This window comes from Amblyomma maculatum, chromosome 4 (assembly GCF_055883805.1).
Source record: "Amblyomma maculatum isolate TAMU_Amacu chromosome 4, ASM5588380v1, whole genome shotgun sequence".
NCBI classification, from domain to species: Eukaryota; Metazoa; Arthropoda; class Arachnida; order Ixodida; family Ixodidae; genus Amblyomma; species Amblyomma maculatum.
The window spans coordinates 73,367,011-73,480,043 of record NC_139347.1 but is presented as its reverse complement, the minus strand read 5'-3'; the positions used below and the strand labels follow the sequence as shown (position 1 = coordinate 73,480,043).

At 46.7% G+C, this 113,033-nt stretch overlaps 5 protein-coding genes and 1 pseudogene across 6 annotated transcripts in view; 3 read left to right on the top strand and 3 right to left on the bottom strand.

Moving 5' to 3' along the window:
* LOC146191404 (putative glutamate receptor) overlaps positions 1 to 3,413 on the bottom strand; it is a 24,467-nt gene extending 21,054 nt beyond the window's left edge. The window contains exons 1-2 of the mRNA XM_084600319.1: positions 3,345 to 3,413; positions 1,585 to 1,685 (exon numbers count right to left, since the gene is read on the bottom strand). Of these exons, the coding sequence (XP_084456445.1) occupies positions 1,585 to 1,685; positions 3,345 to 3,413 (170 nt within the window). The remainder of the gene's footprint in view (positions 1 to 1,584; positions 1,686 to 3,344) is intronic.
* Positions 3,414 to 35,347: 31,934 nt separating this feature from the next.
* Positions 35,348 to 35,879, top strand: mRpS33 (mitochondrial ribosomal protein S33). Its single transcript, XM_084599932.1, has one exon. The coding sequence runs from the start codon at positions 35,509 to 35,511 to the stop codon at positions 35,830 to 35,832; it is 324 nt and encodes a 107-aa protein (XP_084456058.1). The 5' UTR covers positions 35,348 to 35,508; the 3' UTR covers positions 35,833 to 35,879.
* Positions 35,880 to 36,748: 869 nt separating this feature from the next.
* Positions 36,749 to 63,199, top strand: LOC146191401 (uncharacterized). Of its 2 annotated transcripts, none has more exons than XM_084601954.1 (7): positions 36,749 to 37,020; positions 37,766 to 37,971; positions 40,849 to 41,023; positions 43,768 to 44,040; positions 48,615 to 48,718; positions 50,409 to 50,582; positions 57,888 to 63,199. In XM_084601954.1, the coding sequence occupies exons 1-7, from the start codon at positions 36,966 to 36,968 to the stop codon at positions 58,206 to 58,208; spliced, it is 1,308 nt and encodes a 435-aa protein (XP_084458080.1). In that variant the 5' UTR covers positions 36,749 to 36,965; the 3' UTR covers positions 58,209 to 63,199. The 2 variants fall into 2 exon arrangements, with proteins under 2 accessions (XP_084458080.1, XP_084458079.1); XM_084601953.1 differs by having other exon boundaries at positions 36,750 to 37,053.
* On the bottom strand, positions 45,345 to 46,907 carry LOC146191402 (uncharacterized; annotated as a pseudogene).
* Positions 63,200 to 64,613: 1,414 nt separating the features above from the next.
* Positions 64,614 to 91,728, bottom strand: LOC146191400 (uncharacterized). The gene is made up of 13 exons (XM_084600318.1): positions 91,379 to 91,728; positions 89,940 to 90,172; positions 88,895 to 89,082; positions 86,014 to 86,136; positions 84,360 to 84,455; positions 83,720 to 83,861; positions 79,235 to 79,428; positions 74,725 to 75,062; positions 70,739 to 70,971; positions 70,274 to 70,461; positions 67,235 to 67,357; positions 66,390 to 66,485; positions 64,614 to 64,842 (listed from the first exon to the last, which is right to left on the bottom strand). The coding sequence occupies exons 1-13, from the start codon at positions 91,701 to 91,703 to the stop codon at positions 64,692 to 64,694; spliced, it is 2,430 nt and encodes an 809-aa protein (XP_084456444.1). The 5' UTR covers positions 91,704 to 91,728; the 3' UTR covers positions 64,614 to 64,691.
* An 18,191-nt stretch (positions 91,729 to 109,919) lies between these two features.
* LOC146191399 (solute carrier organic anion transporter family member 4C1-like) overlaps positions 109,920 to 113,033 on the top strand; it is a 23,577-nt gene continuing 20,463 nt past the window's right edge. Inside the window, exon 1 of the mRNA XM_084600317.1 lies at positions 109,920 to 111,013. Coding sequence (XP_084456443.1) covers positions 109,920 to 111,013 — 1,094 coding nt within the window. The remainder of the gene's footprint in view (positions 111,014 to 113,033) is intronic.

Sequence of the window (113,033 nt, the reverse complement as noted above, 5' to 3'; positions counted from 1 at the left end):
CGCGCAAGGAATTCTAGTCGACGATATACGTGCCTTAAACTCACTAACTTTTACAGCGAAAGCTTACTAGCTTCGTCCAGTCAAGGTCACGTCTACACCGGCAATTTGACCTCAGGTGCAGCGCGAGGAGCTGGCGCCGAGCTCTTCGCACGAGCGGCGTACGTAGCAGGCGGCGCTCGCTTATTATTCTCCTTTGCAAATCTGCTACTGCTGCTTCACCCACCGGCAAACTTTATTCGTACCGGTACCTATCTCCCCAAATATACATTGCCTGCCACAATGGCACACAGCATCCAGTCCCCTGCCGAACCTTTCCCTCCCTCGCCACCGTTCCCCATCTGGCTCGCCTCCCTGAGACATCCGACTTTTAAATGCTCTCACACCTTCGTGCCGTCTAGACCCGGCTGTGGTGCCCTTGAGATCCATGGAGGAGTCCTGCGCAGAAACCTGCTTCGTCTGTGCTTCCTTGTCGTTAGCAAGCAGCCATGGAAGATTTAAACCACAGTAAAACCATGTCTGAGCATGCTTAATAGAGCTTCCACTCTGTAAACTAGTATGCCTATACGAGTTTAACCTGACTCAGCAAAACAGCATAACAAAGCTTTCGCTTGCATAACCGGGCTTAGCCAAGCTAAGCCGCAGCTGTTTTATTTTTGCTGGCTGAAACCATTGATACGGTTTGAAGTCAATAGCTTCTAAGGCATTTATCTCTCGATAGGCCCCTAAAGAAAACTGTACGCAGCCTGGCATATAGTTCTAGACTGCTATACTGCTCTATAGCTAGCTGACATCATCTTTATAGCTCGAGGTCTGTAGTTTTAAAAGCATTCGTTCTTTGTAGACCAGTGTAGAACACTTTGTACTAGATAGTCTATAGTTTTAGAGCCACATACTTTACTGCACTTAGCTTAATCCTTCGTAACGTCCTAAATCTATAGCTTTAGAGCTATTCACTTAACTATAGGATACTAGTGAAACCTGCATGACTGCTGGTATATAGCTTATGGAACATCAAATTTTTTTATAGTCAGCTAAAGAAATTTTGTATGGTTCAAAGCCTAGGCACTATCGAACCAGGCACTATACGTGCCTGGTTCGATGCCTGGTGCTGCCGGGCATCCACCAGTTTTCAATGAGTACAAGCCTTCCCCGGCCTGATGCTCGGCTCTTCTGGGGTGAAATGCTTGAGAAAGGGGTCATGGCCCAAAATAGTTGCGCCGAAGAGACAGTGATCCGTTCCGCCATCGGACAACCATAAGTCCGCCTCGTGCGACAGAAGCAGCAGGCATTGAAGATATTATATTATTATTAGAGAATATATAATCTAAAATTTTCCATTGTCACACATAGACCAGCTTTGTATGGGCTAGCATGTGGGCCATGCCTTGGGGAGTATTTTTTTCATGAGCAGTGTAAGTACATTTATGATATTCACAACAATAGCTTTGTCAGTTGTATGATTTCAAAGGACACCTTTACGCATGGCATTACTGAAGGCTAGACACGCTCGGCGTGTGGTTCTCGTGCCCATTAGAAACGTTCAGAAACATCTCACAGACGTCAATAAAGAGAAGGGATACTAACGTGAAGTTCATGTCCTTGGCGATGGCGTCCAGCAAATTTCCGCCTGGGCCTTCCAGTCTCAGCTCGCCATTCCGACGCACACCCATCTGATAGGGGGGCCACTGAAAAAAAATCGCCGCACTCCACATTTGTCATCTAAATGCTGCGGTGCGGATGTAACGATGGGGCATCGTCTTAGGCCACTCTGCTGCCATCTGAACACACAGCTAAGTCAGTGTCATTTCTCAACGACAAAATACGGATTGCGTCAGCGGTGTGCCTGGGATTTTGTTGAAATCGCACTAGATTTATTTTTTTTTTCGTCCAGCTTAGACGCTTGAGTGAAAGTAGATTTCATATTTTTCTGCTTTTTTACGGCAACTAGTGGGCGCGTAACTGCTTACCACGGAAGCATATATGTGTTTTGGGGGCGGAGGATGAAATTATAGATCTAAATAAAAGCCCTCAATCGCCTTCCTAGTTGCAACTCTTCTGTACCTCCTTTGCCTCTAATTCCACCCTCCCCTTCACGCTTCCCCACTTTTCGGAGATAAGAATGAAATACAGGACTGGCCATGAAAGTGCTGCCCTACCCAGTCGAAAACAACTACAGAACTGTGTCAAAAATACGACAAAATATCCAGTAGTTCCGTCGTAACCATCAGACTTTTCTGTAGTTCTGTAGTACTTTTCTGTAGTTCTGTAGGCTTTCTGTAGTATATTTTTGTTGTCTGTGGTTCTGTAGCACATTTCTGTTGTAACTACAAAAATTTCTGATGTTACGACAGAATGTTTGGTTGTCACAATAGGTTTCCCGTCAAAAACCGCACAGAAATTGTCATAACATCAGAAAATTTTCTGTAGCTTTTTTTTCCGACTGGGTAATGATAACGTCGGCTGTTTAATGTAAAGTTTACATTGTTCTCGCCCAACAAATGATGCTATCCTTAATAATACTCAGTCATCCTGCTCTCCTTCGTTCTTCGTTCTGCTTGCCTGTGTTCCGTGCTTTTAAAAAAAAGCGTTGAAAGCTCTAAAAGAATTGGCTGTAGTTTAGACTCGGTTAAACCTGGTGTGAAGCGATAGCTACGGCCGAGGCGCATGGCAAATCTCTATATATATTCGAGATTGACGTCAGCGATCATACGTCTAGCCACGCAGCTGCTAACTCTTAAGCTACTTCCCACGTCAGTTGACCTTTGACCTTGACATTATATTTACCTTGAAATCGACCTTCGGTAAAAAATAAACAAAGTGGTTGTGGCTTAAGTTCCAACGTAACCTCAAAGCTGTTTGAAGGTCATCGGAAGCACACTCTGACTAAGGCTTTACCTCGCGTAGGGAAGCTATCGCTTCAGTATATTTTAGATAAGAGAGTGCTCAGGTGACTCAATGCGCATTGCATTTTGCAACGCTCGCACTGGGTGGGTTTTCTTCTGCCCCCGCTTGGCGATCGTGGCACTGCCGAACTACTCTCCTCCGCGGGCAGCTGCTTCCACGAGGAGCACTTTGGCGCTTTTCTTGTGGATCGCATTTCAATGCGATACCGTTAAATACCACGTTCTCCACAAAATCCTAAGTCAGCGTTGCGGGCGTTGTGAGCGAAAAAATTGGTTGTGGCTTAGCTTGGTTAAGCCTGGATATCAGAAGCGAAAAGGTTCGGCGATGCCATGGCTTAGCTTGTGGTTCCTTGGCGTAGCTGGCCCACTACACACACTTTCAAATGGATTGTCTGCGAAGGGAGACTGAAACTCACGAGTAGCATAGCCAAGCTCACTCACCCGAATGTCAAGGTCCACTTTTTGTAAACAGTTAACCTCATCATCACATCCAGTGTTCTTCTCAGCCATGGAGGAAGGAAAGAACTTAATGAGGCCCTGACGTCATTTTTATTTTTTATTTTTTTGAAGCCGGCGCGGCCGCGCCGCGACCGGACGCTGCAACGTCTCTCCTCTTCATTTACCCTCCGCATTCTCTTTCTCCGCGACGCTCACGTACCTAGGGCCCTTGATCTCATAGCACCAGCCTCGCCGTTGCTAATGGCCCGACTTGGCTAACCCTAATTTTTGACGTCACTTCCGCCACACTTTCTCCAATGCATTGGGAATGGCAAGGGCCTCTCCTAAGTTGTTTCCTTTCTCCATGTTCTCAGCAGTAAAACGCGCCCGTCTTGCTGCGTCACTTATACGTCTCTTTTCAAACCGCTCGGCACGCTGTTCTTCACTTCCCTCGGCCCGCCGCCTCCTCTTGTTTTCATTCCGCCGTGCAGCCGTGGCTTCGGCCTGAGCAGCAGCACCTGACATCTCGTCTCCTGTCATTCTTCTTCTTTCCCGGAATACGATGTCACGGTGCCACGCCGACGACTTGAAAACCTACGCAGTACATCATCCTTTTTCTTCTTCTCCTGTGACGTCACGTGGTTTGCGCATGCGCAGCTGTGGCTTTTTCTAACGAGGGAGCACACGCGAGACTCTGGAGTTGACTAGCCTAGTGAAGCTTTTCGTTTCAAAATCACGTGCGTACTTCTGGCAGGAGAAAGTTGAACCGTACTGACCGATGGTCGGGTTGTATAATGCCACGAGACCATATGTAATGGCCGATTTCGACAGCCGCTGCCAGCTCGGGCTTCGCATTTGTGAAAGGAGGGTGAGATCGGAATTCAGCATTACAGGACCCTTAAACCCTGAGTCAGACAAGCTTCCTCTAGACCAGGCCACACGGATGTGCTCATACAGCTTGGTTAAAGCGGGCCTTTATATTTACGTCAGGTAATGTTTCATATAGCATATTGGCTTACGACTTGCGACTGTGTGATAACCAGTATGTGTGCGACAACATGGGCAAAAAGTTATATTATTGACCGGACAGCAAAGACATACGTGAGCGAAAATCCTCAAAAGGGCTGCAAAGGAAATCCACAGCCACTGTCGCGTCGTACCCTCGAAAGCGGAGCTTTAAGTGGCCCCCCTCTCCGTGTTTTAAGGTGTAAAACAGACTGGCTTGAAAACATTCAGACTGGTCAAGCCTGTTTCCAATTGCGTGCTCATTTCTAGAGCTGTTTTGATCACATGTCTGAGTAAGGTATATGTAATGATCGCTGTATGTTGCCACGAAGCTATTGGCACGCCTCCAGACAGAACCCACTATGGGTGAACGACAAGACTGTACGCGACAGACACGGGGAGCTATTCGGAATAGGGGGACATGCGCGGCATCAGAGAAAATGTGTTCAGAAATATGTTGACATGTTTCCAGTGGACGAAGGAGAAAAAGGCATTCCGCTCGCTCGGCCTCTAATTGAAACAGGCTACCAGAATTCGATACATCCCAACCAATGGTATATACAAACAAAATGTCACACAACGCGCTCACTCCGCTTCCTGTAACGAACGGATCTGCAAGTCCAAGGGCGCTCGCGTATAATAAGTTCTGCGCTTCTGCAGCCCTGTCGTAATATTAAATCGAATACTTTACCAGCCCCATTACGCGAAAATCCAGTCGCCGGCTTGTGGACTCGATGGTACGTACCCTAAAAGACTTCAAGCATCCACAGAAACAAGTGTGACAAATGCTGCGCCTTTCCCTTCCTATGACGATCATTAAAGCGAAAGCCTTCCTAGGCTCGCGGTAAAAATCGCGTCGGCGAGATTTGTCCGCGACATCTGCCAACGAGATTCTGCAAGGGACAGATAGTGCGGTTTTCTTTTCCTGTTAACTGATTACCATGCTGTAAACCATGCTGTGACATTTTTAACGTGTAATGATTCCGTGTTCTTTCTATCTCATGTTACCGTTTTTGTAACCAACTGCACGCGGTGGCATTTGTACACTTTTTTCCTTTTCAACCCCCACGGTAATGCCAGACAATGGCGCTGTGGCTATAATGAGAAAGAAAGAAAGAAGGAAAGAAGGAAAGAAAGAAAGGGGGCGGCAGAAAGTTAGGTGGGCGAATGAGAAAGGAAGAAAGCCGGTGAACTTTGATGCGTTCAGCGGAACGCTGGTTGTGTTCGACAAGGGGAGCGCGATGTACCGTGCGCAGCAGCAACACACTCCACTGCAGATTCTGCAGTGCTCTCGGAAGGAAGGAAAAAACTTTATTTTGCCCTATATTATTTTGGTGGTTTTGGGGGCGTCTTCAGGGGTGTCTCCTTGTTGCATCCCCAGGGGTCTTTTCCGTCGACCTCCTCCACTTTTGTCCAATGGTCGGTTGCCCTCAGTCCAGGGCTCCGCTGACCACTGCCGCCCGCTGAGCTCGCTGTGCCAGACCTTGCTAGTCTTTGCAGCGGTCGCTGGAAAGCTGAGTCTCCCATTGCTCCGCGCTCGGGTTTCGAATTGTGGGGACCACGTCTATGTTTTGGCAGGCCCATATGATGTGGTATAGTGGGGGCTTTTCGTCGCACCACGGACATCTATCTATCCACGTATATGGTACGGTGCATTTTGTTTAGTGTGTGTAGATTTGGGTGTGAACCTCTCTAATTGTCTCCCAATGACAGCTTCCTCTCTGTTGGAAGAACTGTGCGGTGGGGGATGTCGAATTCTTCTTCCTCTATAGTTTTCTAGTATGGCCGAGTATACTGTCGTGACGCTGGGGCTAAGTCGACCCGGCCATCACTTGGTAGCGTGCAGAGACTCCGGGTTCATGAAGGATTGAATCTTCGAAGTTGGTAAAATATATACAAGCAGGTTTAATGGCACTTTGAAAAATCTTATTTACATGAATATTTACAAGAAAAAGAAGGGTACATCAGCAAAATGGCAAGCGTTAAGAGTTCATAGCGAGAAGCGACTGGATGAGCCGTTTACCCAGGGCTCAGAGCCCTTTTTTCGGCTCTGCACTGTCCTTAAAACCCCCTATGTCCAGCCCCCCTCTGAAGATGCTGACCAATCAGTTCCAGGGCACGCCCCTCAGATATCGGCATCCAATCGAACACATCACTGCACTGATGGTCTGAGGCACTGACTGGTCCGGCATTAATTCGTTGGGCGTGATCACTTGTTGGCGGGAAAAGCTTGGGAACCGCGAGGAGAGGAGGTACATTTCTATTCTTCAGCAAAGAAACCACAGGCTGGTTCTGACATGTGGGTTTCCTTCTCAGAAACCCAAGCGCACGTGCGCGCCACATAATGATCCCAGCATTGTCCCTTTCCGACAATTGCAAATCTTTCCTGCATTCCTGGGAAATCACTTAATGGCCCTATGCGTCATGCTCCTTTCTTGTCCTGCAATTCAGCGGACATGTCACTCTGTCGTCTTCTTTGGACAGTAGGCATTCCTCACTGGACGATAGGGCTTCTCGATGGGAAGGGTGAACAAAAGAAAGAAAGCACTTCCGGCTTTTTCCCGCAGGACGACATTCCTTTGTATTTTTCTAGACGTTCTCTTGACAGGGTCAATTTGGCATTTGCAGGGTTTTCACAAGGCAAAACAGGCTTACACAAAGGATTTATGGAAACAGGCTCACTTAGAGCCTTTGTACCAACAGCACATATCCACAGCACTTATCCATGCCCACAGGCGAACAATAGAGCGCGCAAATGCGGATGCACGGTCGTAACAGCCTCCTCCCCCGCCAGAAGAGTCTCGGAGGGCAGCAGTCGCAGCTGCTGCATGAAGAGACGACTTAATGGCCTGCACGTGAACGCTTGAAGCTCGCTGTTGCTTGTCGCGTTGTCTCGATTGTCGTAGGCCAAATTGCTTGAGCTATCTGAAACTCAACCACATGTCCAAGCAAGCACTCGGCACCCGTCTGAAGAGACCAGGTTAAAAGAAAACTGCCATTGTTGTTCGAGAAAAGCCCACTCTCAAGACGTTCAGGACCCACGTATTCCTAGAAAACCAAATGTGCTGCTTTACATAGTCACACATGTACAAGTGCACGAAAAAAAAAAACAACCTGATTATCAATTTGGATACATGGTGAGGAACACCTCGGACCGCTTAGAAACAGCGGCTAAGCGCGTCCGCATTCCCATTTAACTTCCCCTTTTTGTATCTTATTTCAAAATTGTACTGCTGTAAAATCAAGCTCCACCTAAGAAGGCGACTGTTCTTCGATGTCGCAGTTTGCAGCCAAGCCAGGGGACAATGGTCCGTCTCTACGGTGAATTTGGCCCCTCCAATATAGCACTGCAATTTTTGAATGGCCCATACAATGCAAGCGCACTCTTTCTCTGACGTGCAATAAGCCCTCTCTCTAGAACTCAGTTTTCTGCTCAGGTAGAGCACCGGGTGCTCATTACCGTCGTCATCTCTCTGGCAGAGAACAGCACCTAGCCCTCGATCACTGGCATCACACTGGACCGTGAATTCTCGGTCATAGTCTGGAGCTCGCAATACCGGACGGCTAATCAGCACAGCCTTCAGGTTTACGAAGGAGGCTTCCTTTTGTTCGTCCCAGATTACATTTGACGGTTCTGTCTTGCGGAGAGCGTCGGTCAGAGGGCTAGCCAAAGATGAATAGTGAGGGATGTAGTGGTTGTAGTATCCCGTCAGCCCTAAGAATGCCCGAATTTCCGTCTTCGTGCTCGGCCGCGGGTAGTCTGCTACCGCAGAAATCTTAATCTCGCTGGGTTTCCTGAAACCTTGACCTACATTGTGACCCAAGTAGTCCACGGTCGCCCTTGCCAGGCAACATTTCTCGGCCTTTACGGTTAGTCCAGCTTGACGCAAAAGGCTCAGTACAGCTCTTAGATGTACCATATGGTCCGCCCATGAGTCGGAAAAAACCGCAATGTCGTCTAAATAAGGCACCGCGAATGTTTCACACCCCTTTAAAACCCTATCCATGAGTCGGGAAAAACAAAATGGAGCATTTTTGAGCCCGAAACTCATCATTGTTGGCTGGTAGCTGCCCGTCGGAGTGACGAAAGCCGCGTATCTGCTGGCGCGTTCAGTGAGCGGTACTTGCCAGTATCCTCGAGTAAGGTCCAGCGTAGTCACATATGCCGCTCTACTGACCTGTTCTACTCTCTCCTCAATATTCGGAATAGGATACACTTGATCCCTGGTGAGAGAATTTAGCTTTCGGTAGTCTACCACAGGCCTAGGGTCTTTACCTGGAGCTTCTACTAAGATCATAGGCGAAGCATAATCGCTTTCCGAGGGTTTTATTACTCCCAATTCCAGCATGCGAGTTACTTCCCTATCCAGAATTTCTCTTTGCCTTGGAGAAACTCGGTAGCACCTTGATCGCACTGGCACGTCTGAAGTCAGCTCAATATCGTGCTCAGTCAAATCAGTCCTGCCTGGCCTGTCCACGAAGCAGGCCTCAAACTCTGTTAGTATTTCGCCCAGATCGGACAGCTGGGATTTCTTTAGTTCTCCTCTCTGCTCCGTCTTTTTGAGAAGCTCCTGAGCGTTGCTTCCTTTTCCGCTGAGGCAAATCAAGTTGTCCCCCATCTCCTCGGGAAGGTTTAACGTTAGATTTACCACGGCTTGCTCCATAGCTAAGTCCTCTCGGGTTTCACTTAAAAGTCTCGTGAGATTACAAGACACTGGCGGCAAGAGGTTATTCTCAAGAACGTCCTCATTCCGCGTCTCATCAAGCTCACTTTCAAGTTGACTTATTTGAGATGCCTCGCTCTCAAAGTTTTCTGACCCGCTATCTTCTACATCGACCACTGTTTTAACTGCCGTTTCCTCCGCTGTGGAATTTTCTGGACTGAGCAGTGTAGCTAGTTCTCGCGCCTTTGAACGTGTTAAGGCTTGCACAACTCTGTCTCCGAAAAGGATGCCCCTCTTTCGCAGTAGCATGTCCGATTTGTTGGAAAACAAATACGGATAGCACTTAGGAAGCTTTCCTGAAACGGCAGCCTCGGTTGTCAACTTGCCGAAAGGGCCCTCGATGACCACGTTCGCGATTGGCAAGCACACACTCTGTTCCTCCACTACCTGGCGGATCCACGCACACTGTCCTGTATAGTCGGAATGCGACACATACGCCGGATGGACAACATCCATCGTTGCGGCCGAATCGCGCAGTACCTTGCAAGGTTTCCCGTTGACTACTAGGTCATGCAGGTAGGGTTCTAAAAGCTGCATATTTTCATCGCAGTCACTGACATACGAGAAAGCAATCTTTTCTTTCCGGCAGTTGACGGCAATGTGACCCTGCTCATTACACCTAAAGCATGTGAGCGGCTTCCTAGCCTCAAGCTTATTCTTTGTGTTCTGCGCGTTGGTCACTTCCCCACTTTTCTCACTGCCATCCTTTCTAGGGCGTTTGCCTGAAGAAGCCTTCCTTTCTTCGTTTGCAAATCTAGCAAAGTGCCTTTTCTGACGGTTATTCACACTTAACTTGGGATTGCGGGGCCTATCCACTGCTGGGTTGCTGAATTGCCGGCGCGAAGCATACTCCTCAATGAGTTCGGCAGCTTCAGTTGCCGACTTAATTTCGCCTCGGTCCTGTAACCAATTTATTTCCTTTTCTGGGAGGCAGTTATAAAACTGCTCCAAAAGAATTCGCTCGACTACAGCGTCCCTATCACTGTAGGAATCAGTGCTCTTTAGCGACTCGCCCAAATTGACTCTTAAATTATACAGGAATTCAGGGTAACTCTCGTCCCTGGACTTAGTAGCGTTCCGAAAACGTTGTCTGAACGCCTCGGCGCTAAGCCTATACTTTCTCAGAAGGCAAGCTTTGACCTTTTCGTAGTTGTCCGCGTCCTCCTTGCTTAGCCGCGCGACAACCTCCGCTGCCTCGCAGGGCAGAACCGTCAATAATCTCTGAGACCACGTGTCTCGCTGGAAGGACAGTTTTTCGCAGGTTCGCTCAAAGTTAGCCAGATACAGACCGATATCCCCTGATATCACATATGGCTGCATGTACTTTGACATCTTGAAATCTGCCTCCTTGTTGAGAAGAGGTACCGCTAGCTGGGGACAATTGCCCGACCTCTTGCTCAACTCTAGTTCTAATTTCCGGAGCTCAATTTCTAGCTCCAGCCTTTTTGCTTCTCTTTCAATTTCACGCTCTTTCTGCTGTCTGAGCTGTTCCTTTTTTTGACCGATGAGGTTCCATGCTTCACTGAGCTCCTCATCATCGGTTCCCAGATCAGTGATTGCCTTTATAATCAAGGGTTTTCGTGCCAAACCACTTGTATCAATTCCCAATTCCTCACACAATAGCAACAGGTCCGGTTTCTGCAGCTTTTGTAGGTCCATGATCGCTCCGAGTGTCGGCTACTTCCAAAACAACTGTGCAAACTACCAAACCTAAAGGCGTTTCCACACTCTTTACCAGTTCTAAAATCTAACCCTGTTCTAGAACCTGGTCCACATCAGAAGAAGAGCCAAGCACTCACCCATACATGCGATCGATGTTCCGAGCTGCTTTCTTGTTGGCCGATTGTTGCTCCTGCTTGTTGCTTGAGATGCCACCTCCGATCACCAGATGTTGTGGCTTGTGGCTTCAGATCCACCTCCAATCACCAGATGTTGTGGCTTGTAGATCCAGATCCCACCGCTGGTCACCAGTTGTCGTGACGCTGGGGCTAAGTCGACCCGGCCTTCACTTGGTAGCGTGCAGAGACTCCGGGTTCATGAAGGATTGAATCTTCGAAGTTGGTAAAATATATACAAGCAGGTTTAATGTCACTTTGAAAAACCTTATTTACATGAATATTTACAAGAAAAAGAAGGGTACATCAGCAAAATGACAAGCGTTAAGAGTTCATAGCGAGAAGCGACTGGATGAGCCGTTTACCCAGGGCTCAGAGCCCTTTTTTCGGCTCTGCACTGTCCTTAAAACCCCCTATGTCCAGCCCCCCTCTGAAGATGCTGACCAATCAGTTCCAGGGCACGCCCCTCAGATATCGGCATCCAATCGAACACATCACTGCACTGATGGTCTGAGGCACTGACTGGTCCGGCATTAATTCGTTGGGCGTGATCACTTGTTGGCGGGAAAAGCTTGGGAACCGCGAGGAGAGGAGGTACATTTCTATTCTTCAGCAAAGAAACCATAGGCTGGTTCTGACATGTGGGTTTCCTTCTCAGAAACCCAAGCGCACGTGCGCGCCACATAATGATCCCAGCATTGTCCCTTTCCGACAATTGCAAATCTTTCCTGCATTCCTGGGAAATCACTTAATGGCCCTATGCGTCATGCTCCTTTCTTGTCCTGCAATTCAGCGGACATGTCACTCTGTCGTCTTCTTTGGACAGTAGGCATTCCTCACTGGACGATAGGGCTTCTCGATGGGAAGGGTGAACAAAAGAAAGAAAGCACTTCCGGCTTTTTCCCGCAGGACGACATTCCTTTGTATTTTTCTAGACGTTCTCTTGACAGGGTCAATTTGGCATTTGCAGGGTTTTCACAAGGCAAAACAGGCTTACACAAAGGATTTATGGAAACAGGTTCACTTAGAGCCTTTGTACCAACAGCACATATCCACAGCACTTATCCATGCCCACAGGCGAACAATAGAGCGCGCAAATGCGGATGCACGGTCGTAACAATACCTTGAGTGCTGGCAAAAGTTCCGTGGACTCGTCGGATGCTCGGAAAGTAGTGTATGCTCGAGCTATCCTGTCGGCCTTTTGGTTCCCTGCCACCTCCATGTGCCCCGGTACCCACATAATTTTGTGGGTGGTCTTGTTTTCTTCGTGGTTTTTAATTTTGTCGCTCACTGCGAGGAGTCTTCGAACTTTTTTCTGACCAATAAGCTGCAGAAAAGCCTTAGAGTGCACTTTTTACGAATCATGGTGCACTTTCGTATCGTGCCGGAAACAATTGCGGGGTTGATAGAACACCACTGGTCTGGTAACACCGCTTGTTCAATCCGCTGTATTTTCTTAATTTTTTTATAAACTGGTTGACAGCAGAGGGAAGGCACAGTATCTATCACATTTATAAACCGGTTTAAAGCAGTGGGAAGGCGATGTATCTGTCACACTTTTTCTGTGGACAAAAAAAAACTGATTGATTTATAGGAAGGGAAAGGCGCGGTAATTGTCTCACTTTTTTTCTGTGGACACCTCAACTGCGCCTAAGGCAAGGGAGAAAGGTGGGAGCGAAAGCAGTAAGAGAAAAAGAGGAGCCGTAGTGGAGGGCTTCAGAGTAATTTCGACCACCTGGGGATTTTTAACGTGCGCCGACATCGCACAGCACACGGACGCCTCTTCGTTTCGATTCCATTGAAACGCAGCCGCCGAGGTCGGGTTCGAACCCTCTGTGGACAAGAACGGCACCTTAAGGGAAGGAAGGTGGAAGGAGAGAAAGACGAGCCGTAGTGGGAGGCTTAGGAGTACTTTCATCCACCTGGGGATCTTTAACATGCACGGATATCGCACAGCACACGGACGCATCTCCGTTTTTGCCTCCATCAAAACACAGCCGCGAGTGGTAGGGCTCGAGTTCGGGTACTCCGGTACAGTTGTCGGCCATCTTGAGTACTGCCCCACCACGGCGAGGCTAATAATTTTTCTTTCCCCTCTCTCCACAGCTCCAATTTTGAAGAATCAAAGGTCACCCAAAGGTAAAAGATCAAGGTCATGACCTTGCGGTGTGACCCTAAGGTGGGCCGCAAGGTTACACTTGAAGCGGTTAGATGTTTGGGGAAATGAAGGCACAGTATATTAATAGCTACACTTAGTCCTGGTGCTACTTGAAGGCCAATGCTATAAATAATAAATAAATAGCCCACGCTGATATTTTGTGTCGGTTTATAGGAAACGAAAGGCACAGTGTATGTCGCATTTTGTGCACACCTGAACCGCATGACAACAATTTGTCCTCCTGCTCCTTGATTGTCAAATTGAAGCGCACATGAAGACCGGATCTACCTATAATGAAGCTTTCGCTTCAAAAATAGGTGCGAAACAAGCAGCGACGTGCAACCAAGCGAGGCTTCAGTAAAACCTGACAGTGCGCTGCTGATTTGCAGCTTTTTGAAGAAAACCACATATGATTACCTTTTCAAATATTGTTTTAATACAGTCCGGGCACTTTAAGAAATGTCAAGAACCTACGACATAAACTACTAAAGTGTGATCGTAGTATGGAGCACTTTATGTAAAGATGCTTAATGATCAATACAGTAACTGGATATGTCGCAGATTTAGTAACTGAATATACTTGCAAGGTAAATATGTTTCTAAACTCGTCGGCTGTAGTAAATGCAACAAATTATAGAAAAGGAACAAAAGATACTCGGGAAGAATTGCACTTCTCAGTATTGTTCCGTAAGTAGATACGAAAGCACGAAAAGGGAAGGCTATCAAGAAATTCTGACAAAGCCTTCAAATCATTGCTCCTTTGTCATCGTGGCACTCACGTGGTGGAAAACGACTCGAAGAGTAGTGAAGCCGTTGCGAGACATTCTGAAAACAAGAAACAACAGTAACTGCTATTAACAGGTGCTTCACAAAAGCGTGCTATTATTAATGCAAAACATTTAACTTGCTACTAGAAAAAGTTCTTAAAGTTCTGCAGTAAATTACTGTGGAAAGCGTCGATTCAGAGTCCTTTAAAAAAACAACGTATGTGTGTAACTCAACATGAACCCGAACACATTGTCAGCATTCAGTGAGCTATTGCCACATTCCAATGTGAGTTAAATGTAAAACATTTTAAGCGTAAGCTGTACTGCTGCACTTCTTAAATAAAAAGCAACTTCCAGATTCCAAGATGGGCTGGATGGGAATCGAACCAGGGTCTCCGGAGTGTGAGACGGAGACGCTACCACTCAGCCACGAGTTTTTTTTTCTTTGTTTCCTGGCTTTGGTTCATACCATTTCACAAGAACACAACACGAATAACACAAAACAAAGTACGTGGCTGATGATGACTCAGCCACGAGTTCGATGCTTGAACCGGTACAAAAGCGCTTCTAGTGAATGCGGTGTTGCCTTAGAAACGTGCCGTAGAACGTTATACTGCGGTGTATATCGGTAATTATGAGCATGTTATTTACAGAAGTCGCAGTTACACGAGTAGCGAAGTACGTTTCCGCTACATTTCTTCTGCTCTGCGCACATGCAGAGCCATCTTGCGGCAAACACAGAAGAACCCGCCTCGCAATGTGCGGCGCTGCCCCGACACGTGGCGCGCCACTCGCCCCTGACGTTTCGCCGTGCACCCTCACGGGTTGTAGAATCAAGCGTCTTTCCTTTCTTTAGATCACTATCTTCGCTCACCCGCTCCTCCCCTTCGGGCTGCGCGGGTACCGGGGCGAGGATGCCCCAATACCCTTGCGTTTACTAAGTTTTCTCGACGAGGTGCAATAACGCTATCGCGTTCCACTCTTGAAGGCGAAGCTTAGGCGTCCTCCAAATTTTTCCTCTATTTGACACGGAGCAATATCTCGCATAGCAACAACACCTATCACGCGCAGACACCTGACCCGGGCCGTAATGGAAGGGAGGTCGATGGGAATGAAAGTGAAAGTGAAAACATAGAAGTGCTGCAGTGGAGGGCTGCAGTGTAGTTTTGACCACCTGCGGATCTCTAACATGTACTGACATCGAGCGATAGATCGCATAGCAACAGGGCGTGCCACGTGACCTACGTAAATTGTACATTGGTTTGTATGAAAGGATAGGCGCAGTATCTGCCACACTTCTCCGGGGACACTTGACCCGCGCCATAAATGGAACGGAGGAAGGTGGGCGTGAAAATGGAAAGATAGAAAGAGGTCCCGTAGTGGAGGGCTTTGTTGTAATTTTGATCACCTGGGAATCTTCGACGTGCACTGACATCATGCAACATACGGAAGTGTCTCCGTTTCGCCACCTTGAAACTTAGGCGCCGGCGTTCATTTTCGAACCCGGGTATTCCGGTTGACTTGTTGGGCGTATTAAGCACTGCTCCACCTCATCGGGGTTCATAATCTTGTAGCGAAAGCTACATTGGCCACGAACGAGAAGTTTCGCGAGGCGGGAGGCACAGAGCCGTTATCACCGTGGCCATTATCTAGCAACCGCCGCAGATGGCGGACGCCACGCGCTCGCCGCGCCATCTGGCAATCAAGAAGCAACCAGAAGATGTCTCGTCTTTAATGCAAGAACATAGATAGACATAGTGATTAGCACACCTTAGTTTTCCTTCTCTAGCGTAAGGATGATAGGCTAGTCAGCGGCGCATTTCAGGCGAGCTTGTACTCAGCATCGGACAGGATTGGATTGGACTAGATTAGATTGCAGTGGATTGAACTCGATTGGACTGGTTTGGAATGAATTGAACAGGATTGGTTAGATTGTGTTTCACTGGAATGAACTGTACTTTATTGGACTGGATTTGATTAGACTGCATTGGTTTGGATTGGATTAGATTAGACTGTCTTGGATCGGATTACACTGGATTGGATGGGATTTGATTGGTATGAAGAGCTGCGCCACGCCGCTTCTTTTTTTTCTTTAGTGCCTAATTTATTATCAGATTTTACACATATAGAACATCACACATATACACACACACATAGAGTGAATATTACGCGACAAATACACTACATGGGTTCAAACCACGCGATTTGGGTTGCGTGATCCATTACAAATCATTCATTTGCAGCAACACTTCCATTCTCGGAAGCCACTCAGGCACTTCGTCTTGTGTCTTGAGAACTTCAATAACGCTCGCAACGGCTTCGAGAAAATACTGCCGTATTTTCCTCGCATCAACGTCTGCATGTCTGAAAGCCATTCTGGATCGCCAGATACTGTACAGGCCCAATAACATGATCATGTCCAGCGGTAGCCCATCATCATCTTCAATAGGTAAAAATCGAATTGCGAAAGCATCCACGGGTAGGTCTTTTTTTATTGTTCGTTGTAGACGAAAAAGACTTCCCAACAGCCTAAGAAAACGTGTTCGATAGTTTCCGTTGCGGCATATGAAGCAGTGATTTCCCCAAGGTACAAAAAAACTTTTCATTTCTAAATAAGTCTTAACTTCTAGTGTATTGCTATGAAGTTTGAACAAGAAAGTTTTTGTTCCCCCTGGTACGGCCATATTTTTTACTCCTTTAAGGACTGACTTCCATGGACCTGCACAGTACAACAATCTGTACAATGGGACCGGGAGAAAGACATCGCACAAGTCCTTGTAAAGTTTCTTTCGCGTCACAGTTGATAAATATTCAAACGAAAAACGGGCTTGCAATACACGACATGACATGTACACTTCTTTAAGGATTCCGAAAATCCTCTCTTGCATGCTCGCCGAACTTACAACAAAAATTGGTAGCACTCTGTTCAATCTAACCTGACACACAATTCGTAAAAATGGGTCCTTTGTATCACGAAAGAACGTAAAACTGTTAACCCCTTGGCGCAAATACAAATGCGCCAAACCAACTCCTCCCGAGCGGGCAGCGGGTCGTGAAACGCTCTTCATAATTCCGCTTGTCTACCGTGAGGATGATAGCGGGATTCCGCGAGTGACAGATGCTGCGATTGGCACGCAATTTGAAAGTACCAAAGACTAAAATAGTCAAGTCACTCAATTAGGATTACGTCAAGGATATGACGTCACCCATCTGCCGTCAGCTATGAGGATCAAGAGGGAACGAGTGCACTCCAACGCCGCCGGCCGGCGCTTCGTGCCTTCCGCGAGTGACAGATGCTGCGCCTTTCCTTTCCTGTAAACGAATTATAGAACGCCAGTGAACTTAGACGCGCTCGATATGGAAGCCAATGAGAGTTTTGCTGCTGGGGAATAGCGCAGAAGACTAGAGAAATCAACTTCTTCTGATCACAAGGTACTCACTGCTTTTCGCTACGTGTATCTAGGCATATCAGAGCTAAGCCATCTTTCTTTTTTTTTTTTGCGACAGGATGGCAGTGCCTTGATGAGCGCATGAATAATTGAGTATCATTAGAAGAGCTCATTGTTCGTATTGTTGCGTTGCAATGGTTGATCATACAAGACCATTGCTGTCATATCCCTGGCACCTCACTCTTACGCCGTTAGGTACAACTGCGAATTATCAGAGTTCTTCTTACCTTAATTAGCCAAGGATTTCGATGAGTTCCGCTTTAGTGACCGACCACAGCGCAGGTTAAGCCAGAATGGTCAGGCTTCCTAACGAACGGATATCGCTTTATTACATAGATGTAAGTGCAGTTGGCATAGAAACGCAGGACGCTAACAAATCGTATACGTGCTGGTGCATCGGTTATAGCTAACCGCATCAAGGTCGAACCTGTAGACCGCTGAGCCATTATCCTTTTAGATACAAATACTGTACACTAGTGCACAATCACGTTATGGTTCTGATATTAGCATGACCCAAGGACAGACGCGCAGGTAGACGTAGGACCGTGTACACGTGCAGGGACGTGCAGACGGACCAAATAATGTTATTTTGAAATCATTGAGCCCGAATTAGCTAGAGCGCCTCTCACGGGCCAACAGTCCCTTCGTCGTCATTACGACTCAGCGTAGAGGTTGGTTGGTTGGTTCATAGGAAGGGAAAGGCGCAGTATCTGTCACACTTGCTCTGTGGACACCTGAACCGCGCCGTAAGGGAAGGGATGAAGGTGGGAGTGAAAGTGGATAGAGAGAAGGGGGGGGCGTAGTGGAGGACTACGGAGTAATTTCGGCCACCTGGGGATCTTTAACGTGCGCTGACATCGCACAGCACACGGACGCCACTTCGTTTCGCCTCCATCGAAACGCAGCCGCCGAGGCCGGGATTCGATCCCGGGAACTCCGGCACAGTAGTCGGGCGTCTCATTTCGGTACTATAGGCACGTGGCAATATTAATGTGTCGGCCTTTCGTGGGCCATTTCAGGTGAGATGCAATACTTATCCGAAGCATTAAACTCCAAACATAGTCACACTGGGAAAAAGACTAAGGTACCCTCGATACATTATTCACGTTATTTTCACCGCGATTAAACGGGCACACTTAGTGAGCCTCTTCGCCCAAATATTTCAGCATTACAGAAAGGAATATCTCTTGAAAAGTAAACGTTTACTTTTTGTTGCAGATGAAACGAGTATTAGTGAACCTCTTGAGGCCCTGTGATCCGCACTGTGTCTGCACTTCTGTAAATTGTTTCAAGCTGCCAGAGAACGTTAAGTTAAATTGGTTCACAGGAAGGGAAAGGCGCAGTAACTGTCACACTTGCTCTGTGGACACCCGAACCGCGCCGTAAGGGAAGGGAGGAAGGTGGAGTGAAAGTGGAAAGAGAGAAAGGGGAGCCGTAGTGGAGGGCTACGGAGTAATTTCGACCACCTGGGGATCTTTAACGTGCGCTGACATCGCACAGCACACGGACGCCACTTCGTTTCGCCTCCATCGAAACGCAGCCGCCGCGGTCGGGTTCGAACCCGGGAACTCCGGCACAGTAGTCGGGCGTCTTACCACTGCACCACCCCGGTCCTTCACGGAAAGTTATATCAACCCTTAAATGTCTGGTTTGTTTTTATATTACATATGGCACTGCCCCGGACTACCCCGAACTTGCCTCGAAGTACATGCACCTTTGCTGAAACTCCTTCAACAAAGGCGTCACGATTATATATATATATATATATATATATATATATATATATATATATATATATATATATATATATATATATATATATATATATATATATATATATATATATATTTTCTTCTACTTTGTGTTTAATTATCTTTCCCCTAAACAGATTACATTACTAATTTCCGTGCTTATCCAAGTAAACAATAAAAAAAAAAAGACAAAGTACCATCCCCAACGCTTTCCTTGGCCTCGCCGACTGTTGGCTTCTTTCCTTCATATATATATATATATATATATATATATATATATATATATATATATATATATATATATATATATATATATATATATATACCATTTATTCCATGCATGTATCAGATATCTGTTGAATTTAGAGCAGGGGTTTTTGGGGAGTGCTCTCAAAGGTTCCGCGAGACCCTACTGGACTTCATTACCCTCCCTCTCCCCCGTTGCTCCTGTTAAAATTCTTGCCAAGCGAGCGGGCCAGGCACAGTACATGGCTCGTTGAAACCTAGTAGTTCAGAGCGTTCTATTCTCTTTCTCAGCTCATCATCATCATCATCATCAAAACGTTTTATTTCCACCAAATAAAACGTTTTGATGATGATGATGATGATGAGCTGAGAAAGAGAATAGAACGACCCATGTACTGTGCCTGGCCCGCTCGCTTGGCAAGAATTGTAACATGAGCAAGGAGTTTGTCGCCGTGAGCATATGCACCCGACCACAGCACAGGCCTTCGCATCTTGGCAAGATGCTTCACGCCGAAGCTCACTGCCGAAGTCAAGAATGCAAAACAAAAGTGTGCAAAATAACTAAGAGAAAGAAATGTCGGAAGCGCCCATGCACACGCAATAACAATAATACTAATTGGTACACCGCGGAACGGGAAGGCGCAGCATCTTTCACACGTACTGTGGACACCTGAACTGCACCGTAAAGGAAGAGAGAAAAATGGCAGTGAAAGTGGAAAGAGAGAAATAGGTGCTGTAGTGAAGGGCTATGGAGTAATTTCTACCACCTGGGGATCTTTAACGTACACTGACATCGCACAGCACACGGACGCCTCTCCGTTTCGCTCCCATCGAAACGCAGCCGCCGGCGCTCGGGATCGAACCCGGGAACTCTGGCACTGTAGTCGGGGTGGGGCACCGCGGCGGGGCCATGTAGGAGCAACTGATTTATTTATAGGAAGGGAAAGGCGGGGTAACTGTCTCACTTGTTTTCTGTGGACACCGCAACCGCGCCGTAAGGCAACACCACCTAGTCTAGGTGGTGTTGCGTAAGGGAAGGGAGGAAGATGGGAGTGAAAGTGGAAAGAGAGAAAGAGAAAGAGATCGTCACGATCGGGACGATCGCTTGATGGGCCCGGGTCATGTTACGGACGACAAGGAAGAAGAAGCGGGCAGTGGCGCGGGCAGGAGCGCTCGCGCTAGGCCCGCGAACATTCATTAAACGTCATCTACCATCGTCATCGGTCATGTTCTGTCTCCTGTCTTCATCGGCTTGCCGCTTCGTAACAATATTAACAATAATATTAATTGGTTCACCGGGAGGAAAAGGATGAGCATCCGTCAAACTTCTCTGTGTGGGCGCCTGAACCGCATTGTAAGTGAAGGGAAGAAGGTAGAAGTGAAAGGGGAAAGAGAAGCTTTTACGCAGTTAGTTTTATTTCCCCCTGTCTGGTCTTCCAGGGTCCGCTTCGCTCTCCCCTTACTAAGGCGAAAGCCTTCAATGCTTCATACTGTCGTTAGCAAATGTGTCCGCGTTTCGGGTGCATGCCTTATATGGGCATATGCCAATCACCATTGAAACGATACTTTGGTTTGGTTTTGGGAGTTAACGACCCAAAGCGACTCAGGCTATGAGAGACGCCGTAGTGGAGGACTCCGGAAATTTCTACCACCTGGGGTTCCTTAACGTGCGCCGACATCACACAGCACACGGGCGCCTAGTTAATCAATAGAAATCGGATGATATCGGAACAGGATTTAAGGTATTTCCAATTTCATGATAATTTGCGACTAATAATAAAGTGGTTAAGCAGATGGCCCTAGGAACCCATGCATTTGTAGGTACTCGCCATCACTTACTAGTTATAGGGTGTTTACCTACACTATTATAATCAGACATTAACTAGTACTCAGAAAGTGTAAGTCATGGTTAACTATCACTAACCAATAGTAATGATTAAACTTTTCGAGACATCCATAGCCGGTTCAAACCTCAGGCTTTCGCATTTCACCACTTTAGTCGCCAAAGTGTCTCGTAATTTTTTTATACCTGTTTCTCCGGTGTTGTTGAGGCTGTAGGAAGAAGGAAAAGAAAATGCACGGGCCTGCTACTGGCTCTGTAGCTGAGCCACCTCCGCTGCCTCGTGCAGACAGAAGAGAAAATAGAGAAGAAAGAAAAGGAAAAGGGAGAGAAAGATGCGTCCCGCAACAACAGCCGTCGTCCGCCACCGAAGCGGTGGCGGGTGCAATGACGGCCTATCCTCCGTTTCTCCGGTGAAAGCGCACATTTGGTTCGTTTATAGGGAAGGAAACGAACGCGCACTATCTGACCACACTTCTCGGGGGACACCTGAATCGCGCCGTAAGGAAGTAAAGACAAGTGGGATTGAAAGCAAAAAGATGTGCTGTAGTCACGGTGTAAGCTGTAGTGTAGGAGCTCCGAATAATTTCAACCACATGAGGATGTATAACGTCCGCTGTCGCACATCATAAGGACACCTTTCCGTGTCTCCTTGAAGGAGACACGCAAAGGAAGGAGACAACATGTTTGACGTCGGTATTCGGACACCTCAAGGTATTGCCGTTGCGTTGTTGCATTCATATGTAGCATCATGCACTTCCGATGCAGTCAGAGTAGTAGTCTTTGCAAAATTTTAATTGCAATGAAGAATACATTAATTATTCGTATTGACTACTAGTTGCTTTTCTGTGCCGGTATCGGCAAACAGAAACAAACTCATTTGGATTGCTAGCACTTTAAAGCGAATGCGAAAATGTTGTACTCCTTAGGTGCTGGGACGCGGGTTTCTGCGCTGCGTCAATGAGCTTCAAACATCGCAAACATGTGCTAGCGTTCGATTGCTTATTTTCGGCTGTGAGTTTGCGCATCTTGCGCATTTATGCCCCGGTGGACTCCAGCCTTAGCAGTAACTTCTTTAAAGGGTTGGATGTTTACTTTTTAGACGGCCGCCATGTAATATGTTCAAGGCTCTGGTCGAGGGCGACCGACTTGGAACGCACTTGAACTGCAGCGCCTGGTTCAGCATTTTGCGCTTGTTGATACCCACGAACTCATGCATGGGTCGCGTTTCTGCTGGCCATGGCGTCGTAGTTCATCTGCGAGCTGGCTGGACCGCGCATATGTGCCGCAGTCTTTTCTACGTATGTGTCGGCTATGAATGTTGTGAACTTGCCTCAGACGCCCATTCATATTTCTGACCACCGGCCAGTCATTCTCAGCCTTTCCTTTCCTAGTGCTGGCTCATTTCGTCCGTGGCGTTTTGGTGTGCGCGTACTACACGATTCGCGTTCGCGTGAGAGCTTGTCGCGAGCTTTACCCGTCTCGCTTTCTGGCAATGCTGAAAATGAATAGGACATGCTCAAATCAATTTGGTGCATGCACAGTTCGGCAGAGGGTCGTGCACTACATCGTCGCGTGTCTCAGGAGCTGGTAGACACGGCTGCGAAGATCCGCATCGCACACAGAGCGGGTTGACGTATACCCCTCTGATGCGCGCATGGTGCGACGAGTTACATAGCCGGTATCAGTGTCTTATTGGAGCCTCGTCCCTTTCGGCGGCGGCCTGGTGTGAAAGACGTAGTCCATCTGCACATCCTGAGGTGCATCGATTTGCACGAACTTACATCCATAGCTCAGCGTTGAGCGGAGCGCCCCACTCTGCGTCCCATCCAACTAGGGATTGTATGCGTTTCTTGACGCACTTCAAAGGCATGTCGTGTTCAGGTGCTACGATTGATGTAGGAGCTGTAGAGAAGCATCCAACGTTAGCTCGGTTGCCGCTGGTCAGCCCGGTGATGCATGATGTGCTTTGTGCACTTCCTTCTTTAGAAGAGGTAAAGACAGCTTTAGAGTCAATGAAACGCGGGTCAGCGCCTGGGCCTGATGGGCTCCCTGTGGAATTTTATTTGGGTTTCTGGGACGTTGTCTGTCCAGCACTGACCAATGTCCTTCCACAGTGCTTTGAGCATTTAGATTTTCCGACCAGTTTTTGAAGAGGGCGAATAATTTTGATCCCAAAACGTGATCCTGGATCATCTCGTCCAGAAGAGTGGAGGCCGATCACCCTTCTAAACGTAGACTACAAGGCTCTCGCAGCCTCGTGGTTCGGCGCTTGAAGGGTGTGATGGCCTCCCTTATTGGTTGTCATCGGGCGTGCTCTGTTCCTGGCAGGGAAATACATAGTTTGTCGTATGCCACTCAAGACATTATCGATTACTCACAGAGACGCTTAGCTAGTGGCATCCTTGTTTCTTTAGATCAAGAAAAAGTTTTTGACCGGATAGAACATGGCTACATATTCGGCGTTCTGGATGCTTTTCAGTTTCCGCAAATTTAATATGTTTAATCAAAAGCATGTATGATATGGCATTCAAATCACACTGGCGATGGATAGGTGGGAAAGTGCCCCTTTCACTGTGAGCCGAGGTGTCCGGCAAGGTTGTCCCCTCTCGCCTCTTTTGTTTGCACTCAGCTTAGAGCCTTATTTGTGGACAATAATTATAGACCAAAGTATCCGTGGCCTCCCTCTCCCAGGGAGTCGGACGCTGCGTGTGACATGCTTACGCGGATGATATTACGTTGTATCTGCGTGATGAAGCGAGCCTGCTGCGATGCCTTCATCTTTTTGAAAGATACGGCAAAGTGTCTGGGGCTGCTCTCAATTTTGAAAAAAGTAAATATCTATTAATTGGCAGGCCAGAAACGCGCCTTAATGGTACTCTATCAATTATGCACAGTGACACCATCCGCATACATGGCATTGATTATGAGGCACGTGGGATAGTAGCTTCGGCGGGGACTTCCGTCTTAAACGAGGTGCGCAGCAAGGTGACTACAGCCAGTGCCTTTGAACTACCCATGCTGTAGAAACGCTACCTTGTTCATATTGTTTTCTGCGGGCGAATATGGTACCTCGCACATGTAGCGCAGCCACCTCTCAGAATTTTGCGTTCCCTTCAGTCTCTTGTAAATTCATTTGGGGGGGGGGGGGGGGGGGGGGGGCAGGTCGCACGGAACTAGTATGCCGTGCGGCACTCGGCTAGCCACGTTCGAAGGGTGGGTTTGCCTTCCCTTATTTGTCAGTCTGTTGTCGGCTGCTGGCTCTACGCTTCCTTCTTCGTTTGCTGCAGGGTGATGAGTGCCCAGCACGAGTGCATGCCTTCTATTTTTTAGGCACAAATGTGAGGGAGTTTGTCCCTGACATGCCACTCAATAGGGGACCTCAGGCTTTCCGGATGCCTGTTTTTTATTCGTGTATGGTGACATTTCGTCGCCACGTCCGCCATGTGAGCCCTGACTTAGACGTCTCGGCGAACAGAGTAGTGGATTCAATGGGAACGTTACTACTTCCGCTAGCGCCTGCGGAACGTAGGCGAAGGGCAGATTCCACTTGTTGGTTACCACTCACAGCGCCGTTTCTGCCAGGGCATTTACGTGACTTTACGTGACTTTACGTGGTTTTTGGAGTTTGGGGCTTTGCGATTGGGCATTTTGCGGACCGCTCAGTGCGCCAACTGCCCACTTCAGGAATCCAATCGTCACATGGCCCAGCAATGCGTCGTTTCTCGTGTTTTTTGGAGGGCAGTACATGCCGGTTTCAGAAGTCTAGGTATTAACCGATTTCAGATAAATGGCAGATGTCCTCGCGGTCGCATTACACGATTGCTGATTGTAGCTGTCGCTTTCGCGTTATGGCGCAATCGTTGTGAGGCTGTCGTATCGAGCCGGCGCCGACGAGCGCTTTTCCCTGTCCTGGCACGTCAACGAAAGGAGATCGTAAGCTTTCTGGCTGAGGAACTTTTCTACCTTGGTGAACGAGAGTTCCTTCGCCAATGGTCTTGCCCTTTTGTTTCCGTGTCAGATGGACGTGTCCGGGTGGTTTTTAACTCACCTTGGTACCTGTAATATAATGTAAATATTTATGTCAACTCAATCCTGTACACATTGCAACACACATGTCGAATAGACGCGTACTGAGTGGTTTTTAACACACCTTGGTACCTGTAATATAATGCAAATATATATGTCCACTCACAGCTGTTCACCCACCTGTTCAATACATACTGTGCATGCGATTGCTGTATATGCTTATATTTATTTTATTTAGCAAATTTTTGACACTGTCTGTACCTTCATGTACATTGCCATTCAAAATTGTATATATCATCATCACGAACCGCCAAATTTTATTCTGTACGTAAATACTGATCTGTAATGTATTTGTTCATTAGGATGTATTTTATGTGCACTTTTATTTGTTGTTAATCATGTGCAATTCCTGCTTTGGTCATTTGTTGCCGCTCATGTGAATGTCTAATGAGAACGTATAATGTCTAATAAAACTTTTTCTAAACACACAATCCTTTTCTCTATGATTACACCGCCACTGCTTAGGTGGTGGACGACGGCTGTTGAGGCGCGCGTCTTTCTCTCCCTCTTCCTTTTCTTTCTTCTCTATTTTCTTTTCTGTCTGCACGAGACAGCGGAGGTGGCAGAGCCAGTCTTCAGCTACAGAGCCAGTAGCAGGCCCGTGGATTTTCTTTTCCTTCTTCCTACAGCCACAACAACAACAACAACATCCGAATTGGGAGGAGGAGGTGAAGGGTGGCAGTTCCTAGCCTTACGGGGCTGGGACGGTAGGTCAACGCCGCTTGCGGCGGGGGCTAGCCAGCCACCGAATTTTATCTGTTGTAGACCGTCATTGCACCCGCCACTGCTTCGGTGGTGATGATGATGATGATGACCTAAGGCAAAATGGCACATACGGGGGATTGGCCCACGGCGGGGGATTGGCCAGGGTTCATTGTAGATTGTAAATATATATGTTCAAGGACTGGAGTATTCAGAAAAATATGGATGTTTAACTAGAATTTGGAAAAAATAAAAAGCAAAAGAAAAAGTAATGAATTCATACCTAGGATAGGAATCTAACGGTTGAAATTATATAATCATGAATAAAATCGCACACTGGTTTTAAGGCATATCCCTTGACGCTTGCTCCGAAGGAGAGGAGAACTTGAATGTTTAGTGGAAGGCCTAATCTCGAAAGGGGAGTCGCTAAGTAAATTTTGCGGAGAGATGCGAACCTCCGGCAGAAGAGAAAAAAAAATGATCTATGGATTCAATTTCTTTGCAAGACACACAGAGGTTAGTAGCGGATCGCCCCAAACGGCATAAATACAGGTTTAGTTTCGGTAGTCTGCAGCGCAAGAGAGTCATAGACACTTCACATAGCCTTGAAACACACGTGCGGCCACGCCAAGGCCATCTGAGGTATTAGTAATCTGGTGCAGAAAGAAGAGGCTCGTTACTGAGGTGATGGAGACGTTGAAAATTTTGAAATCGTGCTAAAGTTAAGTAAACGGTATTAGGTGTGCATGGAAAAAGAGGTCCTCTATGAGCGGATTTTGCTAAAAAATCTGCCCTTTCATTATATGCAATACCACAGTGGCCAGGGACCCATTGAAAACGCAACTCTGAAATGTGAGGAGGAAGAAAAAAATAAAGGGAACGGCAAAGCAGAGTGTCCCTCGAATTTTCGAGATATGACAGCACGGATAGACTGTCAGAAAAAACAGAAACCTTAGAAATATTGCTAGGGATTTTAGTCGACGGCGGCTGTTGCGGCGCGCGTCTTTCTCTCCCTCTTCTTTTTCCTTTCGTCTCTATATTCTCTTCTGTCCGCACGAGGCAGCGGAGGTGGCTCAGCTACACAGCCAGTAGTAGGCCCGCGCATTTTCGTTTCCTTCTTCCTACTGCCACAACAACAACAACAACAACAACAACGACAAATCCGAGTGTTCCGGTGCAGTAGCCGAGTGTAATAAGGTACCTAGGAATTGTGGGAATATGAGAGTTGTCCTCACTACCAGGAATTTGCAACCCGCCCCCTAGAACGCAGATCCTGCGTACTGAAGGCTTTTGAGGGTTTGGGTTGGGTTTCTGGGGTTTAACGTCCTAAAGCAGCTCAGGCTATGAGAGACTAGCCGTTTACCCGCTGCACCAATGAGCGTTAGCTACATAATGTGCAAAAGGGCAATACAATTACCGTAGTATGAATTTGCCTTATATGTTTTTTTTTTTTTTTTTTTTTTCAGATATCCTAATCTGGGTGGTTCACTTCGAGGGAAAACCACGTCTCGGTGGTCAAGAAGGCGTCTGTTTTCGCCCTCCGCGTTATAACATCACATGTGCTGGTGGCCGACGAGAGAGCTTACTTTGTATGCTTTGCACTTTTCCACGTTTATTCCATAAGTCACACTAGTGCGTACCGCTTCATACTCGGGTTGTCATAAAAGCAATTGACCCACCACGTCGCTGTGAGAATGAACATCCCTTTTTTGGAACTGTAATACAACACCCGCAGTGAAGAACTGAGAAACGCGCCCCCCTTAACACCTGACAGAAATGAAGCTGATGTCCCGGCTTCCTGCCGTTTCCGGAATGCTTGTTCCGTATTTCCTGGACGTGGCTAAACCTTAGGAGGAGGAGGAGGAGGAGGAGGAGGAGGAGGAGGAGGAGGAGGAGGAGGAGGAGGAGGAGGAGGAGGAGGAGGAGGAGGAGGAGGAGGAGGAGGAGGAGGAGGAACGTTTATTGAAAGCTGACGCGATCAGCATCGCTGAAACTGCACTCGTGGCATGGAATGCGTCTGAATCTGGACCTTTTGAAGGTATCGATACCTCAGTCACAGACATGAAGAGGAAGGGCGGCTTGAAGATGTCTCCAAGTGATCGTTTCAATTTAAGTTCTGGCCTACTCCAGAGCGCCGTGATCTTCGGAAGAAAAAAAATGCGTCCCAGTCTAACTCCAAAGGCCCGCAGCGTCAGGCAGAGTGACACTAACGGCCATGTTAAAGTGAGCAAGGGATTCATAAACCTGGTCCATAATTCACAATCTAAGGATGAACAACGTTACATCTTGTGAAGAGGAGAACCACTAAAAAAATAAAACAAAGAACAAGGACAAAGAGGCGAGACGTACACCACCCCGACTGGACTAGAAACTGTGTTCACTGAAAACAGCAAACACCCAGCAAGGCTGACATGGCATGCACAACACAAACGGCGCCGCAGTCCGGAAATGAAAAAAACCCTCGAATCTATCGCCGACTATCTAAGAAAGCCAGTTCTTTTTCCAACAAGTGCACCGATGTCTTACTGATACACTTATCACCATTTACACTGATGAAGTAGGCCTCTAGAATTTCGCACTCTTCTTTACCCTATAAGTGTGTAAGAAATTCGATTTCTTAGATCGCCGGAGATAGATTCGAGTGTTTTTCCCCATGTGATTTCCGGATTGTGGCGCTGTTTGTGTTGCGCGTGCCCTGTCAGCCTTGCTGGGCGTTTGCTGTTTTCAATAAGCACTGTTTCTAGCCCAGTTCACCCTAGTTCTTTTGTTGTTGTTGTTTTTTTGTTTTTTTTTTTTTTGTTTTTTTTTTTTACGGATTCTCCTTTTCACAATATACCAACTGGCCCAGATTTCCACTCTTCTGCAACGTTACACCTGCAGAACTTACAAGGAACACAAAGTAATTACGAAGTTTGAAATAAAATTTAAGCAAAATACAAAGTTATAAGCATAAACCGAAGGCAACATTTGTGTAATTTCTATGCAATGACTAGCACTTATAATATCGCGTTAGGCACTCCTACTGTAAGGTTGACAAAACCTCAGCGCTCCTAAATGGAACCAAGGTCGCAAATGGTTCGCAACCCATACTACACTACGATCAGTGCAAGTGACTGCATCACATAAAGAAAGAAATAACCACATCCATGAAAGTAGACAACATGGCACTTGCCTGTTATTCCAGTTGCGGATAGAACTCGCTCATGTGCGTGCACTCTACTACCGGGGAATCTCTAAACTTATTAGCATGCAGTGGTCAGCTATCTCATTATGCGAAGCACCGTTCGACATAGATACATACACCTTTAACCAAAACATATGATTGTGCCTGCGTGGTCTATGAGTATATCATGTCTGACTCGGACGGCAAGGGTCCCATGTTCAATTTTTGTCCCACCTTCCCTTCTCAAAGGATGTACCAGAGTTGACAGCTCCCGTCAACTCGACCATGCCATGTCACGAGGCGCCACGTAACCCACCGACCACTCAGTACCATGGTCATGGCACCTGCTAGCTACCACCTGCTAAAAGCATGCTCGTGACTCATCCGTCTGATTTCGTATGGTTTATGGGGTTTTAACATCCCATAACGACTCGGGCAATGAGGGACTCCTTAGTGGAAGACGGCGAATGATTTCGACCCCTAAGCGTTCTTTATAGTGTACAGACGTTAAACAGTGCGTTCTTTAACGCGCACCGACATCACGGGCACCTTGCACGTACTGTGCGATTCCTCTCGTTTCCTTCGTTTCTCGCTCACCAAATTAACGTCAACCGCGGATTTTCTGCAGTACACGGCTTTTAACGATAAGGTTCTCTGACACTCTGTGAAAATTTACTTCTTTCCAAATTTTGCTCCGAAAGTTCTCCGTATCAAGGTATGTTCACAGATGGCTCACGCGTATCTTCACAGGCTAGGCGAGACCAGCCCTACACTCAACTACTGTTTGGAAAATAAGGCCACCCCACTACTAAGAAGAAATTTCTGCACAAATTCCCGGTAACCCATCCCGTCAATCGTACTTCGCGTCGCGGCCGCAAGAGGGTTACGCTACTGGAAAAAGGTCCGTTAAGCAAATAGCAAAGGTCACGTATACGAAAAAGCATCCGTAAGGCATACGTAAGGCGAGTCGTAGAAGGTGGGCATTAATTCTGTCGCATATACGCCTTTAAAGGCGGAGCTTACTTTACCCCCAATTCTTATGCTACCTGGTGCAGGTCCTCATTATAAAAGTAACTTAAACCAATGCGAGCACAGGACACATACAACGCTGCTGTCCGTGCCTTCTTGCTTCTGGTAGCTTTATTTATGCTCCTGATATAACCTGGATTGGCTGCAACTAGGTAGCCGCTCTGCCCATGTCTTCTTGTCTGAACGTGTTGGTTTGGGTTCATATTATGTGAATCCGCATTCTTGCTTTTGCCCGGAACTCGACGAGCTGAGAGACAAAGATCGATGACCAGAGTGCAGGTTGAGCCATAATGGTCAGGTATCCAAACAAAACTAATCGCTTAATAATGCAGCGATTGCTGTTGGCGAGGAAAGTTGTCCACAAACTGTATACGTGCTTGGGCATCTGCTATAGCTCATCATATCAAGCGTGAGCCCCTCAGATAGCAATTTAGGAAAAAAATGCAACTGTATCTCCCTCTTGTGCTAGCTGCAACCGATACATTACGGCTGTAATACTAATAAGCAGCAATACTGGGTCGCCCAAATGCAAAACTCACTTTCTGGGGGTTCTCGGGGGAGACGCGGCATAGAGCTGAACAACGCGATTTAGAAATAAACGTATTGAAAAACAAGCATTCATGCACCGTTTCTCGAGAAAGAAAAAGAGAGAGAGAGAGCAAAGGTTTGTTTAGTCAATCAGATTCGAAGAGGTAACCTCAAAGGCTATGAGTCGGTCAGAATTCCTAGGTACCTGGCGGCTGCCTGGGCTTGATTGATAACTTTTTGATTATCTGCATGGGTCCGAGCTGAGCATCAAAGCCTCCCACGTGTCTTCATTTCTAATAATGTTCCCTGAATTTTTTGCGGCGTTCTGTAGCACCGCAGTCCGTCTCATAAAACTCTTAAATACTAGTTCTGTTCGAATTCCCTGCACCTTGAAACGAAAACAGAGTGGGAGGAATATATATCGCCGGTAACTATATCTCATTTCTCGGAAGACACCTGAGTCGCACCATGAAGAGTGGGAAGAAGGATGAAGTGAGAGGAGAGAGAAGTACCTAATGAAGAATTCCAGTATAATTTCTACAGTCTGGCGATGTTTGAAGCTCATTGACACCGCACAGCACGGAGGTGCCCTTAGCGTTTCTCTTTTATCGAAATCACAGGATTGGGCCCACGTCCTCGACCTCAGCAAGTGCTCAATATATAACCAATTATGGCTAAATATTCCATTCCCCGCACTTAAGGAGTACAACATTTTCGCATTCATTTTAAAGTGCTAGCAATCCAAATGAGTTTGTTTCTGTTTGTCGATACCGGCACAGAAAAGCAACTTGTAGCCAATACGAATAATTAATGTATCCTTCATTGCAAATAAAAAAGTTGCAAAGACTACTACTCTGGCTGCGTCGGAATTGCAAAAATATGCATGATGATACAATTTGCACTTTGCAACGGTACTACCTCAAGGTGTCTCACTACCGACGTCAAACATGCTGACGGCACTATGTGTGATTGATTGATTGATTGATTGATTGATTGATTGATTGATTGATTGATTGATTGATTGATTGATTGATTGATTGATTGATTGAAAAATAATTGTCGCTAAAGAATTCTCCCACTGAAGGCGCCTTCTACGTTCTTTACAATTGTAGGCGACGGCACCAGCGCTGTTTTAACAAGCGACGGCAAATTACTTCACGTTGGGTCAGTTGTATCTTGCACTTAGCTTTTTTTTATGCTTCTTTATTTCTGCATTAAATATATGTCAAAGCCTGTGACAGAAATGAAGTGCTCTATGGAGGTGGGGAGACGTACCGCTGTTCTCTTCTTCACCGAGGCTGGGTGGTCCCGAGGTCGGCTCTACAAAAAAGCGTCCAGGTCTGTTAAGTGATAGAGCCATATTTTGCCATGTCCAATGGCCAATGACAAAGAATTAAATACTTTGAACCGGCATAACGGTTAATAAATATACATGTCCCCCTCAGAATAAAAATGTGGACTTGCAGATGAAAGAAATTGCAGATGGTGAACGCCTTGCCCTTGAAGGCAGATGACGTTCGTCTTAAATTCACACAGACTGAATGGCCACTGCTTCTTCTCAATTCCACATAGAACGTGTACCGACCGGGAACGAGGCGTTTCAGTAGTTTTAGTTCGAAAAGAGTCAGGTGGTGATGCCGAATTGTGAAGCTGGCATGTGCTTTCGAAACAGATGATGAAATGTTTTGATCGAATGGACCGAACCACACAGCTCCACTGGCCGCATGCAGCCCGCGGGCCACGTGTTCGACGCCACTGCCGTAAGTAGAATAATGGCCGCCAACTTTGACTCACTCTCAGCTCGCCTGTAAGGACTTTTACTGTGCTCATCGACTGTCAACAATCCACGCTCACAGGCAACAGTGTCAGCACCAACACTTGGTCGAATCTAACAATCGTTAAAAACGCTGCTCAAAGCACATGGCACAATACGAAAAAAAATGCTTGGGCAGTGACTGTTACATTTTCAGTCCTCAGCTCGCAAACAACGCCACGCGGGCAAGGTGGAGGGGAATCTGCATTATCGAGTGGAATCGCCTGCACATCAGACAACGTACCGCGTCAACTACTACCCACGATTCGGAGTGTTCAATATACCTGCAGCGTTCAACTCAACTACAAGCAGGTGTTCGCAATCAAACTCAAGAAATCCACAAATAGGCGGGAATCGCTGAGATCGACAGCCATCTCCTACGCATGTGACGAACACATTGCCGTCTCCACAGACGACGGCTACGCAGAAATTACCATCGTACACTCAAGATCCCAATCAGGCAGCTGGACCAGGAAATAGCCACCTGTGTCACTGAGTTAACGAAGCAGCAGTAGAATCAAGAGTGAGACATCATGACCGGCCGCATGAGAATGACAAAAGCATGGCACCTGACGCGACATCTTGCCGATCCGGACAAGAATTAAGAAAACCGAATAGCGGCATAACATGGCGCGCTTGGTTCACCAATACGGAAGAGCCCAGTCGCTCTGCTGGATGCCCTCTAACTACAAGCCCTCTAACTCGGCCACCAAACCAAACAAACACCCACGCCAGCATCGCCATACAGGGGGAACTAAACTAGACGCTCCATGCTCTGATCATGAAGGCAGAGGTGAGAGCCGCACTCCAAAGACTAAAAACCATATTGTTACGATGTGTATAGCCGAGATGTCGCAAGACGACAAGGACGTTCGAGTGCTGTGTCGAACGACGACGACGCTGGAAGCTGGTGTGTGCACTGCTTCCAGTGGTGTTCCTGTCTTTGGAGAGTAGCTCCGCTCGGGAACGCGCCGTAACAATATCAGCATCAAGTACGATCGACGTAGTTACAAACAGAATTCCCTCCGCTACTTTGATGGATATTCTATCCGAGCCCTCGCCCAGTTTATAAACCAGTGCTGGGAGGCCGGCAGTATCCCTGAGCAGTGGAAATGTGTTACTGTAGTGTTCATTCACCAAACCACCGCAAATCGAACACCTACATCTCGGTAAAACAAGGCATCATTTACCGTTCGCATGACTATGCATGTGCAGGACGAGAGCCTCTTACTGCACACCATGATTGTTTTGCGGCCTAGGTCGCTTGGACAATCTACTCAAGGCTCTCTGCGTCAGTTCAGTACCCGGTTGGTCTGCCCTCAGACGCAGAACAAGTTTATCTTAGGCCTCGATCTTACCAAAGCGTTCGACATTTCCTGTTTGGCTATTCTCGAAAATTTTCGAGGTATCAATTTTGGCCGCAGAAGGTATACGATTATTTATAATTACATCCAAGACTTTCTCGTAAACCTAACGGCAATTCCTCGCTCCACCAATCCCCATGGGTGATAAAGGCACCCCCAAACAAAGGAGCTGTACTCTGCCTATTCTCCTGATCCTGATCTGCGATCCCCCTCCCACGCCTTGGACACCTTGGAGGTCTCAAACATAACCTCTACGCACTTTGTGCTGAAGCGGGCTGCTATGGGACACATAAGGTTATCCTCCACCTCACGCGTACATATAACGGGATTCCGTTAAAAACGTCCCCGGAAAAGAAGTCCCCGGAGTAAATGGCCCCGGAAGAAACGTTCCCGGAAGTCCGCATTTGCGAAGTAAGAAAAAATTTCCCTAAGCGGGGACTGCGTTGCCCGTGGCGAGCTGCAATGACGTGTACTACAGCGCTTCCGCATGTCGGCTTGGAACTGACCGAACATCCAACTGATTCGGGGCGTTCATAAAAACAATAACGAAATGATGGCAGTGGTAACACAGTGACAGCGCCTCGTCTTCACCTTATTTGCGGGGAAAATGCGAGCTGACCACCGACTGTATTGGACCGAAGCTTGGAGCGATGCGTTATGTTGACGATGGTCAACGACCAGTTAAGCCTCAGCCTGCCTTCCCCAATACAGCATCTCCATCACCACCAAAAGTACCGCAAGGATTGTACACCATCAACAGAAGAAGGGTCTCGTACCGTAATCAGAAGGTATTCGAGGTAGTTCTAGAGAAGCCTTCTGTTCTGGGCGGTTCCCCAATCTACCACGTTCCGAGACGCGTGTACCTTTCTCAGCGGGTAAATTGCCGAGCTTATTAGACCTCCTGTCTTAATGCTTGCTGAACCAGCTGCAGAGCTCGGATTCATGCAGCGTATAAAGATTCAGATGACTTTTTCACCGTGCTTTTTCACAGTTCATGTAAACACGTCAGGCGCCCAGAGAACCAAGTTCACAAATAATTTTGATTACATTGATGTCAAAGCCAAGAAAGAATTGAATAAAATGTGCATTTGTTGCGATGTGAATTCCGGAAGAATTCATTTTAGGTTGAATTTTTGCCTTGGTGACCTTTTTTTCTTTTTCAGCGGCCTTTTCTTCCGAGGACGTTTTTTCTGATGTCGTAAATTCCGGGGACCTTTTTTCCGAGAACGTTTGTCACCCACAATAACGCAGGCTGTTCTTCTGCGCCCACCGTATCAGAGCAAACAGTTCGCAGATCTTCGCAAAACGTTTGCCAGAAATGAACTGAATTGAAACTGAAACCAAAACTGGAGCAAAAGTCTACAAAATTAACAAAATCATTTTCACCAAAACTTTTATCTATAATAAAAATATACTTATTATTTGTAATGTTTAAATGGTGCAAGTTGTATTAAAAGGCAGTAGCTATATTTTGTTGGTTCTACGGTTCTATCAACGCCTGTTATAGTCCAAACTATCCAACGCCATCTGAGCCAAATCCAACTCGAGCTGGTGTCGTTTGGTCCGGAACCCGTGCATGTGCGTTGGTCGTGGTCGTCGTGGTGTGCGCTGTGTTGACACTTGTGAACTTTAAGTTGCTCGCTTCAAATTTGCACTTTCAAGTCTCCACACACTCATTGGAGCAGTCTCACGTGTCCTGCGGCCATGTCTCTCATATCGAACTATGCCAAAAGAATGGCGCTGTTGAGTGCGCGCATCTTCGGAGAAGTGTCTCGCCCAACGAACAAGAAGTCGATGCGGGTTGTGCAGCTTTTCAGCGACCTTCCGCATGACCTGAACCCTGAAGTAGTGGATTGGTATCCGCCGCATCACCAACTGACAACTCTCATGTTTCGCCTTCGGATGCATGGCTTGTACAGAGACGAGCATCAGGACTTCAAGGAAGAGATGAGACGTCTTCGCAGGCTGCGAGGCAAAGGCCGACCGAAGAAGGGAGAAGGAAAACGAGCCATGTTGGCGAAGAAGTGATGCAACTTACCAGACATTAGCATTTGTTACAAATATAGCCTTATTCTACCCTGGTTGTTGTCTTATGTACTCACGTGATTCACATTACGTTTACGTTCCTGCTCGCCAAAACAGTCAATACTAAGTTCGATATGGGTCACGCGAAACTGATGTTTGTGTCAAGAGAGAGAGAGGGAAACAACTTTATTTGCTCGAGCTAAATACGACGTCTGCTTAGACGCCGTCGATGGGAGTGGTTCCCTCTTCACGGGACCCATATGCATCCCTGGCCGCCTGGCCCCTGGAGAGCTGGTCTTCTACGGCGGGGCTGGTTAGCAAGGTCTCCCATCGTTCGGTAAGGGAGGATGAGGGATGGGGTGGTGGAGTAGCGGGGCAGGTAAGAGGTGGGGGGATTTCCTTGATGAAGTTGCATACTCCAATGACATGTTGGAGCGCTTTATTAACGTAATTGCGTGCAGAACTAAATTAAAACTTGCTCGTATAGTTGGAAAAAATTGACTGCCATAAGGCACTAAACAAAACGTACTAAGTGTGTAAACACGCTTGAAAGATACTCATTTTAGCCTTCTTCGATTTTTTTATGCTGATACGGGAAGGCCGGGGTAGCCGGGGGCTCCGCAGAAACGTAGCTGCGTAGCACGTTGCCTTTAATCCATACCCTGCATATGCCGCCGGCCGCAGAATTATAGAAGGGTAGCAAGGCGTAAAAACAAAAATGTGGGTATGAAAGCAATTTGTGAGTCCCACAAGCCCGACGGATGCTGTCCAGACGGTGATGGACGACGATACAGTAAACTCAACAACTGTAACAACGCTTTCTAAATTCTAGGTATTCGATATTCCTGCCCGATAGGAATGGTTGGCTACACCACAAAGCACAAAAACGTCATCTGTCACGTGACAAGAGGATTTTGCGACTCGCGAGCCGCCGACCCGCTGGTCGCTGGACAAGTGTGTTAGGTGGTTCATAATTTGCTCTTATGTAGCTTATCATAATCATGCTTATAATGTTGTTGTAACTTATGGATTAAGCACTGAAGGGACAGTCAGTCTACTGCAATACAAGAATTCAGTTTCGTTCATTTGGGACACACTAACTTGTAGCGAAACTTGCAACGGTCTGAGGCCTCAACATGGCAACTCTAGGAGCGGATGTGATACTCGGGAAAAACAAGGCTTTTGCTGAAGGTAAAACTCCACTACGACGACCACCCAAGCTCTGTGAGTCAAAGCAAAACTTTTGTGGTTATGTAATATGAGCGTTAACATTAAAACTGGTTCGAAGTCGTTAAAAAGTTTCGCCATCGCATGCTCTTTGGTGTTATTGGCAGCTGGGCCACTTGCTGCGTGTTGTGTGTGTCTGCGTGCTTGATATTGCGCGTTCGCATGACGCGTACAGGGCAGCCGTGTATCAAGAAATGGCAGATAATCGATTTGTTAGCATCGATCACTGAGCTTGCTTGTCTTGTCGTCGCAGTACATACTGTCGAGACTCTCTGGTCTGGGTCGGCTAGCCATTCTGGTATGGGCCTCCTTTTGCTACCCGTGCATGTGTGGGTCACCCACAATAAGTACAGTATAAAGTGTTATTACTACTGCTAGCAGAGGCACTGGGTAATTCGCGCAATATGGCGCCGTTAAGCGGCTTTCTACTTTCGGCACCGTCTTCTCCCAACGGCACTTTTGGCTGCGTTAAAAATGGTTAGCGTAATATACAGTCGTGGCATATACAAGAAACTTTTCGTTTAGACTGCATATCACACTCTGTCGGATTGTTACCAACTGCTAAGTGAAACTTCAGAAGCAAACCATATTCCTGTCGGGCGCGGTTTTGCTTTTCTTTTTTTAACAGGAAATTCATTAACTGTGAGTATTGGCAGTTTCGGTGCACGTCATGTGATTACATAATCTCATTATAATTTTAATCATTCAGGTGACCCGGAAACGGAGACCTTTCGAGAATGGCAGTTCGGGAACAATCAGCTGCTGCACTTCTACGAAGCCAACAGGCACCAGCTGTATGAAATCGATTATGGGAAAGTATCTGCGTCTCTGAGCACCATTGTGGCATCGTGCTTCCCTGGCACCTCATGGAAGGCGTTTGCTTGTTCCCTCGGCGTCCCCGATGCTGAGCTTGAGGTGAATGCTCTCTTTAACCACCCCGAAATGTTTTATTTTGATATCTCTTTTAGCTGGCGTGATAGTGTTTTCACTGTTCTCATTGTTACTGTGCTGCTGTTAGACAAAAAAAAAAATCACATTACATCACTTTATTACTTTAACGACCCCCACTTCGGGGGTATTACACAAGGGCTAGGTACACACATAAACATGTTATGTAAGAATAAGGAAATGAAAATTATAATGGCATCAAAGAGGCTCATGTTTGGAAAAACACAATACCTCAGTTCTGTTGCCTTCAGTTATGTTCATCAAAACTACAGATGTGTTGTATCATAGACAAGACAGCAATGCAGCAATCAACAGCTGTTGTTGTTGTTGACCAAATAACTTATGGTTGCATGCAAACATGCAACCACACTTCGTCTTTATCACATTTCTGCCGCACTTAAAAAAAAAATGATAATGCTGCAAATGTTTATTAAAGATCTTCTAATTCATCACATTGTCTTTAAACTTTGCAAGAAGTTTCTTGTCATGTGTGCTTCTGCGGGGCGCAGGAAGAGGAGTAGAAGTTGCTGCTCTTGCATCACACATGGGTTGAAGAGAGTCTGTCGGTTCTGTGTTGGGCAAAGCCAGACACGAGGGAAAGTCCAGGCTAACATCAGCGGTATTGGGGTTATGCGAGGTTGGGTTCTGACTCACGTTTCCGCTACATGAACTGGCCGACACTCGGGTGCAGTCAGGGGATGTCAAAATGCCAGTGGAGAGAGCTGCCGAAAAAGAGAACGGAGGTTGGTGCTGAACGACTGCTTGGCTAACAGCCGAAAATTTGGACGATTTCCACTTATGTCCATCATCCAGTAGGTATGAGGCTGGTCCACGTCGCTCCACAATTCTTCGATGCTCCAAAAACCGAGCAGCCAGCTTTCCCTCATACAGTCGACTTGCAACCTCGCACGTGGTCGCCAATCTGAAAGCATCACGGTGCTTGGCTCCACTCCGCCAGTCTGCATAAAGCTTATGCTTGGCTTGCTTTTGCTCTAGCCACTGACGTAAAAGCCTCTTGTAGGAGCTGTCGAGAAGTACTGATCCGGCAGGCCCAGGACGTTAAATCTTTTGCGAGGCATCCGGCCGTGAAGCAGGATGGCCGGGGCGATTCCTGTTGTGGCATGTGGCGTACAGTAGTAAATACCGAAGTAGTCAATAATAGCTGTACGTAGGCCACATCGCTCGCACAGAGCCAGTGGAACATATGCCCTGAGAACCCCATTAAATGGTTCTACAAGTCCATTGGCTTGAAGGTGATAAACCAAGGAGTAGCAGTGGCATATTCCCCATTCGTGAAGAAAAGTTTCTAGATTCGAGGATAAGAATTGTGGTCCATGATCCGACACAATCTCTTGAAGCCGACCCTTGCAAGTTAAGATACCTGAAAGAAACTCATGAACTGTTGCCGTTGTGATGGTACTTGTGAAAAAAAGCTCCGGCCACTTACTGTAGTTGTCAGTGAGTGTTATGGCAAAGTGACAGCCACTGGGAGCTTGGTTGAAAGGTCCCACGATGTCAACTGCAAGTTTATCCTAAGGCCTGTCTGGGAAGGCAACAGACTGCAGAGGAGCTGCAACCATACGAGCCGACTTTTTACATGACTTACAGACGGCGCATTTTCGTACTAACTGCTCAGCTTGCTTGTCCATTTGCAGCTACCAGTAAAGCTCTCGCAACCGGCTTTTCTTACGACTGATTCCGGGGTGCGACTCATGAGCCATGTCCATGAGGCGTTGTCGCAAACTCTCACGCACGATGACTCTGTCATCTCGGTACGGGATATGCTGTAGGATGGACAACTCTGGATGTAGAAGATAGTATGACTTGAGATTTTTTTGGCAGGGATTTTTTGTCAGACCATGTTGAAGAAGTATATTGCATGGCTTGTGCAGTAGTCAAGTTGCTGATAGTTGCCTCTTGTAGTTCTTGTACAGTGATGGTTAAGGATAGCAGGCAGACGAAATTATCATCAGCAAGCAACGTCGAGCTCTCATGACACACTGCATGATTGTATCGGTAAAGGTAGGCGAGATAGTGTGTCGGCAACGACATTTTCATTGCTTTTGCGATATTCAACAGTGTAGTTATAACACAACAGGCGAGCCGACCGCAGCACAGAACGGCTGAAGACCCGAAAAGCTCATGATGGGTGGTCAGGAGTCCACATCGCGGTCCTGGTTTAAGCGAATGTCTTCATTGCCAAAATGTGTATACTAGACAAGACAGCAACGTAGCAATCGATAGCTCTTCAACCATTCTGTATCTTTTCACTTCCTCGTTCTCTCCTTCACGTGCGCACGTGCAACCACACTTCGTCTCTATCACAAGATGGCTTGCTTGGGATGTCACGAGTACAATGATTGTGCACCACGCATTTTTTCTGCCGTGCAGGGCATAGCATGCGGCAATAAGGGGATTGGAAACCATGCTGCTAGTTTCAAACATGTTAGCCACCATGTTTTTGTTAGCCACTTCATTGGCATCTGCAGTCTAGTTCATTGAACTCATGCAACTCTTCTCAACATGTAAAATTCTTTTACTGATGGCCTTGCAGCTAGTTCACGAAGGGTATCTCAGCAAAACATAGTATCTCAGTGGCTGCATAAAAGGCTTTGTAACGTGCATTGACATCACGTAACACACAGGCATCTATTGCATTTCATTTCTGCCAAAATATGGCTGCCAGTGGAGGTTAAATATAACAGATGCTTGTGGGCTCTGCAATGTTAAAAGTACTCCATTCTTGTAGACCTCTGGAAAACTACACCATATGTATTATTATCTCCTGACTTTCTATTGCTCATGGTATGATAGCTGTGACTCATATATTGTTTCTTCCACCAGGGTATAGAACAGCGTGCTGAGTGGGACAAGCTGATGCCCCTTCAGGTTGCATTGCAGCATTTTTACCCATCCCTGAAGGCCTGCTCAAAGCCCTGCAGCCTTGGCCATCTGGCTGACATCCTTAAAGAGTTGGGGCGCTTGGATGTACTCAACAGAATCTTGCCACAAGTTAAAGGTAAAGAATATGACTGATATGCTTCACATAATCCTGTTGTGCGCACAGGTGTCCAAAGCAAAAACGTCAACTGGCGCCAGGGCATGAGTTGCTTAGGCAACAACCTTTCCAGTGGGATGAAGCCTGTCGCTGCTACTAGCACACCCACTAGTGTCGGAATACAACTTGCGTTGGCAATAGGGGTGTGTGTCTGTTCAGTGAAAAAAAAGAAAAGAAAATTGAAAAATAACAAACATTGTTGTTCTTGTTTATTCCAAACTTTGCATTTATTTTCAAATAAAATTGAACTAGTATTGCGCAGAGGTGTACACTGTACTGAAGAATCCCATATAAGAATCCTGTAAACTAGTCTTTTTGTACAGGAAGGACCTGCATGAAACTGGGTGGAGCTGTCGTATCACTGCTGAATACAGTAAACTTTCGTTAATTCAGCCTTCAAGGGACGAGAAAAAACGTAAATCGAATAGGCCTGAAAAACTGCTGAAAATCATTTGCATCACAGTAATTTTATGGGATGAACACCCGCATTTGAGATGAAACCGAGGTTTGAATGACATTTTTTCCCAGTTCTGTCAAGTGCTTCCCTTTGCGCACACTGTTGGGAAGACCCTCTTCGCAAAACAGCCCGGTCGCATTTTGGAGAGGGACCTTCCCTTTTGTGAAGAGGGCCTTCCTGGCACTGCAAGTCGACATGGTTAAGCACAGCATTCAAGCTTGCAGTGCGGTGAAACTACAGGAAATTCGAACATTTTTGTTGTATTCCATTATTTTCGAATATCGGTGTTCTAATACAGATATGAATCTAACAAAAATTGTGGGTGTTTAAGCATGGCTTGAACCTAGTGATAGAGCGAAAGCTGTGAGTGTTGCAGCGAATTTTTCTGCGGACACCTGGATTTAATGTGCCACCTTCACAACATTCGAGCGAACCGTCTGTCCTAGCAACTCGCTGTTGTCGTTCGCCTCTACCAACTACCGAGTTATCTGTCTTCTACTTCTTCTTTTCCTTCTTTTTTTTTCCTTTTCTTCTTCTTCATCTTCCACGGTGCCATGCCAACGACTTGAAAACCTAGCGCAGTGTAGCTTTCGCTACAATAACAAACATATCCGATTGGTGCTTAAAATTTGAATATTCGCGCACCCCAGTTGGCAACACTTTTCAGTGGATGAAGCTTGACGCTGCAAAAGGACAGTGCCAGTGTCCAAAATTGTTGAATTGGGCTCGCCACAATGGCACAATACTAGACTGGAAGTCAGGACATGTTCTGCAAATTCTGCATATGCTGCCTTGCAGTCTGCGGGCCAGAAAAAATGCAGTCCATTGATGAGAAGCCTTGGCAGAAGTGACGTTGTGGATGAACCAGCGGAAGTAGAGTTTTAATCCTACAAACTTGGAAGCTCTTTAGCATGGGATGGACATGAAAACTGCAGAGCTGCAGCAATTTGATAGGGGTCAGGCCGAATCTACTCTTTACTTACAAGCAATAAACGTGGAGGCAAAGTGACATTTTTTATTGTGAGCTGAAGTCTAGTGGCAGAAAGTACGGTTGCAAGAAGACATAAAAAAAAATGTCAATGTCTGACCCCACAGAACTGTCTGTGGCGTGCTGAAATGTAGTGAGAGCACTCTGGGTAGATAGAAGTTAATGAGTCACGACCACTTCCAAAGCAGCAAAGATGTAAGGTGCTACCGAAGGGTCAGATGGTGCAGGACAGTTTAAAACTAGTCAAGAGCATGCATTGGCACCCACTAATTCTCATTGTGGTGCCTGGTTACACTCGTTACCACGCAGCGACAGGGAATAGGCAGAAATTTCCCTAGTGTGAGCATTACCGAGGCCAATGTTTGGGACTAACAAGGAAATAAGTAACCTGCCTTGATGTTTCGAAGGCTTCAAGCAGTATAGGCAGCTCCGGGCAGCAAGACACTGGGTTTGCCACTCGTTTGCGTCTTCAGCGCAATTGAAAAGAGGAGTGTTGCTGTTGGCTAATATTTGCAATGGTGCACATGCAGTAGAAACTACGAGGAAGGAGATGGTTGACCAGGAGGGAAGTTTGGCAGTGAAGTGAAAGAATCTGGAGAGAAGCTATTGTCTTTCTTACTCTGTTTACTTTTGCTTTACTGTGTATGAAAACAAAAATGTAATTAAGTAATTTCATTGCTTTTTGAAAGTAACTCTATTGTTATGTCATTAGTTTTTGGGAGCAATAACTTGTAACATCGTTTAATTATAATTGCACGATTTTCATGAAAACTGTTAGGAATGTAATTCAATTCCCGTTTACAAGTAATTTTGCCATGTATGATTTCAATTAATTCTGATGGAAACAGGGCTCTTGGATGTCTAAATTTACCAAGTCGGAAAGCATGAAGTTTTTGCAGGTATTTTTGTGTGTGTGTGTGTGTGTGTGTGTGTGTGTGTGTGTGTGTGTGTGTGTGTGTGTGTGTGTGTGTGTGTGTGTGTGTGTGTGTGTGTGCGCGTGCGTGCGTGCATGTGTGTGTGTTTTATTTATGGGCCATACGTATAAACTGCGCTAATTTAGTGCTTCAAAAATTTAGGGTGTATTCAGCATAGTATAATTGTGGTGTCCTAGTTTCACCAATGGGAGCGTTTACCCGCACTTCAGTTAAAGGGGTTTGGCTATCGAGGCTTCCTTTAATCTGAACGAGATCACAAGACTATGTGCCACGGTCTGGCTGCCAAAGTGTACTAGACTCACTTTGCCTCTTCCTCCCTTTCTAGCGTTTCTCAAAGAACCTCCTTATGGCACATGCTGTTTCGAAAGAAGGCTTCACCAGAAGATTGAAGATGCAGCCACTACTCTTTCATCCATTGATTCGGGAGTATGCACCCTGGATTCAGGAGTCTGCCTCAGTGATGCCAGCTTGAAAGGCGACATTCTTGTCAAGTCTGCTCCTCGCCAGGCTGCGCTGCCTCGTCCACCAGAAGCAAGAAAGCAAGGCTGTATTCCCGAAGCATTCTCTCCTGGATCCAAGGGTTCTATTGCGCCTCCAAGTGAGTTCCGCTGCATTACAAGCTGGGGTAGAGCCTCATTAAACACTGCTTGAAGTCATAGTATGGTAGAAGTGCTGCTGCTTGTCAGATTCAGATGGATTTTATTAGTAATTTGAATGTATCAGCATATGAACCACTTGAGCTGCACAGCTGATGTATTAATGGGGCTGGCAGTGCAGCAACCGTTGCAACGAGCCGTGCGACTGCCTTGAAATGGCAGCGCACTTTTTTGCCGTCACCATTTGCCATTGCCTTCCACCACTCTTCACTGGTCATGTTCTTACTGAACTCATGCGTAGTGCGTGTTGCATGTTTCACAGGCACTTCTTGCAAAAGAGAATTTGTTTAGTTTGCTTTGTTCGGCAACAGTGGAGAAGCATCAGCTGACTGGCACTAGTGATTGGTACCAGCACAGTGCCTGTGCACATTAGAGGCCACTACAGAAAAGTGGCGCTGAGCAACTGCATCGATGTGCAAATTGAGATTATCAACCTTCAGCAGAAGTAGCAAGTTCAGAGGTGAATGTAGAGCTACTTGTTTGAATTCAGGGTGGCATGTTTTGTAGTCGGATACCAGCTAGGCAACTATAAGTAAATCATCGAAGCTGCATACTACGAAGAACAGTAAAACATTTTTTTTAAAAAGGTTGTAGGGGTGTGCAACTACCTTTAATCAAATATGCATATGGGGAAAAAAATGTTTTCAAATATTGAATCGAATATCCGATCAGTAAAAGAGAGAATGGAAAGCTATAAAATATAGTAACATTGGTCATCTTGTTTATCTCAGAATCCACAAGGTATTTGCACATAAAATTAAATTAGAATTGCACAGAAGTATATATAAAAACTCCAGTATATATTACAGGGTTCCATATACCAGGTTTTGTACAGAAAGGACCTGCATGAAACTGGACGGAACTGTCATAGAATAGAGTAAACTAGTTCAAGGGTTCTAAGTTGTTGTTTTTTTCCTCTCTCAAGGAAACCCTACAGCTATCAATTTGGACCAAGGACTCCCCTCCTTTTTTCTCGTTGCCATAATAAGACCATGTTACTTCGGCATGAGCCCCACCTCCTGCTGACGATGCCTACGCAGATGGTATGAAACTGAGGAATGAGCTGGAATAAGAAAAGGCAATGCTCTAGTACAGTTGAAGCTCGATATATCGAACAGCGTGGCAATCGCAAAATAGTTCGATATAGCCAGAATTCTATATATAAAATCATGTCGAAAACGCGTCAAAAACTAGTTGAAATTAATCAGTGAACCAATCATGGTGCAATAGATACTCACTTGAAGGTTCAAAGTAGTTGTTGATTTAGCTGAAAGTACTGTAGCAGTGAAGCTTCTTCATATTGGCAAATGCATCTTTCACCATGGCGTCCTCAACATAGTCTAAATGATTCATAAGCTATAGTCCGGTGTTTTCTAGAGTGCCGCAGTAGCGGCATACAAGGGCCAAAGCAGCTACGGCCTCAGTTGCAGTCAGGAACGGGGCAACATCAGCGCTTGCGGGTTCAACCTCAGCTGCGTCTTCGTTTGGCCACTCAGCCGTAACTTCCGCTGCAATCTCCGTGTCTGTCAACTCTGCCACTGTTGCGGTGCTGTCGTCATCGCCAACGAAATTGTTAATGCACATGCTCTGTCGCTGAGCCCCGACAAAGTGCTCCAATTGGCTCCAGGTTTCTTCTAGCTGGCATTCTTCCTCTGTGCCGTCCAACGCTGATTCTTCGGTTGCTTGCTTGGAATCTTCTTCTATTCAGCTCACGAAACCCACATGCCGAAAGCAGTGAACTATTGTCGACTGCTTCACGCTATCCCAAAAGGTTTTCAGCATTTGAATGGCACCCAAAAGGTCTATCTTTAGCTCTTGGCCCATCCGCAGATTAAGAAGCAAAATGTCGATCAGCTGACGCTTATAAATGGCCTTGAAAGCACGTATAATGCCTTGGTCCAATGGCTGCAGCTTCGATGTGGTGTTCGGCGGCAAAAACTTAATTTTGATATTACTCAGCTGGACATCGGTGTGGTGTGCCGTGCAATTGTCAATGATGAGGCAAACCTTCCGGCCTTTACACACCAGCTCAGAACCCCATGCCTTCAACCATTTTTGCAATATATCCAGAGTCATCTATGATTTCTTGTTCCAGGCATATGTCACCAGAACAATGGGGCAGTTGCGCATGCACCTCGGAGTTTGGAATTTGTCTATGACAAGTGGCCACAGCTTCGTGCTTCCGTCCATATTGGCAGCCAACAGAACTGTGATACGAGCCTTGCCTCGCTTGCTGCCATGGCACTTGTCTCCGCGGGTGTTGCGGAAGCATTTGCTAGAACAGGCCTGTTTCGTCAGCATTAAATATCTGATTCGGCTTACACTTAGCGAGAACCTGAGGGTACTCCTGTTCAAGCCACTTCTTGACCTCGCCTTCATTGGTATCCTCACTTTCCCCCCGAGACTGCCTTTCCGACAATGTTAAAGCGGGCCTTAAAACGCTGTAGCTGACCACTGCTAGCATTGAAGTTTTCAGTGCCGAGAATGAACAAAAAGTCCTTGGCTTTCTGTTGGGGCATCGGTCCTGATAAAGGAATATTCTGGGCCCTTGCGTCGATGAACCATTTGTGCACACCTTCTCAACGTCTTCAAAGACAGCTTTGCGCACCCGCCGCGCGCCTGAGGGTTGGTTTTGTTCTGCCTTGGCCTTTATGTCACTCTAATTGTTCAGTAGAGTGCTTAAAATGCTCCTTGGTATGTCGAAAGCTTCGGCTAGGCTTGACTTCTTTTCACCATTCTCAAAGCGCTAGATAACTTCCAGTTTCGCAGCAAATGTCAGGGACGTCTGCTTCTTTGTGTTTGCAGCCATCACAACAAAACACCAACCACGGCACAACAGGCCTAAGCGATCACACCAACCACGCATGAACACACGATAACAGACTGGCGTAGCGCAAGCGGCGGCGCCATGGAGTCTGTGTGGCAAATGCAACGTGTCGAAGACGCCGCGTGCGTACGCTGCTATGTTGAAATGGTGCCCTTGGCGCGATTGATGTGTGCAGCTATCGTGCGCAGCCGCGCCGCCGCTATCTTCGAAGGTGTTGCAGGAAAGCTCGCCTCCTGTCAACAGAGTGCACGTGGTCTGGGGTGGCGGAGTTCCATATATCCATTTTACATCCGGCCCTGCTCGAAATAAAAAAAAATTTTAAATGCATGCGATTTTTCACGTGATACAGGAAGGGTTCGATATACGCAATAATTCGATATATCCGTGTTCGGTACATCGAGGTTTGACTGTATAGGTTTCAACTATTTTATATCAACTAGGCACTGGGCCTGCCCAGCACGTATAGCAAGAAATGGGATAGAAGAATGGGGGTGAGGGGATGGGGCCAGCTCGCGGAACTCACAGAAGCAACTCGTAGAACCCCTGAGTTCCGCAGTACCCAGTTCGAGAATACCTGCTCTAGTTCATTCAGCCATCAAGGAACCAGAAAAAAAATGTCCGAATTAACCAACAACTAGAATGGGCCTGAAGAAACTGTCGAAAACCATTTGCATTACAGTAATTTTATCTGATAAGCACCTGCGCAATAGTTATCTATATTTGATATAAAATCAAACTGTGGGCGGCGGTTTTTTTTTTGTTGTTGTTGTTGTTGTTGTTTATTGTTTTTTTTGTTTTTTTTTTCTGGTTTTGTCGAGTGTTTCGCTTCACGTGCACTGTCGGAAAGGGCCCTCATCACTAAACGAGCCCGTCACATTTTGAGGATGCTTCACTGCATAGACCACATGTTCAAGCATTGCAGTGAGGCACACAGTGTGGTGAAACCATGGTAAAACCGTGGTGAATTCGAAAATTTTTGGTATGTTCGGTAATTTTCGAGTATGACGAATGAAATAACATATTCAATTCATATTCGAAATTTCAAATATTTGCCCGCTCCAACAAGTCTGTTATTGGTAACATATTGTAACTATCTAACTGCTAGCACAACTGCGATGGTAAAGGAGGGCAGCGAGGATTCCTGATTGCCTATCTATGTTAGCTTGCACGGGAGTAAGTAAAATGCACTAATGAGCAAAATGCATTCCCAGTTGCTTGTCAAATGAAAATGTCAAAGCTCAAGAAGGGATATTTATAGATGTTCTTGCGATCTTATACCGCAGTCATGAAGCACACAATAGTGTACCTTCGTGACTGCGGGAAAAGTTTAACATTTTGCATTTGGCACAGCAGGTGTATTTGACGTCTGTGTGTCTGACGGCTGCAAATGTGATTTGAAGCTGAAACTAGAACTAAATTCCGCTCATCAGTGTGCGACACGGCCCTCCAACATCTGCTGCTGGTGAAAGACCATCAGTCAGTCTGAAACGTGCTTTGAGCAAAGCTACGGCAATGGATTTTTAAAGCCAGCAATGTCCGCTGCTGCAAGGTCCGTGCAAGAGAACTCATTGCACACTGTTTTTAAATTTAGTTGACCCCCTCCATGGACATTGAAACATTCAACATGTCCTCCCTGTCTAACTGGTCACTAACTTGTCACTCTTTTTTTTTTTTTTTTTTTTCGGACAGGTTTTTCACACCAGGAGGATGCTGACTTGTCTCCCAGCAGCAGCAGACGGGGCTCGATCGAAAATGCTGACTGTGTGTCACTGCTCGACAGGATACTGCCAAAGGTGAACTTGAATGCATTGTTTTTGGGGCTTCTGAGGGTTAAAGGAGCACTATTCATTCAAGATGTGGATGAAGTTGGATCTTGTGTTGTACTGGCTTTGAGGCTGCGAAATCTTTATGCAAATCTTCTTAGTCCCCAATGTCATATTATAAAGGTCATCATCAGCAACAGCTCAGCACCAGGCTAGTTACTTTTGAGGCTTGCATCTCGGTAACCACGTATGCAGTCTGAGCCAACATGATGCTCATTTTCTCCTGCTTTTATTTGAGCACTTGGTCTGTCTTTCTCCGTATCTGTCCTCGTCCCTGTGGTGCCACAACAAGATTTTATTTGGAACCCTTGAAATGAGAAAACGTCTTTGTGTCTTTGCGATAACACAAGACACTGTTCTGTCAGGTCAGTTTACTGTGCGGGCTGACCAGGGCACCTCAAAAACTGTTGGTGGGATTCTGTCGAACCTTTACGACACCCCCTACAAGTTTCTAGACACACTACTGCTGCTGTTGTGTCTAGAGCGCAGTGGGCCTGGAATTGCTCTCCCTTTAGATGTAATTCAATTTTTCCCTGAAATAGTAATTTCAGAAGCACAGAGCAGTAGCATACTTTGTCACCTTAGTCTTTAGCTATATGCTTTGAAACGAGCTTAATCAAAAAGCTTTTCAATTAAGGACACCCTAATGATGTCTCAGTTAGAACTGCGAGCAATGCGCCTGCCTTAAGTGATCTATTTTGTTGCACCATTTTTACTAAGTAAAAGATGTGGCTTTCCCACACCTGTGTGGCTGGAGTAAGGAAGAGTCATGTCCTGGCATGTCTTGGGATGTGCATGCACTGTGAGGAGCTTCAACAGAATGAGAAATGCTATATAAAGTGGGTGTATAAGAGAAGGGCTGTACTGTCCCAAGTCGGTAAAGGGCACCTTTGCGCTAATTACCCGCTGCAGTGATTCAGTGGTTTTGAGGTTTAGCTGCTAATCCTGAGGTTGCAGGTTTAATACCGCCGGCCGCGGCAGTCATATTTCGAAGGCAGCGAAATGCAGTAACGCCCATGTTCTGTGCGGTGTGAGTGCACATTACCAGAATCTCATATGTTCTTAATTTTATGCACCGTCTACTGCTTCAGTATTCCTCTTGGTTTGTGTTTTGCTTAATTTATGCAATTTTACAATTTATATGGGGATTAACTGCTGCAGAACAAATGAGACTTCAAAAAAATTCTTGTCTTGTGAGATAAATCATTGCCCTTGAGGGTGTTATTGATGGCTTTGCCATCCTCTTCGCTATAGCTGAGAATTTATTGTAAGTAGGCTGGTTTGTACCATACGCTTGTTTTCTTTTAATTCAAGTTCACATTATTGGCCTGATGCTACAACTGTATGATGCCCTGGAGTTTCTGTGGAGCCTGTAAGCAATTACTTTCAATTAGAAAACCTAAGGGGGTATTTATCAAACCTACTTCTAAGTTCTAGAAGCAACATTGCATCCGAGCATTGCAGACCAGATTCTTTTTCTGGTAGCAGGGGCACGTGGCTTTGGATGAACGATTTTTCATGTGACAATGCTTTATTGATGCGTGTTGTCCACCTTTTTCCCTTGTACCTCTGCTTTCGAGTTTCTAGCTTCTTTGTTGCCTGTTTATTTTTACTTCTACATCAAGTCAAGGGTGTGACAGTTTCCCAAACTTCATTCCAGGCAAAACTCGACAAGTTGACTGTTCTGGTGAGCCATGTTGAAGAGGACATTGATTTGGCTAACGAACTGGCTGGGATCCTGGAAACTGAGCACGAATGCCACGTTCTGATCCAAGCAGAAATATTGCCTGCCATTCACACGGACCCCACCCTTATTGAAGACTTGATTCAAAAGGTTGGTTAGCGCAGTACTTCCGCTCTTGACAACCTGCCATATTGGCAGCCTTTGTAATTTATCCGCACAACTATACCAGTTTTCCACTTCTGGAGCATCTCAAATGAATAATCAAGCCAAAGTGCAAAGCGAAATGGCTAAAGAGCACCGTAAAAACTTGCATATAATACGGACCGGCGTATAATACGAGGTGTAATTTCAGGTTAGTGAAAATGGAAAAGCAAAAATTTCATCCACATATAATGTTAGTGAAAAAAGATCAACAAAGTATTTATTTCTACTAGATTTTGCGGCTGCTTCTCAGGGCATACGCGCTCTCGCGTTTAGCGCCACCCCGTGCTAGGAGTCTTATACAGTCAAACCCGGATATATCGCGAAATAGTTCGATATATTGATAATTCGATATACAGTAATCGGCTTGATACACCATTTGCGATTGCGAAAAATGATAGCGTATTTGTCACGTAATCAACCCACTCACACAATGAACCCACCCTCCACTTTTGTCCTCGCAAATATGAAAAAAAGAAAAAGGCCGGTTCACATGCAAGCGATTGAGCGAACTCAGCGACGAGCGGCAGTGGCAGAGCGAAAAATTTCCAACTTGTTGGAACTGCGTCGCTGGAGCCGCCGCAACAGCTCAAAACAGGTTTTTGTGTCGCCGCGGCAGAAATCGGGAGCGTTTATCTGCAACTTCTTATCTACAGGGTGTAGATATCTTCAGAGAGGAATCACTTGGCTTGAGTTGCACAAGTGGTCATGCTTTCTGCTACTTGATCCCAAGAAATATATTGACTTCAACATAGCTTTGCCGGCTGGCACAGATTCATTAGGGCTCACTTTTTTTCTTTTCTTGAAGTGTCTAAAAAAGTGTCTTATTCGTAATAAGGGAGTAATTACTCACTGACATCCACCTAAGTGCAGCCATACTGCTACTACAAAAAAATATATATATATGTCTAGCCCGGTTTTAGCGAAGCCACTTATAGCGAAATAGCGGTTATAACGAAGGAAGTTCAATTTCCCATTCCCATTTTTGCATTTTAATACAATTTGGGTCTAGTTTTAACAAAGTAAACAAGCGCACTTCAGTGGACATAGCGAAGTGATTTTGTGCCAAATGAAAAATAATGCATCAATCGGGAGATTTTTACGCCTTCAGGCAAATTTTTGTGCAAAAATAAGGACAAAATTTGGCTGACGGCCGCATTCGCAGCGTCGTCTGCTCTCCCGCGAAACGAAAGATTGCTTCACTGCATCGCTTGACTTGTCTGATGCAGCGTCCCATCTTGCCTTTAAGCCGGTTGCACGGGAAGTAAAAAAGGAAGAAAATAAAAGGCATTTCTTAGTGATGTCACTTGGCGAATCGCGGTTCTTCTCTCCTCTCGGTTCTGGTCCCGGGAGAGAGAGAGTCAAGGAGAAAGCTTTGTAGGAGTGAGAAAGGAAGAAAGAAGCGAGAGCGTTTCCTCCACTTTCGTGGATCTTTGTATGCGCTTCTTTTGCTGACGTCATTACGTCTTGCTACCTTGTTCTTACTTTTGATATCTCGTAACCCCCGACTTCGCCTGGGCAATTTTTAGACAACGGACCTACTCAGTTATCCCTTTTCTCGGATTCGACCTTTCAATTTCTCGGCAATGTCGAGTCTCGCAAGCCCCAGCACCTCAACGGGAAAGAGAAAAGTGTTGTCATTGAAGAAGAAGCGTGTCATTCTGGACTAAATGTGCCGAAATGTGAAGAAGAGTGATATCGCATGGAAGTATGAAATCGCACAGTCCATACACTCTACGATAATCAAGAACAGCAAAAAGATCGATGCCATTCTCTACGACAACGTTGGCAGTGGGAACCAAAACAGGATCCGGTGCGCCAGATACGCCGATGTAGAAGCCACACTTTACAGGTGGTTCTTGGATGCCCAGTCAAAGAACATCCCGCTCAGTGGACCCATCATGCTAGTGAAAGCTAAGGATTCGGGCTTCGCTCTCGGTCACGATGACTTCCAGCCGGGAAATGGGTGGCTCCAGAGATTCAAGGAGAGACACAACATTATGTGTAAGAACACTGTTGGGGAAGCCGCATCTGTTAACGAGGGATCGCTCCAGCAGTGGATGGCCAAGCATCGCGATCGGATTCTTGCGTATTCCGGCAAGGACATTTACAACGCAGACGAAACGAGTTTGTTCTTCCAGCTGCTACCATCAAAGACTCTCGCGGCCAAGACGGACAAATACGTGGGAGGAAGAGCCAGCAAAAACTGGATCACTGTTCTGATCTGCTCCAATATGGATGGTTCGGACAATCGAGACTTGTTGGTCATGGCAGAGCTAAGAAACCGCGCGGCTTCGCCAAGGTGCTCTCTGTGCCAGTGACTTCCATAAGCAACAAGAAAGCATGGATGACGAGAGACACTTTTGGCAAGTGGCCGACTTCGACAAAGAGATGGTCCGGAGGAAGCGCAAAGTGCTAATGTTGCTTGACAACTGCTCTGCACATCACGTCAATGCACACTTGAGTGCTGTCAAGATTTTGTTCCTGCCCCCAACAACTTCTGCCAAGCTGCAACCTATGCACCAGGGGGTATCTCTAACTTCAAGGTGCACTACCGACGCCGAGGGATCGAGCGCCTTCTGATCAATGCTCGCTCTGCCGACAATGTAGCCGAGATGAAGGTCCCTTTAGCGAAGGCCATCTAATTTTGCAAACGGAGCCTGGAGGGACGTGAAGCACCTGACTATCGCTCACTGCTTTAAGATAGCTGGCTTCTCCCGAAGTAGCAGCGCTGACACGGCGCCTGCCGAGGATGAAGCTGCCGCGATTGACATCGCTGCAACAGCTGATGGTGCCGCCATGACAGTCTGCTTAGAGCAGCTATGGGAGTCTGCTAAAGAGTAGGGCCTTGTGCCTCCAGGTCTGTCTCACATGGACTTCATTTCGGCCGACGACAAATTTGTTGCCATGGAGGACTTCACAATTGACGAAGTTGCCGGGAACGTCATGGATAGCGCCTCTGAGAGTGACTATGACGATGCTGGTTGCGCCCCTAAGCGGATGACCTCCGCAGAGGCCATCGCAGCAGTTGACATACTACGGATGTACCTCGGGAGTTCATAGTAAAACTTCGGTTCACAGTTGGACGTTGTAGAGGCGGCGATCCTGAAGACCGCACTTTCAAAACCTGTTCAAGGAACGCTGGATCACTTTGTCCAGTGACGATAAAACAATTTACTCAAATTTGGCTCATTTTTTCATAGTCCAGATGCAACGAAATAGCGCATATAGCGAAGCGATTTCCAATTCCCGGGTAATTCGGACTCCAATAATTCGGACTTGTAGGATATTTCGGACTTCAGTGAGGCACCGTCAGTCACCCCATAGAAGCGCATACATATTCGCGACGGATATTTCGGACTTTAAAAGTCCGAAAGTTTGATTTTTCGGACTAATTTCAGTCCCCTGCAGGCCAAAATCTGCCATCTTATCGGCTTTTCGCCGGCGCAACAAGCGCCATCTTGGATTGAGGTGGATTGGCTCTGCAGTTGGATTGGCTTGACATGGTTTCTGTGTCCCATTTTTGCCAGGAGAGGCCCCTGCAATCTCTGCCACTTCGAGGTGGCAGTCGGATTGTCATCGCCGTCAACCTGCTTTTGTCGCCAACGCTGACGCGGGCAGCTATCTCTTTGTGCTTTGTCTCATACGTCCGCCGTGTTGTCACACGAGTTTCTCCGACCGCGTCAACCGAGTGGCGCGCCGTCAATCCTTTGGCCGTTTTGTGATTGCGTCCGGCGGTTCCACCGCCCTGAACGAAAAGTGCCTCATTTTTGCGTGTGGTGCGCACTCGGGCTGTGGACATGGCCCCGCCGGTGCTGCCGGGTCCGTCAAAGAAGCGTGGGAGCTATTCTACCATGACCCTTGAGAAAAAGGCAGCGATCATAAAGCTAGTGCTGAGTGGGCGAACGCAAGCTGACGTGGCCAAGGAGTTCGCACTGTCGAAGCAAACTATTTCGGATTACGTGAAAAATAAGGAGAAGATTTTTTCCGCCTTTGAGGCGTCCCACAGCAGCAGCCAGAAGAACGACAGGAAAGGCGACCACCCCGAATTGGAGAAGGCCTTGCTACTCTGGACTCCGACGACGACTCGGGCGGCCTACCACAGCCATCGCTTGCACAAATTACGAACGCTGTGAACTTGCTGTCTAGCGTGTACAGCGAAACGACAACTTTGGCGCAAATACAAGCGCAAATCGTCGCCAGCAAAAGAAATATGCCGCAAGGTAAAATCGGCGACTTTTTTAAGCCGATTTCCTCTGAATAAAGTGATTTTTTGTGCTTCACGGATTTTTCGGACTGTTCGATTATTCGGACCATTTTTCGGGTCCCTTCAAGTCCGAAAAAACGGTCGGCGACTGTATAACCGAGCTAGACTGTCTATCCGAAAAAAAAAAAAATACCCAACAAAAAAGTGTTTATTTACAGAAATAATTTACAAGCCTCTTTTGAAAAACTGTACGTTTTAAATTTGTGTTGCCTGTGCAGAAAAAAGCACTGTTTTTATGCATCATTCTCTTTGTGGTTAAAAATGCATTATGTAATTTTTGTTTTTCACGTCCTCTTGAATAACCATGGTGATTGAGACTAATACCACCAGAAAAAGAATTTCCACTTCTAAAACTCGATACTATAGATTTATGTACCAAGCAAATGCCGCTAAATGGTGTTACATGTAAACAAATATTAACTACGCCACACAATAACTGTCAGCTTTCTCTTGAGCAGGAAAGTGTTGATTGTGCTTACCAGCATTCAGCGACTGGTTGAGCTAGTAATTCATAACATACAGTAGAATCTCGATAAACGGAAATCGGTTAAACGGAGCTACCGCTTAAACGGAACAAACGCCTCGCGATTGGTTGGTTTTGTATTAAGCCAATGTAAAAAAAATCTCGTTAATCGGAACTCAAATTTTGCGACCACCGCGTTAACGGAACCGAAAAACTCGAAACCACAACTAGTTGGACAAGCGCAGTGCCATTGCGGTACGCATCAATGCTCCCCTCCTTCTCCTCCCCGCGTCACCACTCCGGTTTCTGTCTCCGGCGGTTTCCGGTTTGCTCGTACACTGCCCTCCGCATCGCTCGCTCGCGTTCACGGCGGTTGTGTTCAGTTAGGCCTAAGCCCTAGAGCCCTTGAGCTTTTGTTCGGTCCGATGGCAGCGCAAAAACGACTGCACAATGCACTTGCGTTGGAAAGGAAGATGGAGATCATCAACGACTTCGAGAGTGGTGGCTTCACGAAAACGGCGCTAGCGACGAAGTACGCCGTCCCCAAAAGCAGCCTAACAAGAATTCTTCAGGAATTCTTCAGGAATCCTTTTTCACTAGCCAATAAGTGGTAATTCCCACTCTTTTGACTTTTTTTTAAATTTCAGTACTAGTACTACTGGAACAAAAATTCACTGCTTATTTTTCTCTAATAAAGTTTGTTCTCATAGTGTACCGTTCTCCTTATTACCTAGATTTCGCAAATTGAGATCCGCTGAGACTGCCAACTGCGCGTGCGCGCGCCAGCCGCGTAGGGTTCACGCGGAAGCGGATTGCGCAATGCTGAACCTATTCTCTCTTTAAACGAAACTCCTGATAAACGGAACATATTTTCCCGGTCCCTAGAGGTTCCGTTTATCGAGATTCTACTGTAGTGGACTTTTTAAATGGAATTCCATCGAGATAACACAAGACCAACCTCATCTTGTGCTCATCCCTTGTGTTCTGTCGTCTGGTTAGCTTTAGGATGAATCATTGCCAACTTGCCCAGTCTTAATAATTAGCACAGTAGCTCAACAGTTAGGGTGTTGGACTGCTAATTACAAGTATTTCGGTTCAATCTCGACCACTGACGAAGTGGAAAGCAGGGTGCCTGTGTGCTGTGCGATGTTAGTGTTTGTTAAAGAACCCCAGGCGGTCAAAATTTCCGCAGCCCGGTGTCCCTTTGGGATGCCAAAAAGCGAGTAAACCAAACCATCTCGTCAAGCAAAACCTCGAAGGGCCTGGTAAACATATTCGCCTCTACTCTTCAGCCTTTGCCCTGCCGATTCTGCCTTCACAGGAAATGGAAAACGCTAAACAACTGTGTGCATCATAGTGGCACCGAGTTTGCCCAACTAGTTTCTGGTTCTTTTTCTAGTTATGTTTGCTTTTTTCTTTTTTTTTTTTTTTTCGGGAATAGTATGTGGTTCGAATGAAGTTTCTTTTTAAACTTTGTTAATACAAAAACAACTAGCCCTGAGACTGCTATTTCATTTAAATGGCGATTCCATCTACCTGATATGTTTATAGCAATTTTACTGTGTCTGGTACTCTTGCAAGATTATCCAGGGAGGAAAATTAGCAAGACAGAATGTGAAGAACGCACACTGTGCACATACTGTCACATATGCTCTCATATTTTGCACTCTTTTTTTCTTAGGTAAGGTCATAAACCGACTAATTTACCAAAGTTCCTTAAAAGTGCACTAAAGGGAGTTCTGAATAACTGCATTTCCATATTTATTTTGTTTCTGAGTTTCCGTGTATATGTATATAGTCTTACTCGCAGACAACATGGCTGCAAATTAAGCTCATAGAAATAAACTTATGCATGCGCTGCCTGCTTTCACTAGATTGAGCCTCATGGCTCTATGTGACCACTGAAAATCCTTCAATATGCAAAGACACCCAAAGTAATCTTTATTATTAATGTCTTTGGACACAATGCAAATGATATTTTGATTGAACCGCTACAGATTAACGGTTCAGAGAACATATTACCAAAACAACAAGCCTGATGCAAGCAGGCTGCGTTCACAAGATCACTCAGTGTATTTCTCTGTGCCAACATCAGAGCGGCAAGCGGCCAAGCAATTGCCTAAAACGTGCTATGCGCGTTTCAGGCAATGCACGTTCCAGGAGAGCAGGAAATGTGCCATGTGTGTTTCTTACTTTCCTCTCCTCCTCCTACCCTCGTCTTACTCTCGGTTCTTGATGCAGAAAAAGACGGGAGCCGGGAAATTTTATTTGATTTCAAAAGAAACTTCACGTAGGTAGAGTTATTGCAATTAAAAGATGTCCTCAAAATTTTCTTTAGTGCACCTTAAATGCCTGCGTGATCATTAGCCACTCAGCTGTAATTGCCGAGCTAAGCTTTTGTGAATGAATGGCATTCGCAAGGCCTCTGAGTGTTAGCTTGAGCAGCAGGGGTCAGACCATCTGCTGTATACCTTATTAAGCTTACCTGCATCACTTGGTGACACTGGCGCTCATACTTTTGCAGGTTAAAGCCATCGTGCCCCTGGTCTCAAAGGCTTACCTCGACCACTACGAGCACACGCGGCGCACGTATGACCTGGACTCTGCAGACAGTGTGCTTACACGTGAGGTGTACTCGCTCGCTCTCCATCGGCTTGTTTCAAACTCGTGTTTGTACTACATGCTGTTTCCCGTCCGCACTCCTGATGTGGAGTACAGGCAAGTCCGCCACCACCACATCTTTTCCAAATCCAAGGTACTATGCAAGAAGGACCTGGCCTTGCTGGTGAAAACGATGCGTGCTTGCGATAAGCTGAGGCTCTCTGGTGAGAGAAGAGGGTCATGAACTGTTTGGTTGGTTGGGGGCCACAAACTGGATGTGTGAGACGGATGCGGTGTGTTTATGCAGCATTAGGGTGGTGAGCGACACACAGACTTTCTAACTGTCCAAGTTAAGAAAGTTTTAGAGGTCTCAACTTATTGTAATGCAAGTAGGACCCTAGTTTATAAATGAAGTGATGATGAACAATGCTGAATTTGTGAACCTGTTGGCCGCAATTTTGGTGGGAACAGTGAAACCGACCTGTACAAATTCAAGGAGTATGAATAGCAACACAAAACTTACTTTTCCTTCCACTTTAAAGAGGCAATGACAGGGTCGTTAGATATATTGCTGTTTTATACTTCTGTGAATAATATACAAGTCTGTGATTCTACACACAAAGTTTAAGTGCCTAGCGCACGGTGCATGTTTGAAAAAACACAATAGAAATGGGAATCGGGGAAACTCCTCCCACCGAGAGCGACCGCCATTTTGAAACACTCATGTGACGTCACAAGAGAATAGGCCGTGAAACGTCGTCTGCAATGCAGGCTGCAATATCAAAGTACATGTCTCTCTTTCTTTTGTGGGCGATCGACACAGTGGTTGTCCCTCATGCAAAGTGCGTGATGAAGATGTAATATCACAAAAGCAGTATAGAGTAAGGTATGATTTCTTCAGCATAAGGCATGGTCACAGTCAGTGGGCTGTGTGGTTAGTTCCTTAGCTTATCGACCCACTAATCTGTTGCATTACACCGGCGACGAAGCCAGCACAACCAGTGGCCGCCTATTGCCGTAGTGTGAGGTTTTCGGCCCTGCGACGCTGACTAAACTGATCAGTGGACGGTTATCCGATCTGTTTTGGTCAGACCGTAGGCCGAGCAAGAACTTGATACCTGATGAGTTAACGGCCTGAACAGCTGTAGCTTAACCATGTTAGAAAAAGGAAAACAAGCAGCTACACTTTATATGTTCCCCCTTCACATCAGCAATGACCTTGGCCAGAAATATCCGTCGGCGCCTACCAACCTATTCTGCCACGAGTAGGCCTAGCGCGAGTACGCAGGATTCGGGTGTACAGTTTTAGCGATTACGGAGCACGCATTCACAAGCTTTAGTATTTGCATGTGGCCATTGAGTGTAGCTCTGGTAGTAGAGACACCAAATCGACGACTGCTTACATCGAAGCGCGTGCATATTGAGAGGGAAGCGTCGATGTGACCCGTGTGGCAAGTGCAGCCGGCAGCCGTCGGCGCCACTTGGTACCCAGTGCAGGCAGGGGACGTATACTACAGCATCCATGGCACTTCTTGTAGTGCTGTTGTAGTTTGTAAACAAGTAAAGGTTCAACTGGTGTGAAAATTGGATATTTTTAAAAGTGGATATTATAGTGAGGACACTGGAAACCGTGTAGCTGCAAGCCAATTCAGATTGGTAAAACTTATTCACTTGCAAAATAAGGGAAATGTGCTCTAAATTGACCAGAGGAAATTGCATTAAGACAGTGGATGTTCTGCTGGCCTTTACTTTGCATGTTTAAGGTTGTTTTAAGTGCTAACAGAGCATGACAAGGTACCTGCTCTTTTTACTCCATCCCGTAACTAACGTGTAGCACTAAATAAGCTACGAGACTGCACATAGTCCGCTTGCAGCATATGCAGATATGGTTGCGAAAAAGAGTAAAGAGACGCTGTTAAATGCCAAACCTTAAAGAGAACATTAAAAAGTTTTAGAACAGCCGTTTGCTTGGCATTATGCTGTTTGTCACATCGGCACTTTCTGTTCAGTGTGTGCAAACCAGGCTAGAGCGAAATATTTTGCCTCCCAGCGCTATCTGGTTGGTTGGACTGAAGAAGTTTTGTTTACGAACAGACTTTCTTTTTGTAGGCCCAAGATAGGCAGAATCGGCACCCGAAATAAAAAATGAAAGGCATTTTGCTCTCACCTATGTTGCTGTAGGTGAGATGAAGCCAAACGAATGCCCAATGCGCCAGATACAACCACTTCAAAAAGCTGCACCAGTAACACCGACGAGTTCACTTCAAAGCGAGTTGTCCTGCTTCGCCTCACTGTGGTGACTCAGTGGTTAGTGCGCTCGAGTGCTGATCCCAAGGTCGCCGGGTTGAATCCCAGCCATGGCGGCCACTTTTCGATGGAGGCAAAAAGTAAGGCAGCCGTGCACTGCTGTGCGATCTCAGTGCACCTGAAAGAACCCCAGGTGGTCGAAATTTCCGGAGCTCTCCACTATGACATCTCTTATAGCCTGACCTGCTTCAGGACGTTAAACCCCATTAGCCAAACCAAATGTCCTGCTTCAAAGCGTGCCACAATGTCAGCAACACAATTTTATTTTATGCAAGAGTTGCAAACACTTAACTCTGGAAATAGTTCACGTGTAATCCGAGCGTACGTTACGGCTCAATTCGAAATAGTGTTCTGTGAATGCATACTTTAAGGCATGTTGTTCTATATGCTCGTATGGCCATTTTATACGGGCGCTACATCCTGTGGCGCCAGAACGTCGCTTCTGCACTCATCACAGCTTTGGTAATGCTTATGGGAACTACTGAGATGGAGTATACATGTCACACTATAGCATCTTGAGACTGTCTGCATTTGTGTGAAGTATGAAAATGGTCTTTACTTAAATCGTTTTATATGCTTCGTCTTTTATTGCGCATGATGTTGTTATTCACTGGAAATTAAGGTATTAAATGTTCATAAACAGGCAGGCATAGAGAATGGTAATAACTGGCATGAGTATAGCATCTTATTAAGATATTTTGACATCTTTTGAGAAACTGCTAAATTGTGTGGATACTATTTCCTTCCTCAAAAGCATTTCAAGCTTTTTTTCCTTTTAGTTGCATTCTCTTCTGCCACGACTAAAAATTTGTTATTTAATAAGCACATGCAGGCAGTTAGGCCACTTGTTTCAAACAGCTGTGCTGCATTTCTTGTTCCTTTAATGGTTGCTTGCACTGTACTTGCATGGTGCAGAATTCACAGCTGTTTAAGGTGTTGTGTGCAACTGGAGGGAGACCCTGTCATTTGGTTATGTAGCCATAGGAGCAAAAGGTTTTGTGAATTTCATCATGGAAATGCAGACATGACATTTTCAGATTTCAGGTAAATTTGCCATTGATAGACTTATTTCTTTCTACGTATGAGTAAATAGTTGAAGAGGTTATGGGGATGGGAAATGTGTGGTAACTCTTTCACTCTGTTGATACCGCATCTCCATTTAATAAGGGAAGAGCCGCAGAGAAGAGGAAAAGAACCGACTTAGTGGAGAGTTCCCGATTAACTTGGCCTGTTGATGTTCTTTGACGTGCATTGACAGTGTAGAGAGTATGAAAAAGTTTTGCTACAAATTGCCGTTTTCAGAAGAAACTGTCAAGTCTGACAAGAGATGTTTATTGCGCACTGAAAGTTTATATCTGCGAGCTTTACGGACCAAATCATATCCATGTGGGCTGCTCTACATTTTGGCGGTTAATTTCTTGGTGCTTGCATCACCATTGTCATCCTAATCACTGCTGTCACTTTCGTCAGTGCTGTAAGAATGTGCTGAAAAGTCTTTCTTTGCTGTGTTCAACATCACCTTCTGTCAAGGAGAGTATCTGTTATTTCGTTAAAGGGACCACATTCAACTCTGTGCAAAATTCATTACGCTCTACGCCAGAAAGCAGTCAACCAAAATATCTGCATACTATATAAAAAATAAATATGCTTGGAAAAATTGAAATCTATTTCTGCCATAAATTAGACTAGTATTCAAAATTACTCAATTTCTTAATTGCTGCCATCGAAGGACAGCAATGAAAGCTTAAAATACCTCCAGCCAGTCACATAGCCAGAAATATTAAGGGGAGGGGGGGGTGTTATACGCCTTTGTCAAAAAAAAAATGGACAAGGTGGGTGCAACACTTGCCCCCCCCCCCCCCCCCCCCCCCCACACACACACACACACACACACATAATTAAACCGTAATGGCTTAGTCTGGCATAATACAAAATTAGCTACCGTACATGAGCTGCTGAGTCCGATGCTGAATTGGCTACCCTACACGTGGAAAGGGAGTGGTGTTAGTGGTTCACATGCACCTAAATCTCAGTGTACTGGCATGCATTGCATTTCATTGTAATCAAGATGTGGCCAGCATGGCTGGAAGTGAGTACAAACTCTTGTGCGCTGGCACAAATGCATAGTCGTCGAACCAGAGTGAACGAGTCTGCATGCAGTTTTGCAGATTTCAGTTGGTGCCATTTATCCTTCCATAGATAGATCTATAATATCTGAGCTCTCTGTTTGTTTGGTTAAGACATGAAATTCCCCAGCTGCAGCTCTCCTAGATTTTAATAGGATACACTTCCTTATACCAGTGAACTCTGAAGGGAGTCCTAATGCACATATTTAAGAAGGCTGCATATTGAAGAGCACCTTTTTTGCTGTCTGTTGTCTTATTTGCTTTAAAAAAAGCTTTGTTAAGTGTAATATGTCTATGAGCACATTTTTTGTTGGTTGTCTTGTTAGCTTTAAAAAAGCCTTGTTAAGTGTAATATGTCTATTTTACCATGTTGATGATTACTGTTAGGTGGTTAAGTGTGGTGGACACACATTGTCACACACATTTGTAGCCACTATGATTTAACTACGACTTTGATATCCAGTATTTTTGTTCAAACTGTAGTTTGTCGTAGTTACAAGTGCAAGTTTTCAATGCCAAGCTAGGGGTGGGGGCAAGGGCAGAGGAATGAATGGCAAAAAATAACGCCTTTTGCGAAGTTGTAGCATTGGTAAGGGCAGAGATTTAATCCTTACCTTTCAATAAATAGTGCCTTATTATTGTGGAACATGGTTGTTCCATTAATTGCTCCTGTCTGCATTGTCTCTGGTGGTATAAACTGTCATGGACAAGGGAAATGTGGGTACAGTGAACAAGAAGCGGGTGCTGCCTTGTAATTGTACCACTATACAATGCCTGCAAATAAATTTGCTGCCCCAAAGCACACTGGTCTTTTTTCATATGTCCAGGACGGTAGGGTATCACTGGATGTAGCTGACATGCCTCTCTTCTTTGCAGTTTGGAGCTCAGTGCTGTTTATTTACCCCGTCGCTTGTGTTTGCTGGCTCGGGTACAGTTAGGTGTAATCATTCCATACACAGATAGTGGGCACTGACCGATCATGTTAAAGGGCCTCATAAGCATGTTCATTTCATCATTGTCATCATGTCATTTCATCTGCCAGCAGCATAGAGTGACAGGTGAAGCTGATAACTGTTTCCCTGTGGCTTTTGATTTGGGACTGGTAAGCCATCGCCGCTTGCGGTGGGGCTAGCCTGCCACCGAATTTCTATTTGTTGTAGGCCGTCTTTGCACCCGCTACCCTTTCGGTGGTGGATGACGGCTGTTGTGATGTGCGTCTTTCTCTCCCTCTTCTTTTTCTTCTCTATTTTGGTCTGCATGAGGCTGCAGAGGTGGTTCAGCTACAGAGCCAGTATTATCAAAATGAAAGAGGGCAAATACAGCATCTGTATCCCACTGACAGGTACTGCATTGATATGTATCACCCTGCGTAAGTTTTGTAGGCTAAGTTTAAAATATGGCCACAGCTGTTTTGGGACACAACAGATTTACTTTCCAAAGACCTACTAACTTAGGCATATACCGGTTTAGCGGATGCCTCCTTTGCATGCTATTTAACTGGTGGAGGCAATCGCGGCAACTGAGCCTACATAAGAGGGGGTCCAGTGAACCAGTATTTGTCTACGTTATACATCTTCAACAACCTAAATCACTTTAATATATGCGAGAATTCTAAAAGCATGTGTGCTTAATGTATTGGCTAAGAGGTTGAATATATTTGGTTCTAATTAGTTATGAGGTTGACAGCAACTATCCTATGACTGAGTCTGTCTGGTCACATATTTTGCATGATAAAATGACTTGTACTGTTTTTTTTTTTTTTTTTAGTTCTAACTTTACCTGTGCTAAAAAGTGAGGTATTTGAATGGCATTAATGTAAAAGAAAATGCTGGGCTGCTTGTATTTTGCCTGTTTTTATATTTAAGCACTTCAAAATTAGGTTATAAGGCATACTGTATTTAGCGTTCGTGTGTACTTTAATCAGACTCGAAGCGGGCATATTGACTTGTTAGTGAACTGCTCTTTACAGTATCTAACCTTTTTTTTAATTATAGGCTTCTTTGCCAGAGTAACAAAATGAATGCATTGCAGGACTGACTTTTCTACTTGAAAAGTTGTAAGCAAAGCAGAGAATAGTGTTTGCAATGGTTTACCGTACACAGAAGCAATCCGTCAAGTAGAATATAGAGCACGTGCTATGGGTGACACAGTCCATGGTAGTATATTTAGGGCTTTAATAACGGCTAAAAGCGATAAAAAAAAGAAAGTGCAGGAAATCCATGAATACTATTAATATATGCAGAAAAATTATGTCTGCACAAGGCACATCTCCACAAATCCATGCACAAACTATGTTATTCAGCTGGCTTCGTTAGTGTATGCTGAAACAGCTCCACCTTGACGTGTGTGAACAGCTTCTTGAAAATAATATCAAGCACCCTATACTTGAGCGTGTTCAGGCCATCCTTGTATATACGAAAAAAGGATCTTCTGATTAGTCTCATCCTGCAAAAGTGATAAAAACATCCAACATAAGGGCATAGAAAGATTTAATTTCCACCCTCCATCATTGCAGTCCTTTTATCGCTAGACTGTTGGGCGTCCCAAAATTCAGCATTCATGCCTATTACACTGTGCCTAGTATGTGAGTAATATAACAACATATATTTTCATGCTGATAGTTATTGTGTACTGCAACTATGAGCATGCCTAACATGGCTTGACGAATCATCCCTGTTTCACACTGCGACACAATAAAAGTCAATTGCTGGAATTGTCTTCCTATTACACAGCTGTCGGCTGCTAGATGGAACTAAGGAGCGCATGTTTGGAGTTGCATTACAGCTGCATAGGGCATCACAGAACAGTGATGTTCACATTACTGCACAAATCCACAAGGCACAGCAAACATGGCAGCCTCTTTTACTGTGGTGCCTAGATTTGTTAGCTTGCCAGTGTGTTGGAAGTATTTTGGATACTGACATCCACAGTTTAGCATATATTCAGATGCAGCCAAACACACAACTATTGAAGTACCAAGGTGATGTCATTGTTATAACCGATAATTGTTACAACAGAGCTTATACTGAAAAAAGAAAAGAAAGATGAGAAACTTCATAATATTTAATGACATCAAAGTGACTTGCACTGATTTTTCTCCAGAAAGAAATTCATACTCGTTTAGCTTTGCCTCCAGAGCAATTTTTGTTCACAAAACAAAAAAAAACAACAAAAAAATCCAACAGTGAACGATGGCTCGATCCAACAGGAATGCGTGAGCATGACCACACTTGCCTCTTCACTCGTCGAAAGAACTGCTTCTTTCACATTGAGAAACGACAAAACCTGCTAAGTCAGGCAGTACAAGGTTCGCTTAGCGAACGAATGAAGAGGAGCGCGCGACATGATCCTTTTTTGTGTGGATGCACTTTCAGCCTCATCTGCGGCGCACACGCACTGTACGGGCTCTTGACGCATTTGCTATGTCGGCTCAATCTGTCCGTTGACTCTGCTTCCAATTTTGCATTGCAGGCGTGGGGTCCGTATTCAGAGTTTGCATCATTTTTGAAAGTGTGGTCCTCGGGCGAGTCATCTGATTGGTAGAGATGCCGGAACCAAATGTCGCTACCACTACCCCATTCTGGCGTTTCCACCAATCAGATCCCTCGAGGTCAGGGAGACAACCCTGGTGGGGTTGCAGCATTTAAGTGGGTTTTTCTTATCCCTTTTTTTTTTTGTTATACCGATAATGCACTGTGACAGCATTGTTATAACCAGTTTATTTTACCACAGAACACATAGTAAACCTGGCGGTGCCACGGTTGTGCATTGTTATAGTACTATATCAAATATATTCTTCTAACTAGTATTGCTATAAGTAGGTTTGACTGTATCTGAAGCGTAGCTGCTGTAAACCTCCTCCCTATGCACATATGTGACATGCCATAGGTGTATTCCTTCAGTAAGACAAGTTTATCACAAATCTGTTAGACAAGTTCTGGGCTGTTAACATTCTAAGCGGTCAGGTCTGGTTGTGATCACTCAAAACTTACCGCATAGGGTTCGGACGTTGTGTACCATGCTTAAGTGCTGTGTAGCGGCCAGTGGTGCAGTTGTTACGCTCTATCACATAGCCACTGAACCGCAGCCTGCAAGAATGTAAATTTATGATTTACCACAGTCCTTATTTCGTTATAACTATTCTGGAGGCACGTGAGGAGAAGAATAGCAGTGTTATAGGGAATTAAATGCATTGGCATTTTACACCATAGTTTGGAGGGTTTCCATCAAGGGGCATTTTCCACTTTATTTGTACATGACTAGCATTTCCACTGGGACTGAGGCGATGGCATTTGTAGCAGTTGGTCTTTGTGTGCTCGTTGTGCACAGCTTACCTGTGCAAGTCGATGTGACATTATGCCACAAATTTTAATAATCTTCAAAGCCATTTTGTCACAAAATAATTAAACAATCAGCATACAGAAGAAAATGGACACAGTTTAGGCTGAAGTGATTTAACAATTTCCTCAAGGTTCTCGGTACCGCTGCGACATGTTTCAGACCTCTAACATTAATCGTATATAAATGCAAAAAATGACACTGGTAAAGCTAGTGGAGTATTGCTAGGACGCAGCAGTAATAAAATCAAGGCTTTTGTAAATCATTCAAAGTTTCAGTGATCATATGATTTCTATTGTTGTTTAGTGCTTCTGCGTCTAAACAGTGCAATGGTTTTGTCGTACCAGACCTGATCATAGCACATGACCGCCTCGGCCTACACAGCCTCCATAGCCACACCGCTGTCGGCATTAGCGCCACGTTAGCCTTTGAACATACCATTTTACACCCATCCATTAAAATGTTGGCGCCATTGGCACAGATTTGAATATCAGCGCACCTGATGGACATGTCATCGTCCTCGCCGCCCCATCCCCAGAAGACATTGGAGAAGCCATTGACTTTCTCCATGTGTTCGCTCTGCAAGGCAGACACGCCTCCGAAGATGGTATCGTAGAACTTCCTGCGCATAGATCAAAATTCACATTTTTAGAAGCACAGCTCTAGTTGCGCAAGTTGGATTCAGTTTGTCTTGATGAGAGTGGCTTGAATAAAAAAAATGATTATTTTTAATGCAATATCATTAGAAGTGCCGTTATTACGACAACTGTCATCAGCGTCTGTGAAGCCTCCACCTGCACCCTGCCGTGGTGGTGCAGTAGTTAAGGCACTCGGCCGCTTTTCGATCGAGGCGAAAAGCAAGGCACTCGTGTGCTGTGCGATGTCAGCGCACGTTTAAAAACCCCAGGTGGTCAAAATATCCGGAGCCCTCCACTACGGCGTCTCTCATAGCGCAAGTCAGTTTTGGGATGTTAAACCTCACAAACGAAACCTTCCCACCTGAGGGTATGAAGAGCTAAATCCTAGTTGGCTGGTATAATGAGGGAAATCCCCTTTTCACTTGTAGAGGAGAGTCGCGCTAAGGATGACACAGCAAAAGTAACAGATTACGAATAGAAATAGGATAACAGTAGAATCAGGAGCAGGACTGGTGAGTGAAAGAAAATGGAATATAAATTGGAACAGACTCGCAATTATGGAGTAGATTTTCAAACTAAAAAAATGTTTTTGATTTCCTCCACATTAATCAAACGGATCACGCCTGAAATTCTAAGCTATTTCCACAAATACGAAATCTAATCTGCCCCAATATTGTCAAGGTTGATAATTGCTAAGCAAGCAAGTGCGCATGTCTTTCTGAGACTGGCTGTTGGCCACCACAGCATATATCTGTTCTCTAGGTAACTATATGGAAACCATTAGCGCTGCAGCATTTTTGAACGCAAGAAAATTAAGTCTTTGCAAAACACGCCTCTTTGTGGAGGTCAGTAAAGGGCAGGCGGTCTAATTTCTCTTCTGGCCACGTTTTTCTCTTCTCTCTTCTGTCCACGAGCTGTTAGATGCATATTTTTGGCATTTGCTATTTTAAGCCACGTTGCCGACAGAAAATATTTAATGAGTGCTTTTGATGTTGATTGGCCTGAATTTTGCAGTATTTCCTTATAATATAAAAAATATACAAGTTTATAATCTAATCATGAACTATATCACCTACATTATATCCTCCCTGCTGCGCAAGCTGCCTACACATGCTACACATGAGCTGCCGTATCATGCTCTTTTAAAGCACCAATCTGTGAATAGTGCAGAAAATCATCCTGTATAAACCAGATGCTGCCTGCCACGGCTGCCAGGTGGTAAAATGCAGAAGAGTAAATTATTTATTGGCAGGTGATCTGGCAGTTGGAAGATGAATAATTGCTGACTGGTGATTGATTGGAGGTGTGACATCACAAAACCGCATGACATGGCTGGTTTGGCATGTGCTGCGGCAGTTGCCGGATGACACTGATTGGTCGGTAAACTGTGTGATGTCACAAGACCACATGACGAGGCCAAGATGGCAGGAGCTCTGGAAGTTGGCAGATGACATGGCAAGGCACCGATTGGCCGTCAAGTTGTGTGACATTATATGAGACCGACTGACATTGCCAAGTTTGCACATATAAAGAGTGGTGGTGGTAGTTGTAACCACATCTGTAAGTGCTAAAAAATTAAGCAACAATGACCACATTGGACTGAACAAAAAAAACTACCAAAGTCGGCAGCAACCCCCACATACAATTGTATGTGCTGGAGGAATTCCTCCATGACAAAGTAGTCAGCTGCTAAAGTTTTTGCTATTGCCTGAAGAAAAACCTATCAATTATACCGAATTATAATAAAATTAGTTCCAATGAAAGGAAAGGCACAGTATCTGTCACACTTGCTGTGGACACCTGAACCGCGCCGTAGAAGAAAGGAGAACGGTGAAAGTGGAAAGAGAAATAGCAGTAGTGGAGGCAAGAATTCCAGTGCCTTTGGTTTGTTCGGTGTAGTGAAATATCAATCATTTATGCGATGTCAGTGCTTGTTGTGGCTGTAGGAAGAAGAAAATGCAAGGGCCTGCTACGGCTCTATAGCTGAGCCACCTCCGCTGCCTCGTGCAGATGATAATAATTGGTTCAGAGGAAGGGAAAGGCGCAGTATCTGTCACACTTGTGTCTGTGGACACCTGAACCGCACCGTAAGGGAAGGGAGGAAGGTGGGAGTTAAAGTCGAAAGAGAGAAAGAGGAGCCGTAGTGGAGGGCTACGGAGTAATTTCGACCACCTAGAGATCTTTAACGTGCGCTGACATCGCACAGCACACGGACGCCTCTTCGTTTCGCCTCCATCGAAACGCAGCCGCCGATGTCGGGTTCGAACCCGGCTATTCCGGACAGTAGTCGGGCGTCTTACCACTGAACCACCCCGGCGGGGCGGCCTCGTGCAGACAGAAGAAAGTAAAGAAAAAGAAGAGGGAGAGAAAGACGCGCGCCGCAACAACAGCCGTCGTCCACCACCAAAGCAGTGACGGTGCAATGACGGCCTACAAGAGAAAAAAATCGGTAGCTGGCTAGCCCCCGCCGCAATCGGCGTTGACCTACCGTCCCAGCCCCGCAGGGAACTGCCACCCTTCACCACCTCCTGTCAGCGCTCGCTAAAGATCCCCAGGTGCCCCAGGTGGTCCAAATTACTTCCTAGCCCTCCACTACGACTCCTATTTCTCCTGCTCCGCTTTCCTCCCTCCCTTCCCTCACGGCGCGGTTCAGGTGTCCGCAGAAACAAGTGTGACAGATACTGCGTCTTTCCCTTCCTCCGAACCACTTAAAAAAATCCTACTGTAATTGTTTCATGTTGCACTTTTAAGGTGACAAGTGCTCCATAGTATTGCTGTCGTTCGTTACAATGCGTGTTACTGCGACGATACTATACTATATATAGCTCATCATGCAGGGAGATAGTTTTGCTTCGCGGTACCGTTTGAGTCTCACTCAGCAGTTTTCGTTGCTTGCTCACTTGTATTTCTTGGTGTCGAGGCACGTGGACATGTGTCGCGGGTTCTTCCCGCAGACGTACTTGTTGGACCTGTCCTCCGGCAGCAGGTCTACGTCGTGAAAGATAAAGCAATCATATTCGTGCATCGCCTTGGCGATTTCGTAGCCTACGTTGAGCAGCTTTGCGCGGTTGAAGTCTCCAGTGCCGTTCTGCGTAGACGGCAAAGAGGGCAGGCGTCCGCCAGTGTTAAATATAAAATCGTCACAGATGTCAGAACAAGCCACGAGTGGCTGTTAAGGTTAATAATGGGGATGGTGGTGAACTAGAAGTACTTCCTGTCGAGTGAACTAGCCATAGAACAGTTCAGAATCTTTAAAAAATTCTCCAAAAATACAGACTGTAGAAGTCAAAATACTGCGATTGTTAAGCGATGTGGAAGACTGGCCTAATTTATACATACAGCGCCCGTTGTACGGTATTGCTGACCTGCTCGATGACGTATATGCCGTAGTCTAGCTGCTGGCCCTGGAGGAATGGGTGGATGTGTTGCAGGAAGACCTGGAGGTTGTTGATCCTGCCTCTGTAAGGCACCACCAGCGCCACGCGGTGCTTGGCCGTGCAGTTAGGAGGCATCCAGCGACCACCGGGCCTCAGCTGCGGGAACATCCGCTCAAGGACCTGGAGCTCAGGGGCATCTCTGCGAAGCTGCACCGGGCCGCCTGGGAGAAAGGATTTCTCTCAGTCGTCGTATCTTCGCCTGGCCAGCAAGCCGAGGTTTGCTTTACTGAACCCACGCTGCAATCAATGGTTACCTGCACCAACGTAAAACCATCAGCTGTTATCACGCTTTATCATTATCCTATATGTTTCCAATTAGCGCAATTTCATCCCGTGACATACGTAGACGTCATTTTGCCACCGACTGGCCTTGTTTGAACCATTGTTCGCGTTGCTGGAAGAACGTCATTAATTATCCGAGCACGGCTGGCAAAGGCAGTAGGATACAAGGTGTCTGTGTTTATACAGCGAAGCCTGCCGGTAATTCCCAAGCAAAAGCTTCACTTCGCTGGTAAAGCCGAGATCGCGCGCGCCTTGGCCGCGAGTTTGACCTATAAATGACCTTCACGTGTAACTGAACTGGTGTGGGTTTCCACACAAACGTATACTGCACCATCCTTTCCCCAAACCCAAAATTGACCTTGACCTGAGCCCCGCCGCTGTGGTGCAGTAGTTAAGATGCCCCACTACTGTGCCAAAGTACCCGCATCTTCAGCCAGCGTTTTGAATCGCCGGTGGAAAGAGCAGTGATCAAAGCAGGTACAGATTACATGACGCTTAACAGAGAGGCGTGCGTGTGTTGTCGTTGTTGCGACTGTAGGAAGAAGGAAAAGAAAATGCACGGACCTGCTACTGACTGGTAGATCACCGCCGTCCCAGCCCCATCAGGGTAAGGATCAGCCACCCTTCACCACCTCCCTGTGCTGTGCCGATGTCATTGCACTCTAAATATCCCCAGGTGGTAGAAATTATACTACCTCCACTACGGCATTGCCCCGCCGGGGTGGTGCAGTGGTAAGACGCCCGTCTACTGTGCCGGAGTTCCCGGGATCGAATCCCGGCCTCGGCGGCTGCGTTTCGATGGAGGCGAAACGAAGTGGCGTCCGTGTGCTGTGCGATGTTTAAAGATCCCCAGGTGGTCGAAATTACTCCGTAGCCCTCCACTACGACCCCCTTTCTCTCTATCCACTTTCACTCCCACCCTCATCCCTTCCCTTATGGCGCGGTTCACGTGTCCACAGAGCAAGTGTGACAGATACTGCGCCTTTCCCTTCCTATGAACCAACCAACCAACCACTACGGCACTATTTCTCTCTTTCCGCTTTCTCTCCCACTGTCCTCCCTTTCCTTACGTGTCCACAGAAGTTACATGTACTGCACCTTTCTTGTGAATAAAAATATTATTGGTTTGGTTTGGTCTATGGCAGAACGAAAAGGCGTCCGTGTGCTGTGTGATGTCAGCGTACATCAAATATCCCCAGGTGGTCGACCCGTAGCCCTCCACTACAGCTCCTCTCTATCCACTTCCTTCCTTTACGACACAGTGGGGTGTCCACCGAAACAATATAGGCAAATACTGCGCTTTTCGCTTCCTATGAAACAGTTATATTATTATTGTTGTGGCTGTAGGAAGAAGGAAAAGAATAATAATATTATAAATTGGTTCACAGGAAGGGAAAGGCGCAGTATCTGTCACACTTGTTTCTGTGGAGAACTCAACCGCGCTGTAAGGGAAGGGAGGAAGGTGGGAGTGAAAGAGGGGAAGAGGAGACTTATTGGAGGGCTACGGAGTAATTTCGATTACCTGGGGATCTTTGGTGTGGCTGTAGGAAGAAGGAAAATAAAATTTGGAGGACGCTTAAGCTTCGCCTTCAAGAGTGGAACGCGATAGCGTTATTGCACCTCGTTCGCACCGCCCACTCATTCGCTCGGTATGCTCTTGAGTCCCGAAGGGGAAAAGCGGGTGAGCGAAGATAGTGATCTAAAGAAAGGAAAGACGCTTGATTCTACAACCCGTGAGGGTGCACGGCGAAACGTCAGGGTAAAGCAAGGGATTTTACGTCAGGGGCGAGTGGCGCGCCACGTGTCGGGGCAGCGCCGCACATTGCGAGGAGGGGTTCTTCTGTGTTTGCCGCAAGATGGCTCGTGCGCAGCGCGCAGAAGAAATGTAGCGGAAACGTACTTCGCTACTCGTGTAACTGCGCCTTCTGTAAGTAACATGCTCATAATTACCGATATACACCGCAGTATATCATGTTTCTAAGGCAACACCGCATTCACTAGAAGCGCTTTTGTACCGCTTTCAAGCATCGAACTCGTGGCTGAGTGGTAGCGTCTCCGTCTCACACTCCGGAGACCCTGGTTCGATTTCCACCCAGCCCATCTTGGAAGTTGCTTTTTATTTATGAAGTGCATGCCGGGATTTATCGCTCACGGCCAACGCCGCCGACAACACCGGCTTTTCTGCGACACGAGCTCCTTAACGCTACCGCGTTAAAGTGCAAGGACCTGCTACTGACTCTGTAGCTGAGCCACCTCCGCTGCCTCGTGCAGACTGATTTATTTATTTATAGGAAGGGAAAGGCGCGGTAATTGTCTCACTTGTTTTTCTGTGGACGCCGCAACCGCGCCGTAAGGGAAGGGATGAAGATGGGGGTGAAAGTGGAAAGAGAGAAAGACGAGCCGTAGTGGAGGGCCACGGAGTAATCTCGACCACCTGGGGATCTTTCACGTGCGCTGACATCGCACAGCACACGACGCCTCTTCGTTTCGCCTCCATCGAAACGCAGCCGCCGAGGTCGGGTTCGCACCCGGGTACTCCGGCACAGTAATCGGGCGTCTTACCACTGCACCACCCCGGAGAAAACAGAGAAAAGGAAGAGGGAGAGAAAGACGCGCGCTATTATTATTACAGCGAGCTGTTTGGAAACATTGTCCAGCCACAAAGAACGGCGCGAGTTGTTTTGATGCTTCAGTTATGTAAACAGGCAGGTACTTCACCATCGAGATTCTCAACAAGCATGTCAAGCCTACTTCAAAGTCATACTTGAACTGTTGTAGGGGCGGTGTACCGAAGGTGCCCGTCACTAGAAACCTTCTCAAGGGTGTTGGAAGGCGATAGAGGACCTATCGCCATCAGGCTGAAATTGAAGCAGCCCCGTCATCACTCAAGCGAAAACATATGGTGCCACAGGCAGGAGGCAACAAACTAAAGAAACTGAAGAGGCTACCTTTCAGTGCCGTCTATCCTCACTTAAAGCGCTGCTACCAGTGCACAGGAATTTATCAGCATATGCGCAGGATCAAAAAGGACACGCACCAGACAGAGGGCAGAAGTATGTCTTTCATTGATCTGAACTCCAAACAAGTGGCAGTGCTTGAGTCCATAAATATGGCTGACTCAGGGGTTAACTATCCATTCAAGATAGGCAGAAGCTTTTAGCCAAACTTGGTGTTCAGTTATGAAGCGCTCAATCAAGCAAGCAGTCAGTAACAGAGACCACATAGTATTTAAGTTAAAGTTTGTAAGGAATTACCAGCAACACTAGATGAACCACTACTGCGTGACGAACTTTCGCGTGAAATATATGACAACCTGCTAAAGGCTAAGAACTCCAACTGCGTAGAGGAGAGAACTATAAACCTTCAAATAAACACAGTCGACGGCCATCAACAACGACGTCGTTGAAATTAAACAAAGCAAATTGAAGGCGAAGCTCCATCAATGGCGAAGGTTAAAGTAGGCCTATCGGAGGAGGGAGCGCTGGTGAAGGGGAGCAAGGCGTGACGTCGGTACTGCGTAGGGACCAATCAGCGCACGCGCACCGGCAGCGCGCGCAAGCGTGTCGCCCCTGCAAATCTGCAAATCACGGTATCTATGGGTATATACCATGATAAGAAGATAAGGCACGTACTTGTTTGTGTCCAGTGTTCTGAGCAGAACTGCACGGCTGGCGCGCCCGGTTTCGCGCTCGTGTCTTTTACCGCCTGGCTGTGATTGTGCTTGATGAGGTCGCGGTGCCCTTGAGTGATCCCGAGCCTTGCCTTACTCGCTGTGGCCGCGGTCGTGTTAGCGTAGCCGCCACCCACATTGGTGGCTTGGCCCGAAACAATCGACAACTTGTCGGCGTACGTTGGCCGTGAGGCGACCAGCAGCAGCTGCAGCAGTGGCGCGCAGACGCCGAACGTCCGGATGCCCTTGTACCTCGATTTCTTGCTGCCGATATGCGCAGTCTGCCTTGCTGTAAGGCACCTGCAAATACGACAAAGCGTCACAAAACAGACCAGAAAGAAACAAATTGACCGAGATTTGTTGTTAAACGGTTTGGAGTCAGGTGACAGCAACATTCTCACCCTCACGGTTTACTATAGCAGCGTCGCGATAAAATGCAACATGTTCAATGGCGTAATAGCGCTTGAGTCGGTACATATTGGAAACTCGGGAGCGAAGTGTTACTCCCAAGTCTGCGGCCCTATAATCTTCATCCACAAGCCGTTTGTTTTTATCCAGGCTTGTATTTCAGTGCACTTTGTCTGACAACCGCTACTCGTTCAGTCCTGGAGCCACTTATGGTCGCCTGCACTCGACGCTGGAAGACGTATAACTCACATATACAGGAGCAGGAACACTGCATCAACGACATACCTAGACGACAGCATTGCCACGAACTCCGCGACGCGTTTTCCTTGCACTGGTCCAGCAGTGTTGGATCGCTTCTGGAGCACGCTTCTTCGAATCTTTTTCTTCGCATGAATAATTGCACGTGATTTAGTGCGCGATAAAAAAGTCTTGGAGTCTCAGAGAGCTCCTTGTAGGTGATGAGGGGGTCTTTGTCTCCGGGTAGCGGGGTCTCTATGGCCGCTCGGGTGTATACATCTCGAGCGAGGCGATGGGCAGCTTCATTGCCTGGTAGACCCTCGTGAGCTGGAACCCAGATGACTGAAACCTCCCGGTTTAGCGGGTGCTTTCTCAGTAGACTGGTCGCCTGCTTGGAAATTAGGCCTTTGCCGAAGTTCCTAACAGTCGCCCTATTATCTGAAAGGATAGTTCCGGCTTTAGTGCCTGTACATGCTAGCGCTATCGCAGCCTCTTCAGCTATTAAAGCGTTACGCGTATTAATAGACCCCATTACTTTCTGGGAGTGGTTCCCATCTACCATTGCTATGAACGCGGCCCCTTTTAGCCCGCAGGCAGCATCGCTATAGGCTGATTCCCCAGGAGGGTCGTTTATTAGTTTGCTTTGAATAAATTTTGCTCTATACTGCCTTCGTTCCTTGTCATGAATCGGGTGCATAGGAGGAGGAGGTAAACTTTATTTAAAGAAGAGGTCGTAGGCGCTGGGTGGGTTGACGTTCCCGTCCCCGCGGTGGGCTCCTCTTCTAGGCCGGACGCCAGGTGGCCGACCGACGATGTCGTTCGGCGACCTCTTCAGCCCGCTCCGTGACTCGGAGTGTAACCTCCGGGTCGGAGCTGCGCAGCGCGGCCTCCCACTGAGATTGGGTAGAGAGCTGCAGACTCTGTGATGGCTTGTCTTGATTACATGAGTATAGGATGTGTGGCGCGTCTGCCTTTTGATGTCCACAGAGAGAACAGACAGGGCTGAACTGCTCTAGGGATCGGTGCAATTTTGAATCTGGAGAACGCGCGCTCTCGCTTGAGCACAAGTCACTCGTTGCGCGCGTGTCACGTGCTTTCCTGAGCCACTTGACCTAGCTATAGGGACCGGACAGCTGTACGGGTGGCGCCGCCTCTTTTTAAGTCGATTTTTAGGTCGTTTTTAAGTCGATTCATTTCTACGGGTTTCCACAGAAGCATGAGTGGCGGGTGACCTAAGCTTGGTTCTTTGAAAGACAAAGGCACGAATCTACGTATTTGGTACTGTGTGGTCATAGCAATTGCCGAATTTTTTAAATTCCGCTTGCTACCGGATGCTCTGTGCCTCCTGTTCCCCAGGAGTGACGGCACGAGAGTCTCGGAGTCGAAGTCGCACTCCTTCATCTGTAGTCACTTTATTGACAATTGGAAATCGAAATAACCCTACAACGTAAGTTACAACGCTAGCATTTCCCCGCCTGTGTACAAGAAAACCCCAGCACGGAAAAAGAAAAGGCAGCTCCACCATCGTCGTTCGGGCTGCGTTACGATCTTCAGTGATGGGCAGAGACAATGTTTGTGCAGATACTTTCGCTGACATAGTAAAGATAATTTACTTTTTTTCTCTTAACAGAAAAAGCAGATAGGAGACATGAACAATTCCTATTACCATGATCTTGTCATTTTTCCTCTTTTTGTTTTTCAACCAATGAAAATGCGCTGAGAGCTCTTCGTTGATACTCTTAGAATTTGTTAACATTTGTTTGTGGCATGTCCATTTTGCCTAATAAAATCACTCATTTCACAGCTCAATCAATACCGCATGGTCACAAAATCTGCTATCGGCTTCATATAAAAGTCGAACAAGAAAAAAAAAATACAATTTAATGTGTGAGAACGAGCATCAACGTAGCATTTTTTTTTTTTTAATTTCGAAGGCCGTGTAGCAGTTGTTTTTTTTTCCGCATTCACGTTGCACCTGACACGGCTTTACGTATTTTCTCAGCAGCGTCCATTTCCTGGCCCGCCTAAATACATGTGTTTCTTATCGGCGTTTTAGTTAACGTGAGATTTCCTGATTGTGGCGTAGTATATGACAAGACCGTTGTACTCTCTCAGAAATTGCTTCTATGGCCAATGTAAACAGATTTAGCAGCAGTCCGGCAAGCTGCAGTGACAAAGTTGTAAAAGGAATGGTTTTCAGTTATCCGGATCCTTTTGCGTGCAAACAGAAAACTACATATATGGTCGTGTCCCCTCACACTCATCAGGTATCGAGGTCAGCTAGGTATCGGCCCCGCAAGTTCGTGGTACGCTGAGAAAGTAGACCACCTTAGAGAACGAGCCATCAGAGGGATTCATTTAACAATAGAACGCTCTCTTAGGGGTCGGTGTCTTATCTTACAACACATCACATTGTGTTTTTTTTTTCCATTGTATTTAACAGTTTGACAGTATTGGACTATTACCTTCAGATGTTCAAGGCAGGTGCGGTCAATCGCATTGAACTTCCTGCGCTGAGAGAACGCTAGCAGGAAATTTAATTTTTTTTTTCTTTTCACAACCTCCGCAGCATGTCGGGAGAAAGACATGTATAGTATAATATTTTCTAAGTCAATTATATGTAGCAGCTCCGACGTGTTCAACAAGAGCATTGTCGTATATGTAAAAATGATGCTGAGGTGGTATTACTCATTTGGCTTATATTATGAGTAAGTTTGATAGTCTCAAGGCCGGGTTCAGTGAGCTATTGTAGCGTAATTGTGCAGGAAGTCCTGTAAGTATATGTGTGCTTGCTATTCCAACCATAAATAGGATCCTACTTTTGTCTTGCTTATGTTTCTCCTTTTACAGCTCTCGTTGCAAGGTTGAAACTGGAATGTCATTTGCTATTATTCCACTCTGAATCGTTTGAGCCTAGCTATTACCAAAAAAAGACAGGTGCAGCATCTTTTTTCATTTTACATGAACGCTGACCATTACAACTACCCCTACTACGGCGCCACAGCTACACGGCTCGGTGGTATTTGATCTTCAGGCAGGTTTCGACTAGACCTAATATAAGATGGACCCGCAGTGCAGGCGCAATTCCCGTCTCCGAAGTCGCCTTAACAAGTGCCTAAAGAAGGTGATCCTAGCGCATGGTGAAATCACGCGCGCGGCATTTTAGAGTATATCACAGAAATATCATGCGCCGGGGGGTTTAAAAAAAAAAAAAAGCACGCTAGCCCTGCCGAGAACGGCCCTTTTATTTTTCAAGATTTTTCGGTCAAACAATACTCCTTGCGATTACTCAATGCAGCTCAAAGCTCTCAAAGCCACACCGCAAAACGACGGGTAGGAACAGGCTCAAAAATGCCTCGCAGAACGGAAACGACTGCGCCGCTCAGCTGCCTCGGCATTCCGCTGTTTCGGCACTCCGCCACGGGCGGCGCTGTTCCACCGAGGCGACGGTGGCGCCATACAACGGGCGCCCGTTCCCTATAGAGCGGTAAGCAGGCAACCGACATGTGCCGCCTGCACACCACTACGAAGATGCCGCCAAGTGCCTGTGCTGACATTATCGTTGGACGCTGTGGCGGTGGTCAAAACGCTTATTGCCGAGGAAGTTGCATAGAGGTTGCCCTGGGGCCAGGCTTAGTGCCCTGCCCCTCACAAATACTAGGTAGAGTCCCTGGTACGGAATCCCAGTGATTTCCGCTGCCTCCATTGCTCGTTTTACTATCGCTTTTGGGCTTTCAGGTCGGAGCAGAAGAGCAGGGCCGCCTCCTAGTCCTCCCGGGTGGGGCTTCGGTAAGGTGTAAGGTACAAGGGCAGGGTTTGAGGGGTACGTCCACACCGTGTTGAAGATGTCCGAGAGCATTTTCTCACAGTGCGGGCATTCCCTGGAGAAGGCATTGTTGAAGTGTTTCAGCGACGCCGCTTGGGCACTGTGATTTGTGCTTGGTGTGGTTGTACGCATGCAGTTCTTGGCCTTTCGGTTTTGATTCAGAGCAGAACTCTTTTGGGCCGCGTCTTTGACACTCTTTTGGAGTTCAACAGGCAATTAATGGGCGGCGATAACGTGATTTTCGATGTCCGCTGCATGCAACAATTAAGTGAGTCGTCGTAGGCAGCGGCAATTAGTTCCGTTAACGTTGTTGGCACTGCTGCCGAAAACGCCTTTCGTCAAAGACAATGTGAATCAGTCCCCTCCACGTGAAAGGCGATAAAGGTATGCAACTGTCTCTTCGTTTGTTGTTCACTCCCCAATCAAGTAAGGTCAGCACCCCTCCTTCGCCTCAGCAGCAGAAAAAGAGACGTCATCGCTTCTTCGGCGTAGCAGAAAATGGCAATGGAATATCGTATACCTGCTCAGCACCCTTCAGCTCTACACAAGAGATGCAGCCATGAATTCCCCAAATAGTAAAGTGTCTAACCTTTTATTGGATGTGTGTTGTCCACTGTGTTGTCCACTTCATATTCTTGTAACTATCGCGGTCCACTCGCGCAGCTCTCTATACTATATCGAATCTCTAACTTCCTATATACCCTTACGTAGAATTCTGCCTAAATTGTGCTAAATCTTGAAGAACTTGCTCAACTTTACTGACGCTAGAGGAAGGTGACTGTGCTAGTGCACTGAAATTTTGAACTAGATTCATGTACAGTACGGAAATTAGAAACCGCACTAACGCGCGCACGCGCTGTGCTGGCTCCGCCGGCAGCCTTCGCGTGTCGTAATGACAGCGTCTTTCTGCTAGGAGAGAAAACTGGCACGAACGTCCCGGAGTAAGCTCCAGATTGGATTCCTTATGGTCGGTACTGACGGGCAACAATCTACGAACAAGAGTGAGGCTATAATAGATTGGTTTGTTATTGGTTTCGGGGTAGAATCGATCAGTAATTTGGCCCCAACAGGTGGTCGAAATTGTGATCTGGAGCCCAGCACTGTGGCGTCTATTTTTATTCATAGCCTCCTTCAATCACTGTGCGGTTTGCGTGTCTACCCTCTTAGAGAGACAGTTGCGGTCGTCCTTCCTTTTCTCAGCATAAGTTACCGTGAACATTTTTATTTTTTTTTTTTATTTTGACGAGATCGGTATTTCGAGTATTCGACTAAAGCATCTCAGTAGCACTGCTTCGCGAAGCAGACGTTGCACACCACTCAGTTCCGCCAAGTTTCCTGGCGTTGCAAAGGAAGCACGCAGCTTATGCTACATGCATGGTGCGCACACTCAAGGAACCCACCTTTTGCAGGAACTCGGCTGTAGACAGACAGGAAACGCACTGACGAGTTTAGGGAGACATTCTTTTGGAAGTAACGCGTTCAGAAATGCGTATAGCCTAAGTTAAAACGAAGATTCTTTTTTCCCCGTGAATAAACTCGAGCCGATTACGCGTCGGATGTAGTACCTAAACTTCAAAGGCGTCATAAATTTATGGAAACGGTTTAAATGCATCCCTTTCTGCTCGCAAGCGTGAGAAACGTAGGCATCCAGTTTCGTGAAGGACGACACTCTTCGGGGAGAGTAGTGACCACTGCACGTTCCGCTGCAGAGGGGGTCGAAGAGCGTGTGCACCAGTCATTTTTGTCACGGCGTAATAGGACATTTTGCCGAAATTATTTGCGGAGTCTGTTTTTCACGAGGTGTATAAAGTTAAGTTAAATTGGTTCACAGGAAGGGAAAGGCGCAGTAACTGTCACACTTGCTCTGTGGACACCCGAACCGCGCCGTAAGGGAAGGGAGGAAGGTGGGAATGAAAGTGGAAAGAGAGAAAGAGGAGCCGTAGTGGAGGGCTACGGAGTAATTTCGACCACCTGGGGATCTTTAACGTGCGCTGACATCGCACAGCACACGACGCCTCTTCGTTTCGCCTCCATCGAAACGCAGCCGCCGCGGTCGGGTTCGAACCCGGGAACACCGGCACAGTAGTCGGGCGTCTTACCACTGCACCACCCCGGCGGGGCTCACGAGGTGTATACGATTACCGACGTGGAAAGGTAATATTTCAAACAAATTATTTTTCGCAAGGACCTCATTTCCACGAGGTGTATACGATTACCGACGTGGAAATGAGGTCCTTGCGAAAAATAATTTGTTTGAAATATTATCACCCCTTCTTTAGGATAGCAGCTATTGGGTAAGTGCGCATTCTAAATGGCTTAACAGATTTAGTTTACGTGCCCATAAATGTGCGTGTTCTATCGAGAATTTGTGAATAACCGAGTGGATCTTTATTGTTTAAAACACTGCCCTCGTTATACAATGCTAGGTGTCTGGCGTGAGCTTGTGCATGCTTCCGTAGTTGGGCGCTATACAGTGATAGAATATGCGGCCATCAAGGGGCAACACCATTGCGAGCCATTTCGATTTTTGCCACGTAGTCATGAATGTTCCTCGGAATATGCCATCCCCTTCTAATGCAATGAATTGGCAAAATATATTAAAATTGTCCTCTCCTTGTCCAATGTTTGGCAAGAACCAATGGCGTCCTGAACTGAGGACACCATGCATGCGTACGCCCTCAGTGTATAACGTTCCTCCTCTCTCATTGTCTCCTCGTCCACCGTAATAACTGCTATGAAACAGAGAAATAAATTTTTCAGCAAAACAATTATTCGTTCGGCCACTTCCCACTTCGCGGAGAGAACTAACATCTCCGTAATTATTCCACTGCGCACCTGCAAACTAAACGGACTCGTTAGCGAGAGCACGATGTGGCATTTGGTGGTCGAGCGCGCTAACATCGCGAGCAAAAATCTAATGCGTGTGGTTGGTGCGCTAATGCTTGCACTGTATACAGGTTAGCAGGTCTTATCTCTCTATGGCTACGTATAACGTGTATACGTCGCTTTAATTATCCGCAGAAGCCGAATACGTCTGCATACCGAACCTAGAATATGCTTGGCTTCCAAGGGCGCCTAGGCATCATGTAAGCACTTCTATACCTTGCAAAAGTTTTATGAATACTACGATATACTTGTCAAGTGTAATGCTTTCTCCTAATGTGTTTTCGCAGAAAATCTGGCTATACCGTATAAGCTGGCTTGCGCAACTCTTCGCAAGCACTTCAGAATTTGTTTCGAAATTTCACTTTTATCATTGCGTTGAGCAAAAAAAGAAAAAGAAACTTCATTGTAGTTCTACTTTTTTCCTATTGCTCGATCATATACCAACAGCATCCGTCAGTAAGACGGTTGCTTTTGCGCTGGACGATTTTTTCTTAATTACTAAGTGCGATATGTGGTAAGCGTATTGTATCAGCAAAATGGACATTATACAGAGCTCAAATAAAAGCCGATTAGTTTGTAAAAATTGACTAATCAACTTCAGTAATGCTTGGTTTTAGGGCTAATGATTGTAAATGCGATATTGAAGGCCGTCAACAGCGAAGGCGAGACCGGTTTATGAATTTTCTCATTCGCTTTTTCTAATCTCCATATCCTTCTAAAAGCTCGTTGCGTAGGCCCTCGCGCGTTGCGCATTTGTAAAAGGGCGTAAATCGATCGAATTTCTAATGCAGCAAATGCTAAGTTTGTGTATTTTAGGTCCGAGAAGAAGTTTGCATGATTACACAATTCCGTTGGCTCTATAGAGGGTCCATGTTTCCCGTCACCAAAAACTACCTTCCTCTCCAGAAAAATTACGTGGGACTTTAGCGACTAAAGTAGTGAAAGGCGAAAGATTGTTAGCACAACGCCTAGAAACGTCTAAGTTTAGATAATTAATTATTCATTAATTAATAATTAACTACTGAAAACAATTCGTCATTACCTATTCATAAATTAAATTAATTAGTCATTAATTAGTAATTGATCCTTGATTGGCATATGGCCGTATAAGGCACGCATTCGCGCATACTGCGGAGGTGCTCTGTGATTGGTCGAGACCTCCATGACGTCATCCCGTCTCGGCCAATCAGAGCCGCCGCAAAAGCGGTACATTTTGTCCACGCCAGCGATGAGCCATTAAAGGCTTTCGCCTTAAAAATAATTCTTGCTACGTTGCTGTCTAGTGTCAGCATGCGACGTAAAATCTGACTTTCTTTTTATTGCATGCAGCACACCTGGTGTGCAAGAAAGATCAAGACAAGAACGAACAGTTCGGCCAGAGTTTTCGCAATAAAAAGAGGGGTTGTAAATTTGCAATATCAACAGCAACAATCAAACATAACACTCCAAACAAATATAACACGCAGTGCACGCAAATCAATAAAAAAAAAAGAAATAGACCGCGTGCAAAACCGTTGCCAATAAAACGGGATAAATATCATCGAGTCAGTCCGTGTCTTCTGCGGCGGCTTGGTTTCGTCGCTTAAAAGGCGCCGTTCACTCGATCGGGCATCGTGTGTTGGAAGAGATCCACGATGACGTGCGTGAACAGCTTCCTGAACACTACGTCGAGCACCCGGTACTTCAGACTGTTGAGGCCGTCTTTGTAGATTCGGAAGAAGCTCCGTCTGATAAGCCGGAACCTGAGAAGATGCATCAACATGGGTTTGTACGTGACTGCAATAATTCGAGGGCTTTTGATTCTTACTAAGAGAGCGAAAATATCTAAGGCTCACAGCGAGAGTTTTGTTGATGTCTTGTTCATAGAGCCATCTTGTTCGCAGGGAGTGTAAATGCAAATTTACTTTTGAAAATGAATTAATTTCATTAGCAATTAATTCTCTCGAAAACGCCCAAATGTTATGAAATTACATTGCCAGTTACTGCCCTTAAAAATAAGACTCATTACGATAAAAGAAAGAGCGAAAGCCGAGCCCAACCCCTTGATGCCCGGAGCTGTTTCCACCGTTTGGCTAAAGCAGGTGAGATATTTTGAATAAAGGTTACATTTTTTTTTTTTTTTCACTGAAGCGATGATCAATTCAGACATCTAACGTCTTAAATGTAGTTCTGTACATGGCAACCTCGCCGCGACAGAAATTGTCGCTAAGCTGCAGCTTAGCATAAAACGCTGACGTCACCTTGTTTCGCTAGGCTTCTGAGCATCGTGCTTCAGGGCAATGTAGCGACCAAGGCTGCAGTTGGCGTGGATAAGGTTGTAGCCACTGTACCGCACCCTGAAAAAAATTGACAAGAGTCTTTTCTCCCGCCCAACACTGCATTAGCACCGCATATATTCAGACTCTGAATTCTGCGGAATCTCCAAGAACGGACAAACGCATTGGCCACTGCCAGTATTATACCTTCTTGATCAACGGGCCTATGAAGCTGCGAAGCCTCATTCTCGCTCTTTTCTTTTATCCCCACGCGTTCTCTTTGCTGGCCATTTATAATGTAATTTAACATAAAAAATTGCAGATAAGGTAACATGCGAATGGACTCTGCAACTATTATTCTCACTGACCAAAAAGAAAAAAAAACTGCGGCGGTGGTGTACAGTATACTATCATTATTACCGTTCACTTCTTATTTTAGAATCGGATACAACTCAAGTCCGGAGTAACCGCCGCACACAATTCATCCCTGACAGCAAATAGTTCGCTGTTCAGGGTTTTCTTGTCACCTAAATAAAAAAACTAGCTATCAGACCAAATTGTAAGGTCAAGAATTTCGATGCTTTTGGGTTGTTTGATAAAGTCAAATCAAGATCTGATTCCGTTTACTGTTCAGTGGAGTAATGCACAAGCCGCGTACCGCTGCCCATAGTTGGCAACTGCTCTTTTTTTAGAACGTAGCTCTACTCTTCGCACTCCAGCTCCCAAGGTCATTAAATTGCGCGTTTGACCTTGAACCGCCGGAACGGGCCTAGCGCGAGCGGCGCTCCTGCCCACGCCACTGTCCGTTTCTTCGTCTTCCTCGTCCATGGCGCTACCCGAAGCCACCGAGCGATCGTCCTGATCGTGCACACGGAGGCTGTCCGATGACGTGACTATGCGGGGATTTAACGACTCCTTCGGCAATATTACCGCGTATCCATGATTAACAGAGCTTAAGCTCGGATAACTAAGTTTAACCAGAATAAACCTCCGCATTTTTTTTACCTTTTACCCTAATATGACTCGAAGCGAAAGCTGACGAAGAGTGAGAAGCTCGTATAGAAATGCCATTATGACCGTGTAGTCATGATTAACAGAGCTCACGCTCGGATAGCCGGGTTTAACCAGGATTAACTTGTATTTTTTTAGATTGGGCCCTACTAATGCGTTTGCGGGCGGAAGTTTCTCCGCAGGAAGTTGCGCGCGCGTTGCCGTATACCGTATACACTCGACCTTCGATACAGGTGTGTTTCGCACGCCCCAGCATGCGTTATATATAAGGATAACCGGTGTACACGAGCAAGCGTCTCGCCAGAAACGTGTCAAGTATGCGGCAAGTAAGAAAAGTACATCTGTTCAGGCATGCATCTGACGTACTCCGCACATATCTCTAAAAGCAGAGGAGAAAGAGTTCTAAATTTCCCCTGCGGATGCAAGCCGTGGACTGCTGCTCGTGGGTACACGCAGTCATCTTTTGTTGGTTCGCGGCAGTCATTTAATAGCAAATTCTCGACCGGAGGACGATGATCAGGGACCTTGTAGCATCACACGCTAGTTCAAATAGCGATGACTCCATCAGTGAAGTAAGAAAGGATAATCAGTCTGTGCACATTGTGATTATCAAAGTGCTGCAGCTCACCTCACCGACATGTCGTCATCCTCTCCTCCCCAGCCCCAGAAAACATTTGAGAAGCCATTGAGCTTCTCCATATGATCTTCGCGCAAAGCACTTACACCGCCGAAGATGGTTGGGTAGGACGGCCTGTCGTTAGAAAAACAAATTTAAAATTAAAAGACTGCACGAGTTAAGAGGAGGAATGACACACTGGGATAATTTTCACATACACTCATCATCATGATTGTCGGCAGCAGTGACCAGTGCACTGACTACTGGTCGTCAGTTTTGTATTACATAAAAAAATTTTGCCCCGCAGATAAGCAGCCATCGTGCCAACGGTTGTACAGCCAGTCATTCAAAAGTAAGAAAATGATAAGGAACTGCACTTTATGCTATAGTGCTTAGAATTGCATTCCCTCGCGTGAGCGTGAGAGAAAGAGAAAGGCCATTCACATGTTACGTTCTAATCTGTCGCATCAGCAAACACGTACGGGGAAGGTACGTGTTTGGGAAACACGTACGGGAAGGTACGTCATAATATGCATATAAAGGGTTCCAACAGCCACTATTACCGAAGCACAGGAGATTTGAGGGAGAGAAAGGGAGCTCTATTACTCCAAGTTTCGCCAATGTCTTCGGGTGGAACAATTTCACCTTGAAGACAAGTTTTGTTGAAAGTAGGCCGCTTCACATTGCGTTTACCAACTACCCCAACGACCTTTACTTTTTACCTTTGACACGGAAGCTTACCAACAAACGTAACCAAGCCAAACAGAGCTCTCGCTCTGTATCTAGGCTTAAGAGAGTTAAACCTCCATACTATTCTGTATTGGTGTTGATCAATGTGAAATAATAATGTAATCATGGAGAGAAGTGATTAGCAAGTAGAAAAAAAATACATGCCGCCGGTGGGATCTGAACCACGACCTCCGAATTTCGTGTCAGGTGATCTACTCCCTGAGCTACGGCTGCTTGTGCTTGAGAGTATTCGTCAGCGCCTACCTCCTCCACAGCGGAATACGTGGAACGCTCTGTGTTACCGCGGCCGGGTGCCACGTAGAGCGTCTGCAACGTAGATCTAACAAGAAGGGTGGAAACTGTGTGATAACCTTACATTATCTATGAAGTCAAGGTTGTCCTATTTGAGGTCCTCATGAAGCTAATCAGCAAACAAATGTAGGGATCGAAGATGCATGAGGCACTCGTTATGAGATAGTACATACAAATGGAGCCTCACACCAAGGAAAGCATAATGGATTTTTTTTTTTGTTGTTGTTGGTGGTGGTGGTGGTGGTGCTGTTGATAAGTGTAATAGCAAAGTTCAGATCCCACCGGCGGCATTCGGTTGTTTTTTTCTTCTACGTTCTAATAGTTTATCGCCATGATTACATTATAATTTTACATTGATCAACACCACCAATCAAAGAAATCCCAACCCCGCCGCGGTGGCTCAGTGGTTACTGCACTTAGAGGCTGAACCCAAGGACGCGACATCAAATCTCGGCCGCGGCAGTTGTTTTTTCAATGGAGGCGAAAAACAAGACGTCCGTGTAACTGTGCGGTATCAGTACACGTTAAAGAACCCCAGGTCGTCGAAATTTCTGCAGCCCTCCACTGCAGCCTCCTTCATAGTCTAAGTCGCTTTGAGACGTTAAGCTCTATATATTAGGCGCGAGCGCCACCCTTGGAGCGTACGGCACTAGCGTCGACCTGGAGGAGCAAGTGGGATCACGTGACCCCTCTTACCGCTGCTGGAGCAGACGTTCGATTGAATTTGAGCATTTTAAAAGCCGGTAATTGCATTTATCTCTGTAGTTTTATTTGATAACGATTTTAGCATTACACTTTTTGACCTTGCATCGTCGCTGAGCTTTCTCCAGTTTATTCAAGCTGTTACCACGGTCCGTTACTATTCTGTACCCCAATGCCGGGCATACGCGAAGTAACCTGGCGCAGACTCCCATTTCTACGCTAAAAAGAATTGCTCACAGAATCTTAATCAAGCTGCGAATGGTCAAAGGAGCGAGTGGTCATTATCACGTGTGTAGTAAACATTTCAGCGAGCAAGATTTCGTCTATGGAGTTGGCGTTAAACAGTTGAGTGAGTAGCAGCCGAAGGAACGGTGTGCGCGTTTACATTTGCACTTATCACTTCCGAAGCTAATTAAGGCAGATTGCCGGCACCGTAGAAAAGATGCTGACTTATTCACAGAGCAGTATCCTCGTAGAGTAAGAAACATTCGTCCGAAAGCCGAGAAGTCTCAAATTCTTCTGAATAAAGACGTGGCCCGTCAACGGAAGTTTCACTGAACTAAATGATTCTGCAGCCACACGCTACGGAATGCATTATGAGTCATCTCAGGCAACTTCGACAGTATTGTAATAATTTCAAGTGGCAGAGTAAGTTAATAAACAGAGTATGGAACATTGCATGCGATGTGCTGAGGCGTACGTCAACCCAGCTAATCTGCGCTGGGAAAACAAATATCATTCCGAACCACTAGTTATGTGGCGGTTTCAGCTTTTTCCATAACAGCAACAACAACGCTGTATCCGGTGCGCGTCGCTATCGTAGGGGTTGAACTCGTTGGCTCGGTGAAGTGCTGTCTTGCGGAATGAATATGTATAATACCTCCAATTAAGCTTAGACGGGTACAGATCGATGGATGTAATAAATACACATATCAATGCAATAATAAATCGGAAGTAAACTGCCTAGGAAAGCATCTCACAGCAGCAGTTCAATGCGCGTTATGTTAGTCACGCGGGCGCTTCCGAGAGGGGGCGCTACGGTATGTCCTTGCGCCCCACATCAAACCAATGAAAGTGGCTGTTGGTCCCCATCGTATCTAAGCTGCCACAGAGATTCTCGGTACTTGCGAAAGTGCATGCGAAAGCGTACACGTATCCTTGGGAGTCGAGACAGCGCGAGAGGTGGTAAGGGTGTTCCTGGCAAGCGTAGATGCTCCGGTCATTCTCCGGTATCAGGTCTATGTCGTGGAACACGAAGCAGCTGTGGTTGTCTAGACGCTTGGACACCTCATAGCCGACGTTCAGCAGCTTGGCGCGGTTGAAGTCGTCGCCTGCACTCTGGAAGCCACATGCGAATGCATTTGGTGAACTGCATGCGTACTTGACTTCTCCGCTGCTATACTTCAAACGATCCAGTGCAACTACAGAGCTCATTCGTGGGGTAAACTGTCGCTTCCAAGGCCAAAGATGCTTCCGTCCCTGGCTGTTAACAGCAGATGTAGAAACGTCAAATACGGAGTAACCGATTTAGCATGACCGCAGTTTAGCCACGGGCCTGCCACACGCTTCGAATGCCCGCGGTGCAAATGGGTGCAGAACGAATTCGCGCCTCCGAGCAAGGGTGCTGCGTGTAACTCCTCTATATAGTGCTTTATATTTTGGCGAGCTTGCGGCGTCGAGTCATCCTGTCATGCTGAAAGGGGTTAGCTCACTTTTGACCCAAAGTCATGCAAAAGCAATAATGGCGACAAAACGACCCTTTGTAACACTTCGGCGAACCCCCTTTCAAACATTCAGTGCATGAAAGTAAGTACTCACTTAACGCGCTACAGAATAGACGCTATTTAATTTATGTGGACCATGCTTACTGCGCCAGATTCAAGATTCGAACGTGAAAACAACGAAGAGACACGATGCGTTATATTGCTGGGTTATGTATGTAAAATAGAGCGCCTATTCGCCAGAACCTACTCAATTTTAGGTAAACCAGAGACTCAGTTACGAGTATGATAGATACTGTCGCTATCAGCCGTTTCTGCAACTAGCACGAGTACTTTTAGACCCAAATGAAGAGCGCTCGTTTAACTATAGAGTGCACGTAGTTTTTGAACGCTTTCTGTCCTTGCCAGAGCCACTGCCGCGGAAACCACAGAGGACGTGCCACCCCCCCCCCCCCCCCCCCTCCACTCGTGTACCTGTTCGATTATGTAGATACCGTAGTCGAGCTCCTGCTTGCGAAGGAACTGGTGCATGTGGTGCAGGAAGACGCGCAGGTTGTCAGGCCTGTTCCTATAGGGCACTATGACGGCCACCCGGTGACGTGCGACGCAGTGGCTAGGCGTCCAGCGGCCGCCAGGTCTGACGTGTACAAACACGTATTCCAGTGCCGCCATCTCGGGCACCTCCTTGATGACAGGAATCAGGCCCTCTGAAAACATGCAAGGAATGTGGACTTCGACAACTCTGCCGACGCCTTTCCTGTGCGGAAAGGCGGCTGCGGGAAAATCGAAAATGAAAGTCCCGAAACTATTTGAAATTCAATTTGCTGACGTAGAATGAGCAGAGGTACGTCATTTCTGTGACGCTCTTACAATGAAGCTTTCCGATCAAGTGAAAACCAAAAGTCGACAAATCAGTGATTGCTGAGGCTATAAGGGCAAATGCAGGCCACTTCAGTGGCCTCCATCGCGTGCGGCATAGCGCGGCTCCGTCGCGTTGCGACGCAGACGTACGGAGAAATAGGCTCGGTAGGCGCGAAAGAAGATATACGTGACGTTATCGAGGTCAGCAGCAGACTGCAAAATCAATTGTCTCTCACGCACGTATACATCGGTGGCGGCGACGCAATCTTGTGGTCTTGTGGGCGGTCGTGAAGTAGTCGTACTCCTCGAATGGTCCTCAAAAGCATGCAGCGGCAGCTCGAGCTCTGACGTACTTCATTCAACAGCACATGTACTTGAAAATTGCACACACGTTGCTAATCAAACGGTACACTGGGCTGCCAGTTACCGCGTGTTTGTTGATTATCTCTATAGTAACTATGATCGCATTGCGATTGACCCCTGCGATTGACATGGCAGTGATCTTTGCGACGTCTACCTTCGTGGATTGATTCGCATCAGCGGGAAAAAAAAATCATATTACGTAGTATATATTTCGAAATTTAAGCCTAATCCTTACGAGCGCGCATCAACTCCATGGCTGAACGTTCTTTTTCTCACGAAAGTGCGTTATGTCATTAACAAACTGCATATCGCATCTGTATGTATACGTGATTGCCGTACCGTGGCAATGCACGCTGAAAAGCTGCTTCCTTCAGCCGTTGGGTTGCGATAAGCGAGTGGGAGCGACAACGTTCTGGAGGATTAGAGGCGCAAGATTGTCTATTACATCCACTGTATAGGCCCAAAGCGCGCAAGTGGCATGGGAAAGCAACTGGCCATTTACTTATATAATGGGGCTCTTTGTAGTTATCCGTGCTGAGCTTAGACCCCGAAAATTTTCTACGCGGGTTTTGCAGTGAGGACGTTGATTTGGGTGCACAAAAATGTGGCGTGTGATTCCTATTTCTGCCTCTAAAAACAATGTGGACAGTTGGGACAGCCTGCTAGTTTATTACCTCGTTTCTGCTTACCGAGGTGTCGTGGCTCCAGCGCGCACAGCTTTCTTGGAGCTTCTGAACTTTCACTGTCGGAAAGTGTGTAGTTGGGCCCCAGAACATTGCGTCCTATTTCGGTGGCGCCGGCGCGTAGGGGCTTCGCGACATCTATGGTTGCCGTGGCGTTCTTGGCTCCGGTTGAGGTTTCACTTGTGGCCGCGGTCGCGTGGCTTTTCGTTTTAGCAGGAGCTGGCTGCTGTGTGGGCCCCGCTGGAAACGACTCCAGTAAAAGCAAGGCCACGGAGAAGCACGTGAAGATCAGGAACACCGCTTTCTTCTTCTCCAGGGCAATGGCCCGCATCTCGATCACAAGAGAAAAGTATACGTAGAGTCTGCAAAGAAATCGGTTGTGGTTGGATTCAGGTTCTTTCCCTCACATATGAATAGATATTCATGTTTCGGGATAATATCCGAAATAGTGTTTCCCTTCCAAAGTGCAGACTAAGGAAGAGTACTTCCACGGAGCAAAGGTGTATGGACGTGGGGTGGGTCGATGCATTAGAAATGACAGAGGCTGGACAGGCATGATGATGAAATAGTCCACTACTATAGGGTTGCGGTGAGCAGATGACTGATGAATGGTGCTTCTGGATGATGACGGCTCTTAGTTTTAGCTCGATGCCTCAGCGCGCAGCGGCAGAGAGGCAAAGGCTATATACGTGCAGGCTACGCCGAGTGCCCGTGGCAGCCACCTCCCGATTTCTCCCTCTTCCTCCCAACAGGAGAACTTTCTCCTCTCCACTTCTCCACTTTCATACCGCGGCTTAAAAGCGTTTGTAACACGCTCGTAGTCTCTGCAGTACTTTCAATGTGATATTTCTTGGTTGCCTCTTTCTGCGTATGGCGTATGTGGCTTTCAGCTGCTTGTAATCGGTTGTTGTGCTGGCAACAGCGCACTAACACCTCAGCTGCTCATCGTGCATGGCATCCACCTTGAAGTCAATTAATGGCAGAAATCGGCACACTCACTCAGTGTGCACTCATATCTCCTCACTCGCTCACACCGGTGAGTACTAGCGTGGACGAGTGGACGTGAATGTCAGTGGTTGTGAGTGTGAGTTGGCATATTTGTGAGCGCAAGTGGGTGGATGCTGAGAGTGAGAGAGCATGATGGGAGTGCGAGTGGATGCGTGTGTTAGCGAGCATGAAGTGCGACAGCGAGTGAGTGGGTGGGAGTGCAAGTAAATAGATGTGAGTGTGAGTGGACGTTTCAATGCAAGTTAGTGGTTATGAGTATGAGTGGATGTGAGTGTAAGTTGATATGAATGTGAGTATGATTATGAGCGAGTGAACGTGAGCGGCCTTGAGCGTGAGTGGATGTGAGTGCAAGTGAGTGGACATGTGTGAGCGGGTACGAGTATTGCGTGAGTGGATGCGTGTGGGAGTAAGTAAACGCGGTTTTAAGAGTGAGTGAGTGTACGAGGGCATGAGTGGGGGAATTTTAGCTAGGGGATGTAAGCATATGTGTGGGCATGAACGTGAGTTCAAGTGTGAGCGGCCATGGGTGCGAGTCAGTAAATGTGTGGAGCGGGCATGAGTGAGTGAATGCATGCAACTGTGAGTGGTCGTGAGTGGGAGTGAGAGGATGTGAGTGTGAGAGGGCGTAAATGTCAGTGCTTTAGATATGTATGTGAGCGGGCATGAGTGTGAGTGCGACTGACAGCTAGGCTATATGAGAGACGCCGTAGTGGAGGACTCCGGAAATTTCGACCACCTGGGGTTCTTTAACGTGCACTGACATCGCACAGCACACGGACGCCTTGCTTTTCGCCTCCATCAAAGAGCAGCCGCCGAGGCCGGGATTCGATCTCGCATCCTTGGGAACAGTAGTCGAGCGCCGTAACCACTGCGCCACCCAGTGTGTGTGTGTGTGTGTGTGTGTGTGTGTGTGTGTGTGTGTGTGTGTGTGTGTGTGTGTGTGTGTGTGTGTGTGTGTGTGTGTGTGTGTGTGTGTGTGTGTGTGTGTGTGTGTGTGTGTGTGTGTGTGTGTGTGTGTGTGTGTGTGTGTGTGTGTGTGTGTGTGTGTGTGTGTGTGTGTGTGTGTGTGTGTGTGTGTGTGTGTGTGTGTGTGTGTGTGTGTGTGTGTGTGTGTGTGTGTGTGTGTGTGTGTGTGTGTGTGTGTGTGTGTGTGTGTGTGTGTGTGTGTGTGTGTCGCGCGCGCGGATGTGAGTGGAGGTGAATGTTTGAGTAAATGAATGTAAGTTTTAGCGGAGATGAGTGAGTGCGAGTGAGTGTATGTGGGTGCGAGTGGGCATGTGAGTGTGAGTGAGCCCCTCGTCATGGTGCTGACCTTCCCGGACACGCGCCGCCACGGAACCTGAAGAGCTCCGGTGCGAACAATGACGCTCTAAACGATCAATTCGCTATTGTAGCTGCCTGCAGAGAAGTCTCCCTGCTATTATTGGCCGTCGGCGGCTTTCGTTTCCTCCTGCCGTAACAATGCAACGTTCTGTGCTCTTTAAAGGGGCGTCGGTCTATCAGCTCAGATGTTCTAACTTAAAGCTAGCACCTCCTTCATTTTATGGCGCGGCCAAAAGAATGCAATCCGAGGTGATCGAGGACGCCCAGTCAACTGATCTCAAGGGCAGACGCCGCTTTATGGAATTCCTTAGTTGTCTGCCGGTTGACAGGTGCAACCGCAAAACACACGCACACGCGCACACGCGCACACGCGCACACGCGCACACGCACGCACGCACACACACACACACACACACACACACACACACACACACACACACACACACACACACACACACACACACACACACACACACACACACACACACACACACACACACACACACACACACACACACACACACACACACACACACACACACACAATTTGATTCTCGGCATTTACATGGCGAGACCTCAACATTAATTTTTGCATCATTGCTTCTTGATGTGCAGTCGAGCTGGGGCGCCAGATTCAGAGGAAACAGCCCCAGACAGCCCAGACAGCCCCAATCGGTCGCGGCGCGGCAAGATCTGAGCGTTAAAAAAAAATGTCACCTTTTGAGCCTATCAATAAACCATATGCATCAGCGCGGTTGATAACATTTTCTTTTTTTTAAGCTTCCTGGGAGGTTTTCGAAAACAAATATCGTTAGCCAATATCCAGAAATTTTGGGCAAATTCCGGGAGGCAATTAACCAACGCACTTTTTATATAGGTAACGTAAATCTGGACCATAACAATCAATACGTCTTCAGATCTTCCTTCAGTAGGCTTGTAGTTTACTGCTGTTTATTTTCAAAGATGAATCGCATTGGTTTTCCACGGCAGCCTTTATTATTCGTTCTGAGCTCAGGCCATAACTTAAAAGCAAATTTTTACCTTTAGGAAGCTTAGACCATTTCTACCACTGTGTTTATAAAATTGTCATGTAAATATTCTACAGCTGCCTCACAATTATTCCCAAAACCCAGCCCATTATTATTATAACATATTTAACTACTCGGTACGAGCGCAAGAAAAACATCAAAATCAAATATTTGTTACGCATCAGAAGCTTACACTATTCCCGTCAACGTGTGCGTAGCAATATCTTGTACAATATCCTATACAGTTGCATCACAATATTGTCTCAGGAAGTAGGGCTCTTATATAGAAAATGAGTAATACGAATAGGTCTTTCGATCGACTTTTGAAAAACAAAACTTCTTGGTAACTTTTCATTATTGAAAGCCGCGTTTCCATTCAAAGTCCAGGGACACCACCGATCATGGCTTGTGTTCGTTCAATACCTCTGGCATTGCTCACTTCATGCGTATTAACGCAACGGAAGCTGAAAGACCCTAAACTTAACATGCTGCCTTCTTCTGCCACGAACAATTGATGAGGCGAGCATAACAGACAGGGTATTTGTGGGCAAAAAAGAGGCTGGGTACATCTATAATTTGCACCGCAAATTAAGGAGGTGTAAGAAGCACGGCTTGATGTAAAAGAAAATGGAGAGCGAAAAATGATTTAATGAGAAAAACCACACGACTCCCAGTAATTTCGACAAGAACGGAAAAAGTGAAAGAAGTGCAATGCGCAAATAGTCAGCAGACGAGGGTCCCCTTTTTAACGATAGCTATTCTTCCTGAGGGCATTCTGCTTTCATGGCCACGAGGTTATGAACCTCTCTTCATGCCCCTAGTTTTTTCGTTAATCCAACTGGCTATTTAATTTATCTATGTTGGCCAGTTTAAGGCCCTGGTTCTTTCTGACTGGCAGAGGGCGATAAACTCCTTTAGATGCGGACTCCTGCTTTTTTTTCTTCTTTTGTTTTCTGATCTCGGAAGGTCCGAAAGAAAGGGTGAAGGAAGCGGACAGAACCGAAGTTGAAATATAAGCATAAAACTGGCCAATGAAACTGAGCACATCCATGATTCGATTAGCATTAAGCTAAATGTGCAGTCTGGTCCCGAAGCGGTTCGTTTTTATTCGAGGTTCTCAGCCAATGGGTCGACTTCAACTGGCGAAAAATGCGCACAGTCAACGCTTCTTTTTCACGAGCCTACAGGAAACAAGCACCAAGTCTACACGGCGAAAGATAACAACGTCGCGTGAGTTGCCTTCGGGAAGGCACAAACACAGGCATAAAAAGAAGAGCCTCTCTAACAACCCACTAAAAAACTTACCTCAGCGGCGTATTTCCAGCCAGACTGGCTCGTTGGATTGACTAAACCAAAGCAACGGAGGCCCCCTTGAAGCGCCCTACTTCTTCTAACGTTGTTAGAACGCGAAACAAAACGAGTGGATTGGATTGGAACGAATTTTTGACAGCGCGCGGCGTTGATCCGTCATCATCTCGCGCAACGGAGGTGGCTATGGTACTGAACCTCTTTAAACACGCATATAGTTTTCGCTGAACAGACAATAAAAAAGCCGTTGAATTGCAACTGAGACTTGCGCTTCATGGAATTTTCGTTTCGTTTTAGAGCGTAGCTCTGTTATTCGTACTCCAACTCCCAAGGTAATTCACTTGCGCGTTTGGCCTTGAGCCGCCGCAGTTGGTCTATAGCGCGAGCGCTGTTGCCCACGCCACTGCCCGCTTCGTCTTCCTCGTCCCGAGCTCCATCTGGGCCATCTAGCGATTGTCCCGATCGTGGACACGGAGGCTCTGCGCTGTGATAGCGCGTCACTGGGCGAGATTTAAACAACTCCTTCTCCGGCGCTTGTTTGGTCAGTCTCGCCATGGATGAGATTCCGCCTTTTTCCCAAAATGTGGCGCCCTCTGGTAGTGGTTGAAAGTTTATCTGCTACTGGTTGAAAATGTCCTTGTGAAACGCAGCGACCTGCGAAATGGTGGTATGTGTTCTTGACAGCTACTGCCATCTGTCTCATACGCCTGTCACGAATGTCAACTGCGCATGGCCCCCAAGATCAGCTCCGGCTGCGCAGATCGCGGAGGCCAAGAACTGCGCATGCGAGTCTGATGCACTTGTTGCATCGTATCTTTCAACTTTTCTAGTCCTTTTTTTTTTTAATTGTGACAGGTCGTCAAACCAGCTTTCAGCAGCAAGTTTTACGTCAGCAATGTCGTCGAAATGACGACCCTTCAGATGTTTCTTCAAGTTGTGGGGCAGATGGTAGTCAGAAGGAGCGAGGTCAGGTGAATAGGGGGAATGGTGGACCAATTGGAAACCGAGGGATTTCAGTTTGACAGCCACAACTTTGGACGTGTTCGCAGGTGCATTGTCCTGCAACAAAAGGATTCCTTTGTTCAGCTTTCCCCGGCATTTCGTCTTAATTGCCTCTTTCAGCTTGTCGAGGAGGCCGGCGTAATATTCTCCGCTTTTACTACAGTCCTGAAGTAGGCCCAGAAAATGGACTCCATGACTTTTCTGGTCGATTTCTGGGCGCGGAATTTCTTCGGTCGCGGGGACCCACTGTGGCGCCATCTGTTCCTCGGTTTCGGGATCATAAATATGGAGGCATGTTTCATCCCCAGTCACTAATCTATCCAAAAAGTCTTTTGTAGAATCAAAATGGCTCAAAACAGCTCTGGATGCCTCAACTCTAGCCTCCTTCTGTTCACTGTTCAAACATTTGGGCACCCACTTCGCTGCAAGCTTGCGCATGTCTAGGATATTGGTAATAATAAAACCAACACGCTCCCGGGAGATGTCTAGTATCTGGGCTATCTTTTTGGCGGATATTCGCCGATCTTCAAGAATCAGCTTATAGACAGAATCGCTTGCTACCGGGTCTGTTGAAGTTGTGGGCGCCCACTACGCGGGTAATCTTCAACAGTGAAATGCCCAGTCTTGAAAGGAGCAACCCAGGTTTTGACAGTACTGCAGGAACACTTCTACCCTAGTGTTTGTGAATGTCATTATGAATGTCCTTTGCAAATTTTCCGTGCAGAAACAAAAACTTCATCATGACCCATAACTCCACAGGAGTGAAGCTTGCTTGTGCCTTTGCCGTCTCACGTTCTACGTGAAATTAAGGATAGTTATAAAAATCAGAAATATTTTATATTTACATAGTTACATAAAAAGATATCATGGTTTTTTATGATGGCAAAGTATTTTTCAATTCGACATGGAAGGGGCAAACCCAGGAACATCTCAGCCCCGGCCAGGGAATTTCAAAAAAGGATATGTCACACAACTTTCTCAATTATCCTGTTTTATTCTAACAATATATATATATATATATATATATATATATATATATATATATATATATATATATATATATATATATATATACGAAAGAAAGCAACCAACAGTCGGCGAGGCCAAGGAAAGCGTAGGGAATTTTTTTATTATTTTTTAGCGGAATTAGTAGCGAAATCGGCACACCTAGCAGGGAATCCTACCAGATGCGTTAACAAATTAGTATACCGCGGAGCGAACCGCCCCGATGCAGAAGCCCAGCTGAGTAGCGCGAAAAGAAAGTAAATTTGGAACAGGCAATGATATAGATAAATTTTTACAAAGAATTTCAAGAAAGAGTTATTGGGGGGAGGCGAAACGGTGGCAGAACCGGAAAAAATGATGCTACGTTTCAGGTTCATTACAGTATGGACACATGGCTGAGAGAGAACAGCCAGACCCATGAAGATAAAAGTTAAGGGTAAGAGCCTAATGGCGAAAGCCTTTCCTCCTTTTCTTCCACCTGTTCTCTTCTACCTCTGTATTGCCTGCTTTTGTGCTTCTTGTAATTTAATTTATTTTATTTGGTTTCGTTGTCGGCGACATCAGCATCCCATGACTCCCCTCCTCGACATGCGAGACTGAACCGACTTACAGATACGGGGCTTTTTATAGGGACTGAGCCTAACAGACGAACGGGGAAGTTATTGTTACGACCGTGCATCCGCCTTGGCGCGCTCTATTGTTCGCCTGTGGGCATGAATAAGTGCTGTGGATATGTGGTGATGGTCCAATGGCTCTAAGTGAGCCTGTTTCCAGGAATCCTGTTTTGTAAGCCTGTTTTGCTTTGTGGACACCCTGCAAATGCCAAATTGACCCTGTCAAGAGAACGTCTGGAAAAACACAAAGAAACGTCCCCCTGCGGGAAATGCAGGAAGTGCTTTCTTTCTTTTGTTCACCCTTCCAGTCGAGAAGCCCTATCGTCCAGTAAGGAATGCCTACTGGACAAAGGAGACGACAGAGTGACACGTCCGCTGACGTGTAGGACAAGAAAGGAGCATGACGCATACAGCCATTAAGTGATTTCCCAGGAATGCAGGAAAGATTTGCAATTGTCGAAAACGGACAATGCTGGGAGCGAATGCGGCGCCCACGTGCACTTGGGTTTCTGAGAAGTAAACCCACTTGCCGGAACCAGCTGCCTATCGATTCTTGGCTGAAGAATAGAAATGTACCTCCTCGCCGTTCCCAAACTTTTCCCGCCAACAAGTGACCAGGCTCAACGAAACAATGCCGGGCCAGTCAGTGCTTCAGACCATCAGTGCAGTGATGTGTTCGATTGGATGCCGATATCTGAGGGGCGTGCCCTGGATTTGGTTGGTCAGCATCTTCAGAGAGGGGCTGGACATAGGGGGTTTTAAGGACGCTGCAGAGCACGAAATGTCGCTCTGGGCCCTGGGTAAACGGCTCATCCAGTCGCTTCTCGCTATGAACTCTTAACGCTTGTCATTTTGCTGATGTACCCTTCTTTTTCGTGTAAATAATCTTGTAAATAAGTTTTCTCAAAGTGCCATTAAACCTGCTTGTATATATTTTACCAACTACGAAGATTCAGTCCTTCTTCAACCCCGAGTCTCTGCACGCTACCAAGTGAAGGCCGGGTCGACATAGCCCCAGCGTCACGACAACTGGTGACCAGCGTTGGGATCTGAATCTACAAGCCACAACATCTGATGACTGGAGGTGGGATCTGAATCTACAAGCCACAACATCTGATGACTGGAGGTGGGATCTGGATCTACAAGCTACAACATCTGGTGATTCGAGGTGGATCAGAATCTACAAGCCACAACATCTGGTGATCGGAGGTGGCATCTCAAGCAACAAGCAGGAGCAACAATCGGCCAACAAGAGAGCAGCTCGGAACATCGATCGCATGTGTGGGTGAGTGCTTGGCTCTTCTTCTGATGTGGACCAGGTTCTAGAACAGGATTAGATTTTAGAACTGGTAAAAAGTGTTGAAACGCCTTTAGGTTTGGTAGTTTGCACTGTTGTTTTGGAAGTAGCCGACACTCGGAGCGATCATGGACCTACAAAAGCTGCAGAAACCGGAACTGTTGCAATTGTGTGAGGAATTGGGAATTGATACAAGTGGTTTGGCACGAAAACCTTTGATTATAAAGGCAATCACAGATTTGGGAGCCGATGATGAGGAGCTCAGTGAAGCATGGAACCTCATCGCCCAAAAAAAGGAGGAGCAGCTCAGACAGCAGAAAGAGCGGGAAAAAGAGGAAAAGAGGCGTGAGCGTGAACTTGAGAGGGAAAAAGAGGAAAGGGAGCGCGAACGTCAGAGGGAAAAAGAGGAAAGGGAGCGCGAACGTCAGAGGGAAAAAGAGGAAAGGGAGCGTGAACTTGAGAGGGAAAAAGAGGAAAGGGAGCACGAACGTGAGAAGCTTGAAAGAGAAGCAAAAAGGCTGGACCAAGAAATTGAGCTCCGGAAATTAGAACTAGAGTTGAGCAAGAGGTCGGGCGATTGTCCCCAGCTAGCGGTACCTCGTCTCAACAAGGAGGCAGATTTCAAGATGTCAAAGTACATGCAGCCATATGTGATATCAGGGGATATCGGTCTGTATCTGGCTAACTTTGAGCGAACTTGCGAAAAACTGTCCTTCCAGCGAGACACTTGGTCTCAGAGATTATTGACGGTTCTGCCCTGCGAGGCAGCGGAGGTTGTCGCGCGGCTAAGCAAGGAGGACGCGGACAACTACGAGAAGGTCAAAGCTTGCCTTCTGAGAAAGTATAGGCTTAGCGCCGAGGCGTTCAGACAACGTTTTCGGAACGCTACTAAGTCCAGGGACGAGAGTTACCCTGAATTCCTGTACAATTTAAGAGTAAATTTGGGCGAGTGGCTAAAGAGCACAAATTCCTACAGTGATAGGGACGCTGTAGTCGAGCGAATTCTTTTGGAGCAGTTTTATAACTGCCTCCCAGAAAAAGAAAGAAATTGGTTACAGGACCGAGGCGAAATCAAGTCGGCAACTGAAGCTGCCGAACTTATTGAGGAGTATGCTTCGCGCCGACAATTCAGCAACCCAGCAGTGGATAGGCCCCGCAATCCCAAGTTCAGTGTGAAAAACCGTCAGGAAAGGCACTTTGCTAGAGTTGGAAACGAAGAAAGGAAGGTTTCTTCAGGCAAATTCCCTAGAAAGGACGGCAGTGAGAAAAGTGGGGAAGTGACCAACGTGCAGAACACAAAGAATAAGCTTGAGGCTAGGAAGCCGCTCACATGCTTTAGGTGTAATGAGCAGGGTCACATTGCCGTCAACTGCCGGAAAGAAAAGATTGCTTTCTCGTATGTCAGGGACTGCGATGAAAATATGCAGCTTTTAGAACCTTACCTGCATGACCTAGTAGTCAACGGGAAGCCTTGCAAGGTACTGCGCGATTCGGCCGCAACGATGGATGTTGTCCATCCGGCGTATGTATCGCCTTCCGACTATACAGGACAGTGTGCATGGATCCGACAGGTAGTTGAGGAACAGAGTGTGTGCTTGCCGATCGCGAACGTGGTCATCGAGGGCCCTTTCGGCGAATTAACAACCGAGGCTGCCGTTTCAGGAAAGCTTCTTAAGTGCTATCCGTATTTGTTCTCCAACAAATCGGACATGCTACTGCGAAAGAGGGGCATCCTTTTCGGAGACAGAGTTGTGCAAGCCTTAACACGTTCAAAGGCGCGAGAACTAGCTACACTGCTCATTCCAGAAAAATCCACAGCGGAGGAAACGGCAGTTAAAACAGTGGTCGATGCGGAAGATAGCAGGTCAGAAGACTTTGAGAGCGAGGCATCTCAGATAAGTCAACTTGAAAGTGAGCTTGATAAGACACGGAATGAGGACGTTCTAGAGAGTAACCTCTTGCCGCCGGTGTCTAGTAATCTCACGAGACTTCTAAGTGGAACCCGAGAGGACTTAGCTATGGAGCAAGCCAATGATCCCAAGAATAAGCTCGAAGTACAGTGGGAAGGACCTGCTAAAGTCGTTGCAGAGCTTTCTGACACTAACTACGCAGTGAAAATCCCCGATAGGCGTAAAGCAGTGCGCATTTATCATTGCAATCTTATGAAGCCTTATGTGCAGAAGGAAGCCGTGGTAAATCTAACGTTAAACCTTCCCGAGGAGATGGGGGATAACTTGATTTGCCTCAGCGGAAAAGGAAGCAACGCTCAGGAGCTTCACAAAAAGACGGAGCAGAGAGGAGAACTAAAGAAATCCCAGCTGTCCGATCTGGGCGAGCTAATAACAGAGTTTGAGGCCTGCTTCGTGGACAGGCCAGGCAGAACTGATTTGACTGAGCACGATATTGAGCTGACTTCAGACGTGCCAGTGCGATCAAGGTGCTACCGATTTTCTCCAAGGCAAAGAGAAATTCTGGATAGGGAAGTAACTCGCATGCTGGAATTGGGAGTAATAAAACCCTCGGAAAGCGATTATGCTTCGCCTATGATCTTAGTAGAAGCTCCAGGTAAAGACCCTAGGCCTGTGGTAGACTACCGAAAGCTAAATTCTCTCACCAGGGATCAAGTGTATCCTATTCCGAATATTGAGGAGAGAGTAGAACAGGTCAGTAGAGCGGCATATGTGACTACGCTGGACCTTACTCGAGGATACTGGCAAGTACCGCTCACTGAACGCGCCAGCAGATACGCGGCTTTCGTCACTCCGACGGGCAGCTACCAGCCAACAATGATGAGTTTCGGGCTCAAAAATGCTCCATTTTGTTTTTCCCGGCTCATGGATAGGGTTTTAAAGGGGTGTGAAACATTCGCGGTGCCTTATTTAGATGACATTGCGGTTTTTTCCGACTCATGGGCGGACCATATGGTATATCTAAGAGCTGTACTGAGCCTTTTGCGTCAAGCTGGACTAACCGTAAAGGCCGAGAAATGTTGCCTGGCAAGGGCGACCGTGGACTACTTGGGTCACAATGTAGGTCAAGGTTTCAGGAAACCCAGCGAGATTAAGATTTCTGCGGTAGCTGACTACCCGCGGCCGAGCACGAAGACGGAAATTCGGGCATTCTTGGGTCTGACGGGATACTACAATCACTACATCCCTAACTATTCAGCTTTGGCTAGCCCTCTGACCGACGCTCTCCGCAAGACAGAACCGACAAATGTAGTCTGGGACGAACAAAAGGAAGCCTCCTTCGTAAACCTGAAGGCTGGGCTGATTAGTCGTCCGGTATTGCGAGCTCCAGACTATGCCCGAGAATTCACGGTCCAGTGTGATGCCAGTGATCGAGGGTTAGGTGCTGTTCTCTGCCAGAGAGATGACGACGGTAATGAGCACCCCGTGCTCTACCTGAGCAGAAAACTGAGTTCTAGAGAGAGGGCTTATTGCGCGTCAGAGAAAGAGTGCGCTTGCATTGTATGGGCCATTCAAAAATTGAAGTGCTATCTTGGAGGGGCCAAATTCACCGTAGAGACGGACCATTGTCCCCTGGCTTGGCTGCAAACTGCGACATCTAAGAACAGTCGCCTTCTTAGGTGGAGCTTGATTTTACAGCAGTACAATTTTGAAATAAGATACAAAAAGGGGAAGTTAAATGGGAATGCGGACGCGCTTAGCCGCTGTTTCTAAGCAGTCCGAGGTGTTCCTCACCATGTATCCAAATTGATAATCAGGTTTTTATTTTTTTTTTCTCGTGGGCTTGTATATGTGTGACTATGTAAAGCAGCACGTTTGGTTTTCTAGGAATACGTGGGTCCTGAACGTCTTGAGAGTGGGCTTTTCTCGAACAACAATGGCAGTTTTCTTTTGACCTGGTCTCTTCAGACGGGAGCCGAGTGCTTGCTTCGACATGTGGTTGAGTTTCAGACAGCTCGAGCAATTTGGCCTACGACAATCAAGACAACGCGACAAGCAACAGCGAGCTTCAAGCGTTCACGTGCAGGCCATTAAGTCGTCTCTTCATGCAGCAGCTGCGACTGCTGCCCTCCGAGACTCTTCTAGCGGGGGAGGAGGCTGTTACGACCGTGCATCCGCCTTGGCGCGCTCTATTGTTCGCCTGTGGGCATGAATAAGTGCTGTGGATATGTGGTGATGGTCCAATGGCTCTAAGTGAGCCTGTTTCCAGGAATCCTGTTTTGTAAGCCTGTTTTGCTTTGTGGACACCCTGCAAATGCCAAATTGACCCTGTCAAGAGAACGTCTGGAAAAACACAAAGAAACGTCCCCCTGCGGGAAATGCAGGAAGTGCTTTCTTTCTTTTGTTCACCCTTCCAGTCGAGAAGCCCTATCGTCCAGTAAGGAATGCCTACTGGACAAAGGAGACGACAGAGTGACACGTCCGCTGACGTGTAGGACAAGAAAGGAGCATGACGCATACAGCCATTAAGTGATTTCCCAGGAATGCAGGAAAGATTTGCAATTGTCGAAAACGGACAATGCTGGGAGCGAATGCGGCGCCCACGTGCACTTGGGTTTCTGAGAAGTAAACCCACTTGCCGGAACCAGCTGCCTATCGATTCTTGGCTGAAGAATAGAAATGTACCTCCTCGCCGTTCCCAAACTTTTCCCGCCAACAAGTGACCAGGCTCAACGAAACAATGCCGGGCCAGTCAGTGCTTCAGACCATCAGTGCAGTGATGTGTTCGATTGGATGCCGATATCTGAGGGGCGTGCCCTGGATTTGGTTGGTCAGCATCTTCAGAGAGGGGCTGGACATAGGGGGTTTTAAGGACGCTGCAGAGCACGAAATGTCGCTCTGGGCCCTGGGTAAACGGCTCATCCAGTCGCTTCTCGCTATGAACTCTTAACGCTTGTCATTTTGCTGATGTACCCTTCTTTTTCGTGTAAATAATCTTGTAAATAAGTTTTCTCAAAGTGCCATTAAACCTGCTTGTATGTATTTTACTAACTACGAAGATTCAGTCCTTCTTCAACCCCGAGTCTCTGCACGCTACCAAGTGAAGGCCGGGTCGACATAGCCCCAGCGTCACGACATTATGTCGACGCCAGAACCTATTGCGACGACCTGAACGGAGGAAATATGTCGACGTCAAAACCTACTGCGATATCTGGCGGGCATATCTCGCACCTTCTCGCAAATGAATCTAGCGGAACCTCGTGGACAAATATTGCGGACGCAAGATTTTCACCATCAACCTTGAAAGGCATTCTCTTCCATTGGAAGCTTCTACTACGCATTGCTGAACTCTCGGAACATGCGCAAGAATATTGCCATGCAACCTGTCCATCATAGCTAGGTTGATTTTGTGGATCATTAAATAAAATGCTCAGTACCTCAAGAATCTGGATGGTTTGGTTTGGTTTGTGGGGTTTAACGTCCCAAAACGACTCAGGCTATGAGAGATGCCGTAGTGGAGGACTCCGGAAGTTTCGACCACCTGGGGTTCTATAACGTGCACTAACATCGCACAGCACACGGGCGCCTTGCTTTTCGCCTCCATCGAGAAGCGGCCGCCGAGGCCGGGATTCGATCCCGCGTCCTTGGGCACAGTAGTCGAGTGCCGTAACCACTGCACCACCCCGGCGGGGCAGAATCTGGATGATCCTTCCGTGAAGAATCTGGATGATCCTTCACAGCTTAATTGACCCTGCCAAGTTGACATCAGCAACAAACTTAACATTACCGAAAGTTGCATACAAATTCCCTTCTCGCGATGAGGACACTATAAACACTCTTCAAGTCAGAATTATATGAGCACGACGGATGCCTCCCTGCAGCTTCAATAACAAGGGGAGAGGGAACACAGGCCCAGACGCTTCATCACGGAAGAGCGGGTTTACGCTGCAATCCGCGCAACACAGAAAAAAAAAAAGAAAGAAAGCTGCGGCAGAGCCGACAAGGTTTCCAACGCCATGGCTATAAATCTTAGAGCAGATCGAGCAGAGGCACTCACGAACTACATAAACGACAACCATTTTGAGCATGGATGCGTGCAAACAGAATAGAAACACGCAGAAATCAGGATCCAAATCCCGGCAATAATTCTATCCCGGGAGCTTTTCACCCAACCCTCTCGAAGTCATGCTTGGTTGAGTTGTATGATGGACTACGGTTGTCTGAAAGAATCGTCCAACACAGTTTACAAGGCTACTTTGATAACGTCACACATGAAGTGATGCTCTCGCCGAGTTGAACACTCTTGGGTGCAGAGAATGCATCTTGAACTACATCAAAGCTTTTCCCTCGGATATAACAGCCACCATCAGGCTCGGCGACACACACTCAAATGAGCTCAAAATGGCCCGTGAAGGCAACACTCTGCGAGCTTCCTTCATTTCTCTCCTATTATTCAACATCGCGATGAATGGGCTAAATAATATACTCCAACCAGTACCACACGTTGATTTCATTATCTGCGACGACATCACTACTATATGGTCCACTCGAGGCTCTCTGGTACAAAAAGAGGAGGCTCTCTGAAGAGCATTCAACCTAGCTTTTTCATGTAAATGGACGCAGCAAGCAGTGGGCTGCGGCGCGTCCCAGAAAAATCGGAGATCATCAGATTCCATGAAAAGCACTACAGCAGCCCCGGCCCATTCGAAATCTATATCAAAAGACAGCTCATCAAAAAGGTCACGATGATAACGATAATATGCCTGTGGATCCGCAGGAACAGCAGTGAGCTTCGTACTTCAAACTCTAAAACTAACCACCCAGCAGATAACTCAGATGATCCGGCGGATCATCAGGAAAAAGAACGGTATGAGAGAAGAAGACACCGTCTCATTCAAACGCTGGTCATCAATACGATTTCCTCCAGGTTGCCCTACCGCAAGCTGAATAAAAAGGAGTAGATGCTAACGGAGACCACCCTGCGGTACACTTACGAAACATGGCTGTGGCTATCTCTCCATATATCCCACCGAACGGCTGGAACAGGTATTCAGCAAAGCCTTCGATGAAATAAGTGAAGTCATCCTGGCATCTCAGAAGGACCGACTACAAAACACAAAAACTGGGCACGCCATCCTATAACGAACCGGCCCGCCTACAGACCAAAAACTATTGGCCGATAGGACTTACCTTTCAACATTCATAGGGAGCAGCATAAGGGTGGCCCGAATCCCCAAACATATGCGGAGGGAATTTCACGCGGGAAGACGCGAATCTAGAGTAGCACATGTGCTAAAATTTTGTTGAAACGACCCGGAAGTGGTCTACGTACTGTCTCTGTGTAGCTCAGAAAACGGCAAGGCAGCGGTGTATTTTCTCGACAGTCAAAACCGCTTGCGCACCCCTAGTGAGCTGTAACACTCATATGTAACGCCCTACAGAAACAGCAGCTGTAGGCCATTGGAAGATGACCGGAAGGTCCCTAACAGTCACGTCAGACTCAGCGCAAGCCATACAGGCTTCAGAAACGGCTGAGTAGCTAAAGTGGTCTCAAAATAACGGCTTAAGGGGCTAGTTGGTGCTTCTGGGCAAAGCAGAGGTGTGGAGAAGCAAGTGAGTGTAGAATTGGTAACTGCCATGCTTGTACGATGTTTATGTTCTGCGGGGAAGAAAGTGCCACTATCCCCTTGGCAAAGAAGAGGATGATGAGAAGATGTACTTGAGTGCAGAATAAGAGGAGTGGCGAAGAGGAAGTGTGTTCAGATCCATATTACAGTTTATAGTAATTCCAATATTCCAGGCGGAGTTGCTGGCGGTGGTGCTTGCTCTGCGCAAACTAGACCCAACATACTCAACAGTGGCTATAATTACAGACTCTTATTCTTTGTGCTTGTCGCTTTCTTGGAATATGAACTCGCCAATTTTAAACTCCTTTCTTTCATTGCTCCCCTCACATTTGAGCCTCATACATATAGTGTGGGTACCAGGACACATCAATGTGACAGCCAATGAGGTTGCAGACAGACTAGCCAAAGATTCTCTGAACGGCCCTGTATTGCCCATCCTCCCGGCAACAGTGTACATAACAGCAGCACGATTTCGGCGGCGTGCCTTATTAAGCACGCAGTCTGGATCTATTTTATCCTCGGATGACTACCTGCACCTCAAGTATTCCTGGAATAGGAAATCATGTCAATCAAGGCAGACCGAGGTCTCTCTAACCAGGCTACGCTGTCGTATTCCGCCCCTAAATTTCTATATGCACAGGCCTGGTTTGGCGCTTTCTCCTGTCTGCGCATTCTGCGGGGAACCGGAAACAATAGATCATTTCTTGATATTTTGCCGCCGTTTTACCATGATGAGAAAACGGTACTTAGAGAAGCCGTTACAACAGCTGGGTCTTAATTTGTGCAGCCAAATTTTATTATCGTTCGGTGCCACCATGCTTGGGTACAGCCACAGGTATGTTTTTAACGCCATTCAAAACTTCTTATTAGAAACAAAACGTCTACCTTGCTAATATGCTTTGAAGTTTTAATCTGTACATATAAACTTACTATTCTCCTACTGCGTGCGTTAGTATTTACTCATATATTTTGGTTTATCATATTTACATTTCCTTTTCTATTCCCTAGCATTTATTTTTTTTTTATTTTTCTGATGTAGTTATACATCTCAAAATCTAATATCTCTGCACCCCAATTCTTGGCCGATCCCGTGTGGGTATGTGCCATAACATTAGAGGAGAACAACAACAACAACATAGTGTGCGCGTGTGTTGTGTCTCTTCGCTTGTGTTTGTGTTTGTTGCGCCACATTTCTGGGTATTAGCTAAAGTGGCGGCAGCCCTGCTCTTTAGAGTGCGGTCATCGCTTCCGCTTTCCCAAAAGTATCGTTATCTGGACTCCTGGACACAATAGCCTATAGAGGGGAACGATGCGGGAAAAAGTTTAGCTCGAGCACTAACAAACCAAGCGCATCACACTGTTTCCCTCACAGCCCTATCCCGAAATTACAAAGGGCCGCTAAGAAAAAATCAGAATAAACAAGCGGATATACTTCTCATAGAAACGTTACCACGAAAGGAGCCATATCTTGGCTACAGAACCAGACAACTCTCTCGTCTCGTGGTACTGTAGTGGTAACCAGAACAGCCTCGCCAGCTCGCCTCATATGCTGTTATTCTGCTGAGGTAACCTTCCACGCCTAAGAACATCACATATGCAGGGGGACGCAGCACTAACCTGCAATGATCAGCTCAAGTTTATCGATTGGGTCGTCTCAGCGCGAGCCACGGGCTCTGTGATAAGGATGTCGCCCACAGACCCTTCAAATTCTTGTTAAAAAAGGATTTTAAACAGTCAATCAATCAATTTCCATCGCATTCCCAAAAAGGCATACACCATTTTGCCTGTGCACTTAGTTCACTTGCTTTGTGCGCTGAGACTGGACCACTCGCTAGCAATTTCGAAGTGACATTTTAAGAATGAATGTCGGTCGCAGCGTTGATTCGACCTTACACGACAAAGACAAGGATAAACAACAAAGCACGCGGGTTCGTGCGGTTGGCTTGCCTGAGCACGAGCTGCGCTCGAGCGGAACCAGGAAGAAGGCTTCCCAGAATTGAGGCACCGTGTTGAGATCGTTTGTTCCACGCTTCGACGCTCCGTCTTCTGTCTTCTTTGCTCTGGGCTGGCCGCGAAAACCTCATTTTCTAAGGTAGGAGTTTTAAGTTGGTGAGGTCCGGGCCATTGTATATACCTTCACGCTCTAACGGGTGGCTTCATTTGTTTGGGTCCAGCTGGTAACAGGGCTGGTAACAACCATCCTGAAATAAGTTTCTGAGCTTGGTTATGAGTTATATATATACCACAAATGGCTAAAAAGCGGGCACGCTTTGATTCTCGGGGTCTCTGCCTACGCAGAGGTAATTTATCACTAGTCAGCGACGAGAACGAGAAACAGCTTTTGCGCTTTACATGAATTCGTCCTTTTGACACCAACAGGAACTCAATATCGAATAACCGGTTGCGAGCCTCATCGATACTGGAAATGGCTTCCAAAAAGGCTCCAGCGTCCAAAACACCAGGCATAGTCCAGCCGGCTTCGGCTGCCACAGGTGTGGCGGCCACAGCCATTGGTCCCAGTGCCCAAAATGCACTGCAGAGCGCTTCGCTTCCGGCCATTACCAGCTTTCCGACATCGCCGACATCGGCTACATCTCCGACGAGCGCTCCCGTGTTTCCAGTCGTCGTTCCAGAGCCAAAGCACGTCTCTACCACTCCTGTCGTCGCTCCAGCCGGGCCAGCTGGGCCAACCGGTCCTACGGCGGTCGCAGAAGCCCGGACGCCAGCTCGGATCATCGCTTTGCCGCCACCTCCAACGCACAACCGCGCCGTGCTGCAGCTGGCCGCACTTCCACCGCTAATGCCGATGGGGGGTCAGGACTGGCGCCTGGCCTCACCGCCGAGCGCCTGCGTCAGAAAGCACCCGCGCGAGACGCCTTCGCCGTTCCTGCGTCCCATGGCGATCGGGCCCGCAGGATCGCCCGAGCTCGTGGCGGTCCCTTCGAAATGGCTTGCCCACGTACGCCCCAGCGGACAGTTAGCCCAACTTACGTCGCCCCGAAGTGGCGGTGGAGCAGGCCGCACTCCGGTCGCGGAAGGCCTCTCAGCGCCTGCCCAGAAGCCCGTGTACCCGGTTGTAGAACTGGGCCACTTCGATGAGCACGGCTACCTAACGGGGCAGTCGTGCCCTCTCAATCCACCAGGCTCGCCAGCGCTCCCGCACCGGGACGAGTCAGAGGAATGCGGGTTCTTCCGGTACCGGCCGCAGTGGCTACGGCGATTCCGCGAACCTGTCTGGGTGCTGGTGAGCCTGTGCACGATCGAGTTCACGCAAAGCTTCGTCAACAGCGGCGTGCTGAGCGTGGTGCTACCCACCATTGAGAGACGATTCAACCTGACCAGCCTCGAGACTGGCATCATCCTGAGCGCGTTCAACGTGGTCAACTGCGTGTTCATCGTGCCCGTGGCCTTCTTGGGAAGCACGCGCAACAAGCCAATCATCATCGCTTCTGGCATGGCTCTCGCATCGGCCGGCTCGTTCATGTTCTTCCTGGCATATGCCTTGGCGCCTTCCTACGCGTAAGTATTAGCTTTTGCGTGCCGTGCATGTTGCCTAGGCAACGTGGCTGTGCCTCGAGTGCTGGAGCTGAACTCGCAAGCGACATCGGAATCTCTTCTCGGTGCGCTTGCTAATAATTAGTTCAATAAGTTGACTGACAAACCCAAGGAAAAGCAAGCTAACTAGTGGCGGCAGAAATGTAAGCAGGCAGATAAGGTTCGTTTGCAGGGGGCAAGTGGCTACCCCAGAACCGGGTTAATGGATGAACAGCGGAGAGGAATTTTCTCTGCTGTGAGTGCTCTCTGGCTGATGGTGATGGAGAGTGTATAATGAGCGACAGTGATCATGCAGTCTGTGTCGCCATGCGCTCGCTGTTTGGGACGCCCCTGTCCGTTAAATTTTTGAAGATTGTCTAACAGTATAGCATCTTAACATAGTAGGCATGTACATAGAGCACATTGTTTTCAATTCCGCAGAATACCAGACTACTCGCTGACTGGAGTCATCGATCTTTTTAGCACAGCCCAGAAACTCCACCTACCGATCCAGCTCCTGAGGGTGCAGTCTGAGAAATCTCCGTGTTCCTGCAGGCAGTGTCCTGCTTTAAAGGGAAGCTCAAACATTTTTATCAAAAAATTATTTCTGTGGGGCAGTTTACAGTTCAAAATGATAGACATGAACTCAAACGGCAGTTTTTCCCAGAAAACGAGCACCAGCGAGTCCGCCCTTTAAGCAAACGCCGCTGTTCAAATTGGCCGGGCCCATCATGACGCCATTCTCGGCATCCCCGGCCGGTGCTAGCAGTGTTGCGTGCGCGTTGGTTCAGGTGACTTGACAGCTCGATTTAAAGTGTTATTGATTATTTTGCAATGTAAAACAGTTCGGACACTTACCGTACACGTTCGAGCAGCCAGCAGTTCCAAAAAACGACGCTACGAAAGACGTTGTCGTGTACGTCGACAGCAAAAGCGAAGTCAGCATATTTGCACAAGTCGGCAATCGGCACCCAAGTGCGAAATGCGCACGAGCTGGCCCGCTTTAACAACTGCCCTCTGCACACTAAATCACGTTTCAGTAGCAACAAATGAAATAGGCATTGTATAAGGTGCAAACCTAGTCCCCAGTGCGTTTATACAACCTTCGAGTATCGCCCAAAGGCGCAACGACACTCACGCGTACTGCAGCTGAAGCCCACCCGTCTTTGCCGCTTAGTTTGCGCGATGTGCTGTTCAACGCAACGCGAAAACGGTCCGGTCCCAGTCGCAGCATGAAATCTGACAAGTTCGCAAAACATGCAGCGCCGGATGCTGCGAGCCCACTCCAAGTGCCGGCAGTGAGCGCGGCAGACGGGCGCTCAGAACTGGTTACCTGGTCGTCTCTAGGCCTATATTGTTTCGCATCGACGCCACGGCAGACAACGCTTTGTGATCATGCAGCGCTGTAGTGAACGGCCTACTCGTAGAACTGCCTTACTGTCAATCTCTTTGTCTCACAGTGAAATGAAGATATCATTAATTACAGCACCGGTTTAGCAGAGGACGAGCCGCGACGCACCGGCGACTGCTGCTACACAACTGGAAAGAGAACCTTGCTTGTATCGCAGTTATCACTCCTACCAGCATCTCGGTACTAGTCAGCGATCCTCAATAAGGGTTCATTTTTGACATCCCGTTATCCCTGGGCTTATTATTTAAGATAGAAGTAAATTTTAGCACACTTCCTTGACGCTAGCGCAAGGGATCCCGATGATGAATTTCGTTTGCTGTACCTGTAATTGATAGCCGAGAACGGGGCCATGGCGTGGCGAGCTGTGTAACAACAGTGAGTCGCGAATCGCATTTTAAGGTCGTTATCTTCGGTTCAGCGCAACGACTATGAAGCCAACCGTACAACAACGGTATTCACCTAATTAGGTGCGGGAACAATGGCAGAACGACACCGGACTACCTCTGATTTAATTGGAATCCCAAGTGCCCGCAGTCGCTGCCAAGTTTTCGATGATCGTCATCGACACGAAAATTATCAGTGCAAAACACAGCT

Coding starts and splice junctions, on each gene's coding strand:
- LOC146191401 (XM_084601953.1), top strand. CDS start 36,966: ATGGCAACTCTAGGAGCGGATGTGATACTCGGGAAAAACAAGGCTTTT. Junction 48,719..50,408: donor TCGACAGGATACTGCCAAAG/GTGAACTTGAAT, acceptor ACTTCATTCCAG/GCAAAACTCGACAAGTTGAC. Junction 50,583..57,887: donor TTGAAGACTTGATTCAAAAG/GTTGGTTAGCGC, acceptor ATACTTTTGCAG/GTTAAAGCCATCGTGCCCCT.
- mRpS33 (XM_084599932.1), top strand. CDS start 35,509: ATGTCTCTCATATCGAACTATGCCAAAAGAATGGCGCTGTTGAGTGCG.
- LOC146191400 (XM_084600318.1), bottom strand. CDS start 91,703: ATGCGGGCCATTGCCCTGGAGAAGAAGAAAGCGGTGTTCCTGATCTTC. Junction 70,462..70,738: donor GCATATACGTCATCGAGCAG/GTCAGCAATACC, acceptor CCGTCTACGCAG/AACGGCACTGGAGACTTCAA. Junction 67,358..70,273: donor CTCGACACCAAGAAATACAA/GTGAGCAAGCAA, acceptor ATCTATGCGCAG/GAAGTTCTACGATACCATCT.